The sequence below is a fragment of the Schistocerca americana genome, chromosome 3 (genome assembly GCF_021461395.2).
Source record: "Schistocerca americana isolate TAMUIC-IGC-003095 chromosome 3, iqSchAmer2.1, whole genome shotgun sequence".
Lineage (NCBI taxonomy): Eukaryota > Metazoa > Arthropoda > Insecta > Orthoptera > Acrididae > Schistocerca > Schistocerca americana.
In genome coordinates, this window is record NC_060121.1 from 845,820,637 (window position 1) to 845,964,815 (window position 144,179).

Here is a 144,179-nt window from a genome sequence, read left to right on the forward strand (position 1 = left end):
AGATTTAGGTTTCCCATGATTTCCCGAAATCGCTTAAAGCAAATACTAGGATGGTACCTTTGAAAGGGGGTTCCGCCTCCTTCACTAATCCGAACTTGAGTCCGTTTTTAATGATCTCGTTGTCGATGGGAAATTATACGACAATCTTGCTTCCAGAGGAAAAACGGTCACAATGTGGGCACTGTGTGTTCATGGATTATCTATACTACTATATAGGTATAAACACAAGATCTTGTTCAACGTTGTTACAAAAACTTTCGAAAAGCTCATGAACTATTTACTTCAAATTTTTACACGCTAATCTGATAAACATTCAGACGTACGTTGAGTTTATATCTTTTGAAACAACAGTTAGTGGGTTGTCTGTTAAAACCGACTGTGAACAGTGAAAAGCTCAGCTGTGAAAATGTGTTCTTTCGTTTCGTTTCTCGCAGTCAGATTTAATTATGATAGCAGGAAATTTAAACCATTACACAGGTCGGCCTCTCCCGCCGAAGGCTCAAGTCGACCCTCGGTTATGGGTGTGTGCGTTGCTCTTAGCATAAGCTAGTTCAAGTGGTGTGTAAGTCTATGGACCAATGACCTCAGCAGTTCGGTCCCTCAGGAATTCACACACATTTGAACATCTGATACATAAGTATTCATTTAATTTGCGGACTAATAACTCTAGCTATTAGGAGTAGTATGCTTTTAGATTGGTTATTACTCCCATGTCCATGTAGCGAGAGCAAGCTCTTAAGTCTTATTTTCCCTTGGGCAGCAGGTCAGGTGTTGAGGTGTGCACACGAGGACGCAAAACGGTTAGTCAAACTGACAGGCGCAGTCTACAGAGTCGTGCAGTTAGGACCCTGCAGAAAACATCGGAAGGTTTGTGACGTGTTTGCAGGAAGACTGTTGAATGCACAGAAAAAACAACTAACACTTCGTACCATACACATTTTAAGGTACCAATGATCGCAATCTCTGCACTTGTACCCCTAACACCGTGTAATTCTTTCTTCTTACATATAGGGTGGCCCAAATAAGGAAAACAAAGAAGAAAAGATCGACAATGCTTAGTCTGTTGTGTGGGAAGGCACACTGATAATAAGTCTTTAAGAAGGAACCCGTGTCTGGAAACGCACGAGCTGGGTGATGGAGAACGTTAAAGTCTGAGATGGGTCAATATATCCAATACGTGTACCGCATCGTGCATATCTCGAACGTCGATACGGAGCTTACATCACACAAGTCGCCGAAGTGGCGTCAACTCAAAAGACTTGTACCAGGTGAACGATACACCCGAAGGGAGGCCCTACCTATATGACATTTCATTTCATCGGCCCTCCCCCCATGAACCATGGACCTTGTCGTTGGTGGGGAGGCTTGCGTGCCTCAGCGATACAGATATCCGTACCGTAGGTGCAACCACAACGGAGGGGTATCTGTTGAGAGGCCAGACAAACGTGTGGTTCCTGAAGAGGGGCAGCAGCCTTTTCAGTAGTTGCAAGGGCAACAGTCTGGATGATTGACTGATCTGGCCTTGTAACAATAACCAAAACGGCATTGCCGTGCCGGTACTGCGAACGGCTGAAAGCAAGGGGAAACTACAGCCGTAATTTTTCCCGAGGGCATGCAGCTTTACTGTATGATTACATGATGATGGCGTCCTCTTGGGTAAAATATTCCGGAGGTAAAATAGTCCCCCATTCGGATCTCCGGGCGGGGACTACTCAAGAGGATGTCGTTATCAGGAGAAAGAAAACTGGCGTTCTACGGATCGGAGCGTGGAATGTCAGATCCCTTAATCGGGCAGGTAGGTTAGAAAATTTAAAAAGGGAAATGGATAGGTTGAAGTTAGATATAGTGGGAATTAGTGAAGTTCGGTGGCAGGAGGAACAAGACTTCTGGTCAGGTGACTACAGGGTTATAAACACAAAATCAAATAGGAGTAATGCAGGAGTAGGTTTAATAATGAATAGGAAAATAGGAATGCGGGTAAGCTACTACAAACAGCATAGTGAACGCATTATTGTGGCCAAGATAGATACGAAGCCCACACCTACTACAGTAGTACAAGTTTATATGCCAACTAGCTCTGCAGATGACGAAGAAATTGAAGAAATGTATGATGAAATAAAAGAAATTATTCAGATTGTGAAGGGAGACGAAAATTTAATAGTCATGGGTGACTGGAATTCGAGTGTAGGAAAAGAGAGAGAAGGAAACATAGTAGGTGGATATGGATTGGGGGACAGAAATGAAAGAGGAAGCCGCCTGGTAGAATTTTGCACAGAGCACAACATAATCATAACTAACACTTGGTTTAAGAATCATGAAAGAAGGTTGTATACATGGAAGAACCCTGGAGATACTAAAAGGTATCAGATAGATTATATAATGGTGAGACAGAGATTTAGGAACCAGGTTTTAAATTGTAAGACATTTCCAGGGGCAGATGTGGACTCTGACCACAATCTATTGGTTATGACCTGTAGATTAAAACTGAAGAAACTGCAAAAAGGTGGGAATTTAAGGAGATGGGACCTGGATAAACTAAAAGAACCAGAGGTTGTACAGAGATTCAGGGAGAGCATAAGGGAGCAACTGACAGGAATGGGGGAAATAAATACAGTAGAAGAAGAATGGGTAGCTTTGAGGGATGAAGTAGTGAAGGCAGCAGAGGATCAAGTAGGTTAAAAGATGAGGGCTAGTAGAAATCCTTGGGTAACAGTAGAAATATTGAATTTAATTGATGAAAGGAGAAAATATAAAAATGCAGTAAGTGAAACAGGCAAAAAGGAATACAAACGTCTCAAAAATGAGATCGACAGGAAGTGCAAAATGGCTAAGCAGGGATGGCTAGAGGACAAATGTAAGGATGTAGAGGCCTATCTCACTAGGGGTAAGATAGATACCGCCTACAGGAAAATTAAAGAGACCTTTGGAGATAAGAGAACGACTTGTATGAATATCAGGAGCTCAGATGGAAACCCAGTTCTAAGCAAAGAAGGGAAAGCAGAAAGGTGGAAGGAGTATATAGAGGGTCTATACAAGGGCGATGTACTTGAGAACAATATTATGGAAATGGAAGAGGATGTAGATGAAGATGAAATGGGAGATATGATACTGCGTGAAGAGTTTGACAGAGCACTGAAAGACCTGAGTCGAAACAAAGCCCCCGGAGTAGACAATATTCCACTGGAACTACTGACGGCCGTGGGAGAGCCAGTCCTGACAAAACTCTACCATCTGGTGAGGAAGATGTATGAGACTGGCGAAATACCCTCAGACTTCAAGAAGAATATAATAATTCCAATCCCAAAGAAAGCAGGTGTTGACAGATGTGAAAATTACCGAACTATCAGCTTAATAAGTCACAGCTGCAAAATACTAACACGAATTCTTTACAGACGAATGGAAAAACTAGTAGAAGCCAACCTCGGGGAAGATCAGTTTGGATTCCGTAGAAACACTGGAACACGTGAGGCAATACTGACCTTACGACTTATCTTAGAAGAAAGATTAAGGAAAGGCAAACCTACGTTTCTAGCATTTGTAGACTTAGAGAAAGCTTTTGACAATGTTGACTGGAATACTCTCTTTCAAATTCTGAAGGTGGCAGGGGTAAAATACAGGGAGCGAAAGGCTATTTACAATTTGTACAGAAACCAGATGGCAGTTATAAGAGTCGAGGGACATGAAAGGGAAGCAGTGGTTGGGAAGGGAGTAAGACAGGGTTGTAGCCTCTCCCCGATGTTGTTCAATCTGTATATTGAGCAAGCAGTAAAGGAAACAAAAGAAAAATTAGGAGTAGGTATTAAAATTCATGGAGAAGAAATAAAAACTTTGAGGTTCGCCGATGACATTGTAATTCTGTCAGAGACAGCAAAGGACTTGGAAGAGCAGTTGAATGGAATGGACAGTGTCTTGAAAGGAGGATATAAGATGAACATCAACAAAAGCAAAACAAGGATAATGGAATGTAGTCTAATTAAGTCGGGTGATGCTGAGGGAATTAGATTAGGAAATGAGGCACTTAAAGTAGTAAAGGAGTTTTTCTATTTGGGGAGCAAAATAACATGATGGTCGAAGTAGAGAGGATATAAAATGTAGGCTGGCAATGGCAAGGAAAGCGTTTCTGAAGAAGAGAAATTTGTTAACATCCAGTATTGATTTAAGTGCCAGGAAGTCATTTCTGAAAGTATTTGTATGGAGTGTAGCCATGTATGGAAGTGAAACATGGACGATAAATAGTTTGGACAAGAAGAGAATAGAAGCTTTCGAAATGTGGTGCTACAGAAGAATGCTGAAGATTAGATGGGTAGATCACATAACTAATGAGGAAGTATTGAATAGGATTGGGGAGAAGAGAAGTTTGTGGCGCAACTTGACCAGAAGAAGGGATCGGTTGGTAGGACATGTTCTGAGGCATCAAGGGATCACCAATTTAGTATTGGAGGGGAGCGTGGAGGGTAAAAATCGTAGAGGGAGACCAAGAGATGAATACACTAAGCAGATTCAGAAGGATGTAGGTTGCAGTAGGTACTGGGAGATGAAAAAGCTTGCACAGGATAGAGTAGCATGGAGAGTTGCATCAAACCAGTCTCCGGACTGAAGACAACAACAACATTTCATCGGCGATGCTAAGCCCCATACACATGAACCAATACGTGCGGTTGTCTTCCATGGATTTCAGTCGCTCTGTGGAGTACAGCTCTGAGGTCCACCACTGATGTTACACGAGTACCATATACCATACTCTTCATACTACCGCACAGAAAATAGTCGAGAGGTGTCAGATCTGACGACCGTGCTGGCTATGGAACTGATCGACCCCTAACAGTCCATCGATTGGTATATACGATATTCAGGCGATTCCACACATCAACATCAGTTTGTGCTGGAGCTCTGTCGTTTTGCAGCCTCATGTCCGTCCGAACATTGAGTAGCGCACCATCCACTAGGGTAGGCTAAATATTTGTAATAAATGTGATTTAGATCGATTCTGTTAGTCTGCTTGGCAGCAGATATGGCCCGATCACATAGTCACCAGTTATCCCTGCCCAGCAGTTAATACCGACCCTGTGTTGGTGATTTTTAATTACCTGCGCACCCGAGTTATTGCCCGCCCAAGCATGCATGTTGTGCAAGTTCAGTAAGCCGACTCTAATAAAAGTGCATTCATCCGTCGATAGTACCAAGCTCTGGAATTGTGGCTGGAGTAAACAACGTTGTTCAAATGGTTCAAATGGCGCTAAGAGCTATGGGACTTTAATATCTGAGGTCATCAGTCCCACCGGCCGGAGTGGCCAAGCGGTTCTAGGCGCTGCAGTCTGGAACCACCCTGCTGCTACGGTCGCAGGATCGAATCCTGCCTCGGGCATGGATGTGTATGATGTCCTTAGGTTAGTTAGGTTTAACTAGTTCTAAGTTCTAGGGGACTGATGGCCTCAGAAGTTAAGTCCCATTGTGCTCAGAGCTGTTTGAACCATTTCATTAGTCCCCTAGACCTACTTAAACCTAACTAACCTAAGAACATCACACACATCCATGCCCGATACAGAATTCGAACCTGCGACCGTAGCAGCAGGGTGGTTCCGGACTGAAGCGCCTACAACCTCTCGGCCACAACGGCCAACGTTGTAAATGCCACGGTGCAAACTGTACCCGTCGGTCGTAGGTAGTCCTCTTTCCGTAATGCTTGGTCTGTCTGCAGATGGTGTGGATGGAGGCGGTGTTCATGGACAACACGCCACATGGCACTTTAACTCATGTGCAGCGCCTCTGCCAGTTGGCAGTGGAGAGGAGGGGGGGGGGGGGGCATGAGACTGATTCTGCTGTTTTTCTAATCCACGCCTAAATGGTCAATTCATTCACTGAAGTAAGAAAAGTCATGGGATACCTCCTAATATCATGTCGGACCTTCTTTTGCTCAGCGTAGTGCAGCAACTCGACGTGGCATGGACTCAACAAGTCGCATGAAGTGCCCTGCAGAAGTATTGAGTAGTGATGCCTCTTCAGTTGTCCTTAATTGCAAAAGTGTTACCGGTGCAGGATTTTGTGTACGAACTGACATCTGAATTATGTCCCATTTATGTTCGATGGGATTCATGGCGGGCGATCTGGGTGGCCAACTCATTCGCTCGAATGGTCTAAAATGTTCTTCAAACCAATCGGTAACAGCTGTAGCCCAGTGACAGGGTACATTGTTGTTTGGGATCATGAAGTCCATGAATGACTGCAAATGGTTTCAAAGTAGCCGAACATAACCATTTTCAGTCAATGACTTGGCGACGTAGCGTGGTTGGCGACGTAGCGTGGTTGGCGACGTAGCGTGGTTGGCGACGTAGCGTGGTTGGCGACGTAGCGTGGTTGGCGACGTAGCGTGGTTGGCGACGTAGCGTGGTTGGCGACGTAGCGTGGTTGGCGACGTAGCGTGCTTGGCGACGTAGCGTGCTTGGCGACGTAGCGTGCTTGGCGACGTAGCGTGCTTGGCGACGTAGCGTGCTTGGCGACGTAGCGTGCTTGGCGACGTAGCGTGCTTGGCGACGTAGCGTGCTTGGCGACGTAGCGTGCTTGGCGACGTAGCGTGGTTGGCGACGTAGCGTGGTTGGCGACGTAGCGTGGTTGGCGACGTAGCGTGCTTGGCGACGTAGCGTGCTTGGCGACGTAGCGTGCTTGGCGACGTAGCGTGCTTGGCGACGTAGCGTGCTTGGCGACGTAGCGTGCTTGGCGACGTAGCGTGGTTGGCGACGTAGCGTGCTTGGCGACGTAGCGTGCTTGGCGACGTAGCGTGCTTGGCGACGTAGCGTGCTTGGCGACGTAGCGTGCTTGGCGACGTAGCGTGCTTGGCGACGTAGCGTGCTTGGCGACGTAGCGTGCTTGGCGACGTAGCGTGCTTGGCGACGTAGCGTGCTTGGCGACGTAGCGTGCTTGGCGACGTAGCGTGCTTGGCGACGTAGCGTGCTTGGCGACGTAGCGTGCTTGGCGACGTAGCGTGCTTGGCGACGTAGCGTGCTTGGCGACGTAGCGTGCTTGGCGACGTAGCGTGCTTGGCGACGTAGCGTGCTTGGCGACGTAGCGTGCTTGGCGACGTAGCGTGCTTGGCGACGTAGCGTGCTTGGCGACGTAGCGTGCTTGGCGACGTAGCGTGCTTGGCGACGTAGCGTGCTTGGCGACGTAGCGTGCTTGGCGACGTAGCGTGCTTGGCGACGTAGCGTGCTTGGCGACGTAGCGTGCTTGACATTGTTGTGTTGACACTGTACGATGGCATAGCGTGCTTGACATTGTTGTGTTGACACTGTACGATGGCATAGCGTGTTGACATTGTTGTGTTGACACTGTACGATGACATAGTGTGTTGACATTGTTGTGTTGACACTGTACGATGACATAGCGTGTTGACATTGTTGTGTTGACACTGTACGATGACATAGCGTGTTGACATTGTTGTGTTGACACTGTACGATGACATAGCGTGTTGACATTGTTGTGTTGACACTGTACGATGACATAGCGTGTTGACATTGTATGTTGACACTGTACGATGACATAGCGTGTTGACATTGTATGTTGACATTGTATGATGGTGCTATAAAATGAGACACAATATTGTTATTAAATTGAAGAGAGTAGTATGAGTATAGTCGTGGAATTGACTGTGCCCTCACACACGGCGGACGAGACTAAATTACGGCTTTTCTTCCGTTAAACTCGGTGGCCTGCAAGAAGTGTGGGAACAGACTCGGACAGGTGCGCAGAACAACCCGTTGGCCGCAGCACGGCGGGCAGACGGCCGCGGTCGGTCGAGCGAATAAATAACCATTAAGGCGGCCGCCGGCAGCCGGCCGCTACCGTGAGCTGCACGTGTAAGGCGAGCCGTCGAGACTCGGCTCTGCGGTAGCAGCGGCGCAGATAAGACGGCGCCGACCGGGCAGACCCGCGCAACGCTGCGCGCCGTGCGGCCCGCCCGACCCGGCGAGACGAGAAGAGGACGCCAGAGCGGTCCTACAAATTGTCGGCGTGTCGCGGCGCCTTAATAAAGATTTACCGCCCTCATTAAATTTTGTGCTCCGCCGTCCCGGCTCGTGACGAGGCAGGCGACAGCGGAGACAACGACGGCGGCGGCGGCCCCCGGTGCTCGTGGCTGCTCCGTCCCACCGCCTCGTTATAATGGCCGCCGCTGGAATTTTTGATTTAGTGCCGACGATGCGAGTACAGGAGTTCTGTCGCCGTATCGCTGCATCACGCGCGGCCTCGCGCCGAGCGTTGTCCAGTTAGCTTATCAGATGCCGGCGCGCCGCTGCCCTGCCGCCATACGTCACACCGCCATTTTGTTGCTCCCCTGCCGCCTCTCGCGGCCGAGGCCGGACACGGCAGAGCGCACGGGCCTCGGAACCCTCAACTCGCGTGTGTCGATGCCCTCAGCTCTGTAGTCTCGACCGGGGATGCGTTCCATTTCCATTTCTGTAAGGGGGGGGGGACTTAGGGAGAGCTTGTCTCATAAAACAGGTAGGATTCGATTGAACCTAATTTCTGTCTCATAAAACAGGTAGACATGTAGTTGTTCACGCTGGCTCCAGCCTACTAAAAATGGCGTACTTAAGCAGGATTGTTACTGAAATAAATACCAGCTGGCAGGCAGGGTACAGTATTTTATTTGGATGAAGAGTCATCGGCAGCATAGATGTAACCTCACCGGATAAATTATTAGTGACTCCCTTAAAACATCACACTGGTCACCTTGGGTGCTTTCGAAGTGGTGACAGCGAACTGGTGTGCGTGCGAGCGCGCGCTCTCGTGCGTTTGTGTTTGTGTGTTTGTGTGTGTGTGTCTGGGGGGGGGGGGGGGGTGGTTGTGTAAGATAGGGGAAGGATGTCATTCAATTGTACTGAATGACCGCCGGCCGGTGTGGCCGTGCGGTTCTAGGCGCTTCAGTCTGGAACCGCGTGACCGCTACGGTCGCAGGTTCGAATCCTGCCTCGGGCATGGATGTGTGTGATGCCCTTAGGTTGGTTAGGTTTAAGTAGTTCTAAGTTCTAGGGGACTGATGACCACAGATGTTGAGTCCCATAGTGCTCATAGCCATTTGAACCATTTTTTTTTTTATTGAATGACCGCAGCCAGAGAGGCCAACACAGACTTGACACAACGGCAGAAAAAGAGTTGTATTTGGACGTGTCTGTGATCACACCGTGAAGAGAATTAGCCGATTTCTTGGTCTGCCAATCCGTCTTGTCACAGTCCGTTCGGATCCCCCCGTTTGAGGTTCGAGTCCTCCCTCGGGCACGGGTGTGTGTGTCGTCCTTAGAGTAAGCTAGTTTAAAGTTAGATTAAGCTTAGGGACCGATGACCTCAGCAGTTTGGTCCCATAAGACCTTACCATAAATTTCCAAATTTCGATCGACGGCCATCAATCTCAGTGAAAGCATGACAACAGCGAACAAGATTCTGGCGCACCCTGACAAATAGGTCTATCCTTAGTGTGTTTCGAATCATATCACTGGCAGCTACAATTCTGGCAAATAATTCCATCTCCGTATCCACTGGGGTCTCATACGCAAGTGACTTTAGATATCCGCATGTGCAACAATCAAGGGGATTCGGATCAGATGACCTCGCAGGCCTTGGAACAGGACCTGTTCTTCCAATCCAGCGACCAGGAACTACTGTTCCGATACTGCTCCATTGTATTGTACTGTACATCTCTATATAGCACTGAGAAATGAATGGGTCTCTCATTGATTCATAGCACATTCTGCCAGGGGACAATATAAATACGATACAGTAGAGCCATCGTATGAACAAGTGAAAGCCGGCTGGGGTGGCCGAGCGGTTCTAGGCGCTACAGTCTGGAACAGCGCGACTGCTACGGTCGCAGGTTCGAATCCTGCCTCGGGCATGGATGTGTGTGATGTCCTTAGGTTGGTTAGGTTTAAATACTTCTAAGTTCAAGGGGACTGATGACCTCAGATGTTAAGTCCCATAGTGCTCAGAGCCATTTGAACCATTTTGAACAAGTGAAGTAAACAAAACCTGCATCATGACTTGCTGGTAATCAGGAAATAATGAATATGTATGTAATTAAACAACACAGTAGGTGAAAACTTGTAAGCATGTTAGTTATAAATAAGCTGGAAAACAGTAATGCTAGAGAAAGCGGTAGACAAGTTTACTTGCATATCTCCTTAAGATAGCTTCTCCGTGACCCGGTTCACTACCTCAAATCGTTCAGTGAAGCATTGTATATGTTATGTTACATTTTTGCAGGCTCTTACAGAAATACCCAGTGTATAAAGAAAATGGCGGAAAATTTCTACTGTCAGACACCCGAAGATATTTGCGTAATACGTAGCTACTTGACAAATTCCATGAATCGGTTCTAAATCGAGAGTACGATAATTTTAGTAGCCATTTGTACATCGCCCCTCTTTCGACAGTAGAGGTTAAAGTTCGCGAATTGCAGTTCGCTCAGATGTGATTAGGCAGTCATTTACTCCCACTTTCTAATCATAAGCGTAGGGAAATGAAACTGCAATACATAAAAAAAATCACCGTACATCATGTAGTTTCATAGTTGCTCTAAGTATACATGTAGCTGCTTGACATTCTGAATATTCTAACACGAGTTATTTGCTGTTTGACGGCTAGATGTCGATTCATTTACTGGAAACGGGTAGATATCAGAAGTGATAACGACGCAGCGACGTGTCATTACATCTTCCCGTTTAATGTAGAGACCCAATGCTGCTTAACCACAAGCCATGGGCAATATCTGCAATAACTAGTCCAGTGAGCAAGCACGACACTCAGAGCTTACAGGTACTGACTGGCTTTTATCTGGGTTGACTGTCTGCTTTAAACGCCCACACGTGAGAGTCGAGCACACCTCGGCTCCACAGACACTGCTCTTGACTGCCGCTCTTCCTCCCCACCTACCCCGCATATCAAAAAAAAGTAATGAATCACTTCTTGAATGTTGGCGAGAGCGCCGTCTGCAAACTCTTTTGTTCCCCTGACATACGTCATTGCGCGCTTGCTGATTGTTTCTTCTGCTTTTGTTAGCCGGAATGAAACAGAAATCGAGCGAGCTAGGTGCCATAACAGCAAACACCTGCACCATGAAGGTGTCTTCAGAACCGACCAGCGCGCGACATCCGTTTTTCAATGAGTCGCCTAACAAACACCGACTCCAGACTAGTCAGTTGTCCTCAGTCCTTCCGACATAAAATTAGCAAGAACCAGTTCAGTTTTTCAGTAATCTACATGCTCTCAGGGTGTCGCAGAGGCTGTAAGTATCCGAATGTTTAATTGGGAGAAACCCCAGTGATAGACATACTTTCCTCAAACATCCATTACTTGATTTTGCAAATTCATCACAAACGAATTTGGGGCAGTTATTAAAACGTGGTCGCAGTTGAGTACTATCGTCTGTATATCACATCTGGTAAAATATTTTTTCTCGATATAGTGCGCTGTCGCGAGCACACAAAACACTGATGGGCAGCGTCGTACACGTCTTTTTACACAGGTGGGAGGAAATTGCAGTTCATTCATATCCAAAAGATTTTTTAAATATTTTATCTTTTTTCCGAATGGGGAAATCACTAAACTTTGGCGCACGCTTTGTGCTTTACTCAATCAGGGCCACGTTGTAATCGATATAAAGTGCATTAAAGTTAAGACAAACATTAACATGAGATTTTCCTCTTGTAAAGTTGAATCCTAAAAGGCATAAGGAAACGTATCTAGTTTGTTCAAAATGGTTCAAATGGCTCTGAGCACTATGGGACTTAACTTCTGAGGTCATCATGTAAGTAGGCTGTTCAGGTTTTTATATTGGTAACGACATGTATCGCTCTATATGAAAATCACTGACTGTGCTGCGTACAGTCTGAGGCTGTTCGGCATTGTTGCAATATTCGCTATTGTAGTGTTGGGCTGTTGGCTGTTAACAGCGCGTAGCGTTGCGCAGTTGGAGGTGAGCCGCCAGCAGTGGTGGATGTGGGGAGAGAGATGGCTGAATTTTGAGAGCGGACGATCTGGACGTGTTTCCATCAGAAAGAGTAAATTTGTAATACTGGATATCATGAACTCATATATATATATATATATATATATATATATATATATATATATACATAATGACTTTTGAACACTATTAAGGTAAATACATTGTTTGTTCTCTATCAAAATCTTTCATTTGCTAACTATGCCTATCAGCAGTTAGTGACTTCAGTAGTTTGAATCTTTTATGTAGCTGGCAGTAGTGGCGCTCGGTGTACTTCAGTAGTTCGAGTAACGAAGATTTTTGTGAGGTAAGTGATTTGTGAAAGGTATAGGTTAATCTTAGTCAGGGCCACTCTTTTGTAGGGATTATTGAAAGTCAGATTGCGTTCCGCTAAAAATATTGTGTGTCAGTTGAAGCACAGTCATTTATAATTTTTCTAAGGGAACGTTTCAATCAGTCCCATAGAACTTAGAACTAACTACATCTAACTAACCTAAGGACACCACACACATCCATGCCTGAGGCAGGATTCGAACCTGCGACCATAGCGGTCGCACAATTCCAGACTGTAGCGCCTAGAACCGCTCTGCCACTCCGGCCGGCATCTAGTATGTTCCTCGGTATCTGGCCTAGGTAAATATTAGGTAACCATGGCAGTACTGCAGCCAGCTATTGTTACCAAATGTTCAAATGTGTGTGAATTCCTAAGGGACCAAACTGCTGAGGTCATCGGTCCATAGACTTACACACTACTTAAACTAACTTATGCTAAGAACAACAAACACCCATGTCCGAGGGAGGACTCGAATCTCTGGCGGGAGGGGCCGCGCAATCCGTTACATGCCGGCTCAAACCGCGCGGCCACTCCGAGCGGCTATTGCAATCCTTCAGCATTCCAGTTTTCTAAGGCTGTGCCCCACAGATGCTGACTTCTTAGCGTACATAAACGATAGCAGCTAGAGACAGTAGCGCCGTTATCACATTATTTGCAGACTCCCTTGATTTATCAGCTGCCATTTACTCTAAGCTTAAAGCCAATTACGAAACGGAAATGCTTGCAATGAACATCGAGCGAGATGGCGCACTGTGTAGCACAGTGTACTCGCATTCGGAAGGACGACGGTTCAAAAAAATGGTTCAAATGGCTCTGAGCACTATGGGACTTAACATCTGTGGTCATCAGTCCCCTAGAACGTAGAACTACTTAAGCCTAACTAACCTAAGGACATAACACACATCCATGCACGAGGCAGGATTCGAACCTGCGACCGTAGCAGTCGCGCGGTTCCGGACTGAGCGCCTTAACCGCTAGACCACCGCGGCCGGCGACGACGGTTCAAACTCGCGTCCGATCATCCTAATTTAGGTTTTCCGCGATTTCCCTAAATCACTTCAAGCACATTTCGAGGTGGTATCTTTAAAAGGGCACGGCCGATTTCCCATCCGATGGAGCCGATGACCTCTCTGTTCGGTCTCCTCCTCCATATCAACCAGCCAAGCAATCAACTTACCATTAACAGTCTATGTATTGAGAAGACACGAACATAGGAAGATAGGAAATAGTTTTGATTCATAGAATGCCACCACCGATGGTGGTTGGTTGGTTTGGGGAAGGAGACCAGACAGCGTGGTCATCGGTCTCATCGGATTAGGGAAGGATGGGGAAGGAAATCGGCCGTGCCCTTTCAGAGGAACCATCCCGGCATTTGCCTGGAGTGATTTAGGGAAATCACGGAAAACCTAAATCAGGATGGCCGGACGCGGGATTGAACCGTCGTCCTTCCGAATGCGAGTCCAGTGTCTAACCACTGCGCCACCTCGCTCGGTCCACCGATGGTGTCCAGGAGGGAGTGCCTTAGAAGACATTGAGCTGAGAGCGAGTTGCCCAGCAATACTTTCAGCTTATCACTGTCTATTGACGTTATCCTATGTCCAGGATAATATCTATTTCTGTATTTCTCTTATAATCTAACAAAATGGTTCAAATCTCTCTGAGCACTATGGGACTTAACATTTGGGGTCATCAGTCCCCTAGACGTGGAACTAATTAAACCTAACTAACCTAAGGACATCACACACATCCATGCACGAGGCAGGATTCGAACCTGCGACCGTAGCAGCAGTGCGGTTCCGGACTGAAGCGCCTAGAACCGTTCGGCCACAGAGGCCGGCTATAATCTAACATTCCTGCCTAATCAACACTTGTCTTTGTTTAAGTTCGGTGACTATACTTTTAGTTCAAATTCTACGTTTGTCCGCCTCCGCCTGAGTGGCTGTCGTCTGATGTGCTGCCGCTACTGCTGTCACGTGACCCACCAGTAGTGCTCGTTCCCACCTGTATTCTGGTCGTTGCAAGTGCTCTTCATGGAGCGCTCAATATATTCTGTGTGCATAGTCGATAAGGTCGGTCCACAAGCTATCGACTCAAAGTGATTGTACTATGTTCTTGTATGAGTTCGCTAGTGGTATTCCGTGCGACTAACGGTCACAATATAGAAATAAGATTCTGTCGTACCACTCCACGTAACAGTCAGCCTAATGACCGATGTTTACATGCAGCAGATGCGTGGGGAATAGCCTATGTCCGGTTAAGAAATGAACCACAACCCGGCTGGGATAGAAACGTTTCATCCTCAATCGCTCCCTGATGTAGAGGAAATGTGCATAAACCCTATGGACCTTTCCGTAGTTAAACTCCCTGCCAGATTAAAACTGTGTGCCGGATCAAGACTGTGGCAAGTCATGTCTCCGCAATATCCTTACTTCTAGGAGCGCTAGTTCTGCAGCATCGCAGGAGATCTTCTGTGATGTTTGGAACGTAGGAGACGAGGTACTGGTGGAAGTAAAGCTGTGAGCTGTGAGCTCTTCGCTTTGCCTCACAAGTGCTGAGTGCACCCCGCTTGCCAACAGCGTCCGGCAGGCCGAATGTTCAGCTATCCAAGTGCTAACGCAGCCCGACAGCGCTTAACTTCGGTAATCTGATGGCAACCGGTGTTGCCACTACAGCAAGACCGTTAGCAAACTTGAAAAGAAAATGGCCTAAAAAAAGACAGACAGGATCGTCTCTAATTATAATACTAGTGATGTACATTTGGAGCATGCCACATCGTATAAACACACTACTGGCCATTAAAATTGCTACACCAAGAAGAAATGCAGAAATGAAGAGCTTGGATGTGCGTGTACAGGTACAGCTGCCCATGCAGTTTCAACAAAATACCGCAGGTCATCAAGAGTAGTGACTGGCGTATTGTCTCGAGCCAGTTGCTCGGCCACCATTGACCAGACGTTTTCAGTTGGTGAGAGATCTGGAGAATGTGCTGGCCAGGGCAGCAGTTGAACATTTTCTGTATCCAGAAAGGCCCGTACAGGACCTGCAACATGCGGTCGTCCATTATCCTGCTGAAATGAAGGGTTTCGCAGGGATCGAATGAAGGGAGAGCCACGGGTCGTAACACATCTGAAATGTAACGTCCACAGTTCAAAGTGCCCTCAATGCGAACAAGGCGTGACCAAGACGTGTAAATAATGGCACCCCACACCGTCACGCCGGGTGATACGCCAGTATGGCGATGACGAATACACGCTTCCAATGTGCGTTCACCGCGATGTCGCCAAACACGGATGCGACCAACACGATGCTGTGAACATAACCTGGATTCATCCGAAAAAATGACGTTTTGCCATTCGTGCACCCAGGTTCGTCGTTGAGTACACCATCGCAGGCACTCCTGTCTGTGATGCAGCGTCAAGGGTAACCGCAGCCACGGTCTCAGAGCTGAGAATCCATGCTGCTGCAAACGTCGTCGAACTATTCGTGCAGATGGTTGTTGTCTTGCAAACGTCCCCGTATGTTGACTCAGGGATCGAGACGTTACTACACGATCCGTTACAGCCATGCGGACAAGATGTCTGTCATCTTGACTGCTAGTGATACGAGGCCGTTGGGATCCAGCACGGCGTTCCGTACTACCCTCCTGAACCCACCGATTCCATATTCTGCTAACCGTCATTGGATCTCGACCAACGCGAGCAGCAATGTCGCGGTACGATAAACCGCAATCGCGATGGGCTACAATCTGACCTTTATTAAAGTCGGAAACGTGATGGTACGCATTTCTCCTCCTTACACGAGGCATCACAACAACGTTTCACGAGGCAACGCCGCTCAACTACTGTTTGTATATGAGAAATCGGTTGGAAACTTTCCTCATGGCAGTACGTTGTAGGTGTCGCCACCGGGGCCAACCTTGTGTGAATGGTCTGAAAAGCTATTCATTTGCATATCACAGCATCTTCTTCCTGTCGGTTAAATTTCGCGTCTGCAGCACGTCATCTTCGTGGTGTAGCAATTTTAATGGCCAATAGTGTATTTTGGGACGAAGCGATGTAAAATGGAGCTTAGACGTAAAATGTGCAGTATGTAACGCAAACGATAAACTTCCATTTGAGGGAAGAGCTCCATTTACGTGTAGTACATCTGTAAAGGGAACATCTAGAGTGCTGGTGTAACGGGTACTTGTGAAGCACGCTTTACAGAGACGTGGAAAGAACTCAGAGCCCCGATGTTAGGATCGTAACACGCCGGTGTAGCCGATACGCACCCATAACAGTCGTGCTTGGCTAACTTACACATGGGAATCTTTGGAGGAAAGGCGACGTAATTTTTAGAAAAAACCTGTTGGGTAAGTTTAGAGAGCCCGTATTCAGTGAAGGCGGCGCAACAGTTCTACTGCCTGCATGGTATACGCTGAGCGCCAAAACGTTATGACGACTGACGAAATAAATCTCGGGTGAACAGCCTAGTATGAGTGTGCGTAGGACACAATGTTTTGGCAATCGACCACGTTGCCATCATCAGGTGCGCTGATGTTCTACCGACGGTGGGCCGGCGCCAGGTATATATAGGACAATCCCCCTCCCGCTCCTCCGACAGGCGCTTCCTATGAGTCGGTGGGTTCGCGGCCCCCGCGCGGTCTAGGTTAGGCGTCCGTTCTCCCGCCGTCTGGGCGCTGCGTCCTAGGTCTTCTCGTTCAGGAGGGTCTGCCGGCACCGCTCTCGTTATTTTTCCCTCCTCCCCCGAAGTCTGTACACTCTGGGAAATATGCTTTTTCTTCTTAATCCGCGGGTGGGCGTGGGAACCCGCGATCACCCGGATGATGTAAGTACGTTTTACCTACTGAAACATTACCGCCCTCTCGCATTCGGGAGGACGACGGTTCAAACCCGCGTCCAGCCATCCTGATTTGGATTTTTCATGATTGCCCTAAATCGCATCAGGCAATTTACGGGATGGTTCCTCTGAAAGGGCACGGCCGACTTCCTTCCCCATCGTTCCTTAATCCGATGGGACCGATGACCTCGCTGTTGGGTCGCTTCTCCCGAATCAACCACCAACCACCAGTACCACCCTTTCAGTGACGTAACCACGAAAACTCTTCTGTCTCTGGAAAGGTGTATCGGATTTTTCTCTCATTTCCAATACTCATTGTCCCATTTATTAAAAGAACTGACCGCGTATTCTTCCGCAGGTGGCAAGACGGCTCACAAAGGGAGTTCGTTAAAGCGTTCGTTCGCCATCTTAGAGAAATTATTCATTTCCATATCTGGAAAGATGTCGCAGATCTAATTATACGAACACTCAGTGGTATATCTTTCGGTTCTCGTTTCATTTGGTGACACACAGGAAATAAATCTTAAAGTCTGAAGATACATCAAATATTGTACAGATGTTTGGTCTACATATCCCACATTGCTTATAAGCCTTCCTGTGGTCTTCTAACAAAATATCAGTTTATAAATTAATGTAGACTTGAAGGCGAAGAACAGGACGTTGGAGAAGGGACGGCTAATTGGGAAAACTGAATCATATATGCATTGGGCAATACAGTAGGGTAACGACACAATTCTGTCCCTAGCCATGACCATTCGATTTCGTACTCTGCCTCAAATTATCATACTCTCTACGGCACGCTAAGCCATCAGTTTTCTTTCTGTCATTTCGAGTGAAAAACTAAAGTTCGAAGCAAATTATGCGCAGCGAGGTCAGCGTCACAACGAAGGATTATGTTCATCGTGAAAATCGTTATTCTTTATTGCTGACTGTGCCCTTGTTAACACCATTAGATAGTAGCCACTCGCGAGAACTGAGTTATTACTGATCACTCTCTCTTCAGGTCTAGAATGGCGTGATCACGAAAGGATGTTGCGAATAGGCGGTTTCGTAAGTGTATTTGTTGGAATTAACTTTGTGCCTGATCTCTGGAGCTGCAGACGTATCTGCTTCCTCATCTTGTCACGGTTGGAGGGAAAAGTGCTGAGCGCAGGACATTACGTTTTATTTTTATTGTCGACTTTCCATTCTGCGATATAGGCGGCCATCTGCATTCGCCGGTCTACCGTAATCGTCTGTATAAAAAAGGAGCCGTGTAAGCTGGAAGTGCCGAGGAAATTGGTAGGAGCCGCCACTGTGGAAGGAGGACCGCGCAGTTATTTCTGTTTCCACAGAGCGCGAGCAGCCGAGCACGGAAACGCTAAACGTGCATTAATTATAAACCGCTCGTCGATCTTCGCCTCCCAGGCGCTACAAAGAGAAGTCGCCTTCATCTACCTCTGTGATCATCTGTTACACTGTCTGCACCCTACACCGCGACAGATGTCACTGAATAATTGTAGTACAATGGACCTCACCTAGCGGGTGGCTTGTTGGATTTCTTGTGTCCTGCAAGGGAAACTCCCAACCCAGATTTAGTGGTAACCAGTGAATAGTCTGTCAAAAACTGAACACAGATCAAACATGAAAATAGGAAGAACATGTACCGAACTGTGGGGAAAAAAAGAACTGTGGATGAAGCCCGACCAACAGATCAAAAATGATGGTGCATTGAGAATGGCTAGTTCCTAGCTGAAATCTAGATCTGCCGATAAAAATTTAAAAACGGACGACTGATAGCTGAAATCTATTATGTACAAATATGCAGGTTGTTATACAATTCCTATTATATTCTTCTAAATGTTCTACAGGGGAGTTAACTGGTACATTTCTGATAAGGAGCCGGCCGGGGTGGGCGAGCGGTTCTAGGCGCTACAGTCCGGACCCGCGCGACCGCTACAGTCGCAGGTTCGAATCCTGCCTCGTGCATGGATGTGTGTGATGTCCTTAGGTTAGCTAGGTTTAGGTAGTTCGAAGTGCTCAGTGCTCAGTGCCAATTGAACCATTTTTTCTGATAAGGAATCCATGTCCAGAAATGTACCATATGGATGTAAAATAAGTTTGAATATCATATAGCTTTCCACTCTCGCGCATAGCGATACGCACAAAAACTGAGAAAAGAGTGCTGTCGTTATTTCCTGTTGCAATCGTTACATCACCCTCCATTAACGCCCGCTGATAACAACGACTGTGAGAAAATAGAACGTTTGTACATAGGAGGGCTGACTGTGATTCTCCTCGGAGATACCGCACCCACGACTTTAAAGACGACGTGCTTCGTCGCGCAGAAGAGGACCCGGCGACGAGTACTCGAAACGTGGCCCATGCCATGGGCTCCCGTAGAGCACACGGGGCAGAGGTGACGTCACCGTGATTTGCGTTCCATGGAGCGAGAGACACGGAAGTGATCCGATCTTCGAACTTGCTGTGTATCCAAATAATACTTTATCAAACATGGGTTCCTTACCAAAAGTTTATATACTAAGTTCCATTCCGACTTAGTTGATGACTTCACATCTAAAACTCCTACACCCTGTAACAGGAATTGTGAAATACTTCGTATATAAACGACCTATTGGATAACGTCCGAAGTTATGTGAGGCTGTACGAGGATTATGTTATATATCATCTGCCGTGCAGTCTAACGCACAGCTTTACGGAAGGGAAGGAGCGACTGGTCCCCGGCACGAATCCGCCCGGGGGAGGTCGAGGTCCGGTGAACCGGCCAGTCTGTGGATGGTTTTTAGGCGGTTTTCCATCCGCCTCGGCGAATACGGACTGGTTCCCATTATTCCGCCTCAGTTACACTATGTCGGCGATTGCTGCGCATACAAGTTCTCCACGTACGCGTACACCACCATTACTGTACCACGCAATCACAGGGGTTACACTCGTCTGGTGTGAGACGTTCCCTGGGGGTCCACTGGGGGCCGAACTGCACAATAACCTTGGGTTCGGTGTGGGGCGGCGGTGGGGTGAAGTGGACTGCGGTAGTCGTCGTGGGGTTGTGGACCACTGCGGCTGCAGCAGGGACGGAGCCTCTCCATAGTTTCTAGGTCCCCGGTTGACATACAATACAATATATACCATCTGATAAAAAGTTTACGGGCTTCGCTATGTAATACCGAACTGACCGCTATATGTCACGTGACGTGGGTGCACCAGTGTTAAACGAGTCGGCGAGTACTGTTTTGTCACTAGAGAAGCAGTAACATAAGCATTGATCGCCCAGGACAGCTCCGTTACTATTGACACGGTAGTTACTTCCCGATAGAGGAAGTCGTTAAAAACCTGATTACACAAACAAATCTGACGCGGCAAGAAAACTGAGAAACTTTTTCCCTAACGTTTGATGGTTTGGCATGTAAATGCAGTGCAGCTATCTGATGATGAACAAAAATTCTAAACTGGTAATGGCGAAAACAGTAAAATGTTATTTTACTGTAGATGGGGACCGTCTATGCAGCTAAGTGAAAGGCTCTTTGTATTGTATCATATGCGTTTCGCTTCTTTTTATTTGTGAAGCATGTTCAATGATCTGTTCAAAATGGTTCAACTGGCTCTATGCACTACGGGACTTAACATCTGAGATTATCAGTCTCCTAGACTTGGAACTACTTAAACCTAACTAACCCAAGGACATCACACACATCCATGCTCAATGACCTGTAATAAAGGTTTGTTTTATGTGTATAATAACTGCGTTATATAAGGATTACAGCTATATTACAGTATACTGTTTTCACTTATTGTTAGGTTGCTACTTACAATGACAAGACAGCAGATATCGGGACGACGGGCAGAAGAGAACAAATAAGAAGCCGAAAGTATGACATAACCGTTCTTGCTTTACTGAACACGTGATAAAACGCGAATCGGATATGAAAATTATTAGAATTAACAATTACAACAGAAAAACTCATAACATTACAGGAAGGCTTTCACAGTAAACGAGCCTTTGCAATGAACAAGAAAGTAATAAATAGTTAAATTAGTAAAAATAAAAACTCATTGATTGTTAGTCACTAAAACAATAATACACAGAGATGTACGGCATCACGAGACTGCATAATAACTTAATTTTCCACCACCAATGCTTAAACAAATGTAGTATTGGGCACTCCCTCCACTGAAAATTCCCCTTTTTTAGCGCAGGCCCACACACGTAACAAATGAATATCAAGTTACGTACAGACACCAGAACACAGAAAAGGTAGACTGAAACATACAGCGACAATTGGCAACACGCAGTGAAAGTGAAGTGTTCAATTGATATGTGTTCGAAAACACCGAAAATCGGACATCCTATGGTGCGTAAGTCAATTAAGTACAACACCAGAATGACTCATATGGAATAGCAAGATCACGAAAACCTAAGTGTAACCAAACATAATTTAGCCTCACGAAACTTGCCTTTCCAGAAAGTTTTTCTTACCTAACAGTAAGAGAATAAGAAAAAAACTTTAATATAGTAACCTACGAGGTGCGACAACGAAGTAACTACACTGGTTGGACAAAATACTTTTACTTACATTCCTAACATTTTTAACCAACAACTCTGGTATCTCCTTCGGAGTAACTTCCTTGTGTCTGCGACCACATATTGTTGGCAGCATCTCTGGAACTCATCTTCTGGTATACCAGCAAAAACACTTGTTACAGCTGCGTGGATGTCTGTTGCAAAATGGTGTCCTTTAATGACGTCTTCATTGAAGAAGAAGAGGAAGAAGGAAAAAAAAGTGACACGGCGCCATGTCGGGTGAAGAAGGAATTTGTTGTATTGCTGTAATGGGCTTTGCAAGAGACAAAGTAATATTGAACGGTACGCTATCGTGATGCAGGATCCAGTTTCCGGCGATGTGTAGACAGACATGACTGACCTGTTTTAGAAGTCTTTCGAGAATTTCTGCATGGTAGTGCTGGCTTACTGTCTAGCCTTGAGCTAACTACTCTCTGTGTACAATACCCATGGATCAAAGAAATACATAAGCAGTTTGATTTCTGAATTCGAAATACGCTCTTTCATTGGTGTTGGCGGTTCCGTCGAACATCACTGCGAATTTTAATGTTTCGTCCCGGGATCATACAGTAACAACTCGGTTCAGCATTTTTGGGCTATTTCAAAATTCCATTGTTATGTCGAGGAGCAAACACAGGGCTACAATCTTCAAGCTGCTTCTCTTGATCGAAACACTGTACGTGCACGCCGCTTGCGGTTGTGGTGGGGAGATAATAAGTTCACACACCGCCTGCGGTAGCAGGCTGCAGGGTTGCCACCCTAAGGAGGAAAAAAATGAGTTGCATTACTTTATTGTCGCACTTCGTACATGTAATCTTAAAATTATTGTATACAAAAACCACACACGTGTAACAGCCCACTGAAGAGGCTTCACAAATAAAAAGAAGCGAACGCATGTGGCACAAAACAAACAGCCTTTCATTTACACTATTGTCTTTAATTAAAGCAACAAACGGAAATTGCAAAGTTGCGTTTATTTTGCCACAAAATAGTATAAACAGGCGATAATAAAGTAGAGACAATGTAAAGGATACAGAACCTAGACAATTGCAACATGCATAACATTAGACAAAAATGTTCTTTCTTTTTTACCCAACTTAGCGAATTTGCGCACACATTCTGACAACTGATTAATTTGTTTGCTATGGGGTGTGACCACCTCTGGGAGCAATACAGGCCTGATAACGACGGTACATGAAGTGAATGATGTCATCAGGCTCATGATGAGGCAGTAACACCTATTTTTCGCAGGTGTTGGAGAGCAGTTGGTGGCTGCTGACGTGATGGAATCCGTCTCTCTAATGCATCCCGGACATGCTCTATAGGATTCAAATCGGGAGAGCGAGCAATATCTTCCGTTTCCGAGAAAACATCAACCACCCGTGCTCTATAAGATTGAATATTATTGTCCATCAGTACGAAGACTGTGCCCTAAGCACCTCGCAACAACCGCATATGAGGTCCAAGATCTCGCCACGATACCTGACAGCCGCGCGCTATTAGCCGAGCGGTCTCAGGCGCTGCAGTCATGGACTGTGCGGCTGGTCCCAGCGGAGGTTCGAGTCCTCCCTCGGGCATGGGTGTGTGTGTTTGTTCTTAGGATAATATAGCTTAAGTAGTGTGTAAGCTTAGGGACTTACGACCTTAGCAGTTAAGTCCCATAAGATTTCACACACATTTAAACATTTTTTTTTGATACCTGACACCAGTTGAACCTTATCGATTCACCCGTGCAATTTCATGAAGAGCTGTACGAAAGGCCAACATAATCCGTGCCGACGCCGTTAGGGATCTACCTCGATATAGGTCTCTTTGTACAATGTGTGGGTCCCGAAATCGAATTCCACGTTCACTCTAGAGGCGAATCCGTCGAGGATCACTCCCGAGACCAAATGGGGGCCGGGCAGTGTGGCCGAGCGGTTCTAGGCACTTCAGTCTGGAACCGCGCAACCGCTACGGTCGCAGGTTCGAATCCTGCCTCGGACATGGATGTGTGTGATGTCCTTAGGTTAGTTAGGTTTAAGTAGTTCTAAGTTCTAGGGGGCTGATGACCTCAGATGTTGAGTCCCATAGTGCTCAGAGCCATTTGAACCAAATCGGGACTCATCTGTGAGAAGAACATTGGATCACTATTCGACCGTCCAGGTGACATGTTGACGACTCGACTCTACACGATCTCTTCTGTTAAGACGCGTCATTGGTACACATACAGCAAGTCTCCGACAATAAAGGCCACGCTGCCGAAGTCTTCAGTATACCGTCTGCCTCGATAGAATACGTCCAGTGGATGATCCTAGGTCAGGTGCCAATTGGAGTACTAAGGCGGTATCGTTGTACCCTTAAAGCCAAATTACGATCTTCTGTTTCTGATGTCACACATGATCGGCCCTGCCCTGATCTTTGGGATACAATTTCGGTCTCTCTGAGCTGTCGCCACATCCGAGAAACAACAGAACATTCCACTTTGTCATCGGGCCACATCATTTTGTGTCTGTCTTGCACCCATTCTTCCTACCCTATCCACTGCAGAGAATCTGGCAGGAGTCTTCTCTGTGCCATACTGCACAGTCTGTGATTACTGTATGTACACAGTGATTGTGCATGTCGAACTACCCGACAAAAACTACCCCATTTATGGGTGCCCTGACGTCATTGCTGGCGTGGTTGTCCGTTGACCGGAATGCCATCTTCCTTGGAGAACACGATCGTATGGACATCTGTTGACAGCGTGTATGATTATATCGTGAATTAGAGACAGGAAGGGGAAACAGCGGTTTTTTGCTTCAATTTTGGACACCAGTGTAGTTTCATAGACAGAGCACGTCTCCAGTAATATAAAAACAAGAAATAAACGGCCGAAAACACACAAAATTACGAAAAAGTTATTTCCTTAGTGGGTAATTTTCGTTGGTTGGTGGCTGTTGTACAATTTTGTTAACAGCAGATCGCAAGTAGGTTGTCGACTACAGAATGAATCGAACGGACGCTAAAGGGAGGAGGAAATATTTCCCGTCGACGTGTCGCGCCTGTTGAGACTGGCATTTCCGTGGCGGGCCGACAGCGGAGCTCGCGGCAGCCGCGGCTGCAGCGCGCCGCCAGCCCAGTTCGATTACAGAACGCCGGAGGGGCAGGGGCCGCGTCCCGGCGGTGTTTGCACAGAGATGCAGGCGGGAAGAGCCGATAAGTGATCCCCGGCTACAACTCATAACACGATACCCGGGCCGGCCGCTGTTTGCCCTCCTCTCCTCCACGGGCCGAGGGGAGCCTGCACCGCCTCGGGCGCTAAGCGGGAGGACGAGGGTGGGGGTGGGGGAGGGGCTCTCCCAGCGGTCCATCTGCCGTCGCAGCCTGCCGTCTGCTACGAGCAGAACGTCACGCCACTACCGCAGCCGACTACACTCGTTCCGGTTTTTATTTCAGTCGCGACACTCACTGCTGTAACAGTTGTTACCGTTTGACAGATGGAGCGACACTAGCGCTCCAAGCGGCGAGTAAGATGAACGTCAGATGTGTCGTAAGCATAACGTTTGCTTAGCATCCATTTCCTACGTAATTTACGAAATATTGGAGTTATTTTCTTTCCTGTAATGGTTTGTGTAGTATCAGAAGGCATACATGTTTCTAAAAATGATTCTAAAATAAGCGCAAGTATAGACAAAAACCGTGAATCGAGTGGCGAGCTACAACACATTCGTGAAGAAACACTTGTGACATTGGATAGAACTGCAGTTTACCACATTGATATCAAAAGAATATAAACACACAGATTCACTCGTAAGAAGTATAGACATGTACCTCTACATGCAAAAGCGATCGACAGCTCATTTATCGTTCTGTAGGCCTACTGTGTTTGTCATTGTTGTCGCCTGTTGCCACAGGTACGACCTTCATCTTTATATTATTCTAAGTGGGACAAGCAACTGCCAAATAGTGGCAGAAATATGTTGAAAACATTATAATGAGCTGATTACATTACACTTCACGCAAAACCAAATATTTGAATAATATTCAAACAATCTGTCAGTAAACAAGGTGCTAACAAAATAATGTCATCGCACGAAGGAAGCAAGGAAAATTGACTAACAACAGAAGTGAACGAAATATATACCAAACGCTTTTGTAAGACACGAATAACTCCACTTAATGTAACCACTTCATCGTCAAAGCATGTCTGTGTTGATTCACACGAATCTGGCACTGATACATGGAGAGCTGAACTGGCTGCTTCTGTGTCATAGGGCTGTTTTACAGCTTTAGATGGATTGTCGAATCTTTGTGGCAGTTTCCTCGTCATCGTCAGTTGAGACGGCTTATTTAGGATGTCAAACAGTGTGGGTACTGCATTCTACACGAGTTTGTTGTTGTCTGCGTTCATGAACTGGTTTTGTTCGTAATGTAGCGAATAAAATCTAATATTATTATACAGGTAAACTGGATCTTTTTTCATAAGGTCTTCTCGTCTGCTACTAACTAAACATTTTCTGCTTCTAAAACGAAAGATTAGTCATTAATACACATGTAATTTGCAAGTGAATCCTGACGATACAGTTTAGTAACGTGATGGTATATACCTCTCAGGACCCTTAGGAAACGTAAAAACGACAGCTGTGGTGTCTTCTTCCAGTTGTTGCTGCAAATTATTGCGCTACAAACGCTCCAGTTTGTTAAAACTATTGTAGAAATCAAAATAGACAAACACTACTCGCTTTCACGATCGCGCCCAATTCACAGTTTGTTACTTGCCGCTTGGGGCGCTGCTGGTGCGGTAGGCAACAAAATCGAGGCGAAGTGTCGTGACTGTTATGTTAGACTGTGATTATACCACGATACGTAAATTGTGCCACGACAAGACGTGAAAGTGGGTCGTACCTTTACGGAGGAAGGAAAGACGTACAGGGGATAGGCAAAATAATGTGAACAGTGTTAGTAATGGGATGGCTGTGTTTGACTGTCAACAATGCAGGTGAGGCACTTGTAGCGCTGGACTGTGTGTGTTCAGTACGGACTAGGCATCAGTGCAGGTTGCTTACGAATAGTGCACACTTCGTGTTTGCGTTCAGAGACGGAGGTCGACGTGCAATGAAAGACCAAACAGGGTTCCAAAGAGGGCAGATTGTGGTTGCCCGATTAGCTTCAGCATTAGTAACCAAGATAGTCAACTTACTGAATGTTTCAAGAGCAACTGTTTCAACAGTCATGACAGCCTACACAAAACATAGAAAGACATCATCGTGTAAACATAATAGTGAGCGCAAATTAAAACTTAATGACAGAGATCGTCGTACGCTAACACGAATTGTGTCAAAACAGCACAAAACTGCGGAGGTTAAAGTGACTGCAGAGCTCAACAGCCATTTTCGAGACCCTGTACCTATCGATACTGTCCGCTGAGAACTCCATAAAGCGAATATTCATGGGCGGACTCAATAGTGACGACAACCAACGCAAAGAAGCATAAAACATGATGCCAGGAGCATGAATTCTGGACGGCTAATCAGTGGAAACACATTATGTGGTCCGACGAGTCGACGTTTTCGTTATTTCCAACAACGGGCCGGGTTTACGCCTGGAGAAAGCCAAAAGAATCCTGCAATCCTGATTTCTTGATCCCAACGGTTAAACGTGGAGGTGGAAGTGTAATGGTGTGCCCAGCCATATCGTGGCATTCTTCTGGTCCCATTATTACTCTCAAATGTTGTGTTACAGCCAACTATTATGTGAACATTTTAGGTGATCGGGTGCACTCGATGGTTCAGATGTTGTTCCGCAACAATGATGCCATATTTTACGACGATAATGCATCCATTCATACAGCCAGGACAGTACAATCGTGGTATGAGGAGAACGCACCTGAACTGCAGCGTCTTCCCTGGCCAGCGGTCCGCAGACTTGATCATTACCGAACGCTTGTGCGCGGTATTGGAGTACGGACTCCGGAGCAGATTTCCGCTTCCCTCGTCACTACAGGAGTTAGAAGAGATTCTGATCGAAGAATGGCGCAACCTTGCACTGGAGACTATACAAACATTATATGCCAGAATCTCAGCTATGTTACGGTCAAATGGGGATCCAACCCCTTATTAATAAACCATTCCCAAGTAAGTACAGACGTTCACATTATTTTGCCTATCCCCTGTAATTATAAATGGATCACTAGTTCAAACGTACATGTGCAATACTGCATTTCCAGCAGTGCGCGTCTTCCTTTATTTGACGACAAATGTGTGGAAATCTTTGCGCCGGCCGGAGTGGCTGTGCGGTTCTAGGCACTACAGTCTGGAACCGAGTGACCGCTACGGTCGCAGGTTCGAATCCCGCTTCGGGCATGGATGTGTGTGATGTCCTTAGGTTAGTTAGGTTTAATTAGTTTTAAGTTCTAGGCGACTGATGACCTCAGAAGTTAAGTCGCATAGTGCTCAGAGCCATTTGAACAATTTTTTTGAAATCTTTTCCAAGGACTTCAGGTCATTTAACAACATATAGGTTTTCCAAATTTTGGACAAAAATCGATAGATAGGGGAAAATGTAGAGCTAAGTGGATACTAAAAACTACATTCTGGCGGTATGCAGCAAGGGCGAACAAAGCTGAGTATGAATAAAAAGCGTCTAAGATTAACATAATATGAAAAACGAACTCCATGTTTGTTGAAATGCATTTGGGAATTTAGATTTAACTCTTTTGGCCACTAAACTTATCGTACCCTCAATACACATCCCGGAAAAAGTAATTAAAATTTTTATAACTAGCTTCATATTTGGCTGAAACACGCTAAGATTACAGAAACGAGACTTTCGAAACCTTACTTTAGTTGGCGTTGCAGTATAATAGACATCTTCAGGTTCTTGAGAGGAAAGGATCTGGACTTTGAGATGATTCTGCTTACTGTAGAAAACATGTATTAGAGGTGATCTGATGATGGTTCGAACTGAGAATAGCCAGTAGTAGTCCAAAGAGGGTGAAGTTGCACAGAAAACGTTTCATATCGAAGTAAACAAAGGAAAAGAAAAAAAAAGACAAATAAAATCCACATATATCTGGGCTACAATGACTAAAAATGAATATATTTAGTATAATGGGCCTTGTCTTGCGATACTCACGTAAAAAGAAGCATCCGAACCCTGCTCATAACACTATATTAAAAGGGAGATGGGCAGCCAAGCAAGATTCCTTAAGCCTGCTTGGATTGGGCATAGCTTGTCTTGGATGGGAATAAAGCAGCCAGCCAACCCGCTTGGCTGATAACGTTCGGCAGCTTGCCTGCTTGGCTAACAGGCAAGCATTGGCAGGCTGAAAGCGGAATGTGTACCCCTTCCGTCCAGACGGCCACGTGGTACTACTGAGAGGGAAGACCATTGCGTTCATTGTACGGCTGTGGCGCATCGTACTGCGTCTGCAGCAGCAGCAGTTGGTACCACAGTGACACAAAGAACTGTTACAAATCGATAACTTCAAAGATAGCTCCGAGCCATACGCTCTGTAGTGCGTATTCCACAGACCCCAATCGGCCACCATTTGCAGCTTCAGTGGTGTCAGGTGAGAGCGCGTTGCAAGACGGAGCGGAGGTCTGCTGTGTTTTATGATTAGTCGGTTCTGCCTAGGGGCCAGTGATGACTGTGTGTTGGTTAGGAGGAGGCCAGGTGAGCCTCTGCAACCAACCTGTCTGTGTATTAGACACGTTGGACGTACACCTGGAGTTACCGTTTGGGGTGCAATTTCGTATGACAGCAGGAGCACTTGAGAGATTGCAGGGCACTCTCACTTCTGATTTGGCGTAGGGAATACGATCTACGACGATTTGACTTCATACATTGTGATGAAATGGTGGGCAGCAGTTTATGGTATTGTTTGCGTGCTCTAGGGAAAGAAATACGGTAAGCTTTACCTGCATTCAAAGGAACAGGGTGCCGACTTAAATGACTGCAGTAAAAGCATGGCGTTGGTGGGGCGACAAAGCGAGTTTTTTCTGGAGAACGATGAAGAGACATTTCCAGACGGCCCCATGCCGCACTCGTATTGTGCAGAAACACACTAGCTTGGCGACACGGACAGGGCCAGACGTCTAGGTATACGGCCTAGTGCCGAAAAGTCGCCGACAGCGCACTGTAGGCCTTGTTAGCGAGCAATCCGCCAAAAGAAATGTAAACGTTCTGCAAATGTCCGGGGGACAGGAAAACTGGCGCCCAGATGTACAGACTCTGTTTCAAAACATGTTTTGTCAATGCTAGTTTATGGCTGTTCTTTGCAAACTTTGAAATGGACGCGACAGAGGAGATAACAAGCTGTTTATGGAGGGCTGTGATTCCACCCTGTATTGTGTTAGCAAAAGACATGGCAAACGTGTGAGAAAGAGGCCACAAAGCTGAATTTTTTTTTCCATTTTCTGCAAATTAACTTTGTCTCTGATTGGTCAAATCGGTTTGCAGTGCAAAGACCATTCACCGAGCTTAGAATGCCGGGCTCCAGCTCGTGATTGGCCTGTGCGAAACTGGGGGAAGTCAAAAAGAGAAATATGCTTTTGGAACCTAGCTGAGGAGGGAACACAGAGAAAGGGAGATAGTCACTCTAGTACAAATCTCTTGTACTGGCACTTCGCTAGTAAAGAATTGCAGGTCTCTACCTAAACAGTGAGACTTGCGTCCTGTGCTAGGGTGCGACTTGAAGCATGTGCCGGTCACCTTCTGAACCATCAGAGGTACTGCTTACATCATCACAGTCACAACGAGTGTCGCGTGGATGTACTTACTTGTCTTGAGTCGGCCGTCTAAACATTTGACATATTCCGACATGCACAGTCGTGGCACAGAGTCAAATTGTTTTGGCAGACCAGCAAACAGGTCTACCTGCACACTGGAATCTGTCAGGATTTCAAAGGCTCTTAGGGAAGTACCTGCGTTCTGAATTAACCGAACGCGAGACCGCGTACTTGCATTTTTCGGGAACGTGCATTTAATAACAGATTTCCGCCGTCCATGACTTCAGTCGCCGAACGCATCGTAGTGTGCCGCCTTGACCACTAGGATGGTAAAGTATTCGCTGATGTGAAGTAGGGCTATAATATCTATTTCTCAGCACCCTGTTTTTTCGAAGCCATATTTTTCCTTTTTTTTTGTATGGTAGAATAAAGATGCTTGGTGGTGGCGTAGTTTGATGCCATAACCTGGGTTCACGTGTATGAATTGAGATAGAGCGAGTAGTGTTCTGGTTAATGTCGTGTGTCGATCCCCAGCAAATCACTTTGTCCAGCATAAATCCCCTTTTAGTAAGGCGTTTGTTAAATAAATATTTTTGTATGATGTTTCTTTAATAATTTTGTTGTCGATTGTGAATTAGACAACTACTTCCCCCTGAGTTCTGATTAACAGTTCCTTCGCATTTTTATGGCTGTCTGGATCAGAACCATAAGAAGTAGCTTTTTCATTTGGTGTCCATTCCGTGGATCTTTTACGTCATCAACAGTGATAGTCTTTCACACTCTCGTGGTTATCACACGCACCCTGACTGAAAATTTGTACAATCTGGAATTCAGCCTGTTGTGCTGCCATTCGTGAGCAGCATTCGAGGGAGTTTTTACAACAGGATAACACTCGCTCACATACCGCTGTTGTAACCCAGCATGCCATACAGTGTGTCCACATGTTGCGTTGAGGCCTGCAAGATCACCGAATCTGTCTCCAATTGAGCACATACAGGACATCATCAGACGACAAATCCAGTGTCACCCACCACCAGTGTTAATCATCCCTATATTGACCAGCTGAGTGCAACAGACATGGGACACCCTCCTCTAGCATTACCTTTCCTCAACAGTAGTGGTCTATACCAGTATTATTTTTAGAATTTTGGACATGTCAGTATTATCTCAGCTGCTTCTCTCAAAACTTTCATTTCATTTTATACACAATATGTTATATTTCAGGCTAGAATTTATGAAAGGGAATTATTTTATTTTCTATGTTAAAAATGATAATTACTAATTCTGAATGTACAGTTAAAATTATCTTTATAGAAACATTTGAAATTACGTATTATTTGGCACACTTAAAATTTCTGTTATTAATTACGCAATCTAGTGCCGTTTACTATGTTTATTTTTGGATTCATTTAAGAAATAATGATCGAAATTAACAAATTTGTTTGTCAAGAAAAATTGTAAACTCTTTGGAGTATAGCTATTACCACAGAGTGAATTAGTTGTAAGCTTGCCTCTGATGTGACGGAAGTATTTTTGTATTTTTAGGCGAATAATGTGATTTCGGCTTTGTTAATGCTAAAATTCAAAAGACTGTATGATATACTAAAATGTGACAAAATATATTAACGTGGCAACAAAAATTCTGCAACAACAATCTTCAAATTTATTTAGATCAATTGAACCATGAGGACCTAACATTTGAGAATTTCAGCTTCAAGAATCAGTCCCTTAGAAAAGAAGTGGAGCCAACTCTACAAAAAATGGTTCAAATGGCTCTGAGCACTATGGGACTAAACTTCTGAGGTCATCAGTCCCCTAGAACTTAGAATTACTTAAACCTAACCAACCTAAGGACATCACACACAGGATTCGAACCTGTGACCGTAGCGGTCGCGCGGCTCCAGATTGTAGCGCCTAGAACCGCTCGGTCACTCCGGCCGGCGCCAACTCTACACGAGAAGCTAAGTGAACTAGAAAGTTTGTCATCTGCGCTCCTCTCAAATTTTTCACAATAGACTTTGTTTTTGTGGACAATAACTGGAATTGGGAAGGAGGGGGAAATTACAAAATCCATCCCACGAACTCACATCAGCATTATGGCAGTTATAATACAATAATAATGGCATCCGCCCATCCTTGAGGGATGATGATGTAGCATGCTTGGTTCAGAGTCTGCAGCGTCTGCTGTGGCTAAGAAGTCCCACTCGAGAGTGACAGTCCCTACTGCAGTTTGGACATGTGAAATTTGAGGGACTTCGAACAGAAGCCGTTCTGTCTCTCCGCTTTGTCCTTTTCCAGATTTGTTCCTGTGTGCGTTCGTCCTCTGAGAGCTTGACGCCGTTGCGCACAGTTACTCGCCACTTGCCACTGTCATCTGCAATGCTTTCCCAGCGACTTGGATTGATTCTGGTCTTGGTCAGGTCTCTCTTGCAGACATCCTTGAAACGAAGATGCGGTCGTCCCACTGGCCTCACACCCTCCTGAAGTTCTCCGTACAGCAGTTGTTTCGGTATCCGTTCAGGATCCATGCGCCTGACATGTCCCAACCACCTTAGACGTCGATGACTCAGGCGTGCAAAGATGCTGGTTGTGCTTGCACGATGAAAGACTTCGGTGTTGGGTACTCTGTCTCTCCAAGAGATCTGAAGGATCTTCCGGAAACAGCGGAGATGGAAGCTGTTGAGTCGAGATTCATGCCTAGAAAGAGTTGTCAATGTCTCACAGCTATACAGAAGGGTGCTTATAACACAAGCGTTGTAGACTTTTAATTTAGATTTTGTGGTAAGCAGTCCATTGTTCCATACTCTGTTTTTCAATCTAGCCATGACAGATGATGCCTTTGCGATTCTGTTAGTAATTTCAGTGTCCATGGACAAGTTGCTACATATTGTGGATCCCAAGTAGGTAAAGTCATCAACTACCTGGAGAGGATTGCCATCAATGCTGATGGATGGAAGGTTGGTAGTGCTCTGCGCCATGATCTTAGTCCTTTGAAGGCTGATGAGTAGACCAAATTTTTCAGAGGCATTTGATAATTTGTTGATTATATACTGCAGCTCATCTTCTGTGTTCGCTACTAGAGCTGCATCGTCCGCATATAACAACTCACGGATTACAACTGTATTTACTTTGGTCTTGGCCTTGAGGCGAGCAATGTTGAAAAGATTTCCATCAGACCTCGTATGTAGATACACTCCCTCCTCACAGTCTTCAAAGGCAGATCTGAGCGGAAGGGGAAAGAAAATCCCAAATAATGTAGGAGCTAACAGACAACCCTGTTTCACACCGCTATTAACAGGGAATACTTCTGGTGTTTTACCGTTGAAGCAGATTGTTGCTTGTGTTTTCTCATGGAAAGAGACAATTATCTGTAGTAGTTTAGGTGGGCATCCAATCTTCTGCAGCGGTTTGAAAAGCCCATTTCTGCCCACTAAATCAAACGCTTTAACAAGGTCAATGAAAGCAATATAAAGTGGCCTCTGCTGCTCACGACATTTCTCTTGTAGCTGTGTTAAAGAGAAGATCATATCTACGGTTGATCGGCCGGGCCTAAAGCCACACTGAGATTCTGGATAGATTCTGGAAGCTAAGATTTGTAATCGCATTAGGATGACTCTTGCATAAGCTTTCCCGGCTACACTTACTAATGAAATGGCTTGGTAATAGTTACAATCACTTCTGTTCCCTTTCTGTTTATATAGAGTAACTATCCTCGAATTCCGCACACTCATCGGGACATAACCCTCTTCCCAGCTGGTTGTGATAAGTGAATATAAATGTTTTAGAAGAACAGACTTGTTATACTTAATAACCGCTGCAGGGATACCATCTTCACCTGGGGCCTTCCGTTAGCAAGAGAATCTGTTTCTCTACTAAGTTCTTCCATAGTAGGCATTGCATCTAGTTCTTCCATAACTGGCATTTGTTTGATGGCGTCACATGCATCCTTGCTAATTTCATTCTCGGCTGCATACAACTCGAGGTAGTGTTCAACCCAGCGTTCATTTTGTTTGCCTTCATCGGGTAATGACTTCACCTGTCCTGGACTTAAGAGGAGATTTTTTCTGACAGTTGGTCCAATTGCTTTCTTAATACCATCGTACATTGCCTTAGCATCCCCAGAATCGGCCGCTTTCTGTATACCTGCACATAAATTCAGCCAGTAGTTATTTGCGCATCTCCGGTTATTAATGTACCAGCGTTTCACATTTGCAACGGCTTTTCTTGCTGTTACATTAACCTGTGAACTTGCAACGTTAATCATTTAAATATGTTATATGGAAAAATTTCATTACTGTACATTAATTACGTCTTGATGTTGGGATTTTTTCCGTCAGAGTATTAGCCCTGACCCATGGCTTTCAGGATGTTCAGCGCTCCGAATTTTGTCGTGGAGTAGTGTCTGGGCGAGCTTCCGCCGCCGCCAAACTGGGAGCTTGGGAAGCCTTCTACACTTGTGTGCGCGCGCGCCTTGTTCGGCCGTGCAGGTCAGACCGCCACAGTGGCCGCCCTGGGCGGATGTGTGGCGCCGTGTCGGAACTTGGCGGCGGTTTCCCGGGAACGTCATTAAGGCGGGCGCCGCACATCGTTCGCTACGGGGCGGTTCGGCCGCACCGCAGCATCAGCAGCAGCGGGTAACAAGCCGGCTTGTTAGCGCCGAGTTGGCTCGGCGCGGCGCGGCGTTATGATCCGTGGAAGTCGCCCGCGGCCGTATTGCCGCACCAACAGCCGCCGCCGCCGGGCCGCACTGGCTGTCTCCCCCCACCCGCCGTCTCTGGCTTTTGCCGACGCTGTGCAGTCGGCGCACAAGATCGCACCATCTCTCCGTCCTCGTCTTCCCTACTCCCACTGTCATGACGCAAACGAGTGTTCCCTCCTCTCGACGTCATTCATTTTGCCAGATTCTAATACACGAAATACAGGGTGTAGAGAATTTAAACCGATAAACTCTGGGAGGTTGAGCCGGCCGGAGTAGCCGAGCGGTTCTAGGGGCTACAGTCTGGAACTGCGTGACCGCTAAGGTTGCAGGTTCAATCCTACCTCGGGCATGGATGTGTGTGATGTTCTTAGGTTAGTTAGGTTTAAGTAGTTCCAAGTTATAGGGGACTGATGACCTCAGCAGTTAAGTCCCATAGTGCCAGAGCCATTTCTGGGAGGATGTGGGGGACATCAAAACAAATATTTTTCCCTAATGTCATTTTTTCCTATGAGAAGTATTTAAACTGGTAGAGGAAGATTTGTCTGGCGGCAAATTAATTAAACCAACAAACACCGTTCCATTTTTTATGACCAAGAGACAACACATTAACACAACCCAATTTCTATTACAGTAGATTTTCAAAAATCCCTCCATTGACACGTAAACAAAGGTTACACCGTCGGATCATATTCTGTCTGACACGGGCAAAAGCCCCAGAAGTATCCTGAATTGTGTAAGTAGGCTGTAGGCTGTTTAGGTTTTTTTTATTGGTAACGCCACGTAGCGCTCTGTATGAAAATCACTGGCGGTGCTGTGTGCAGTCTGTGGCTGGTTAGCATTGTTGTAATATTCGCTATTGTAGTGTTGGGTAGTTGGATGTGAACAGCGCGTAGCGTTGCGCAGTTGGAGGTGAGCCGTCAGCAGTGGTGGATGTGGGGGGAGAGATGGCGGAGTTTTGAGAGCGGATGATCCGGACGTGTGTCCATCAGAGACAGTAAATTTGTAAGATAAATTTGTAAGACTGGATGTCATGAACTGCTACATATATTATGACTTTTGAACACTATTAAGGTAAATACATTGTTTGTTCTCTATCAAAATCTTTCATTTGCTAACTATGCCTATCAGTAGTTAGTGACTTCAGTAGTTAGTGACTTCAGTAGTTAGTGACTTCAGTAGTTAGTGACTTCAGTAGTTAGTGACTTCAGTAGTTAGTGACTTCAGTAGTTAGTGACTTCAGTAGTTAGTGACTTCAGTAGTTAGTGACTTCAGTAGTTAGTGACTTCAGTAGTTAGTGACTTCAGTAGTTAGTGACTTCAGTAGTTAGTGACTTCAGTAGTTAGTGACTTCAGTAGTTAGTGACTTCAGTAGTTAGTGACTTCAGTAGTTAGTGACTTCAGTAGTTAGTGACTTCAGTAGTTAGTGACTTCAGTAGTTAGAATCTTTTATTTAGCTGGCAGTATTGGCGCTCGCTGTATTGCAGTAGTTTGAGTAACGAAGATTTTTGTGAGGTAAGTGATTCATGAAAGATATAGGTTATTGTTAGTAAGGGCCGTTCTTTTGTAGGGATTATTAAAAGTCAGATTGCGTTGCGCAAAAAATATTGTGTGTCAGTTTAGTGTTGATCAGAATAAGTAAAGAGAGTAATGTCTGAGTACGTTCAGTTTTGCTCAGCTGTTTGAAAATCAAATAACGTAAGGGGTTTACCAGCACAGTAATTCAATAATTTTTCTAAGGGGACGTTTCAATTGTTCCTGCTGCTGCTACTACTATCCGAGCAACCAGATCGTCTTCTGATGCAACAGGAGTTGCGTAAACAAGGTTGTGCATCTCTTCTCACACAAAAAAATCCAGAGGGGACATATCTGGGGATCGAGCAGGCCATGGTACAGGACCACCTCTGCCAATCCATATTTCTCGGAATCGTCGGTCCAGGAATCGACGCACACGACGACTGAAATGCGCCGGCTCCTCGTCATGTTGGAACCACATGCGTTGTCTAGTAGGGAGCGGGACGTCTTGCAGCAATTCTGGCAATGCTCTGGCGAGAAAATTGTAATAGTGCTTGCCATTTAATGGCCTAGGTAGCAGATACTGCCCAATTAAACAGTCACCAACAATACCGACCCACACATTAACGAAAAACCGCACTTGATGAGCGCCAGTAACTGTGGCATGTGGGTTATCCTCACTCTAAACATGCGAATTGTGCATGTTGAAGACTTCATCACGCCCGAACGTTGCTTCATCGGTTAACAACACAGAGGATGGAAATGTAGGATGCATTTCACACTGTTCCAGGTACCACTGCGAAATCGGTGCCCTGGGTGGATAATCAACTAGTTCCAGGTTGTGGACACGCTGTAAAAGAAATGGACGTGACAATTGCTTTCGAAGGACTGTTCTTACATTCGTCTGATTAGTCCCCATGTTACGTGCAATTACACGCGTGCTGATTGAAGGATCCCGCTCAACATGTTTCAAGACAGCTTCCTCAAGTTGCAGCGTTCTTACCGTGCGACGGCGTCCCTGTCCAGGTAATCTGCTAAATGACCCGGTCTCACGCAGACGCTGCTACACAGCAGCAAAGGTCGTATGATGCGGGATACGGCGATTAGGATATTGTTGTTGATAAACTGGCTGTGCAGCTCGTCTGTTGTGGTGCGCTACGTAGTACGCACCAACCATATCAGTGTACTCACTCCAGGTGTATCGCTCCATTAGTAAACAGAGACAATGCACTACTACACTGGTGGACAGCAGTTGCCTACGCCGTCTAACAACTGAAGAGCGTAATACGGCTTCCACCGGTTTAAATAATCCTCATAGGAAAAAATGACATTAGGGAAAAATATTTGTTTTTATGTCCCCTACAACATCCCAGAGTTTGTCGGTTTAAATACTTTTCACCCTGTACACCCGCTACAACTGTCTTTTTCCTTTATTCTATTCTACTTCCTTACTACTTTCCCGTGGAAAACTTGCATTCACAACGCACAAATAAAATTTCATGCACGTATACGATGATGGACACCTGTACAATTTTCATAATTTTCATACTGTTGCTGTCAGTCGAATAGTTGTGGAACTGTCCACAGATCGCGGTCCCACATCAAAGACAGCAAAGCGAATCGGTACCACAGGCATTACCGAGAGCTCGCTGTATTTCTCAACGAAATATGGAAGGCACAACAGGAAACTACACCTTCCTCTCAGCACAGCAGTGCCCCTGCACTGAGGTCAATATGGAGCTAGGCAAGCAAGAGCTCAGCGCAGCTCAGCCCAGTACGAGACGTCAGCACCGTAGTATAGGAGCAACGTTGCAGTTCAAGTTTCTGGTGAAGTCGTTCATTTAAATGTAGGCCGACTTCAATATTCAGTAACAGTTCTAACTTATCAAGCAATCCTGTGGCAAAGAAGTGTGTCAGAGTTAAGTAAATCTTATATTCAAATGGCTCTGAGCACTATGGGACTTAACATCTGAGGGCATCAGTCCCCTAGAACTTAGAACTACTTAAACCTAAGGACATCACACACACCCATGCCCGAGGCAGGATTCGTACCTGCGACCGTAGCTGTAGAGCGGTTCAGGACTGTAGCGCCTAGAACCGCTCGGCCACGCCGGCCGGCAAATCTTACATTCATTTATGTAATAAATTAACCAGTAATTCGTCTGTCGTAGTTAAAACTGAACCAGAGCACTTAAAGAACCCACAGCTGTGATCGGGAGAAAGTAGTTTCTATTAGCCACAACAATAGTTAAGCTTTTTTCGTAAGTGAATTTATTACTGCCTACAAAATGTTTATTATAAACATTAGTCACCTACAGTGATATTAGTGGCTTTCCTAAACTATGGATTCTCACTTTTCAAGCATTTTTTTTTTTCATCCTGTACCCCTAAAGGTAGAACAGTCTGTTCGAGTGATGACGCACTGGAGAATCACATATTTTACAGTCAAACACCAGGCGAGCTGGTAGTAGGAGGGATGTGTCAGAACGAAAACAATCGATTCAGTCGATTAGTCGGAAACAATCGACTCATTCGGATGTAGTTTTACATATCGGTCGGATTTTCATTCAGTCTTTTGTGTGAAAGCAGCGTGTAGTAATTTCATTAACTGAACTAAAGCAGTGATATAAATACGTACAACCAGAGTACATATAATACTCTGTCGCCTCCCCACTCCCCCTTTCCCCCTCATTCCAGAAAGGATTGACTTAACCCAGGGACACCTGAGGACATCTCAGACGATACACGAAATTTAATATAAGCATTGCAGAGATTTCTTTAATCATGTACTGTGTGGACTAAATCTCCTTTCCTACATTTAAAACTGTTTAATATATTGCTGTGGATTAAATTTATCCAGATTCAATTAGCACAGAACTAATGAAGCTGATGTATCGTCGGGGATACACAGTTGAGGATGATGAAAGTTCTCTTAGGGATACATGAAGAAGAAACGAACATTGTCAAATTTTAGTGACTGTTTGCAATCAGTTTTACGGAAAAGATTTGATGATGTCTATTAATTAATATTATTTGAAACTAGTTCTTAAACATTCAGATATTTATTTGTGAGGAAGTTACATATGCTATACAGCGTGTCCCAGCAGGGATGGTCAGTATTCGCCAATATGACGGAAACGGTAATTTGAAGCAAAAAAGTTCAATAAACGCGGGCTGTAGAACGATGAGCCATCTTTCATCTTCTTTGATACTGTGAAACACATCTCTTCTACTGAACAAGTGCTGGTACTCATAAAGTATTCATTCTAGAGCCCATGTATACTAGACGTATTTGTTTTGAATGATCATTCCTGTCATACCTCGGACACACTCTATCGTGCAGAAAATTATCTTACTGAATACGTACGTGCAAATCATACCCATGCCCAGAAACCTGTTTACATTTTACAGCCTTTGAAAATAATCGTGTATATTGTTTCACGAGCATGCAGAAGTATTATACATATTCACACATTAGTGCTTCAGTTTCACAGTTAAGCGTATGTCTAGCCATCCCTATAAACCGTCTGTAACCAAGTTCGCACCCCTCTGCACCCCGACGAGCCACTATTGGAGTGTCTGATCTCCGGCGCATACAATTATGAGCGGAAGTATTCTATCATTTTGGCATTGTTAAATCATTATACTTAATTGAACGCTGTTCTCGTCTCTCGTCAGTGTTGTTATCGTCTCGATATTTGCTTTATTCAGTGCCAATAAGTAGTTTTAGTTGAAATTTTCGTCAATGTTTATGAATAGCCGCTTACTTCACAGTAAACTTTGAATCCGGGTAAAACGTCAAGATGCTAAAGATAAATTCAGTGCATACGATATACAGTAACTTAGAGAACGATTCATATTCTGAAACTATATTAATTAAAGGAACTAACGCGAAAAAAGAGGTCTGGGTAGTTATACTATATAATTAAAAACCAAGAGGTTATGTCAGCAAATAACTTAAGAAATCGTGTCTCACATTCTTTCTGTTCGCGCCGCGACATGTTATACCACGCTGGTCGTACACTCATATAGTGTGACGTGGCAACAACTAAAGCACCCAGGAATATTGCCGAACATGATCTTTTCGGTGGCTAGGTGGTGTTGTGTGGGGAGACATAATGTTACATTCTCGTACTGATCTGCAAATATTTGAACACGGTACACTCAACGGTCATTGTTATTATGGCACTGTACTCCTTCACCAAATGGGTCTTTTCAGAGGTGCAGTCAGCCCACACTTTATTTTTGTGGATGACAATGCGCGACCGCATCAGAGTACGCTGGTTGTCGGTTCGTTCGTTCGGTCGGTCGGTCTGTTTGTCTGTCTGTCTGTCTGTCAGTCTGTCTGTTTGCCGGTCGGTCGGTCGGTCGGTCGGGGGAGGGGACGAAATAGCGAGGTCATCGGTCCCAACGTATTAGGGAAGGATGGGGAAGGAAGTCGGCCGTGCCTTTTCAAAAGAACCATTTCAGCATTTGCATCCATGGTCATCAGTCCCCTAGAACTTAGAACTACTTAAACCTAACTAACCTAAGGACAGCACACAACACCCAGCCATCACGAGGCAGAGAAAATCCCTGACCCCGCCGGGAATCGAACCCGGGAACCCGGGCGTGGGAAGCGAGAACGCTACCGCACGACCACGAGATGCGGGCAAGCGATTTAGGGAAATCACCGTAAACTTAAATCAGGATACCGGATGCGGGTTTGAACCGTCGTCCTCCAGAATGCGAGTCCAGTGTGCTAACCACTGCCGCACCTCACTCGGTCATGCAGGTGGAGGAGCTTTTGTAACGAGAGAATACACGGCAAATTGGATGGCCTTCCCTTTCTGTCGACTTAAACTACCTAAATCCCATCGATCACATGGGGGATACGTTGGGGAGACATATTGCAGCATGTCCAGTTGCACCAACGACCATCCAGGAGTTGTCACACGCGTAGGTGGAGGAAGGAAATTCGTCACCACAGGAACTCTGCACCAAAGTTCTGACCAGCGTGGGGCACATTGGAAAAAATGCAGTGCTGTCCGTGGTGGTGATCACACACCGTATTAAGAACCATGTCCCGCCTTTTATACTGTACAGGGCACGATCATGAATCGTGGTGACTTCAGTGTAATTATTGTCTGAATAAAAGTGTCATTTCTACTGGTCTCGTTGCGTATTTCTTTCAGTTACATTCTGTACAATTCTGTAGCAGTTCGTACTACGTATGGTCCAAGTTTCATTGAGCTATGTTAGTATGCAATGACACATACTGCGAGATTTACTTCGGTCCTTACATTTTGCACACCAGTGTATATAATTTCCAATGGAAACCGGCCGTACCAGTCAAGGAGAAGTCAGAAGAAGGAATGTAATTTTAGACAATCCATTGAACAAGGCACTGTGCATTTCTGATTAAAACTTCTGGGCTAAGAGACCGTAGTTGATTAGTATAAATTCTTCCTGTTGACGTTTCGTTGCCAATTGCGAACGTCATCTTCCGAGATGAGCCATCGAATGGCTGCTAGGCCGTGGAGGTCCCGCTTATACAGAGCGCCTACATTGAAACAACGAAAAGAAGTGTTAATACCGGCCTAACCGAACACAAAAGAAACTGTCTCTTGGGCACACCGCCGGCCGGTGTGGCCGAGCGGTTTTAGGCGCTTCAGCCTAGAACCGCGCGACTGCTACGGTCGCAGGTTCGAATCCTGCCTCTGGCATGGATGTGTATGATGTCCTTAGGTTAGTTAGGTTCAAGTAGTTCTAAGTTCCAGGGGACTAATGCCCTCAGATGTTAAGTCCCATAGTGCTCAGAGCCGTTTGAACCATTTTTTTTTTCTTGGGCACACCGACAAATCGGCTATAGCGGAACAAAATGGTTCAAACGGCTCTGAGTACTATGGGACTTAACATCTGAGGTCATCAGTCCCCTAGATCTTAGAAATACTTAAACCTAACTCATCTAAGAACAGCACATACATCCATGCCTGAGGCAGGATTCGAACCTGCGACCGTAGCGGTCGCGCCGTTCCAGACCAAAGCGCCTAGAACCGCACGGCCACAACGGCCGGCTATAGCGCAACATGTTTTCGAACAGGATGATCGTGAAATACAAGTTAGTGAGACGAGCGTACTAGCTAAGATATGTCATTATCATGCACGTATGTACAGAGAAGCCATAGAGATCTACAGGGTGGCGCACGAAATGTGTTATCATTTTGTTTTTGAATATAAACTTTATTGTCAATACAAATTGAAAGGAACATATACTACAAGGAAGAGCCGTCCACGGAGATTTGTTCTAACTCAGCACATGCTCAGTATGTCCACCATTTCGTTTCCTAACTTCCTTCAAACGAACACTGAAGCTAGTAATTACCATACGGCACATGTCTTTGCAGTACGTGGCCTTGCTCCATCTTGCATGAAGCACTGCGTGTTGAATGGCAAGGCAGTAGCAAGAAGCTGTGGAATGAAGCTATTGCGAAGCATGCTGAAATAACGCTGGCTGTTCACAGTTTCTTCAAAGAAAAAGGGTGCGATATGTCCGTGACTGGAAATTGCTGCCCACGCTGTAATCCTCGGAGCATAATGTTGTCGTTTATGAAGCACCTGTGGGTTCTCAGTGGCCCAAAAGCGTACATGTTGTTTGTGAACCACACCGTCTAAATTAAAATGCGCCTCGTGTGAAAACCAAACGTTGTTGAGAGTTTCTTCCCTATCCTCTGCCCACTGAGCAAACAGAAGTCTGCTGCTTGCGTTCTTCAGTGAGCTTCTGTGCACAGGTCATCTTGTATAGTTACATATGGAGGTCACTTTTAAGAATGCGTTGAACGGAGCGTCTGCATATTCGCAGTTGCACTGCTGCCTTTCTACATGGTTTCTCGGGACTTCTCTGTACAGCAACTCGTACCGCTTCAATATTCCCCGGCGAACAAACAGGCTTAGGCCGAGGTCGCTTCGCTTCCAATACTGTTCCCTCCTGTACAAATTTATCGTACAACTTGTGGATGGTCTTCTTGCAAGGGACCCATCGTGTGTTAAATTGTTGTCGAAAATGCCTCACAACAAGGCTTTTCGTTTCATGAGAAAGTAACACAATTGCCGATCGTTGCTGTGTCGTCAGTCTTCCATTGACAGCCATTGCTGCTTACTAGTCTCCTAGCGGCAGTATCGTGAATTACACGTCATTTCGTAACTCATTTGTTTTTGCGAGCTCTGCTGGTACTGCTGTAGAGATCCCAGCGGAATATCTAATGTGCGCCGTAAATTGTGAAACCAACAATTGGTAACACATTTAGTGCGCCACCCTGTATAAACACCACAATAATTGTAACAGAAAAGAAGGCTTAAAGTTAGATAATATACGTCGCTCAACTTTGTACTAACGATGTGACAATCGATTACCTTTGGTCGAGAGTAATGGCGTTAGTCGGAGATAGTTTTACTGTCTACACCCCGTGGTTAGTGGTGGCGCCCTCTATGCGCTCTATATAAACGACACCTCCATGGTCTAACAGCCAGTCGTTGGCTCACCTCGGAAGATGTTTTTCGCAGTTGGCAACGAAACGTCAGGAGGAAGAATTTGTACTGTGCGACCACGGCCTCTCGGCTCGGAAGTTTTAATTGATGAAGACGGGTGGCCGTGAAAGCATACACGTTATGACAAGGCACTGTGCAGCTGGGTTGACAGCTCGGATCAGGCAGTCGGTCACAACAGTGTTTGTGTAACGCTTCGGAGAAGACGAGGCGCTAACAAAGTGCGAGGGTATCGCACCATCTGCGCCAAGTGTTGCGTCCACGTGCCCAATTCAGGGCATTCCTCAAGCAATGAAGACTAATTAGGGGCCAAGCCGTTTCGCAACCGCGGCGATCCGTCCGGACGCTACCCTCCGAGGCGAGGCGATTCGCGCAGATTGCGGCGTGACTCACGCGGGCGCGGACGCCGCGTCAACCCCGCCACGACCCGCGACGGCTTGGCGGGAGGGGGACCCAGGCGAACAGCGGCGAGCGCTGCAGGAAGTATGACTGACAGGCGAGAACTGCGCGGGCGGTTGTTGTGGGCTTGTTGGATGCTTCTCAGTGCTAGTTGTTAATCAGTAAATCACCAACTATTCAAAGAATACAGAGACTCGCAACGCTAACGTTCATTAAAATTCCCTCAGGCTTCCGACCGCGACGACGAATCACTAAAATACCACGAGTTTTTGACCAGATACTCATTGCCCATTCTCAGGAGGGAATAACTACTATTAGCCTACTTATAATGTAGTACAGTGAGGCAATTACTGAACTATATGAAAAAAAGTAAATTAGTTACAAACTACGGCGTGCACACACTTTATTCACCATACAAACGTCACTACAAATATTCGGATTTACGTTACGACGTGTTCCATATGCCTGCTATCACTGGCGACGATGTGGCGCAGACGAATAGCGAAATTCTGCGTCACCCGCTGAAGTGTCGGAACATTGATGCTGTCGACGACTTCCTGAATGGCTCGTTTTCAGCTCAGCAATGGTTTTGGGGTTATTTCTGTACATCTTCCAGAATGAGATTTTCACTCTGCAGCGGAGTGTGCGCTGATATGAAACTTCCTGGCAGATTAAAACTGTGCGTCCGACCGAGACTCGAACTCGGGACCTTTGCCTTTCGCGGGCAAGTGCTCTACCATCTGAGCTACCGAAGCACGACTCACGCTCGGTCCTCACAGCTTCACTTCTGCCAGTATCTCGTCTCCTACCTTCCAAACTTTACAGAAGCTCTCCTGCGATGTCCTTTATATAGTCCTACAAACAGGAGTCGCCTGTGTTCAGATCCGGAGAATATGACGGCCAATCAAGGCCTTTGCCAGTGGCCTCTGGGTACTCCAGAGCCAAAATGCGGTCCGCAAAGTGCTCCTCCAGTACATAAGTACCTGTGAAACCTTCCCGTCTCCTCTATATCTCTTTTCTTACGCAACCTTCCCTTTTACAATAACCTATGAAACCTTCCCTTTTACAATAACCTATGAAACCTTCCCTTAGGATTTCTAATAATAACAAATGAAATCTTCCCTTTGAAATTAATTCTCTTTCTCAATTTTAGGATACAAATTTAAATGTTGCTTATTTAAAGTTATTTTCTAATTATTTCGACGAAACATAGAATGTGTCGCAATCGTGGCCCTCAGTCGTTACCTGCAATAACTCAAAACTGTTCCTTACCTTTTTCACTGTTACTGCATCGCCATCTGACTACTACATCGAACTGCGACATGAATATACTTACTCTGTTTTACTATACTCTATTAGCTGCTGGTGGACTGTCATAATAAGTGGCTGTATTTATTACCAAAGCTGACGTTATTCTTTAATAGCAAAGCTGACGTTATTGTTTAATTAATTTGACTGAAGTTACGTAATTCATAGTTAAACTCTTTCTTGACAACAATAAAATTTTGCAAAGTTTTACGTTGATGGTTTTTGAGATGGATTATAATCAGTAATGCAATATTGCTGGCAAAAATTAATTATATTATGAATGAAATGATTTTACAAACGTTCAAAGGGGACTTACTTTTTACAATAATCTTACAACTAGCATTGCGCAAACATACTTTCAGTAGTCATGAGTGTTTAAAAAAAATAATTCAATAATATTAATTCCTCTTATGATAATAGTTAGCTGATGTCTCTGTACATCCGTTTATAATCTCTTGTAAATCATAGCTGGTGGCTGGCAGGCACGCCGCGCCTGTCAACCTCTCGCTTCAGACCTGTAACCGACTCGCTTCCCATCTCGCTTACAACTGACTTCCTACGAACGCTAAAGTGCGGTCTCTCTTGCCAACAATACTTTGGTGCAGACATTTCCTGCTACCACAATTATTTCCAACATGACAAATTTAATTATTCCTACTTAATCCTATTAATAAAATATAAAAATTTTTCATAAATTGTGGTTTGACAATAGACAATAGAAATATACACGTCTTACACCTGCTTCGATGGGGTCGAGCTCCGTCTTGCATTAACCACATCTTTAAAAATCAGGATCACTTTGGAAAATGGGGATGAAATCATCTTCCAGAACCTTCACGTACCATTCAGTAGTCACCATGCCATGAAGGAATATCGTCTCGATTATTCCGTCACTAGACGTGGCACACCACACAGTCACTCGTAGAGGGGGAACAGACTTCACGATCGCGAATTGCGGATTCTCGGTCCCTCAAATGAGCCAAGTTTGCTTATTGACGAGCCCATCCAAATGAAAGTGGGCTTCGTAGCTAAACCAAACCATACAGTGCATACTAATTCCCGTCATGGGCCGCGACCAACCGTGCAGTTTGAACGTCCTAACGCAAACCGTTCATAAATTATGACTATTTTATTTCATATAGTTCAATAATTATCATTCTGTACATGATGAGTGAATAAAACTGGCCCAAAAATGTTTCTTTCTCCTTGAGATAGGCAATCTAACTTACATCATCCTCACCCAGGACAGATGATTAATTTGGTTTCATATTTTAAGGTGCGTGATGTATTTTCTGGACGAGTTTTGTTTTGTCCACCCTGTACATCCAAGGTGATAGCTGTGACGTCACTGTCGCTCCTGCGTGCTCGCCGTGTAAATGTTGTGTAACTACTGTACAATCGGTTTCGGGTAACCGTAGGGGGGCAGAGGAGGGGAGGGGAGGGGGCGGCGGCGGCGGCGGCGGCAAGAGGGCTTGTCCAGCCTGGAGATAATGGGCGGGTCATTCCGTAATCCTCCAAAATTCCTTGTGCTCTTCGAATGTTGCTTGAACGGGTGTAGACATGTTAAGTACGTGGAGTCCCTCCATCATGTCACGAAGCCAATACCTAATGGGGAGATGGTGTGTGACGAAAGTGACGGACTTCAAGTGTAATTGAAGACAAGTTACGTTTGTTAGCGTTTCTTCTGACAAACTGAATTTGAAGTGCACTTCTGTTTCGTTATTTTGCTGATTATTGGCGGAAGTTGCTAGGAGGCTCCTTGAGGCGGTGTTTGGAGTGTCTGCGGCGTACATTTTCCAGTCCAGTTCTCTGACCTCGTAATCATTTTGTGACCTCGTAATCATTTTGAAAGTAGTTTGATAGTTACAGGAATTCAATTATTGAACTTGGGGTAGAGAGAAGTTTAACCCTCTCACGTTGGTCGAATCGAGCCTGGTGACCCTCACTTAGGCAGACATTATAAGTGCAGTAGTGCAGAGAATTAACTGAGAGACACAAAAAAATCGATTGCATACTTCCCTTAGTTTCTCTCGCGTGCCACACGTTGCTCAAAGAGTGCGTGAATTCTGGCTGCGGACGTGACTGGGACACCGAAAGGCGCTTCGCATTATCCGAACACGGTCGAAGGGAACGTTTCAAATGTATCGCCTTGTACGGATGGGCATTAGAGATGTTTTCGCCTACACTGCCACACAACATCCGCGTAGCTGAGTACGCTTTGCAGCACGGTCGCGGGAGCAAGTTCCACAACGCCTTCGCTGTGGCTCGCAGTAACGGCTTTTGGGATAGGGTAATTAAAGAAGACATTTAAATAAAAATTACAGACGGCGCTTATAACAGAGACTTTGGTCTACAGGTTGTTGTGACTGTGGATTCAGCGATCGCGAGGTTGAAGCGGGCGCACTGGACACGTGTAGTGATGTCGTGGGAACCAGTGACGTCACACCCAGTAGCGTCTCTAGATACGGGCGTACCGGCAGCCCAGCAGCAGTCATTCCCACTTAATAATGGTCAAAGAGTACTTGTCGCGGCATTTTAACAACGTGATGCATATGAAAGTACCAGGAAGTGAAAATATTACGATATTTCTGTGCTTTTGTTAAGGAGAACGGTGCAGTGTTACTTCAGACACACACGCCAGCGTTGTTCCTGACGATATATCGTATTATTAAAATTTCGAGGCTGTACGTCCACCAACATTTAATTCGTCCTACATGCACGTCGAGAACAGTCTGTTAGTCTATGAAGGTAAAATTAGAGATATTCGAAGTTGTATGGACGCTTACTCATTATCTGCGACTGGAGCAGGAAATGGGTGAACTGATTTTGTGTGTGTCTGTGTGTGGTAGGTGGGAGGGGGTCATACTCACAACCAGTGGTGATGTCGTAGTTAGAGTTAAGAATGGTTCAAATGGCTCTGAGCACTATGCGACTTAACTTCTGAGGTCATCAGTCACCTAGAACTTAGAACTAATTAAACCTAACCAACCAAAGGACATCACACACATCCATTCCGGCCGCGGTGGTCTCGCGGTTCTAGGCGCGCAGTCCGGAACCGTGCGACTGCTACGGTCGCAGGTTCGAATCCTGCCTCGGGCATAGATGTGTGTGATGTCCTTAGATTAGTTAGGTTTAAGTAGTTCTAAGTTCTAGGGGACTGATAACCACAGCAGTTGAGTCCCATAGTGCTCAGAGCCATTTGAACACACATCCATGCCCGAGGCAGGATTCGAACCTGCGATCGGAGCGGTCGCTCGGCTCCAGATTGTAGCGCCTAGAACCGGAAGCCGACTCCGGCCGGCTGTAGTTAAGAATCACGTAAAAGCAAAACAGGAGGGCGTCGTGAACTACGCTAAAAATTATCAGAAGTCTCCGTTTCTAATGACCTGATCGTCGACCAGTATGCGCCCTTCGTCTTTCTCCCGTTAGATGGTGTAATGTAACAAACCGAGAGCAGATAATTCAGCATTCGATACCACCAAATATACTACCCAAGCCATATTTTGTTACGTTTGCAAAAGCTCTGGCTACCGACTTATGTACACAAATATGTTAACTGCTGATCGGTGTGTTGTTCTTGAACACAAACGCCGGCCGAAGTGGCCGTGCCGTTAAAGGCGCTGCAGTCTGGAACCGCAAGACCGCTACGGTCGCAGTTTCGAATGCTGCCTCGGGCATGGATGTTTGTGATGTCCTTAGGTTAGTTAGGTTTAACTAGTTCTGAGTTCTAGGGGACTAATGACCTCAGCAGTTGAGTCCCATAGTGCTCAGAGCCATTTGAACCATTTTTGAACACAAACGTTAGAATGAAATGCAGAGGTTCCATCAGTATACCGGATAAATGTTATCAATTAAAACAGAAGTGCATACGAAAATTAACACGTCACGTGAAAATCTGCAATCCTGTATCGTACCATAATTGTTAGCAATGAAATTATGATATTTTCTTTGTTTGAGATTTTAATAACTCTAATCTGTTAAACATACTGTTTTCCCAACGTTAACTAAAATTTCTCCACACTGTCGAAACGTACACGTTCGTCGTACGTCCCACATTGATTTATGCGGTTATTTCACGCAGTGTTGCTTGTCTGTTAGCACTGACAATCCTACGCAAACGCCGCTGCTCTCAGTCGTTAATCGAAGGCCGTCGGTCAGTGCGTTATCCGTGGCAAGTGGTATGCCTGACATTTGGTATTATCAACACACTCTCGACACTGCGGATCTCGGAGTACTGAATTCCCTAACGATTTCCGAATTGGCATGCCACATGCGTCTAGCTCCAACTACCATTCCGTGTTCAGAATCTATTAAACTCCCGTTGTGCGGCCATAATTACGTCGGAAACCTTTTTACACCAATCACCTGGGTACAAATGGCTGCTCTGCCAAAGCACAGCCGCGTTATACGAGGTGCGGCTAGAAAAAAACCGGACTGACGCTGGAAAAAACATTTGTTTACAATTATTTACAATTCCATGTTATCTCCTTCAATGTACTCTCCTCCTCGGTCTCTACACCGCTCCATACGAATTTTCCACTGTTCATAGCAATGCTGCAGATCATTTTCGGTAAGTCCATACATTACTTCCGTCGCTTTTTCTTTTACTGCTTCAACAGTCTCAAATCTAGTTCCTTTCAAAGCTGACTTGACTTTAGGGAAAAGAAAAAAGTCACAGGGGGCCAAATCAGGTGAGTAGGGTGGATGATCTAAGATGGGAATGTTGTGTTTTGCCAAAAACGTCTTCACTGACAACGCACTGTGAGCTGGGGCATTGTCTTGGTGAAGGATCCATGACTTTTTTCTCCACAAATCGTTCCGTTTTCTCCGTACTCGCTCACGTAGGGTAGCCAGGACGCTAATGTAGTAATGCTGATTCACTGTTTGTCGCTCTGGTACCCAATCAATGTGCACAATCCCTTTGATGTCAAAAAAAACAATCATCTTGCCTTGAATTTCGATTTTGACATTCGTGCTTTTTTTTGTCGTGAAGAACCAGGAGTTTTCCAATGCATCGATTGGCGTTTAGTTTCGGGATCGTAAGTAAAAAACCACGATTCATCGCAAGTAATAACATTTTGTAAGAAGGTGGGATCACTTTCAATGTTTTCCAGGATGTCAGAACAAATCATTCTTCGGCGTTCCTTCTGTTCAATTGTGACCCACTTTGGAACCATTTTTGAACACACTTTGTTCATGTTGAAACTTTCATGAAGAATCTGCCTAACACTTTCCTTGTCAACTCCTGTTAACTCAGACACTGCTCTGATTGTTAAACGGCGATCTTGTCGAACAAGTTTACCGATTTTTTCAATGTTTGCATCAGTTTTTGCTGACAATGGTCTGCCAGTGCGAGTGTCATCACTGGTGTCTTCGCGGCCATCTTTAAATCGTTTAAACCACTCAAACACTTGTGTTCGCGATAAACAATCATCGCCGTCCACTTGTTGTAACATTACAAACGTTTCACTTGCAGATTTTCCTAGTTTGAAACAAAATTTGATGTTAACACGCTGTTCTTTCTGTACACTCAACATTTTCCGACGCACAGACAAAACGTCAACTACTTAAAACAGACGCCACGGGCAGACTGAGTGCAGGAGGCAGATGAAACTCGAGCAGTAGGCGGAGCGAGAGTCACGTGACAGGCCACGCGACTTTCAGCCTTATTGCATTCGTTTTATTGTTTCACCAGTACTAGTCCGGTTTTTTTCTAGCCACACCTCGTATGTTGTGTGCGCGATACTACCTCCATGTGTGTATACCGAGCGAGGTGGTGCAGTGGTTATCATACTGTACTCGCATTCGGGAGGACAACAGTTCAATCCCGCGTCTGGCCATCCTGATTTAGGTTTTCCGTGATTTCCCTTAACCGCTTCAGGCAAATACTGGGATTGTTCTTTTGAAAGTTCAGGCCAACTTCCCTAATCCTCTTGGACTGATCTCCTCGCTCTTTGGTCCCCTCCCGTAAACCAACCAACCAACTAGATGTGTGTATCGCTTTCCCGTGATAATTGTCACCTCAGTGTAGATGTTCGGAGTGATACCAGTCGAGGAGGACAGGCTGTGCTGGCCTGCACTTCAGTTTCGGTGCGTGTTGTGGTAATTGCAGGGGGCAGAGAGGCGACAAGGCGCCCACTCGGTAGGCAGGCGGGAGGCTGCACGTGCGCCGTGTCCGCCGCGCCACAGCCGGCTGGTGATCACAGGGCGGCCCGCCTCTGCTTTTTGCCGGCTCTGCCTCTCTTCTCTTCCCTCCTCTCCTCGCGCAGCGCCCCCTCTCGCTGCCTAATTACGCTCCGCTCGCTAAACGGGCCCGCGACTCGTCAGCTGGTCATCAACCCGGGAAAACGAAACGCCGACACGCTCGCTACCTGCTTTTCACGGCCGCCAGCGCTTCTGGACGGCCCCGGTAGCGATCGCCATTCTTACATCGGGAATCGCTGCTTTCCATCTCCCCTTCGCAGTTCCTGATTAGCGTTTCGCGGAGTTCGGGTAAATAGCCGAGTCGCGATTCTCCGATGTCTCATCTGGACCCGTTCTCCCAATCGCTTCTACGTCAGGGCTACCTTGTGGAGTTGAAATCAACGCCCGGATTTCAGTTAACGAAGACTGATCAGAGCTGAGTGCACAGTACACGTATCGGTCGATGGAAATGCAGATGGCTCAGTACGTTTAAGGGCAAATGAACTGCTGTTGCCATAAAAGCACTTCCGTGTTCACACTGACCCCAAAAGTTATAGGGTAGACAGTTTCTTCATGAGGTTGACGCTGATGGTTAAGTAATCGTCAACATATCTTAATTTAGCTTTTCATAGATTTCCACAGAGGACAGTGCACATCTAGGATGGTTGTAGATAACTTGAAATAGAGTTCAAACCATAGAGAACTGTGTTTGGTGGCAAGAAATCGAAGTGCCAAAACTAACCTCATCACCACTGATAAATTGCTTCTACACACCGTAACAGCTAAAGGGTCGCTTATTTCAAACACCAAAGTTTTACATCTACACAGATAATGCGCAAGCCGTAGTGCGGTGCGTGGTGGAGGGTACTCTTTACCACTCCTTGTCGTTCCCCTTCCTTTTCCACTCGCAAATAGAACGAGGGGAAAACGACTGTCTATATGCCCTCATATGAATTCTAATTTCTCGTATCTTAGCTATGTAGTCCTTAAGCGCAATGCATGCTGGCGGCAGTAGAATCTTTCGGCAGTCAGCTTCAAATGCCGGCTCTCTAAATAGTGTTTCTTGAAAAGTACGTTGCCTTCCCTCCAGGCATTCCCATCCGAGTTCCCGTAACGTCTTTGTAACACCTGCCTAATGTTCGAACCTACCAGTAGCAAATCTAGCAGGCCGCCATTGCGACGCAGAAGTTGGAAATTTTTTCGCAAAGTTTGCCTACAATGTTTCTCTGTAATGATGCGAAAGCGTGCCGCCGTGCGACCTCACTCACGGGCTCAGCGACGTTACAAACGGCAAGGTGGTGTTGTTCAAATGTGTGTGAAATCTTATGGGACTTAACTGCTAAGGTCATCAGTCCCTAAGCTTACACACTACTTAACCTAAATTATCCTAAGGACAAACACACACGCCCTTGCCCGAGGGAGGACTCGAACCTCCGTCGGGACCAGCCGCACAGTCCATGACTGCAGCGCCTAGACCGATCGGCTAATCCCACGCGGCGGGCAAGGTGTACAGGCGAAAAAAAGGCAAGAGGTCAAAAGTTCATATGAGATGCTAGGTGGGTTCATGATATCATGTTGGCACCTAATTTCACCACAATTCTGTCCAAGTCCACCAAGGACGTGTCACGGGACGCTAAGGTCGTAACACCCCGTCTTACCCACATCTCAGGCCTTCGTAAAAGACGCTTCTGTGATGGAGGTCAGAGACGCGATACCGAGACTAGATGTCAGGCAGTACCCGAGGAAAATATTTCAGAGACACCGCTGCCTGGAATGGACACGAAAAGGCCCCAGTGGATAGCATAATGAAACAACTCCTTCCCCTGGGACGTTGATTCCTACATAATTTATCAGCCGAAAACGACAGTTTGCAGTGCCATTCCTGAAAATCTTTAACGCTGCTGATACTCTTGTCCCCCCTCCCCTCCTCCTCTTGCAATTCGACCCTTCTCTAAGGACATACTCGACCTGCAACCCCACTGAACGTAATCGCAACCCTTTGGAGTTTATTGCGACCGTAAGTTTTGCTCTCGCTTACTAGGTGGAACCGCTAGGGACCGTTTAAAATCCTTCGATGAAATCTGAACGTGATCCGAGGCAGTAAAAGGTGTTACGCTTTTCTATCACTCCTGTTTCGCGTTCTCTTGTCGCGTGATGAAAGGGGGAGCGGGATGCAGCATTGACACACAGATTAATAAAACAGTAAAGTGTAACTCTAACACCCGATAACATGGCAACAACCTTGGTATCATCCGCGCACCGTTGTTGGGCGCTGTAAATCCTTGTACAGGCAGCCATTCGCTGATTGCTAGGAGCCGATGTGACAGCCATCCCTTCCGATACTCATAACATTTCACAGGGTTCAAATGGCTCTGAGCACTGTGGGGCTTAACTACTGTGGTCATCAGTCCCCTAGAATTTAGAACTACTTAAACCTAACTAACGTAAGGACATCACACACATCCATGCCCGAGGCAGGATTCGAACCTGCGACCGTAGCGGTCACGCGGTTCCAGAGTGTAGAGCCTAGAACCGCACGGCCACTCCAGCCGGCATTTCACAGGGAACCAGCAGGCGCTGGTTCAGCGCTACTCAGGTGAGTGATGTCGAAATGGTTGCCTGTTACACCGACACCTAAGAATCAGTTTTGGTTTCAAACAGTCCGTATGGTTCCATCTTGTACACTAGAGCAAAAATTACGGTCTACATCCCAAAGCGGTGCGATCACGTTCAGAAGTTATCAAGAACGTCGTTCTGCTGCTCATAGCACTGCAAACTGTCGTTTTTGTCGTTTTCGACCGCCAAATATGTGGGAATCAGTGCTCCAAGGGAAGGGGCTCTTTCATTGACGCTTTTTGTGCCACCCGCTGAGGCGTTTCCGTGTAGATTCTTAGCTACGATGTAACTGGAATTTTCTTGTGGGGCACCAATAAGAAAACTCCGTTTACAGCGTTCCTTTAGTCCTTTTGCTTTTCCTTCATTGGTACTGCGTAATTTCTGTCAATCTCACCGTTAAGTGCCTGTATTCCCTTTTGCCTATTTCATTTCCGTATTTTCTCATTTTACCAATTAAATTCAATACCTGTGTGTTATACAATTATTTCTACCGGACTTTTTTTTGTCTATTTGCTATTTGTTGTCTTCACTGTTTCATGTCTCAAAGCTATCAGTTTGTCTCCGATTATGTTAGTCACCCCTACTTCATTCAGTGGTTCCCTAAAGTTCGTTTTGTTACTTTCGACAACTTCCAGTTCTTTCGGTTTATGTAGATCATTTCTCCTTATTTTCAGACCTATTCTGTTATAACTTTAGCTTTAATATGCAGTTCATAATTAATAAATTATGGCCATAGTCAACATCTGCTGTCTTATCATTATGTAATCCGTGTTAAACATTCCAGTGTTTCGAGGCCGCTTCTATGTATACAACCATCATCATGATTCTGAACCAAGTGTTACCAGTGATAAAATTGTGCTCTGTTCAGAATTCTAAAAGATCACTTCCCTTTTCTCCCGTCCACGTTGTTCTAGTATTTTTCCTTCTCTTCGTTTCTTTACTGTCAAATTCCAGTCTCCCATCGGAATTAAAGTATTGTCCCCCTTAAGCATCTGAACAGTTTTCTTTGTCATTAAACATTCTTTTAATCTCTTCATCACCTGTGGATCTACTTGCACTAATCTGTTGGTTCTTGGATTTATGTCTGTTTTGACTACAAAAAAGTGCGTTTATTGTCCCTTTGATAATAGTTGATCCGGGTTTCTATTTTCTTATTCTTTATTAGTCTTTCTCCAGCGTTAAAAAATGGCTCTGAGCACTATGGGACTTAACATCTGAGGGCATCAGTCCCCTAGAACTTAGAACTACTTGAACCTAACTAACCTAAGGACATCACACACATCCATGCCCGGGGCAGGATTCCAACCTGCGACCGTAGCAGTCGCGCGGTTCCGGACTGAGCGCCTAGAACCGCTCGGCCACCGCGGCCGGCTCTCCACCGTTACCCCTAGGGCTATGTCACGCAGGGGATTACAAATTTGAGTGTCTATCATTTGACCAAAGGAAACCTCTCAGATACTTTGATCCGAACTGAGGGATTAAAACTATGTCTAATTTAAATTTAAAAAAATATAAAGCATTATTGCATGTAACTGAATGCGCCATTGTGTGCACGAGAGTAACGTCGACGATGAGATCGCATTTAGAGTAGAGTTGCTACCGCTGATGAAGTCATGTGGATAAGCAGCCGCAGTAAGCTGGAGAGACACGTCCACTTGAACTAATACGACTGCAATGAAATACAGGGTCAGGTTAATCGTTGACAATCAGTATAAGAGAGGTTACGTATGAAATTAAAAGAATTATATTACAGAGTAATGTTTGAAAGGTGTGTGTAGCAAGTAACTGAAGATGGAATTCCCCGGCAGATTAATGCTGTGAGACTCGAACCTGAAATCTTCGGAAGGTAGGACGGATATTTTGTTGCAGTAAAGGTGTAAGAGTAGGCAGTGAGCCCAACCGGGATAGCTCACTCGGTATAAGCATTGGCCTGTGAAAGAGAAGTTCCTGGTTCGAGTCACGATCCGACACACAATTTGAATCTGCGAAAAATTTCAAAATAGGCCACACTCGGCTTCAGAATGAAATATTCATACTGAATAATTGGAGATGGTTCTAAGAAAATAAATGACATTCTCTCCCTCTCCCAGTGGATTCATTAAAAATGGCAACAAAAATCTAATTTCTATCAGTTTTAGGTCAGTGATTCATCTACATCTACATCTACATCTACATCTACATTGATACTCCGCAAGCCACCCAACGGTGTGTGGCGGAGGGCACTTTACGTGCCACTGTCATTACCTCCCTTTCCTGTTCCAGTCGCGTATGGTTCGCGGGAAGAACGACTGTCTGAAAGCCTCCGTGCGCGCTCTAATCTCTCTAATTTTACATTCGTGATCTCCTCGGGAGGTATAAGTAGGGGGAAGCAATATATTCGATACCTCATCCAGAAACGCACCCTCTCGAAACCTGGCGAGCAAGCTACACCGCGATGCAGAGCGCCTCTCTTGCAGAGTCTGCCACTTGAGTTTATTAACCATCTCCGTAACGCTATCACGGTTACCAAATAACCCGGTGACGAAACGCGCCGCTCTTCTTTGGATCTTCTCTATCTCCTCCGTCAACCCGACCTGGTACGGATCCCACACTGATGAGCAATACTCAAGTATAGGTCGAACGAGTGCCTCGTAAGCCACATCCTTTGTTGATGGACTACATTTTCTAAGCACTCTCCCAATGAATCTCAACCTGGTACCCGCCTTACCAACAATTAATTTTATATGATCATTCCACTTCAAATCGTTCCGCACGCATACTCCCAGATATTTTACGGACGTAACTGCTAGCAGTGTTTGTTCCGCTATCATATAATCATACAATAAAGGATCCTTCTTTCTATGTATTCGCAATACATTACATTTGTCTATGTTAAGAGTCAGTTGCCACTCCCTGCGCCAAGTGCCTATCCGCTGCAGATCTTCCTGCATTTCGCTACAATTTTCTAATGCTGCAACTTCTCTGTATACTACAGCATCATCCGCGAAAAGCCGCATGGAACTTCCGACACTATCTACTAAGTCATTTATATATATTGTGAAAAGCAATGGTCCCATAACACTCCCCTGTGGCACGCCAGAGGTTACTTTAACGTCTGTAGACGTCTCTCTATTGATAACAACATGCTGTGTTCTGTTTGCTAAAAACTCTTCAATCCAGCCACACAGCTGGTCTGATATTCCGTAGGCTCTTACTTTGTTTATCAGGCGACAGTGCGGAACTGTATCGAACGCCTTCCGGAAGTCAAGAAAAATAGCATCTACCTGGGAGCCTGTATCTAATATTTTCTGGGTCTCATGAACAAATAAGGCGAGTTGGGTCTCACACGATCGCTGTTTCCGGAATCCATGTTGATTCCTACATAGTAGATTCTGGGTTTCCAGAAATGACATGATACGCGAGGAAAAAACATGTTCTAAAATTCTACAAGAGATCGACGTAAGAGATATAGGTCTATAGTTTTGCGCATCTGCTCGACGACCCTTCTTGAAGACTGGGACTATCTGTGCTCTTTTCCAATCATTTGGAACCCTCCGTTCCTCTAGAGACTTGCGGTACACGGCTGTTAGAAGGGGGGCAAGTTCTTTCGCGTTGCTTTATAGTAGTGTATTACGATCGCGTTAGACAAAACGTTCATGTCTTTCCAGCCCACAGCGACTGTTTGTAGTCGCGATTAGTACCAACTGTCTCTAATCATATCGGGCTTCTTGTTCAACTTGCAGACATAGGGGCAGCTTCGCTGACACACGGTGTACAAGGCCAGTCTGAAGTTTTTTTTAATCTGCAGTATTAATGAATTAAAATAATTGCAATTTGGACCGTCTTTAATAAATACCGCCTGCCGATGTGGCTGAGTGGTTCTAGCCGCTTCTGTCTGGAACCGCGCGGCCGCTACGGTCGCAGGTTCGAATCCTGCCTCGGGCGTGCATGTGTGTGATGTCCTTAAGTTAGATAGATTTACGTAGTTCTAATTTCTAGGGGACTGATGACCTCAGATGTTAAGTCCCATAATGCTCAGAGCCATTCGAACCATTTTAATAAATACCACCTGAAACTGATACGCTTCGCTTGACCATGTTGCCATTGGTTTTCTGAATAGGAAAAAGTGCAATAATCATCTCATTTGTTTAGCCTGTAACGTACTCAAAGTATATTTTTATAAACAACATTTAGTGATTTTTTTTTTTTTTCGCGTGAAAAGACGAGAATAAATCTTGTCGTTGGGCGACACGCGAATACGCTACGAATAGCTATCCATGCTTGAAACAAGTTCTCTTAAAATCGCTCCGCAACATCAGAACCTTATGCTTCTGCTTTATTCGTTGTTATAATATACGCCAGTATTACTGAAAATTGTACCCTCTTAAATCTGAATGTAAGTTCGTGGAAATGAGTGAAACTCGTAATATGAAAACGTGACTTGCCATGTTCTTTTCTGATTAATATTTCCGCTGATATGATGTTGTTTAGAAGCTTTTTAACCAAGGCATATCGGGAACATCTTTTTCGTCCCCTGGTACTATATTCTCTCTTTCAGTGTGTGTTTGTTGAAATAAGTCATTTTTGTGCTTACAACTGTTTCCTCAAACATCCACTCTTTATATGTCCGATTCCATCATGAAGTAACAGAAATTTGCGACTCCATCTCGTTTCTCGGCAATGTTTATTCTGGGTTTGATTGTACAGTACGATATTCAAGGTATTTACATAAGTGCGGTGCACTGTGATGTATTTAAAATTTATACTGTTTTCCAAATTTTTTTCTGACATTACTACAATTTTTTGAACTACTATGTGAAAATGCTGCAGTATGAAACTTGACCATCCTATTGTTTTCAATTTACAAGCAGATATTGTGGCTGTGAAAAATGTATTTTGTTCGCATTTTTATATAATTTACAATTAATGTTATTTGTACTTGATTATTTTCCAAATTTATTATGTGCTGTGGCAAATTAAACACCATTAGTCACCAAATTAAGAACCATTATTGTATTTCAAAAACACATCTCTTCATCTACATCCACACACGCACACACACACACACACACACACACACACACACACACACACACACACACACACACACACACACACATTATCAAATAACTTTCTTCACTAATTTGATCCTCAGATCTTTGTAAGCATAAAATGATACAATTTTGCTTAAAATGACAGTGATACAAAACCGGATGTCCTTATTATACTAAATTTGAACAAATAGCTTTTATACTCTGTGTCTACTTACTTAAACGTACTTTCTCAACCCCAAAGACCGCAGTCGCTTATTGGCCTCGTCAGTTAGTCTGTTACAAAACGTTCTTCCCTTGGCATCTTCTTTCGTTGTTCTAAGTATTTGAAGATGCTTAGACGCCTGGTCTATCCATCTTATTTTCAGTCTTCCTACAGCTCTTCGTCCTTGGGGCTCTTCATAGACACTTCTCTCTGTCTCTATCCGGTCTGCCTTCTACAGACGTGGTCGCCCAATCCCAATCTTCTTCTTTCCGCTTCCAAAACAATGTCTTGTTCATTTTATCTCCCTGAGCACCGTGTTCTATCGCCATTCTCTTCTTTCGAAAATTGGCCCAGGTATCTTCTGTAGGATTTTATTTTCAAAAACAGTTGTATTTCTCTGTATATACTTCTCTACTGCCCTTATTTCTGTCCCCTGTCCCCTGTAGGAATACAGGCCTCATTATATATTTCTGTATCCATATTTTGGTTCCTCTTGAAAAATTTGTATCACAGCAATTTGTTGAGCGAATATGACGTTCTGGGCTCCACTTTGCTCGTCGCGTCTCTTTTTTGTTTGTCTTCATTTCGGTTGTTTAATACTGAATCAAGACGTTTAAACTCATCTACTTCTTCAAACGTTTGGTAATAAAGCTGCAGGGTTTCCTACTGTGTTATATTGTCATTTCTTTCTACTCTTGTGAATTTAGTTTACTCGTCATGTAGTTCTAGTGGAACTTCCCTTGCTGATTCTGTACTTGAGAATATTCAACAGCATTCGAAAATATTCGTAAATCTCGAGAGTATCGTAGCACAATCTCGACATATTTTCCCCGTGCGAAAGTGACAGATGATGCCCAGTTGACCACCACGATGTGATTGGCGACCCTTTAAAGTATTTGTATCTCTACAACCACAACGGCTGCCTCGCATAGACGCTATAATGCACATTACTCCTGAAGATTTTCGAATCTTCTAAAATATTCCCGAATGTTTTAGAACACAATATAGAAACTTCACCTATCAGATTGATCTATACTTCCGCAAAATCGTCTTAAACTATGAATTGTGCAACGCAGGAGAGCCAGAGGACCAGAGGAACAACTCATCGAAAAACTGCATCTGCTTATACAATGAAACTATGTAAAGAAAGGCTGGTTGTGTGGGTGAACAATTTTACCAACAGAAAAAAAGGAAACGAAAGAAGAGTAGTTCAACAAACAAATAAGCGAATTTAGAATGTGGCATAGAATCCAAGAATAGCACCGAACACAAGAAACATTTATGGATGCCAATTTCACCGACATTTACTGATTAGGGTGAGAGGCAGGTTATCAGCAGGTATCCCACATGGGAGTTGAGTTGTCCTTGTCTGTAACGGTGTGTCTTTAAGAGAGACGCCGGCGGAGTGCGGTCGGTGCGCCTGCTGTGTATGCAACCCGTGTCGCGCTATCTGAGGATCTCGCGGCGGGAGGCAATTAGGCAGGCAGTGTGGCGATCCTAGCTAGGCCTGGCCGCTATCTCAGCCACCGCGGCGGGGCGCGTAAAAACAAACTGCGGCCGCTTATCTCGGGAAGCGCACAGGGCCGATCCGCACCTCCCGTCGCTGGCTGCATCAGCATCAGTGTCTGCGTCTCTGCCGCTGCACAGTCTGCGCCCGCCACTGAGACGCCCCTTCCCGCCCTGCACCAACCAGTGACGCGGTGCGTAATGCAACGTCACGGAGCTCTGAACGTCGTTTTTGATAATAAAACGTCGTCTGCCAAGGTGAGACAGGTTCAACAATCTGTGATGAACGGTGAGCTCCGAAACACTTTTTGTGCCTGTTCCAGCACTATAGGCTGTCGTCAGATCTGCCACAGATTGCCGCCTATCCTGCTTTACAGAGCAAGGAAACCGCCGACTACCAAGTTCTGTGAAGAGACGTACACGTCCAGCACATCGTCACTTACAATGTGATAGTCATTCATCCACTGCCCATACATGCTGACGATAGTATCATGTGAACAGCTGACCAGTTTTGGCGTTTCCATATGGTCTTTCCAGGCGCCAGACCATAACAATCTCGCCTTCATCAAAGTCGCTTTTATCAGAGCATTTCGCCATTTGTGACCCTTGCCGTCGCTAGAATGATTTCCAATTCGTCTCTGCTTCGCTTACGTCCTCTTTTTACCGTCTCAAGTGCCCGCAACGCCACCGCGTGACGTTTAATCTCGCGGTGGGCAGGAATCGTACACTGAGGTGACAAAACTCATGGGAGCCCACCTAGCATCGTGTCGGATCTCCTCTCGCCCGGAGTAGTCCAGCAGCTTGTCGTGACGTGGTCTCAACAAGTCTTTAAAAGTTCCCTGTAGAAATATTGAACCATGCTGCGTCTATAGCCGTCTATAAATGAGAAAGTGTCGCCGATGCAGGATTTTGTGCACGAACTGACCTCTCGATTATGGCAGATAAATGTTCGAAAGGATTCATGTCGGGCGATCTGGGTGTTCAAGTCATTCACTCGAAATGTCCGGAATGTGGCCGGGTGCATTGCCATCCATAAAGTCATCGTTATTTGGTAACATGAAGTGCATGAATGGCTGAAAATGGTCTCCCAATAGCCGAACACGACCGTTTCTAGTCGATGATCGGTTCAATTGGAGCAGAAACCCAGTCCATTCCATAAAGACAGTGTCCACACTATTATGAAGCCACCACCAGCATGCACAGTGCCATGTTGACAACTTCGGTACACCAAGTTTGTGTATGTCCATCTTTGAAGGTTTTTGGGACTTTGACCGTTTACTTCGGTTCATGGACTCATGATGTCTGCGCAACACTCGAACCCTACCATCAGTTCTTACCACCTGAAATAGGGGCTCATCTGACCAGAACACCGTACTCCAATCGTGTAGCGTCCAGCGGACATGGTCACCAGCCCAGGAGAGACGCTGCAGGCGATGTCGAGCTGTCAGCAAAGGCACTCGCGTCGGTCGTCTGCTGCCATAGCCCATTAAAGCGAAATTTCGCCGCTGTGTCCTAACGGTTAAGTTCACCGTACGTCCCATAGTGATTTCTGGGGCGTTGCTTGTCTGTCAGCTCTGACACATACGCAAACGCCGCTGCTCTTGGTTGTTAAGTGAAGACCGTCGGCCACTGCGTTGTCTGTGGCGAAAGGTAATGCCTTAGTTGGATTGTTTTGGGGGAAGAGACCAAACTGCGAGGTCATCGGCCTCATCGGTTTAGGGAAGGATGGGGAAGGAAGTCGGCTGTGCCCTTTCAAAGGAACCAACCCGGTATTTGCCTGGAGCGATTTAGGGAATCACGGAAAACCTAAATCAGGATGGCCGGACGCGGGATTGAACCGTCGTCCTCCCGAATGCGAGTCCAATGTGCTAACCACTGCGCCACATCGCTCGGTGGTAATGCCTGAAACATAGTATTCTCGACACACTCTTGACGTTGTGTATCTCGGTGTACTGAATTTCCTAACGATATCTGAAATGGAACGTCCCATGTGTGTAGCTAAAACTACTATTCGCGTTCAACGTCTGTTAATTCCCGTCATGCAGCCATAATCACGTCGGAATCCTTTTCACATAAATCACTTGAGTACAAACGACAGACCAACCAGTGAACTGCCGTTTTATACTTGGTGTAATCGATACTACCGCCTTCTGTATATGTGGGTATCGCTACCTCATGACTTTCGTCACCTCAGTGTATACAGATATTCATCTGTAGATTTTGATGAGTGAGATTGCATCAAAATATATGACATGTGTGGCCCTATCTCTTGACTGCATTGTATTAGAAGCTTAATTATTTTACGCACTAAGGAACTGTAGGCGTTAGAATGTGACGTAAATTTCAGCACGGTACCTCCATCCATTGCTGACAAAAAGGGGTTTTAAAAATCGGACAGACAACGAAGTGATTCTAAAAGGGTTCTGTTTTTATCAATTGAGGTACGGAACTGAGGAAAAAAAAAGCATCGTCCACTCACTGCCCAGTTCTGATCCATATGGAGATTCTGAACCTTCCTTCTACATCTACATCCATACTCCGCAAGCCACCTGACGGTGTGTGGCGGAGGGTACCTTGAGTACCTCTGTCGGTTCTCCCTTCTATTCCAGTCTCGTATTGTTCGTGGAAAGAAGGATTGTCGGTATGCTTCTTTGTGGACTCTAATCTCTCTGATTTTATCCTCATGGTCTCTTCGCGAGATATACGTATGGGGGAGCAATATACTGCTTGACTCCTCGATGAGGGTATGTTCTCGAAACTTCAACAAACGCCCGTACGGAGCTACTGAGCGTCTCTCCTGCAGAGTCTTCCACTGGAGTTTATCTATCATCTCCCTAACGCTTTCGCGATTACTAAATGATCCTGTAACAAAGCGCACTGCTCTCCGTTGGATCTTCACTATCTCTTCTATCAACCCTGTCTGGTACGGATCCCACACTGCTGACCAGTATTCAAGCAGTGGGCGAACAAGCGTACTGTAACCTACTTCCTTTGTTTTCGGATTGCATTTCCTTAGGATTCTTCCAATGAATCTCAGTCTGGCATCTGGTTTACCGACGATCAACTTTATATGATCATTCCATTTTAAATCACTCCTAATCCGTACTCCCAGATAATTTATGAAATTAATTTCTTCCAGTTGCTGACCTGCTATTGTGTAGCTAAATGATAAGGGATGTTTCTTTCTTTGTATTCGCAGCACATTACACTTGTCTACATCGAGATTCAATTGCCATTCCCTGCACCATGCGTCAATTCGCTGCAGATCCTCCTGCATTTCAGTACAATTTTCCATTGTTACATCCTCTCGAAGCACTAAAACTTCATCTGCAAAAAGCCTCAGTGAGCTTGCGATGTCATCCACAAGGTCATTTATGTATATTGTGAATAGCAACGGTCCTATGACAATCCCCTGCGGCACACCTGAATCACTCTTACTTCGGAAGACTTCTCTCCATTTGGGAATGACATGCTGTGTTCTGTTATCTAGAAACTCATCAATCCAATCACACAATTGGTCTGATAGTCCATATGCTCTTACTTTGTTGATTAAACGACTGTGGGGAACTGTATCGAACGCCTTGCGGAAGTCAAGAAACACGGCATCTACCTGTGAACTGTGTGTCTATGGCCCTCTGAGTCTCGTGGACGAATAGCGCGAGCTGAGTTTCAAACGACCGTCTTTTTCGAAATCCATGCTGATTCCTACAGAGTAGATTTCTAATCTCCAGAAAAGTCATTATACTCGAACATAATACGTGTTCCAAAATTCTACAACTGATCGACGTTAGAGATATAGGTCTTGCTGTACCTTTGTACGTCTGCAAAGGTGACGAGCTGCGAGATGTTTCCCGTTTGGTCCCAGTGTGTCGGCCGTTCCAGTGTACAGCTGCAGTGTGAATGCTGACCCAATTCCGGATCTCGCGCGAGTCAATATTTGTGAGGGCGGGCGCGAGCCGCCAGGCACCCAGCACGGGGCGATAAGCGCGCCGGCTAGCTGCCGCTCAAACACCAGATACCAGGCACCCACACCTCGCCACACCACAAGCCAACACAGCCCACACTGCACCGCCGCGCGCCGCCTGCAGGGGCGGCCGTGCGCCATGCACGCTCTGTTGAGCGTTGTTGCGCTAGCGCCGCTGCTCTGTGCCTCCTATCTGCGTCCTACAACGCGACGCAGCCCAGCGAACAGAGTGTGATACTTTCTTATTTATTGTTCGGCGCTACAGGCGTTGAAGAATCTTGGCCTCCTTTGTCACCTGCCTCCATTCTTCTCTGGCCACCTCTTTACTCGTCCAGTTCCTGACGCCCGTTGCTTTGATGTCTTCCTCCATACCTTCAAGCCATCTTTTCCTAACTCTTCCTCTTCTCCTCCTCCTTTCGGGCTTTCCTATAAACGCTTTCTTAACACTTAGAGTTTCTGGCATTCTCTTAAATGTCCAGTCCATCTTATTCTTCCATCGTTAATTTTTCTCTTAAATATCCATGTGTCCAAAAAGTGTCTATAGTTCTGCAGTTGTCCTTATTCTCCAGTTTCCTTCCTCTCTCAGCGCCCCAAATTTCTTTTACAAAATCTTTCTTACTTATCTTAACAACTAGCCTACCTCCTTTGTGATCATTGCCCAGCCTTCTGGTCCTTACATCGCTAATGGTCTTAATATAGTACAATACATTTTCGATTTTTTGTATTTCTACTAACATGAACCATTTTTTGTATTTCTACTAACATGAACCGTGGACCTTGCCGTTGGTGGGGAGGCTTGCGTACCTCAGCGATACAGATAGCCGTACCGTTAGTGCAACCACAACGGAGGGGTATCTGTTGAGAGGCCAGACAAACGTGTGGTTCCTGAAGAAGGGCAGCAGCCTTTTCAGTAGTTGCAAGGGCAACAGTCTGGATGATTGACTGATCTGGCCTTGTAACAATAACCAAAACGGCCTTCCTGTGCTGGTACTGCGAAAGGCTGAAAGCAAGAGGAAACTACAGCTGTAATTTTTCCCGAGGGCATGCAGCTTTACTGTACGATTAAATGATGATGGCGTCCTCTTGGGTAAAATATTCCGGAGGTAAAATAGTCCCCCATTCGGATCTCCGGGCGGGGACTACTCAAGAGGACGTCATTATCAGGAGAAAGAAAACTGGCGTTCTACGGATCGGAACGTGGAATGTCAGATCCCTTAATCGGGCAGGTAGGTTAGAAAATTTAAAAAGGGAAATGGATAGGTTGAAGTTAGATATAGTGGGAATTAGTGAAGTTCGGTGGCGGGAGGAACAAGACTTCTGGTCAGATGACTACAGGGTTATAAACACTAAATCAAATAGGGATAATGCAGGAGTAGGTTTAATAACGAATAGGAAAATAGGAATGCGGGTAAGCTGCTACAAACAGCATAGTGAACGCATTATTGTGGCCAAGATAGATACGAAGCCCACACCTACTACAGTAGTACAAGTTTATATGCCAACTAGCTCTGCAGATGACGAAGAAATTGAAGAAATGTATGATGAAATAAAGAAATTATTCAGATTGTGAAGGGAGACGAAAATTTAATAGTCATGGGTGACTGGAATTCGAGTGTAGGAAAAGGAAGAGAAGGAAACATAGTAGGTGAATATGGATTGGGGCTAAGAAATGAAAGAGGAAGCCGCCTGGTAGAATTTTGCACAGAGCACAACATAATCATAACTAACGCTTGGTTTAAGAATCATAAAAGAAGGTTGTATACATGGAAGAACCCTGGAGATACTAGAAGGTATCAGATAGATTATATAATGGTAAGACAGAGATTTAGGAACCAGGTTTTAAATTGTAAGACATTTCCAGGGGCAGATGTGGACTCTGACCACAATCTGTTGGTTATGACCTGTAGATTAAAACTGAAGAAACTGCAAAAAGGTGGGAATTTAAGGAGATGGGACCTGGATAAACTGAAAAAACCAGAGGTTGTACAGAGTTTCAGGGAGAGCATAACGGAACAATTGACAGGAGTGGGGGAAAGAAATACAGTAGAAGAAGAATGGGTAGCTTTGAGGGATGAAGGCAGCAGAAGGCAGCAGAGGATCAAGTAGGTAAAAAGACGAGGGCTAGTAGAAATCCTTGGGTAACAGAAGAAATATTGAATTTAATTGATGAAAGGAGAAAATATAAAAATGCAGTAAATGAAGCAGGCAAAAAGGAATACAAACGTCTCAAAAACGAGATCGACAGGAAGTGCAAAATGGCTAAGCAGGGATGGCTAGAGGACAAATGTAAGGATGTAGAGGCCTATCTCACTAGGGGTAAGATAGATACTGCCTACAGGAAAATTAAAAGGACTTTTGGAGATAAGAGAACGACTTGTATGAATATCAAGAGCTCAGATGGAAACCCAGTTCTAAGCAAAGAAGGGAAACCAGAAAGGTGGAAGGAGTATATAGAGGGTCTATACAAGGGCGATGTACTTGAGGACAATATTATGGAAATGGAAGAGGATGTACATGAAGATGAAATGGGAGATACGATACTGCGTGAAGAGTTTGACAGAGCACTGAAAGACCTGAGTCGAAACAAGGCCCCCGGAGTAGACAACATTCCATTGGAACAACTGACGGCCTTGGGAGAGCCAGTCGTGACAAAACTCTACCATCTGGTGAGCAAGATGTATGAAACAGGCGAAATACCCACAGACTTCAAGAAGAATATAATAATTCCAATCCCAAAGAAAGCAGGTGTTGACAGATGTGAAAATTACCGAATTATCAGTTTAATAAGTCACAGCTGCAAAATACTAACACGAATTCTTTACAGACGAATGGAAAAACTAGTAGAAACCAACCTCGGGGAAGATCAGTTTGGATTCCGTAGAAACACTGGAACACGTGAGGGAATACTGACCTTACGACTTATCTTAGAAGAAAGATTAAGGAAAGGCAAACCTACGTTTCTAGCATTTGTAGACTTAGAGAAGGCTTTTGACAATGTTGACTGGAATACTCTCTTTCAAATTCTAAAGGTGGCAGGGGTAAAATACAGGAAGCGAAAATCTATTTACAATTTGTACAGAAACTAGATGGCAGTTATAAGAGTCGAGGGACATGAAAGGGAAGCAGTGGTTGGGAAGGGAGTAAGACAGGGTTGTAGCCTCTCCCCGATGTTGTTCAATCTGTATATTGAGCAAGCAGTAAAGGAAACAAAAGAAAAATTCGGAGTAGTTATTAAAATTCATGGAGAAGAAGTAAAAACTTTGAGGTTCGCCGATGACATTGTAATTCTGTCAGAGACAGCAAAGGACTTGGAAGAGCAGTTGAATGGAATGGACAGTGTCTTGAAAGGAGGATATATGATGAACAACAACAAAAGCAAAACATGGATAATGGAATGTAGTCTAATTAAGTCGGGTGATGTTGAGGGAATTAGATTAGGAAATGAGACACTTAAAGTATTAAAGGAGTTTGGCTATTTGGGTAGCAAAATAACTGATGTTGGTCGTTCTAGAGAGTATATAAAATGTAGACTGGCAATGGCAAGGAAAGCGTTTCTGAAGAAGAGAAGTTTGTTAACATCGAGTATTGATTTAAGTGTCAGGAAGTCATTTCTGAAAGTATTCGTATGGAGTGTAGCCATGTATGGAAGTGAAACATGGACGATAAATAGTTTGGACAAGAAGAGAATAGAAGCTTTCGAAATGTGGTACTACAGAAGAATGCTGAAGATTAGATGGGTAGATCACATAACTAATGAGGAAGTATTGTATAGGATTGGGGAGAAGAGAAGTTTGTGGCACAACTATACGAGGAGAAGGGATCGGCTGGTAGGACATGTTCTGAGGCATCAAGGGATCACCAATTTAGTATTGGAGGGCAGCGTGGAGGGTAAAAATCGTAGAGGGAGACCAAGAGATGAATACACTAAGCAGATTCAGAAGGATGTAGGTTGCAGTAGGTACTGGGAGATGAAAAAGCATGCTCAGGGTAGAGTAGCATGGAGAGCTACATCAAACCAGTCTCACGACTGAAGACCACAACAACAACAACTAACAGTTCTGGACATGAATAAATTCAGGAAGTAATAACAACATCCAGTTGCTATCCTTTGCCGGCCGAAGTGGCCGTGCGGTTAAAGGCGCTGCAGTCTGGAACCGCAAGACCGCTACGGTCGCAGGTCCGAATCCTGCCTCGGGCATGGATGTTTGTGATGTCCTTAGGTTAGTTAGGTTTAACTAGTTCTAAGTTCTAGGGGACTAATGACCTCAGCAGTTTAGTCCCATAGTGCTCAGAGCCATTTGAACCATTTTTTTGCTATCCTTTCGTGAATTTTTGCTGCTGTCCTGTTATGTTCTATTATTATCGAGTCTGGGTATTTATACTTTGCCACTCTTTGGTACTCTTTCCCATTTATTTTTATTTAAGTCTCTCCTCTATACACACCAGGATCGCCCATCATCATAGACTTTGTTGTATCTACAGGGTGTTTCAAAAGGGATGGTCAATACAATGAAGGCTTCCACGAATTCCATGGACCACGGCATATAACCGGAAGAATTATCAACAACGGATGGTCAATAATTCACACGTGGAAAGTACAGGCCAAAAGTAGCTAAAAAGCTCCAAAAGACACGGATAAACAAATCAACCATTGTCGAGATAAAACACATTTTCTGTTGCGATTCATCAGTGTCTAGGAACACATGGCACCTCTAAACGTTAAAGCAGGTGTTCGAAATGTTGTCCATGCGTCTGAATGCAACACTGAACTCGTCTCTGAAATGAGTTGCGAATCCTCTCAGGCAATCCTGAGGAATTCCCTAAATGCTGGAATGCTCTTCAATCCCCAAGCGTAATTCGTCAAGAGAGCTGAATTCGGTAGTGTAGACCAGGCTTTAGACATGACATCACATACGGAAATCCATGGAATTTAAATCTGGAGTGCTTGGAGGCCGCCGGCCGGAGTGGCCGAGCGGTTCTAGGCGCTTCAGTCTGGAACCGCGCGACCACTACGGTCGCAGGTTCGAATCCTGCCTCGGGCATGGATGTGTGTGATATGCTTAGGTTAGTTAGGTTTAAGTGGTTCTAAGTTCTAGGGGACTGATGACCTCAGAAGTTAAGTCCCATAGTGCTCAGAGCGAAAGGCGAAAGGAAAGTAGTTGCGCGTGCGTAAACAGATAGTCGACCCCAACCCTTGAGATACCAACGTAAATACTGCGGTATTCAGGGGCGTTTACAGCTGGTTCCCACCTAGAATTAATGCGATACCACCGCAACGTTTCAGCTGCGAACCCATGTTTGTTGGAGGTTTTGAACTACTTTTGCCCTATGCTTTCCATGTGTAAAGTGTTGACCACCACTTCTGAAACACCCTGTACGTTAATTCCAGGCCCAACTTCCGCGCAGCTGCTTCCAAAGTAACATTTATCCTTCCTTAGAGCGTGATCCGCCGCACAACCCAGGGCCTGCTGCAGCATAATAGCAATCTCTGTGTGTCTGCAGGCAAAGTGATGGAGGTAGCCCAGAGAGACCAATAAAGTGCTGCGATTCGTATACGTAGCCTAAACGTTGTTGTACGTGTTAATAAATTTTCATTCGATACTTTAAATGAAATTATCAAATTACGAGGGCTATTCGGAAAGTAAGGAACGATAGGTCGCGAAATGGAAACGACAGTGAAAATCAAAACTGTTTTATTTGCAACGGTTAGCTACACCTTCCAGCTACTTCTGTACACAGTCGCCGCTCAGACTTAGACATATGTCGTAGCGTTGTACCAACTTCTCAATTCACTCGTTATAGATGACAACCGCCAGTGCTTTTCGACAATTTTCTACTCTGGAATGCAGCTCGTTGTCTGTGTCAAAATATTGTCTTCGTAGTCAGCGGTTCATTTGAGCAGAGATGAGCCGCAGGTGTAGCCAATTACGGGCTGTATTGTGGGTGATCCAACACTTCCCATCGAAAACGCTGCAGGAGCATCTTCATTGCTCCTGCCGAGTGCGGCCGAGAATTGTCGTATAGAATGAACTGTACGACAGTTATATTATGTGGATTGTATAGCTTCAGGCGAAATCTTTTGCCAGTCCCTCATTCTTGGCGCGAGACTCTAATTTCTAGCCATCTTTGCGTTCTGACTGTGAGCTCAGAACTGAAAAGAGCGACATGATGCGATCGACGGGTGTACTAGACACAGTGCCCAACACATCTGTGCAAAGATTGTCAGATTTTCACTGTATTTACCATTTCGTGACCGATCGTTCCTTGCTTTCCGACTAGCCCTCATACTTTGATAACTATTACACTTTCTTTCCGAAAAATTCTGCCGAGCGAGGTGGCGCAGAGGTTAGTATGCTCGACTTACATTTGAGAGGATGGCGGTTCAAATCCGTGTCCGACTACCAAGATTCAGATTTTTCGTGATTTTCCTAAATCGCTCCAGGCAAATTCTGGGGTGTTTCCTTTGAAATGACTCGGGTATATTTCCTTTGCCTTCTTGTTAAAAAAATTACCACTTACTTTAAATGTCACGTGTGTCTGTATGTTCGTGGTTTACGTATATGGACGTAACGGCATCTGGCCACCTCTTACCCCTAACTGTACAACATCTGCAAAATAACATGCAAATCCCGTGGAGATATGCGATAACATCAGGAGGAAAAAGAACCAGATTACATTTTGTTGACAATAATATTTTTAATAAATTGTAATTAAGAAAATTTACTACAGTTCAAAGTTACTGAAACTCGTCACGACAAACTGAGGAAAACGTAAACACAAATTTTGTGCTCAGAATTGAGTAATACATGGTGTTAGGAAACTATTCGTTCAAATTAATACATGAAGTAGAAAACATCAAAACAAATATATTCAGTTGTTGTACCTATGGTTCCTGACGTCAGTTTTTGATGCTAGGGGCAATTTACACAGAAGGTAGTTCAGCATGCTAAGTACAACAGCGGCATTCACAGAAACTGCTCCAATGAGCGATCATAGGCCTGCATGCATGCAGTACATAGTTGGACCATGGACTATGTTCGTTCGAAGGTTCCTGGCATATGCGCAATGGTACCAGAAACGACGCCAGTTCTAGCGACAAGGTCTTCTTACACCTCCACAACATTTTCGTACACCAGCTGCTTCGTATGCCCCGGAGAAAGGAATGAGTCAGGTGGCCTTGCTGACCAGGCCATAGGGCCACCTCGGGCGATTCATGGATTCCTCAAGGTGGCTGTCACAAGATTCAAATGGCTCAAATGGCTCTGAGCACTATGGGACTTAACATCTTAGGTCATCAGTCCCCTAGCACTTAGAACTACTTATACCTAACTAACCTAAGGACATCACACAACACCCAGCCATCACGAGGCAGAGAAAATCCCTGACCCCGCCGGGAATCGAACCCGGGTACCCGAGCGTGGGAAGCGAGAACGCTACCGCACGACCACGAGATGCGGGCGTGTCACAAGATTCCTCACAGCAATGCTCAAATAGGCTGCCATCCCAGCGTGCTGGAAGTAAATCCTTTGTCTAACATTCAGAGGTACATCCTACAGCAGTTTTGGAAGACATGTTCCACGAAGATGCGGTATCTCCGTCCGTTGAGACGGAATAGAAGAATGTATGATCCAATCAACCTATCACCGAGAATACATTTTCACACAAGAGCACCGTATCGCTGTTGAGTACCCCCTGAATTCACATGTGCCCAAACGTGCGAACTGTGGATATTTGAGTGTCAGTATACATTCGCATTTAACGACAGCGACATAGCATTTAACGTCAGCACCACTTGCAAAATGTTCCGTAATGTTACAAGCTAACTTCAGAAACCATATGTTCCTTACCTGAAAAGATTTTTTTGATATTGTCTGCCTGCTGTATTAACTTAAACGAATAGTTTCGGAACACCCTGTATACATCAATGCTGTATCACTGTTGCAAGCTATGTGTTTTTAAGAATCAAAAATTAACAATTTTTAATTTAACATATTATTACTTTTCGAAACATGTTACTAATATCTGCAGAACTTTACCATGTCTAGAATTATGCCCTTTTTTGCATTGGAATTAAGAAAATGTTTGGAATGTACCAGTCTTAAAAATGACAAACAAACATATCATTTATATAAGTAATTTGAGTGTACTAGCTGAGGACGTGATGAATGGTAATCAGTGTTAGTAAAAATAAAAGTTGTAATAGTAAACAGCTGCATACTTACTAAAAGTCTGTCGGCATGATTACTAAATGTATGTGTCGCATTCTGCAATAGTTCCTCTCGATCTAATCCATAACACCACATAATCCGAGAACTGAGTTATTAGTGAAACATTTTGCTAACAAAGAGAGGTTCCTAACAGTGGGTTAGACTTTTTGAAACCATCCATACGGTGATGTAGGTTAAGATGTCTGGTGTCACCCTCTGCAGCCACTCACCATCGTGGACACTCGTTTGCGGTTATTGACGAAAAGAAATATAGGAACTTTGTACGGCTTTCAATAACGTTGAATCATTACGTTTGTGTTGACTGGTTCAGTGGTTGGACGGACAGACAACTGTCTTCACGTGCAAAAGGTTATGGGTTCAGATCTTGTCAGGTGATTTACATTATTATTCTATTTAAATCTTTATCGGAATAACTTCAGTTTTATTCAGTTAAGTGGTTTACATGTAATTTTATATTTCTATTCCTTTGTCAAATTTTAATCATCATATCAACTTCTTTATTTGCCCTCATTTTTCTTCCTATCATTCTGTTTCCACTCCAAATTTTTATGAATGTGTATTGAACTATATTTATCTTTTATGATATTTAAATATTTGAAAAAGTCGATCAATCGATTAAAAAAAACAAAAGACGAAATAATCCATGTCGACGGTACAATGGTGTCCAAAATGTATTTTTCGTTAAAAGATGAGCATTTGTTTTTGGTGGTAATCATCATAAAAAACATCTAAAACATGACCCAAATTCATATTGCAATACAGACAAAATAACGCAGATGAAGGTTTAAACGAAAGAAGAAATTCAATCGAAATTAACACCTAAAATCAATTAAAATCCGTCGAACAAAGATTTCAAGCGGAAAAACAATGATACGAAGAAAAATGAGGGCAAATGAAGTTGATAAGATGATCAAAATGACATGACAAAGGTACAGACATATGAAATTACATTTAAACTAATTAACTGAAGAAAACCATTGATCAATTCACATCTATAAAGATTTAAAAATAAAAATAAAAAATTCAGATTGCCTGACACGGTTTGAACCGACAACCTTCTGAACGTGAAAGTAGTACTCTGTCAATTACACCACAGAACCATTCGACACGTTATTACTTTCTGAACGCTATTGAACGTCATGCATAATTCAGTTTTTTTTATTCTTCGATAACTCGCAAACGATGGTCCACCCCGTTGAATAGCTGCAGGGAGTAATAACTGGGATCACTGGATAGATAGTTTCAAAGATAAGATACCACTGCTGGGGACTCCTCCTTGCAACTTCTCAAGTCACAAATGTATAACAAAGATTCAAAATGTTCTTCACTTACTTACACTCAGGCATGAACTCGTCGGATAGTGGGCTGTGGTATCCCCTGTAGTGATTAAGTATGTCTTCGCAAGCCTTGTGACACGCTGGTGAAGCTCATTCGGTTCAGAATCTGTGCTGCATAATCCTATTAGTTTAGCTGGTGTCCCTGAAAATAATGCGACGTACTGTGGTCTGTATGTCATGCATGCCATTGAACTGGTTCTTCCCTACCAATCCATCCGTCATAGTAGATATCGTGCAAGTCACGTAGCAGATATCACTGGAATGCGCTTCCTCTTGTTAACAGGAACAGATCATATAGCTTGTCTGGAAGAGTTTTCTGAATACATTTCTTTCAGACAATAACCAGAAGAAACGGCAGTGGGTCATAGAGAGAAAGACACAGTTGCCTACCATTCCAGAACATACACTGAATTGTTGCTGCATCAGGTATTATACGCAGAAAAGAGAAAGAACTGTTTCTGAGCAAGGTATGTAATATCTTTATGTGATGGTCTTCGTAATATACATCACTTGTACAGAACATGGTGGATGCTTGTGGATTTATGGTGTCGATCAGTATTTATGTGTATATTCACGCTATGGAAATAAAGATGTAACTTCTGCGTGCCTCACATGAGTACGACCTTGGAAAACACGCGAAAACTAGTTGATGGGAATAAACAAGTATTTCAGAAAGTGAGTGGTCGCAGTTTTACCGAATATATATATTCAATACAAAATCGTGGATTAAAGAATATCCATAAAGGACAAACCTAATAAGATGGCGGTGGCTGTTGGGGCAGCAATACTCAGCACACCGCTGTCCCAGCCGACGAATGTGACCGCAGAAAGCGTTGCCGCCACTTCTTAAGGCAGCTAATCAATTGTTATCGCAGTGCTGACCTGGCCCTTTTCCCGTCTTCCCACAAAAGAAAAATCCATGACGGGACCGACGATCGATCGCAGCTCCTTCGTGTCCCAGTCGAACATGCGGATGTCAACCAAGGAGCGTGCCGTTCGTGTAGTTAAACGTAAAACTCGTGTTACAGAGCTTAAAATTACTCGTAGAAGTAACGTAAAACGGAATAAAGACCTAGAGCAAACTGCCCAAAAGACATGAGGCACTCACAGGCTAGGGATACACAATGAACTTCTTGTAACTTAAATTATTTTATTTACCTTTAATACTCAGTCACACAAAGGGTGCCATAATGAAGTTCAGGAACATCGTAGAACACGCCTGAGACAGGTATGTGTCGCTCAAGATCGTGAGGGACCATAAAGAGACACCGTGGTACAGCAGCCGTGTTAGAAAGTTGTTTCGAATGCAAAGAGCGGTTCATCACAGATTTAAGAGAAATCAAAGTCTAGTTGACAAACAAAAGCAGAACGAAGGCAAAATGAGTGTAAGGAGAGCAATGGGAGACGATCTCAATGAATTTCTAAATAAAATTTAGTAAACCGAACTGACTAAAAATTCCAAAACGTTTTGTAACTTTATAGGAGATAAGCTCACAACGTTATTCTTAACGGAACAAAATTGACAGATGCAAAGGTAATTTATAGAGTATCCATATGTGCAGTAGAGCCATTACTGTTGGCAACATGTCTAAGTGACTTTTGAATAACATCGGACGCTGCATGAGACTTCCTGCTAACAGGAAGATGGGATAGCGCCAGAAGACTGGAGCGAATGTATAATGACCTGCTGAGGATCAGTGATTAGTGCATGGCGTGGCAGGTGACCCTGAACAAAAGTAAATGTAACATTAAGCGTAAGTAAGTAAAGAGGTCTGTTAGTGTTTGTTTACACGATTAGTGAATAATCACTGGACACAGTAACAACCTCAAAATACTTAGGACTAAATGTCCAGAGCGACCGAAAGCGGAATGCCCACATAAATTAAATTGTAGGGAAAACAGGCGCCAGGCTGAGTGTCACTGGAAGCTTGTAAATGAAATAAACAGGAATTGTGAAAGAGGTGGCTTACAAAACAATTGTTCGACCGATTCTTGGTGTTGTTCCTTACCGGGCTGGATTATTAGAAGAGAGAGAGAGAGAGAGAGAGAGAGAGAGAGAGAGCGGAATCAACGAAGAGCGGCGCGTTTCATCACAGGATCGTTTAGTATGCGCAAGAGTTTTACGGAGATCCTGAACAATTTCCAGTGGCAGTCGCTACAAGAGAGGCATTGTGTCACGGAGGGGGGTTACTGTTGAAATTCTGAGTGCGTATGTTCAGAAAAGAGTCTGGAAACACAACACTTTCGCTCACCTTTGTCCCGTGAAATGACCGCGATGAGAAAATCAGAGTCCACACGGAAGCACATTGATAGTCATTCTTCCCACACACCATTTGCGAAAGGATTTGAGGAGGAAAAATTATAGTGATAGCAGAAGTACTCCCCGCCACACACCGTAAGGCGGCTTGCCGAGTAGAGACGTAGATGCAGAATTGGTTTCGACTGCTCAGCATGTCAAAGCTAGTTCAAGTAGTGTGTACGTCTAGAGACCGATGACCTCAGCAGTTTGGCCTCTTATGAATTCACACACATTTGAACGAAGTTGAAATATGAGAAAAATAAATAAAAGAATTTTGTTTAGAAATATCTTACCACTTACAGGCTAAGCCAAGGTGAAGGCATAAAAGACGGATAGGGGTCGAAATAAACTGCTATGCAAAACAAATAATTTCTTATCTTGGAAATCTTCCATGGGACCATATTTACATACAAAAACAACAACATGGGAATTGTGGGGCAGAAAATTCCGAACGAGGTATACAGAGCTTATGAGAGCTCTGAAGAGTGCCAGCACACATTCCACTTTCGCAGAACACATAATGAACAAAAACCCCATAGCCCCATTGATATCGAAAGTTATCTACAAAACCTGAAAAACAGCAACAATTTATACCGACAACTAACAATAGAAGAAATTTATTACATACCAAAGGTAATAGTGGAAGGGAAAAACGTAATAATCTAAAACACAACAGTTTGCAACAACACACTCCTTACCACTCTGAGAGTACTGACAGAGGCCACGGAACAGGAAACACGCACACGCAAAGGAACCACCTCTCCCCTACCCACCCCCTCCAAAAAAAAATCTCACAGAGCGGTAAATAAGGAACAGAAGTCGTCAGAATCCTCGCTACATGCGATACGTTCTCCGACACTCATGAACAGCAAAATGGCGTAATGTTTTGGATTATGATCAAAGTACAAAAGTTACGTTCTTCTGTGAAGAAAAATAGCTGCAAGCCGTCGAACTAACGTGAGTACAGGACAGACTACGTAACAATCTAGTGCACACCAAAACTGTACCCACAACGCTATAGCAATCCCAATTGTATAACACTGAAACACACAAGTTCAGGTTTTTGTATTTGTTTACTAACAGCCGCTCACAGGTGGCATGAGGGGTTTAACTTACCAATCCGTATTGTGAACTTAGAAAACCAAAATAATAGCTGTTCTCATACTATTAGTTAGTAAATAAAAGTGTGTGTGTCATCTTCTCCAATAAAATTAAAAGCTGTTGGTAGCACCTCTCCATCTTTTTGCCTCCTGTGTCATGGTTACGTTGCGTTATTCACAGTCCTTTCTCGTCAGGAATCTTCTGTTGACAAACTTTCACTTCCTTAGCTACCTGTTAACGTGTAAACAGGCAAACTACCCGCCACTCTATGAAAGAAGCTGCTTGTTTGGTTCCACGAAGCAAACAAGTTTTACATTCTCTCCGCGTCCTGAAATGACACTGACGAAGTAGGCAAGAAAAATAAATAACGCTGTATTAAATAGTTCCCTTGGTCTTCATAAAGATTGATATCTTCGTCATTCTTCACTCCTTTATAAGCTCGATGCTATTCTAATGTCTGTTCTTGCATAGCCGCGATGGGGAAGATTAACCTCTGGCTGGGAGGGGAGGGAGATAGATCGTACTGCTTCTCTGCTTGCTGAGTGTCAATCGAGAGCAGATTTCATCACTGATATCTTTCGTCTGCCATTCTTAATCCCTTTGTATTGGTTTCCGGTCATAAATATATATTACGTATTCTGTGACATAAAGGTTCTGAAAGTGAAAAATTCTAGATTATTTCTTAACTTCTATGATTTCTGGCTTTTGTTGAGGCCTTCGTTTTGTCATTAACGTCGTCTACATTTTATAAGGCCTTCGTTTTGTCATTAACGTCGTCTACATTTTGAATGACTGACAACGGCAACAGAATTCAAAGTAAGTATAACTCTCTCTCTCTCTCTCTCTCTCTCTCTCTCTCTCTCTCTCTCTCTCTCACACACACACACACACACACACACACACACACACACACACACACTCTCTCTTATACTGAGAGTAACTGATAGTTCTACTATATGGAAATCAAATCTTGTGACTCGGAATAAGGAATTATAGTTTTCATAACTGAATATTCTGAGGATTCAAAATGAGTGGGTTTAGGCACTAAATCTGGTTTTATGGATAAGCTGTAGCCTACTGCTAGAAACTTGATTTCCTTCGGCAGAACTACCGGCAGACAGAGGGAGGGGTCTGAGGTGTTGGGAAAGGAAGATGTACACTCCTGGAAATTGAAATAAGAACACCGTGAATTCATTGTCCCAGGAAGGGGAAACTTTATTGACACATTCCTGGGGTCAGATACATCACATGATCACACTGACAGAACCACAGGCATATAGACACAGGCAACAGAGCATGCACAATGTCGGCACTAGTACAGTGTATATCCACCTTTCGCAGCAATGCAGGCTGCTATTCTCCCATGGAGACGATCGTAGAGATGCTGGATGTAGTCCTTTGGAACGGCTTGCCCTGCCATTTCCACCTGGCGCCTCAGTTGGACCAGCGTTCGTGCTGGACGTGCAGACCGCGTGAGACGACGCTTCATCCAGTCCCAAACATGCGCAATGGGGGACAGATCCGGAGATCTTGCTGGCCAGGGTAGTTGACTTACACCTTCTAGAGCACGTTGGGTGGCACGGGATACATGCGGACGTGCATTGTCCTGTTGGAACAGCAAGTTCCCTTGCCGGTCTAGGAATGGTAGAACGATGGGTTCGATGACGGTTTGGATGTACCGTGCACTATTCAGTGTCCCCTCGACGATCACCAGTGGTGTACGGCCAGTGTAGGAGATCGCTCCCCAAACCATGATGCCGGGTGTTGGCCCTGTGTGCCTCGGTCGTATGCAGTCCTGATTGTGGCGCTCACCTGCACGGCGCCAAACACGCATACGACCATCATTGGCACCAAGGCAGAAGCGACTCTCATCGCTGAAGACGACACGTCTCCATTCGTCCCTCCATTCATGCCTGTCGCGACACCACTGGAGGCGGGCTGCACGATGTTGGGGCGTGAGCGGAAGACGGCCTAACGGTGTGCGGGACCGTAGCCCAGCTTCATGGAGACGGTTGCGAATGGTCCTCGCCGATACCCCAGGAGCAACAGTGTCCCTAATTTGCTGGGAAGTGGCGGTGCGGTCCCCTACGGCACTGCGTAGGATCCTACGGTCTTGGCGTGCATCCGTGCGTCACTGCGGTCCGGTCCCAGGTCGACGGGCACGTGCACCTTCCGCCGACCACTGGCGACAACATCGATGTACTGTGGAGACCTCACGCCCCACGTGTTGAGCAATTCGGCGGTACGTCCACCCGGCCTCCCGCATGCCCACTATACGCCCTCGCTCAAAGTCCGTCAACTGCACATACGGTTCACGTCCACGCTGTCGCGGCATGCTACCAGTGTTAAAGACTGCGATGGAGCTCCGTATGCCACGGCAAACTGGCTGACACTGACGGCGGCGGTGCACAAATGCTGCGCAGCTAGCGCCATTCGACGGCCAACACCGCGGTTCCTGGTGTGTCCGCTGTGCCGTGCGTGTGATCATTGCTTGTACAGCCCTCTCGCAGTGTCCGGAGCAAGTATGGTGGGTCTGACACACCGGTGTCAATGTGTTCTTTTTTCCATTTCCTGGAGTGTAGCTGTTTGCTGCAGAACACGAGCCAGAAGCCTGCTTTCGATAACACGTGTTTCTCCGGGATCTGACACAATAGTGGAATAAAACGTTGTCGACTAATACGACCACTGGAAAAAATTGTTTAGTTTGGTAATGCTCATGATTTCCGAAAACACAGACGCAGTTATGGTACCTGGTTTAAATATCTCCCTTCTTTCGTCTGTAATATCGCAAATAAGACTAAGTACAGCATTGTCACTGGTAAATGATGTTCAAACGCTACAGATACAGATTCAAGAGATCCCCATGAAGGAGTAACGTAGTGATGACCCACAAACATCAGAGGTAGTAACGCGGAAACAACATAGAAGACCTTCAGAATCCACAAAGCCCTGAGTGAGTGTGTAACTTTCATTATTCTTACTCCCACTGACATTTGTTCAACTAGCAAAAACTGTATTTCGTTAACCGGTAGTTTCATTATCTTTCACTCATTAAAACCAAAAGGATACGGGCTAACCAAAGTGCAACGCAATGAGAGAAATGTGTCAGCTCGTTTACCAATCCTGGATGGCATATCGTTGTGTTGTCTAGCTGCATGAATACTATCCTATGAACATCATCATCATCATCATCTTGGACAGTTTCCAGCCATTGGCTGGGTCTGTCGGGAACACAAGCCTCTCCATCGTGTTCTGTCTTTCCACCATTCCCCCTCTTCCACCTTCGTCCAGTTCTCTCCTCTTCTCGTCACACATTCCTTCACTCCCTTCACCCATCTATCTCTTGGTCTTCCCCTGGGCCTCTTCCCCTCTAGTTGCAGATCAAGCATCCTCTTTGGAATTCTTCCCTCATCCATTCTCTTCATGTGTCCATACCACTGCAGTCTTGATTTTTCTATCCTGTCCTGTACTGGTTCCTCCTTTAGTCTTTCCCTCACATACACATTTCGCAATCTGTCTCGTCTTGTTACACTCAACCTGCTCCTCTGGAACTTCATTTCACTAGCTTGTATTCTACTTTTGTCGCTTTTGTGCATTACCCATGTCTCACTTCCGTATGCCAATATGGGGACAAAGTAGGTTCGGTATATAATTCCCTTGGATTTCTGTGGCACCTCCTTGCTCCATATAAGCCCACTGATGCATTTGAAGAACTGCCCTGCTTTTCTGCACCTTTCATTTATTTCCATTGCGTTTCCCCCCTTACTTTCAATCATGCTTCCCAGGTACTGGAAGTTCTCTACCACTTGTAGTTTTTCCCCTCCACAAGTTATATCCACATTTGGCCTATTCTTCTTCCTTGTTGTGACAATTATTTCACTTTTCTTTGCAGAGAAATGCATACCATATTGTGCTGCTGTTGCCTCCCATACATCTAATCCTATGAACAAGAAAATCAAAATCTGATTAACGACCTGGTTGTTCTCTCTATGTACACTCAAGCTCATAAATTAAGGATAATTGCAGAATGTGGTGCCAAACAGCGTGGTGCTATAGAAAACTGGCGCTAATAGCGTAGGCATGTAGGGAGCACACATGACACAGATCTGTAAGTTACGGTATTGGAGATAAGTTGAGAAAACCGTCCCGAAACACATGTACTACAAAACGCCACTGTTTCCTGCACATGTACCCCGACATCAATATGGGATATGATCACCATGCACACGTACACAGGGCGCACAACGTGTTGGCATACTCTGGATCAGGTGGTCGTGCAGCTGCTGGGGTATAGCCTCCCATTCTTGCGCCAGTGCCTGTCTGAGCTCTTGAAGTGTCCTAGGGGTTTGAAGACGAGCAGCGATACGTCGACCGAGAGCACCCCAGACGTGCTCGATGGGGCTTAGGTCTGGAGAACAGGCAGGGCACTCCATTCGCGTGATATCTTCTGTTTCAAGGTACTTCTCGACGATGGCAGGTCGGTGGGGCCGTGCGTTATCGTCCATCAGGAGGGAGGTGGGACCCACTGCACCCCTGAAAAGGCGGACGCACTTGTGATAAATGACGTCCCGTTACACCTGATCTGTTACAGTTCCTCTGTCAAAGACATGCAAAGGTGTACGTGCACCAATCATAATCCCACCCCACACCATCGAAACACGACATCCATACAGGTCCCTTTCAAGGACATTAAGGGGTTGGTATCTGGTTCCTGGTTCACGCCAGATGAAAACCCGGCGAGAATCACTGTTCAGATTATACCTGGACTCGTCCGTGAACATAACCTGGGACCACTGTTCCAATGACCATGTACTGTGTTCTTGACACCAGGCTTTACGGGCCCTCCTGTGACCAGGGGTCAGTGGAATGCACCTTGCAGGTCTCCGGGAGAATAAACCATATCTGTTCAGTCGTCTGTAGACTGTGTGTCTGGAGACAACTATTCCAGTGGCTGCGGTAAGGTCCAGAGCAAGGCTACCTGCAGTACTCCATTGCCGTCTGCGGGCACTGATGGTGAGATATCGGTCTTCTTGTCGTGTTGTACACTGTGGACGTCCCGTACTGTAGTGCCTGGACACGTTTCCTGTCTGCTGGAATCGTTACCATAATCTTGAGATCACACTTTGTGGCACAGGGGGGCGTGTGCTACGACCTGCTGTGTTTGACAAGCCCCCAGTCGCCCTAGTATTCTACCCCTCATAACGTCATCAATATATGTTCTTTGAGCCATTTCCAACACACAGTCAACATTAGCACGTCTGAAAACGTCTGCACACTTACTCGTATGCTCCGTACTCTGACATGCACTAACAATGTGGACTGCAGCCAGCGTCACCGTTAAGACGACTAGAGGTCAAATGCACCGCATGGTCGTACCCCGAGGTGATTTAAACCCGCAATCCGCCCACCAGAGCGTTGTTTTACCATGTATCAGCATTATCCCTCATTTATGAGCATGATTGTATTAGATTGTGACAGATCATTTAGTGTGTCGGAAGGAGACATAAATTTGAGTTAAAGCTGTGGGAGAATAACGTTAAGTATCTCTATTGTTCTGCTAGAAATCAAAAAACGATATGGTCAAAAAAGCTTCACTTACGTGAATGTATGGTGTCTGTTTTTTCGGCCATGTCCTAAAAACCAGATACCACGCATTCATATAATTGATTTGCCTAGATGGGCAATGTGTCCACCTTCTTCAGTACGTATGCACAGGTACATCCGATCTCCTGCGGGCATTTCAGAGAAGCGAGCGTGGAAGAAATGGACAAGGACTGCGGATAGGTGACGCGTACTTGCGCTTCGCTAACGGGGTTTTTGTAAATGTCTTTCCAGTCTATTACATACTAGATTGTAACTTCCCACATTACCTGCCAGTCGTTGTCAGCCTGCGAGTTCATAGAAATCGGCACCAGTAACATTGTGACACAAGTACAGCCGCCGTCCTGTGAAGTGCTTACCTGATACTTCTCTTTCTGAAAATTAAACCCATGTGTCCCTTTAGTCAGGCCTTTTTTCTCTATATAAAAATATCGGATACCTTCATTGATGGTAAACGCAACGTGATCCTTAACAGCTACTTTTCTTTGCAGGGGCTGGATGCGCGAATATTTCAGTCGGATTGCACTTACATTGTGAGTTGGTGAGTTTGGTTAAATCACCTGGAAAGCGGAGCAGGGGTGGCTGTCCTCCGAGCTTGTCTTCTATACGTTCCCTGTGTCACTTTTCTGCCTGTCTTTGCATGCTGCGGGTAATGGAAGCTCCAATATTTATGTCCGACGGCCTTTCACGACGTAGCATTCACGTTGTTTGTCTTTCTGACCGCAGACAGGAAAAGAACAGAGTGCAAAGGGGATTGGGGAGAGGGGGGGGGGGGAGGGAGAGGAAGGATTGTTAACATGCAACTGTGCTACACGCAACGAAAATTCTCTGGTCTACTGAAGCATCGTGTGTCCTTCATTAGCAGTTACTATGGTTAATTAGAGAAAGTGACAGGGTCGTGTTTTCGAAATCAGTAATGTCTCCTTAGCATAACCGTATTTTCACCCACATGAAAGCGCAAACACGCGAGAAAAGGAGAAGATACGTCAATCAGTGCTGCAGTCTACTCATGGCGAACTTGTTTTCTGTTTCTGAAAAATATATTGTGCCCCTGGTTGTACTTAGAGTACTGAATTCAAAACTGTTTTTACTTTTTTCCTGTCAGGTATAGTTTATGAGTAATCGCAATTTTATATCTGTTTTCTGTTTCTGATATAGCGCAGCAAACATGAGATGAAATTCGATAAACAAATCCACGTTTTTATTAGGTTATAAGTTCATCACATTAATGGATGGTGAGATCTAACATACAACACAGTAATCTTTGTGTATATGCTTTATAGCGTTTATTTGACATGAGAAATTACAGAAGATTGCCAAAAAAATGAGCCCTTGTATTGTAATGCACATCAATTTTTTTCTTGTACAGTGAATCTTTATTCTCTCGAATGATATTCAATCAATAATCTGCTAACGTAGAAGGTACCCACTTCCCTTCATAACTTCTTTCTATGGTAGAAATGTCTTTGTGGAATCTTTCGCTGTGTTCATCTGATACGTCACAACAACTCTCTGTGAAGTAGTCCTGATGAGAGTCCATCATAGGTACCTTCAAAGACATATTGCACCCCAGATCTTGATATGGTTTCATCATACTATTCACCATTGCTTTGTAGTTAGTAGCTCCTCTACTTCTGAGGATGTTTTCTGACACCATCTTGAAACAGTCCCATGCCGTCTTTTCTTTGTCGGTTAAAGGTGCTTCAAAATTTGCGTCTTTCTGCAGCTCCTTGATTTGTGGGCCCACAAATACACCTTTCTTTATTTTTGTAGCTGAAAGACAGGGGAATCTGGTAGCTAGATATGCAAACTCACTGCCTTTGCGATCCAAGGCCTTTATGAATTATTTCATTAGGCCAAGTTCGATGTGAAGCGGTGGGAGTAGTATATCTTCAGGAGCTACCACACTTTGGCGTTGTACATTCTTTTCGCCCACTTTCCATCTCCGCCTACGTCATTTCTTTTTCGCATAGTGAGAATATCTGTCTCGACTATCCTACCCGCAAAGAAAACAGGCATACTTCGTGTAGCCTTATTGTATTAGCAGTACCTTAGCAATTACTTTGAAATCTGCACATATTTTCCATTTGTAATCGTTGAATTGTAATGAATTTAGATCCTTTGTACGAATTTTTAATTCTCTTTGGTCAAGCTGGCGTAAGCTACTGGAACAGAGGGTATTTTATTCCCGTTATGGAGCAAAACACCCTTGAGACTTGTTTTCTCTACGAAAGTCTCCAGGTCTGTGAAAAATAGATGAAGTTCAGGACATTCATTAGGCCAGAAACAGCATTGCAAAATGCCAGTGCTCCGTCAGTTGCAAAATAGGAAATAAAGGCGTGTTCTCTGTGCCTGAACCCACTGATTTTAGTACTTTGGTGGAGTAGATTATACTCTTGTCATCTTAAACCAAGCAGCTGCGCCTTTCGTTTACCTAGTCCTAGATCACGTCATAAACCATTTAAATCTGCTTGTGTTAACAAATGTAGCGATGACTCGCTTGTGCAGTCACCTTTATGATCACCATCTGTAATTTCTTCAGTATTTGTTACTTCAGTGTCACTCCGAAACTCTGAAGGCAGATCCGGGTAAACAATGTTCCTGTTCGATGTTTTGTTTGTAAAACCTTGAATTTTTGTTAGAAATAGCAAACAGTCACGTGGTCCTTGGGCTCCCTCCACACCATGGGCACAGTGAACTACATTAATATTAGAGAACTAGAGAAACGCTACGAAATATGACAGACGGTTACTAGGCAGCCAAAACACCCACCTTTTAACATTGACACAAATTACGGCTTGCACCACTGTTGTAACTCGGTGCACCTGTCTTTGGGAAGCGTGGGGGTTTACTGCCGAGGCAGCCACCGGTTGTCGCCGTTCGAGTTAATGAGCTATTGCAGGTGGTCGTAATGACATAGGTGTGGCGGGGGATAACCCAACGACGTCTGATTATTCCCACCTGCTGGTGAAAAAGAAATTGTCACATTCCATCATTACTGTATGCGGCAACACACCCGTATTTCTCTATACCATCCCTGTGTTTGCCATGAATTGTGGATATACATTAAAATTTATGTATACATATTACATAAAAAGTATCCCTGACAACGATATTTTGTTTACATATTTGAATTTACCACATACCTTAATATCAGTAATAGAACACTTGTCGAACAGTGTTAGCACTTCCACTTTCGAAGTTTAACCATAGTAGGTCATTGTCACAAAAGTAAGATTTTGTATATCCGCTACCATGTGAGAAAAAAAGGGTCATAATAATAACGTGAAATTACGAAAAATGAATAAGAAAAAAAGATTCGCAACATTAAGTTACGCTGTTGCCCAGAGGTGAGTACTCAGTTTTACACATTATAAATCAAGCAGACAGTAATAAAAAGTATGACAAGTGACATTTTCTGTAAATTTGCAATCAGTTTCTGTACTATTCCGTAGAACATAAATTAACAATGATCTAAATTCCATGAAGGCGATATTAATTATTATTCAGAGACTGAATGCCAGTGTTAATAATCTGGAACTGAACCAGTAATCCCACCCCTGAGTTTTTAAATAATAGAGCTCCGTTTTTAAAAAGCTAGTTTTCCACACATCTCATTGTTTATGACATTATACTTCCTGACATATATGTCGTACAATGGTATAATTTTGTAGGTCTGTTTAGTGGTATGTGTAGCTTCTGTTTTCAAAATGTGTTTCGAGTTAGTAGTAAAGAAATAATAAATTATATTTCAGTGGAGGATACGGAAGTTTTGCTGCGTAAACAACTAATATCTAGTAATCGATGACTTTTTCCTTTGTGACTGTATATAATGGATGTTCCGCTGTTGAGTAATAGCTTCTCTAACCAGCATCCCGTACGAGCAAACCAACTGCGACTTTAGCTGCGCTGACCGGAACTTTAGGTAACTGTGCTATGTACGGCTCTGTTTAAAAAAGAACAGCTCGATGATGTCAGAGAGTAGAGCTGCACACGCCTCCTTTCATGTTCAGCAGCTAACTCGCTGCAAATAATAATCTATAGCTGTGATCCTGGAGTCAAATAGTCTGCGTGCTAGCTATAATTATGAATTAATAAATAAACAGACATATTTATTAAAGTTTAATCAACAATCATTAAAAAGCATTCTGTTCTAACGTCTGAAATGGATACAGACGACAGAGAATTATGCTGAGTAAGGCTTATTCAAGAAGATATATCACAAATACATGAAAAGTGGTCCTGCGATAACTTTGTACATTGCAGACGGAAATAATGTTATGAAATGCAGTAGAATTGCATTGAACGCTTTACGAGATTGGTAGCAAAATCCACAAGCTAAATGGTTATCCAAGACATGTGGAAAAACTAATCCCATTTCGTGATCACAATACACGAAATATTTGTCAGTTCAAAATAATTCAGAGTTCGATATGCCGATTTGCATAACAACTCACGAGATATAACAAACAGAAACTCGTGGTTCATCTGTTTTCAGTTTCGTGTTAAAGGAAGTGGAAAAAGGCGAAGTTCTACATTGGAGGACATGCAGACCTCTACAGACTTAGATTTGCTTCAAAAGTGAAAGTATTGTGGCAACTATCCATCACTCAGAATCTGTCACCCACACAACCAAACAGCGCACTGCCTTATACACAGGTCTGCCTTCCCCACCAAAAATACGTCATTATTACGTTCGTCAGAGATGATGTGGCTTAACTTGACCACTTTCTGAATCAAATTAATATTATTACGATAATACTGAAATAAGAAAATGTTTTAAACATTGAGTCACACTCAAACCAGTCATAATAAATATAAATAAAGGTTTGTTCATAAATAAATATACCAGCATTCTTGTGGCAGTGGGATCACGTTAAATGACATGAGATTGTCGTTAAATATTGTTTAAACAATTATTTATGTCTTCTTGATAGAAGCGACTTTTGTTTCTCTTTTCAATGGTGGTGTCAGCTAACTCTTATCAATTACCATGGTTTTTAATATCAATTTTAAACAACATTTAAATAGCGCAATTGGCAAAATACCAGCACATTCCTTAAATAACAATACAAGTATGACACGGAGTGGCCGAACGGTTCTAGGCGCTACAGTCTGAAACAGCGCGACCGCTCCGATCGCAGGTTCGAATCCTGCCTCGGGCATGGATATGTGTGATGTCCTTCGGTTAGTTAGGTTTAAGTAGTTCTACGTTCTAGGGGACTGATGACCTCAGAAGTTAAGTCCCATAGTGCTCAGAGCCATTTTTGAACCAAGTATGACAAGATATGATGCTGCATTCGATTGCTGTGTTGTTGTGGAGAATATGATGATTCTGATAGACACTTACATAATGAGAAAGACAAAAATACATAATAAATCCATAAATAAATTAGATACATATCAGTAGCTTTCAGGGATGATATCTATAGTGTAGTGCTATCATTTCAGATATCGCTTGTTGAAATTACACGTATTTAAAAGCTGTTAATTCTATAGTTAATTGTGAAAATATTTAGTCACTGTAAATTATAAACTTTTGTAGTTTTAAAGATACTGAAAAATCATTTTCTCATTGGATGCACCTTATTTTTCTGAGATCGATGATGTATTCAGATTTGCTTGGTTATGTAAGTGTGATTTATTATAGATTTTCTAAGAGCCGTAAGTAGCCACATTTGAGACTGTCCAACACTCCAGAATTTCTAGCGTATCTCATGCCGTCCTAAACGAGCAGCGGCCATCCAAATTCTCCAGGATGTACACATTTCCAGCCATGTGCTCGTCGCCCCTGGATCTGAGCTCACCGCATAACGTCCTGTTTATACAAATTCGCACTCACCAATTCACCATTCTTCAATGCCAGGCCTAAGCGGCCGAATAACTCACCCACATACTCGTAACGGTACACCTTTCACCATTTTATGGGTGGTGCCAGGTAGAAAAAGCTTCGTAATGGTTTTAACTTACATGCAGAATTTGTTGGGATTTGCTAACTGCTTTCGTTTTCAAATACTGGATGTATAGTCTGGGTAATTTGCACTCAATCAGTTACGCTACCTCAACACATGTACACAATTTCCAAATTTGCGTTAAACCTCTAACGTAAGACTAGGCCTCTAAATGAGTATATTACGACGACATTTAAAATTTTTAAAGTTGAGTGTTAATTGTATGAAATAAAAAGATACAAATTTTGTTTGCCCTGGAAGCCATTCGAGAGGAAGCCTGCAACTAAGATTGTGCACCGTTATAGGTGTTTAGTAACACAAAGCAACAAGCCTTTTTAAGATCATAACAAATTACATTGATTAGTATACAGCTGCCAAGCATCATTGTTCCATTAGATTGTATAACAAACGATCAAGCTCACACAAATTACGGCGATGTCTTCAGCTGTTGGGCAGTATTACGCTAATCATTGAATTTTATTATGATCTGAAGAGGGCTCGTAGATAAGCCGAAACTAGGAATGGTATAAAATCGTATTTGCAATCTTGACTGTTACGGGTTCCTCTCAATCCGTGGCTTCAAAAGGGAAAATAGCTTGATAGGATGCATTGTGGAGCATCAAAAAATACGAGGTGGTTTGAATTAAACATTCGTTGCTTGAGAAGACCGCCGTGACAAACTGGAGGGCGTTGGACAATGAAACTTTGTGGAAACGTTTGTAAGGACTTGCGGAAGAGAGATAACGAATAAACCATTGAAAGAAGTACATTTTAATTTCCACATGAGAGGGAGACATTTGTTAATTGCGTACCATGTTTAAATTTCCGTATACAAGCACTGGTAAATGCGACGACCATCTGCATCGACGACAGCCTGGAGCCGCACTAGAGATTGCTCTACTCTTTCCCAAATCAATGGTGGATCAGGAAACGTTCAGTTGTCGTGACACAGCTCATGAACTTCTTGGAAATCGCACTTTGCATCAAACACTCTCATTCATGGCCACAGTAACTTCTTCAAAAATTTGTGGCGCGGTTGGTCGCCGGCCTCTCCAACCAGCAGTTCCCAAATCGCCAATTAATTCCATCTTCCGAACCATGTATCTCAATTGCAGTGCAGGAAGGGACCTCTACGTATTCCTTTAACGTGTCGACACTCATTAAGACCTGCAGCGCTATGACTGTTATTTTGATAAAACAGCTTTACAAATAAAGCCCTGCTCGTCCTGTCCAGACCCATATTGATTGTCTGCTGCAGAGTGCAATAATGTTTGAACAATGAGTACATTAGACATACAGCACAAACTACTTGATATCTGTGCATATAAAGAAGGCTTTGCTCGTAGTAATTGGAGTGGATAAGAATTTTTAACATTTTTTCATTAACGATCGTTACGTCTATTCATCTTGCCCTTCATTTTGTCCTTCACCTTGTCCATTGCCTTGCTTTTACTCTTCACCTTCTTATCCACTTTGCTCTGCCCCATTCTCTTGCTATTCCCTTGCTCTTGTTCTTCCCCTTCCCCTTGTTCTTCCCCTTCCCCTTGTTCTTCCCCTTCCCCTTGTTCTTCCCCTTCCCCTTGTTCTTCCCCTTCCCCTTGTTCTTCCCCTTCCCCTTCCCCTTCCCCTTGCTCTTCCCCTTCCCCTTGCTCTTCCCCTTCCCCTTGCTCTTCCCCTTCCCCCTTGCTCTTCCCCTTCCCCTTGCTCTTCCCCTTCCCCTTGCTCTTCCCCTTCCCCTTGCTCTTCCCCTTCCCCTTCCTCTTCCCCTTCCCCTTGCTCTTCCCCTTCCCCTTGCTCTTCCCCTTCCCCTTGCTCTTCCCCTTCCCCATGCTCTTCCCCTTCCCCTTCCCCTTGCTCTTCCCCTTCCCCTTGCTCTTCCCCTTCCCCTTCCCCTTCCCCTTCCCCTTCCCCTTCCCCTTCTCCTTCCCCTTCCCCTTGCTCTTCCCCTTCCCCTTGCTCTTCCCCTTCCCCTTGCTCTTCCCCTTCCCCTTGCTCTTCCCCTTCCCCTTGCTCTTCCCCTTCCCCTTGCTCTTCCCCTTCCCCTTGCTCTTCCCCTTCCCCTTGCTCTTCCCCTTCCCCTTGCTCTTCCCCTTCCCCTTGCTCTTCCCCTTCCCCTTGCTCTTCCACTTCCCCTTGCTCTTCCCCTTCCCCTTGCTCTTCCACTTCCCCTTGCTCCTCCCCTTCCCCTTCCCCTTGCTCTTCCCCTTCCCCTTGCTCTTCCCCTTCCCCTTGCTCTTCCCCTTCCCCTTGCTCTTCCCCTTCCCCTTGCTCTTCCCCTTCCCCTTGCTCTTCCCCTTCCCCTTGCTCTTCCCCTTCCCCTTGCTCTTCCCCTTCCCCTTGCTCTTCCCCTTCCCCTTGCTCTTCCCCTTCCCCTTGCTCTTCACCTTCCCCTTGCTCTTCCCCTTCCCCTTGCTCTTCCCTTTCCCCTTGCTCTTCCTCTTCCTCTCACTCTTCCTCTTCCCCTTGCTCTTCCCCTTCCCCTTGCTCTTCCCCTTCCCCTTGCTCTTCCCCTTCCCTTTGCTCTTCCTCTTCCTCTCGTTCTTCCTCTTCCCCTTCCCCTTCCCCTTGCTCTTCCTCTTCCTCTCGTTCTTCCTCTTCCCCTTCCTCTTCCCCTTCCCCTTGTTCTTCCTCTTCCCCTTGCTCTTCCTCTTCCCCTTGCTCTTCCTCTTCCCCTTGCTCTTCCTCTTCCCCTTGCTCTTCCTCTTCCCCTTGCTCTTCCTCTTCCCCTTGCTCTTCCTCTTCCCCTTGCTCTTCCTCTTCCCCTTGCTCTTCCTCTTCCCCTTGCTCTTCCTCTTCCCCTTGCTCTTCCCCTTCCCCTTGCTCTTCCTCTTCCCCTTCCCCTTGCTCTTCCTCTTCCCCTTCCCCTTGCTCTTCCTCTTCCCCTTCCCCTTGCTCTTCCTCTTCCTCTTCCCCTTCCCCTTGCTCTTCCTCTTCCCCTTCCCCTTGCTCTTCCTCTTCCCCTTCCCCTTGCTCTTCCCCTTCCCCTTGCTCTTCCTCTTCCCCTTCCCCTTCCCCTTGCTCTTCCCCTTCCCCTTGCTCTTCCTCTTCCCCTTGCTCTTCCTCTTCCCCTTGCTCTTCCTCTTCCCCTTGCTCTTCCTCTTCCTCTTCCCTTTACTGTTCCTCTTCTGCTCTCCCTCTTGCTCTTGCTCTCCCTCTTCCTCTTGCTCTTGCTCTCCCTCTTCCTCTTGCTCTTGCTCTCCCTCTTCCTGTCGGTCTTCCTCTTTCTCTTTGCCTTCACCTCCACCTTCTTCTTCATTTTGCTCTTCTTCTTCTTCTTCTTCTTCACTTTGCTCTTCACATTCTTCTTCACTTTGCTCTTCACATTCTTCTTCAGCCTGTCCTCAACTTGTCCTTCACCTTGTCCTTCATATCCCTGTTCCCCTGCCTATTCCTTCTCTCATTCCTCTGCCTCTGCATCTGTATCTACCTCTCCCAGTTCCTTTTGCTGACTGAGTGAAGTGGCACCGTGCTCGTATTAGGGACGATGGCAGTTCAAATCCCTGTCCAGCGATACAGATTTAATATTTCCGCCATCCCCTTAAAATCAGTTATGGTGAAAACTGGGATGATTTCACAGTCTTTAAGGGACTCGTTGTCAGTGTGGTGTTATACTCTAATATTCAGTCATCCTCCTCCACCGACGCCATAAAGAAATTACATGCTGTCTTGTGATGATACAGATACTCTACCATGCAGTTGATATCTGTACCTGATTTGTGTTACACAACTGCTATTTTAGTGCAACATATTCACAGCTGAGAATACAGACAACAGTCATCTGTGTAAGGAAACGATGACAATGGAAACCTGTGCTGGACCAGGACTTGAATTTCCCCAAGTGGTGGCCTTAACCACTTTGGCTATCTATGCTCGAATCACGACCACCCCCAGACTTCCTTATGTCGTCGTCCATGCTCCACAACCTGTACAAAAATTGCATAATTCCTGTGCAGGGGAGCATATTTTAATTGAAAGTCGCTGCCTTACATCGACGGATGAACAGGATATTGCAGTGGCTGTTAAGAAAAACGATGCAGTGTTCCTTTGCGCAAGCATGCGTTTTCGAAGGAACATCGCATCGTACTTCTTAACGACACAGGCATTGCAGTATCGTAGGTATTATTTTATCAGATCAGCAGAATCGATTCGGGCTTTATACGTAAGACACTGTGGCGGAAACATATTTCCGATCGGTTTCGTCGCGCATGTCGCGTCGAAAGCAAGCGTTGTGTCTGTAGCCGAGGAAGGGCAGTGAGACACGGTGCGAACGGCCAGGTGAGGGAACGGCGCGGAGCAGCGGGAGGCGGCTGGCGGCCGGCGCGGCGTGAGAAGAACTGAGCACAGTGGAGAGCAGAGGAGGCGAGGCGAGGCGCGGCGGGCGGCTGCGGCTGGTGGAGCGTGAAGGGCGATACGATCGCCGGGTCCGCCGTGGCGCAGCACAGCTCAGCACGACTGCCGGCCGCGGCGGCGAGAAGGCGGCGATCACGCCTAGGACTCCGGACTCCGCCTCTGCCGGCGGCGGCGGCGGCGGCGACGACGCGCCGTAACGAGTGATTCACGAGAGCCGACAGCGCCGCGCCGCGCTGCGTGCCCTGCCGCCACCCCGCTACCCGTCCAGGTCTACATTTGCATACGCACGCTGAATCAGTAACTCCACCGGCAGTACCAGGTGATTCAAAAGGAAATAGCTGTTTCAGTTTTCCCATACAGGCATACTATGAAAGAGAGAAACACGTTGCGCCTGTCACTGGATAGAGAAAGGATCAAAGTTTTGACATAGCTCCGCTGGGACTACATGACGATAGAAATCATTTTGTGTCTTGGAATTTCCGCGAAATCAGTCCATTGCAGCATGCATTCCGCCGTCGATTCAGCAAGAAGCCGCCTCTGCACTATCAGATTTATGACTGGCAAGCGAAATTTTTGGGAGTTTGTTGCATATGCAAAGGGGAGAGCACAGGTCGACCACGCACTTCTGATAAAAATGTCGAGCGTATATGAATTCGTTCACGCAGAGCCCGCGGAAGACCACAAGACGTGCAATCCGAGATCTTCACTTTCCTCGGACAAACTAGGGCACATCTGTATGTGGCACCAGAATATGATTTTATACACTACTGGCCATTAAAATTGCTACACCACGAATATGACGTGCTACAGACGCGACATTTAACCGACAGGAAGAATATGCTGTGATATGCAAATCATTAGCTCTTCAGAGCATTCACACAACGTTGGCGCCGGTGGCGACACCTACAACGTGCTGACATGAGGAAAGTTTCCAACCGATTTCTTCTCATACACAAACAGCAGTTGACCGGCGTTGCCTGGTGAAACGTTGTTGTGATGCCTCATGTAAGGAGGAGAAATGCGTACCATCACGTTTCCGACTTCGATAAAGGTCGGATTGAAGCCTATCGCGATTGCGGTTTACCGCATGGCGACATTGCTGCTCGAGTTGGTCGAGATCCAATGAGTGTTAGCAGAATATGGAATCGGTGGGTTCAGGAGGGTAATACGTAACGCCGTGCTGCATCCCAACGGCCTCGTATCACTAGCAGTCGAGATGACAGGCATCTTACCCGCATGGCTGTAACGGATCGTGCAGCCACGTCTCGATCCCTGAGTCAACATATGGGGACGTTTGCAAGACAACAACCATCTGCACGAACAGTTCGACGACGTTTGCTGCAACATGGACTACCACCTCGGAGACCATGGCTGCGGTTACCCTTGACGCTGCATCACATACAGGGCCGCCTGCGATGGTGTACTCAACGACGAACCTGGGTGCACGAATGGCAAAACGTCATTTTTTCGGATGAATCCAGGTTCTGTTTACAGTATCATGATGATGGCATCCCTTTTTGGCGACATTGCGGTGAACGCACATTGGAAGCGTGTATTCTTCATCGCATACTGGCGTATCACCCGGCGTGATGGTATGGGGTGCCGTTGGCTACACGTCTCGGTCACCTCTTGTTCGCATTGACGGCACTTTGAACAGTGGACGTTACATTTCAAATGTGTTACGACCCGTGACTCTACCCTTCATTCGATCCCTGCGAAACCCTACATTTCAGCAGGATAATGCACGACCGCATGTTGCAGGTCCTGTACGGGTCTTTCTGGATACAGAAAATGTTCTACTGCTGCTCTGGCCAGCATATTCTCCAGATCTCTGACCAATTGAAAACGTCTGGTCAATGGTGGCCGAGCAACTGGCTCGTCACAATACGCCAGTCACTACTCTTGATGAACTGTGGTATCGTGTTGAACGTGCATGGGCAGCTGTACCTGGACACGCCATCCAAGCTCTGTTTGACTCAATGCCCGGGCGTATCAAGGCCGTTACTACGGCCAGAGGTAGTTGTTCTGGGTACTGATTTCTCGCGATCTATGCACCCAAATTGCGTGAAAATGTAATCACATGCCAGATCTAGTATAATATATTTCTCCAATGAATACCTGTTTATCATCAGCAACTCTTCTTGGTGTAGCAATTTTAATGGTCAGTAGTGTAAACGATTTATGTCTTTGATAGGCTTTATATCGCTGACTGTGTAAGACCGCAGACCCAGCGATACTGGTTCTGGTCTGAGATCATTATGGTGTTGGGAGTAAGAGAGCGCTTGGCGCGCAGTTATAGGTAGCTGTCGGTGAGCGATGGACGATGGAATAGACAGTTTTTGTGGTGTGGAGACATCTACAAACATGGACGTCTCGTTTGTTGCATTATGTGCGTAATTACCACTAATGGAATCTGATGGATGCTTAAGAATAGACTGAGTACTTTACAGTATTGTTTCCTCTCACATACTACTGGCAATCTAATTAATTAACTGAAAAGTGGGTAAATCACTGACTTAATTCGGTAAACAATCAAGATTTGAATTGTGCACATCAAGCATGTGCAGATCAGCAGCGTCCGCAATACCGGAATCTACTGTCTGATTATTAGTCAAATTAGTGAGCGAAATTTTATTGTCAGGAAACTGTACATTTTATTTGGAAACGGAACTCACGCTTTCTGTGGTGCTTTGCACCAGTTGCACCGCAGAAATATCAACATTGTTGTCAATAGTAGGAAACTCGTTTATTTCGATGTTTCCAATTGTAAGATTACGTGCCGGAACCTTAACACGCGACATCGTAAATCACATACAGGGTGCAATTCCAAAGACAACAAATATTGAACAATTGAATCAATCGAAAACAAAGTGGAGCATAAGAATGCCGATGAACTGTGGAAAAATTTTGTACAAGTTAGTAAACTGCGTTGCGCCAATCAATCTAACAACTATTATTCCTACAGAGTGGTTGAGAGAACAGTATAATGTATGTATATATATAGACTATTTTAATGTCAAAGACTGCACAAAGCGAACGACTGGCAGAGCTATCGCCAAGTGTAACGTTCTTTTAAAAAATGATTAATGCTTTACGATTACGTTGAATGAATGTCTCATGTTTGGAATGGGTACTGAACTCTAATTCTCTTGTGGCGTGTTGTAAGTGTAAATGGTAAGCTTACTCTGTGTTATCGTTAGCAAAATCTTTATAGGAATTGATTGGGCAATGCAACTGCCAATACCAATAAAGAAATACAGTCACTGTAGAATACATTCAGCCCCTCAGGCACTGAATCATCGGGCCCTGTTCAAAACTGATAGCTTTGATCCCTGTGCACATAACAAATAAATTAAATTGTCTTACCTCTAAAGCAGCAACCGTGGACGCGATATATTCTGGTCTCTCATAAAACACACATAAATGCTAACTACAGGTTCAGCAGTGTGCAATGCTGGCCATAATACTTGAAATGCACGTGAAATTCTTTGTGCTGAAAAGCGAGAACATTTAAGAAAATTCAATTTCTTTGAAAAATATGACGTGGACAGGGAGTTGGTACTGATTGTGGTGAATTACTGAGTTTTTTTAGCAAAATTATATTGCAAGTTAGGTAGTCTTTTTAAAAAATCCAACAATTGAAATTACATTACTCACAATTGTTTCACAAGCAATGAGATTTAAACAGTAAGTACTATATAACCTCATTTGACCACCATAATTGCAAACTTCCCCCACAAAAACTAATAATTGAATAAAATTATCAAATACAAAAAGCCGTAGTGGAAGGAAAACAGTGATAAATGAATACATAGTTCTCTACAATGGAACTCTGTTCTCTGCCCTCAAAGAACTATTAGATAAGACCAACCTATAGAGCTTCCCCCCCCCCCCACCCCCCGCCCCCCTACCACACACACAAAGAAATATTCAGAACAACCGCCAGAAACACCTTCAACTGTTCCACTGTCAGCCATGTTTGTTTTTACAGTTGGTAAAACAGTGAAACAGTGACAGCTCGATATATTGTACTTCACAGTGAAGAAGATGAGGAAAAAGAAAACGTAAGTGAAACATATTGTAAATACACACACACACACACACACACACACACACACACACCCGTCAACACAGAATTAATTAATTTTAGGCATAGCCATAACAATTTTCAAATCGTAATTTTGGCTTAAATAATTATTCTACTTTAAGGTGTACGTGGTTGAAGGTGACAAGCCGTGAACAAAATAGTCACTGTAGAAACATAACACATCAGGAAAACCACAACATGTGGTATAAAGGTATGAATTCATAATTTTATGTTTTTCTTCAAATATCTGTAATTACTATTTTGAAAACTAATATTTACATGTGTACAAAAAGTAAAGAACATTCTTTACCTTTATCAGCCATAAAATAAAAGCCCACTGAAGATGCTGCAACTGCAATGAATATGTTTCGGATAAAAAACAAAATTGTGTTTTGCTAAAGGCGGACCCCATTCAAAAACGTATGTATCATTGCAAATCATCAAATTACATATAGCTCTCTTAACAAATCTTAGAAGCATTACAATAGTGAAACATCTAACTAGCCTTTTGATCAAATCAGTTTACGTACATTCTGGGGTTACTCAACAATTACAAATTATCAGCCAACTGATCTATACTATGCGCTGACAAAAACAAAAATCATAATTATTTAACATCTTTACGTTGCTTGCATGAAGACTTCTGCTTCAGTGTTCAACAATATTGACATACCTACATTAATCTAACACTTGATGGATTCACAGAGCACACCACGAAGAACTGCCTACTCCATCCTCTTTCGCTCACAAATAGCTACCTACAACTGTGCGCCAAGCGCTCACTTAGTACAACACTAAAATTATCTCAGATCAGAAGCAGTATCTCTGGGTCTGCGGTCTTACACAGTCAGCGATATAAAACCTATCAAAGACATAAATCGCTTATAAAATCATATTCGGTTGCCACACACAAATGTGCCCCAGTAGACTCCTTTCAGTGTGTTCTGAAACGACACCTGCATGTGAAGGCTTAAAAGTTACAGTTACCACAGCAACTGCGTGCCGAAAAGCATAACAGAAGGTACGCATTTACCATTCCAATTCTCTAGGATATGCCGGAAGACATTTCTTCCAAACGACTGTTTTAACAAATCCCTGGCTTCTTCGTTGTCGAACATGAGTCACCGAATCTAAATGTGTTTTGTGCCGATTCTGTCCACAAAGTTTATGGTCCTTTCTTTGTTGCGGAGGACACGGTGATACAAATACCATACATAGACATGCTGCAAAGTTAATTGTTTCCTGAACTTCACGAACATTCCAATGGTTTGATTTTTATGTATGACAGTGCCACACCTCAATTTCGCGTTTACGCGCAGAATTATCTTCACAATACTGTCACACAACGTTGGATTGTAAGAGATGGACAAAAAGATCTTCTTACCTTAACAATACTGTCCCACAACATTGGATTGTAAGAGGTAGACAACAAGGTTTTGTTCATATTTTTTAGCCTTCCACGCCACCAGACCTCACACCTTGCGATTTTTTTCTGAGGGGTTACATGAAAGAAAGTGTCTTTGCCCCACCTGTGGCAGCTAATCTTCAAGATACGAGACTTCGAATTGTTGAGGCTATCGATTCAGCAAACAGGGACCTTTCCATTCGCGAGTGGAATGAAATGAACAAGCGTTTCTATCTTTCTCGAGCAACACATGGTGTTCATCTTGAATGTATTATAGAGTGTCTTTGCGAACATAAAACTTTGAATCCTCCTCTATCCAGTGACATGCGCATCAGTTTTCTTTCAGAATTTGTCTGTAATAAACAATTGAAATTTTTTCTTTCTTTTTGAATCGCACTGTATTTCGGAAGCTTCCCAAGGGATAACGTCGAAAAATCTATGAGTTTCGCAGATGATTCTGTTGTTTATAGAGCAGACTGAACGCTAGAAAATTGTGGCGAATTGCAGGAAGATGCGCAGAGCACCGGATCTTGGCACAGGTGTGACATATCATTTCCTGGTCGTACCTGTGGGCTCGTTGTGAGGGTGGCTATTGTGTCTGCGAGGACTAGGTACCCGGAGAAAGGAGGTGTTCTCCAACTTGGAGGTGATGAACCGGTCTTTCCCTAATACTTCTGAAAGGGTTGTGGCCGAAGCCCTCATGACTGCCATACGTTGAGAATTTTCCCCGTGACGGCCATGTGTTTCCAACATCCGTTACAGCAAACAGTTCTTAAAGTACTGCCATAAGGCAGTACCTTACATAAGCGATGTAAAAAGAAAAATAAGAAGAAGAAGAAGAAGAAGAAGAAGAAGAAGAATGATGGCCCATTGAGAATGCTGACTTCTGCTCCTGGTTCTGATTGGTTGAAAGAGTAACATGGCGGATAAAAATTCAACACCCTTAAGGACTATGTCCAATGGTACCAGGGTGTAATATGTACGTACTGGGGAACTGTAATTGCATTTTATTGGCAGAAGGTGCAAAGGCCTACACAGACTGCCCACACTAAAGCTTGCCGGTTCCCTTGCACATTTACATCTACATGGTTACTCTCCAACTCACACTTAAGTGCCTTGCAGACGGTTCACCGAACTATTTTCATACCACTACTCTACCATTCCACTCTCGAATGGCCCGTGGGAAAAAGGAACACCGAAATGTTTCCGTTCGAGCTCTGACCTCTGTTATTTTATTATGATGATCATTTCTCCCTACGTAGGTGGGTGTCAACAAAATATTTTAGCATTCGGAAGAGAAAGTTGGTGATTGAAATTTCGTAAATAGATCTCGCCGCAAAAAAAAAAAAGCCTTTGTTTCAGTGACTGCCACCCAAATTCGCGTATCATATGGGTGACACTCTCACCCCTATTGCGCGATAACACGAAACGAGCTGCCCTTGTCAATTTTTCGATGTCCTCCGTCAGTCCTACCTGGTAAGGATCCCATACTCTGCAGCAATATTCCAGCAGAGGACGGACAAGTGTAATGTAGGCTCTCTCTTTAGTGGGTTTGTCGCATCTTCTAAGTGTTCTGCCAGAATAAGCGTAGTCTTTGTGTCACCTTCCCCACAATATTACCTATGTAGTCTTTCCAGTTTAAGTTGCTCGTAATTGTAATTCCTAGGTATTTAGTCGAATTGACAGCCCTTAGATTTGTGGATCGTATACCCTAAATTTATCAGATTTCTTTTTGTGGTGTCACCGCCAGACACCATACTTGCTAGGTGGTAGCCTTTAAATCGGCCGCGGTCCGTTAGTATACGTCGGACCCGCGTGTCGCCACTATCAGTGATTGCAGACCGAGCGCCGCCACACGGCAGGTCTACAGAGACTTCCTAGCACTCGCCCAGTTGTACAACCGACTTTGCTAGCGATGGTTCACTGACAAAATACGCTCTCATTTGCCGCGACGATAGTTTAGCATAGCCTTCAGCTACGTCATTTGCTACGACCTAGCAAGGCGCCATAATCAGTTACTATTGATATTGATTCATGTACCGTCAAGGCCGACGTTCTTCATTAACGGATTAAAGTTAATTTTCTAAATTCTAATTTCCTTGTCCTGTTCCAGACCTCACGCCAGCCTGCATGAGCTAAAACGCGTGCCTTTCGGCCTCCTTCTAGTAACACGGTGTTGGCTCTCCTGCCAACCAAAACACTTTTAGTACACATCTGGATAACTACGCACGTTTCTTTGTTTCGTGCCAATTGCCACTTTTCGGACCATACAGAAATCCTCTCTAGATCATTTTGTAATTGGAATTGATCGTCTGATGGTTTAAATAGACGGTAAATTACAGCGTCATCTGCAAACTATCTAAGGGGGCTGCTCTGATTATCACCTAGCTGATTTATCTGTATGAGGAACAGCAGAGGGCCTATGACGCTACCTTGCGGAAAGCCAGATATCACTTCTGTTCTACTCGAAGAGTTACCATCTATCACTGCGAATTGTGATCCCTTTAAGAGGAAATCACGAATCCAGTCACACAACTGAGACGTTACTCCATATGCACGCAATTTGATTAATAGTCACTTGTGAGGAACGGTATCATAAGCCTTCTGGAAATCTAGGAATATGGAATCGATCTGAGATCCCTTGTCGACAGCACTCGTTACTTCATGGGAATAAAGAGCTAGCTATGTTGCAGAAGAACGATATTTTATGAATCATTGTTGTTTATTTATCAATAAGTCATTTTCTTCAAGGTGATTCATAATGCTCGAGTACAGTATATGCTCCAAAATCCTACTGCAAATTGGGGTCAGTGATATGGGTATGTAATTCAATGTGTTACTCCTATTTCCTTTCTTGAATATTGGTGTGACCTGTGCTTCTTTCCAGTCTTTAGGAACAGACCTTTCGTCAAGTGAGCGGTTGAATATGATTGCTAAGAAAGGCGCTATTGTGTCTGCATACTCTGAAAGGAACCTGATTGGTATACCATCTTTACCGGAAGAATTACCTTTCTTAAGTGATTTGAGTTGTTTCGCAACACCTACGATATCTACTTTTATGTCAGTCTTGCGCGGTATGGGACCCGTATCAAATAGGATTGACGGAAGACATCGAAAAAGTTGAAAGCAGGGCAGCTGCTTTTGTATTTTTGTGTCACGGATATGCTAGACGAGTTAGCGTGGCAGTCATTAAAACGAGGACGTTTTTGGTTGAGGCGGCATAGTTTCACGAAATTTCAATCACCAAATTTTCTCCTCCGAAAGCAACAGTATTTTGTTTGGGGCCACGTAGATAGGGAAAAAGGATGATTACAATAAAATAACAAAAATAAGAGCTCGCACGGAAAGATTTAAGTGGCCGTATTTTCCGCGCGGTGTTAGAGAGTGGGACGGTAGAGAAATAGTCTGAAGATGGCTCGTTGATGCCTTCATTGTGAATTGCAGCGTAGTTATGTAGATGCAGATGTAGACGTTTAGCAACGAAAAAGTTGAAGAACTTTCCACGTTAATATTACTCTCGCTCCAGCTCGTTCTCAAAGCCACATTACGTAACAGCGAGCTTCGCAATGCTGCAGCTGCAAAGAACCTGTGGAAAAGTTCCAGTAGCTGAGGTCTGCTAACAACATGCTTGTCGGAAGCACTCCAGCATGTAGTCCGCGCCGGAGATAACCTCCGGCCGTAGCGGTAGTTATCGCGAATACATGTGTCTGAGATAGAGCCAGCTGTCAGAGCTAATGGGCGTGTCGTAGCAGCGGCGGAGGCGCCGCTCTGCAGTATTTACTGCCACAGCCCGCCTGCCATTGCCCCGAGCCCAGGAGATCTCAACGAGCTGAAGAGCCCGCCCGCGCTCGCAGCTGTAACGCCTCGGCGGCCCTAGCCGGCAGCGGTGCTCACTTGTGCTGTTTGCTGTCGACGCGCATGTACGTGTTTGGCGGCCGTCGTAAAACAAGTGTCTGCGACGCGCGCGCGTGGGCGGTGTGTGCTCTGCCAGGTGCGGCCCACGCAACACTCAGCCGCACCCCTCTTCTTCTGCGAGTGAGCTGCCAGGCGTTAATGACACCACTACGCTGTAAACCGCTCTTCGAGTGGTATAATTCTAATGGCACGGCAGTCTTCGCGATAATAGGTACACTTCAGAGAGCTGCCTATGTTTATTTTCTGCCGTTTAACAGAACCCCCATTAGTGGATAACCAGATCTTGAATTCCTGTAGATGTCACTATCTTTCTTTAAGAAGGAAAAAAAAAAGGCATCATAGAGCCATCAACACCACACTCTTGAGCCAAAACGTTATGACTACTGTCCTTCGCGATTCTAACTGCCACCTGCTGGCGTTGCGGGCAAGTTATGTAGTAAAGAAAACAGGCTGCTCTAAAGAATGAGGAAAACACGACTGCAGGTGTCTGCCATATTCCACTGAGCAATAATTAGGACTGGATATGTTAGCAAATTATACGAGGCGTATTCGGAAAGTAAGGTTCGATTAGGCGCGAAATGGAAACCACTGTGAAAATCCGATGGAACCTTGCACAGAAGTGTTGGGCTGTGTCTTTAGTGTGCCTGTCGATTGTTTCACTTATCTCTTTTCAGTTCAGAGCGCAAAGTGATCACGTAGAAATGCCTAAAACAGCAGTGTCTCCCGCCAAGTATGTGGATCTGTTGACAGATTTCGCCTGAAGCTATGCAGTCCACGTAACATAAACGTCATGCGTTTCTTTCTTAAAGACAATTTTCAGCCTCATTATGCAGGGACAATGAAGACACTCCTGCAGCCTTTTCGATGGGAGGTATTTGACCATTCACAATACAGCCTATAATTGTCTCTCTCTGAGTTTCATATCTGCTCACATGAACCGCTGGCTAAGAAGACAACATTTTGGCACAGACAACGAAAGGCAGACCAGCGTAGAGAATTGGCGGAAACCACAGGCTGCTGCTTTCTGTGTCGAGGGTACTGGAAAGTTTTTACAACGCCACGAGAAATGTCTTAGTCGGAGCCGCGACTAATTAGAGAGGTGTGACTAACTGTGTAGCTAACTTGACTAACTGTTGCGAATAAAAAAATTTTTGATTTTCACTGTGGTTTTCATTTTGCGACCAATCGGACCTTACTTTCCGAACAGCCCTCGTACCTTCATCTTTCACAAATTATGTACGAAACAAAACATTGTTACCTTCTCTGTCACTTACATAACAAGAACTGAATTGTCTGGGAGGTGTCGTAAACAAAGTGGAAACAGTCATTCATCCCGTCTCTTAGGGTTCTTTCCAGTGGACTTTAAGTTTCAATAACTTGTATTCCCTTCGTGAGCGTCTATCGCAGCCTGACACCTGGGTGACATGCTCTGTGGAAGTGTAGCGAACCCACCCTCAATGAGAGCTCTTGAGAGTTCTTGTAGAGTGTAGTGAAACCGGACCACCACAAATATGTCTGTCAAGAATGTTCCACTCACGCTCGAAGGGGTTTAGGTCAGAACTCATTGCTGGCGGTCATTCCATTACTTCAGTGTCCAGGCTTCGCAAGACAACCCTGGTCACGCCTGCCACAAGGGCCTAGGCAGTATCGTGCGTGAAAAGACAGTTAGGGCCACCACGGTATGCAGCAGTACCCACTTGCTCCAACAGCGTCTGTTCAATGTACTGCCTTGGGACAAGGCGAACATGGACAACGACAAGATCCGTACGGCAGCAACGGTTATCAACGATGATAACGCCCAGCACCATCCCATAACCTTTTCTGAATCTGTCGATTTTCTGGACAACATTCGGCTGGTACCGCTCACCATGGCGTCTCCACACATGAACATGGCCATCACTTTGTGTCGTTGGAAATGTGGCGTCGTCTGCGAATAAAACGTTTCGCCAATGATGAAATTGTCAGATGACATGGAAACGGCAGAACTGAGACGAGGTGCCAGATCAGATGTCAAGGGGGTACTGAAATAGGACGTCGGGGTCGTAAGGTCCTTAATTGTAACGTAAATCTTACTGTCTGATAAGAAACAGCTGCTCCAATGACTGTTTTGGGAGCACCTTGCAAGGCTCTGGCGGTAGCCTTATAACGCTGCAACACACATATGGCCACATGTTGGTCTTCACGTGGCGTTGTCGACCTTGTCCGAATTGCCTTGTGTGCTGGCATGTCGCCCTGCAGCATATCCACAACCTATGGGTGACGGATGGACAGACATTGGTATCTGCATGAACACAAAGGGAAGTCCATCTTTCTTGGATCAAACACACTGCCTTTGCAACTTCCATTGGATTAAGATGACGCATTGGGTGTACTTGGTTGAATACAACGTCCATAAATGAAAACAGCCGTCTGTGTCTCTCACTAGAGAACAGTGAGACAGTGGTACCCATCTCTTTCTGAAGGATCACCTGATACAGGATTGCGTAACACAGCCGATAAATTGTGAATGACTTTAGTCGCTTCGTACATTGAAAACTAAGATCAATAGGCGCCTATTAAAATAGATTTAACATACCAGATATTGATATACGTGTTCTTCTAACTCTTTTGAGCAGAGTATGTCAACGGAGCAGAGACTAATGGGAAATCATTGTAGCGGCGTTGGGATCCGCAACTGGGGAAATACACTGACGTAAGCGACTTTGACGATGGGCAGATGGTTGTTGCCCAGTGTTTGGAGACGAGCATTTCAGAAACGGGGAAAAGTTGTAGTGGGGATGTCCGTGTTACTGATAAGTCGCAAATATGCACAGTACTTAATAATCACTTTCTGAATATAGCAGGTGAACTAAATAGAAACCTAGTCCCAACAGGGAATCATATAGCGCTCTTAGAAAAAAGTGTTCCGAGACTGTTAACTGAAATGCTCCTCCATGATACTGACAAGAGGGAGATTGAGTTAATAATTAAATCACTAAAGACCAAGAACTCTCATGGATATGACGGGGTATCTAGCAGAATACTGAAGTATTGTTCCACGTATGTTAGCTCAGTACTTAGCCATATCTGTAACTTTTCCTTTAGGAGTGGTCGGTTTCCTGACCGATTAAAGTACTCGGTAGTGAAGCCACTTTATAAAAAGGGAGACAGGGATAATGTTGACAATTATAGACCTATTTCTATGCCATCGGTGTTTGCTAAAGTTATCGAGAGGGTTGTATATACAAGGTTACTGCAGCATTTAAATTCACATAATTTGCTGTCAAATGTACAGTTTGGTTTTAGAAATGGCTTAACAACTGAAAATGCTATAGTCTCTTTTCTCTGTGAGGTTTTGGACGGATTAAATAAAAGGTTGCGAACGTTAGGTGTTTTCTTTGATTTAACGAAGGCTTTTGACTGTGTTGACCACAAAATATTACTGCAGAAGTTGGAACATTATGGAGTAAGGGGAGTAGCTTACAATTGGTTCGCCTCCTACTTTAAGAACAGAAAGCAGAAGGTATTCCTCCGCAATATTGAGAGTGGTAATGATGTTCAGTCCCAATGGGGCACTGTTAAATGGGGCGTTCCCCAAGGGTCGGTGCTGGGGCCACTGCTGTTTCTTGTTTATATAAATGATATGCCTTCTAGTATTACAGGTGATTCAAAAATATTTCTGTTTGCTGATGACACCACCTTGGTAGTGAAGGATCTTGTGTGTAATATTGAAACATTATCAAATAATGTAGTTCATGATATAAGTTCGTGGCTTGTGGAAAATAATTTGATGCTAAATCACAGTAAGACTCAGTTTTTACAGTTTCTAACCCACAATTCAACAAGAACTGACATTTTAATCAGACAGAATGGGCATGTTATAAGCGAGACGGAACAGTTCAAGTTCCTAGGCGTACGGATAGATAGTAAGCTGTTGTGGAAAGCCCATGTTCAGGATCTTGTTCAGAAACTAAATGCCGCTTTATTTACCATTAGAACAGTATCTGAAATAAGTGACATTTCAACACGAAAAGTAGTATACTTCGCATATTTTCATACGCTTATGTCATATGGTATTATTTTTTGGGGTAATTCTTCTGATTCAAAAAGGGTATTTTTGGCTCAAAAACGGGCTGTTCGAGCTATGTATGGTGTAAGTTCTAAAACCTCTTGTCGACCCCTATTCAATAGTCTGGGAATTTTGACATTGCCCTCACAGTATGTATTTTCTTTAATGTCGTTTGTTGTTAGCAATATTAGCTTATTCCCAAGAGTTAGCAGCTTTCACTCAGTTAATACTAGGCAGAAATCAAATCTGCATGTGGAATGCACTTCCTTGACTCTTGTGCAGAAAGGAGTGCAGTATTCTGCTGCATCCATTTTCAATAAGCTACCACAAGAACTCAAAAATCTTAGCAGTAGTCCAAACACTTTTAAGTCTAAACTGAAGAGTTTCCTCATGGCTCACTCCTTCTATTCTGTCGAGGAGCTCCTGGAAGAGCTAAAAAATTAAGCAAATTCCAGTGTTACATTCTTGATTTTCTTTATTTAAACTAACGACTTGTCGCCTGAATATGTTTCTTATATTTCATTTTATCTGTTTCTACAATCGTGTTATAATTTCATGTATTGACTCGTTCCATGACCATGGAGACTTCTCCTAAATGTGGTCCCACGGAACTATAAATAAATAAATAAATAAATAAATAAATCGGCTCTTTGTGTACCACTGTCGTGAGCTATCGAAAGTGGATGAAGGACGATTCCTCATCAACAGTGCCAAATGCCCTCATTTCATGAGACACTGGGAAGAGGTTTGGAATTGAATACTTCACATCGTGTGCGTTAGGCCACTACCTTTCCTTCCCTTCCCAGCCAAATACTGGCAGAGGGAATGTAATCTATCACTAGGATTCGAACCGGCCTACCTCCGAGTCGAGGGCCACCGTACAGGTGTACGCTAGCCCCCCCCCCCCCCCCCCCCCCACCCGCCCCGGCTACATACGCTCGTAAGTTACAAAGTGTGGAACACACTGTCGTCTGTATAGATTTGTATAGATTTATTTCTTAATCTGTAAGACACCAAATAAGAGGTAAAGCAGAACGCCACCGACAAAATTTTCGATGTCTTTGAGGGATGTTGTCTGAAAATTTTTATAATAGACTAATGGCACTTTACAAAGTAATCGTATAAAAGCGATTTATTCGGTTTATTATGCGGTTTGGTTTGTTCTGTGAAGATATTTTCACGACAGCGAAAAAATTTGTAACACGCCACCACCAAACTGTTGTAGTTATTACAGCTCTCAGATACAGAAGAGCAGGAACGGCTCAGTGCAGTATCGCAGTACTGTTCTTGCACTGATTTCTTCATCAGCAGACCTAACCATACAGTAGTGCATAGTTCCTAACCTTATCACTGGAATTATTTTTCCGTAATGAAAGACATTAATGTACGGTTATTTTAATTAATGTCGTAGTCAGAAGTAATAATATGAAAAAAAAAGAAAAATATTTACAACGTATTCGTTTTCCAACGATGGGAGTGGCGAGACATACGTAGTATTGGTTTTTGACGTGGGACCTGTGTGTCCCAGAGGTAAGGGAAAGAATGACCATCCTGTGTTTCCGTTTATAATGTACAATGTGAACCGGAAATCCACCGACAAACTTTCAGAAGTGGTAGTATGGACCAAACTAGAAAAAAGTCTGGAGAACATGGGTTCTAAAATGCATACTGAAACAAATGTGAGTACTTGTCCATCTTCGCATCTGTGAAATCTCTACTGAACAATTCCTCACAGCTCTAAAGATACGCTGTTCAAAGCCCCTGATTACTGGAAACTTTTTGCTATGTTTTGGTCCATACTATCACCTCAGAAAGTTTATCGTTGAAGTTCTGGTTCAGAACAACAATGCCGGAGAAACAAATCAGACAAAAGACCGAGAAGTGGTGAATATGAGGTTGAGGACGGAAAGTGTAGTGGGAATTATTGTTCAGGTGCTGATCGTAGGGTGGTGTTACGTAGGTCATGACCTTACCCCACTAACCCCGTCTTCCCCTCCGCTCCCCTTCATCTCTACACATACTTCATCATACGGTGCATGGCGGAGGGTACCCTGTGCCACTACTAGTCGTTCCGTTTCCTGTTCGCCTCCATCCGAGCTGAAATTTCTTTTGTGTTGTCTTCGCGGTCCTTAAGCGCAATCTACGTTGGTGGCAGTAGAAATGTTCTACAGTCACTAAAAATACCGGTTTTGTAAATTTTCTCATCAATGTTTCGCAAAAAAAAAAAGTCGTCCTTTTTCGCGTGTCGATGGGAACTACCAGTAACAAACCCAGCAGCGTGCCTGTTAATTGCTTCGTGTGTTCCTTTAATCTGACCGGATGGGGATCAAAACATTCAAGCAGAACTCAAGAATGTGTCGTACTAGTGTTGTCCACCCGGCCTCTTTTACAGATAGGCTACAACCGAACGATTTGCGTTCCATATTGCCGTCCTTACGTGTTAGTTCCACTTCGTGTCACTTTTTGGCCCTACACCACGATATTTAGTCGCTGTGACTGTGTCGAGGAGCACACCACTAATACTGTATTCTACCATCACTGGATTATTTTTGCTAATAATCTGCATTAACTTAAATTTTTGCACATTTATAACAAGCTGCCATTGATCGTACCAAATACGAATTATGTCTAAGTCAGTGGTTCCGAACCTTTGTTAGACCGTTACCCCTGAGTGCAATCAGACGTTAGATAGCACTCCTGCCCTACCCCCACCCCCTCCCTCCCCCACATTATCACCAACCCACTTTAACACCTAACTAAACCGTAGAATGAAAGACTTTTCTTGGAAAACTATTATTTTTAAAATGATGGAAAATAGATGGTACTTAGTCTCTCTCTCTCTCTCTCTCTCTCTGCCGGCCGCGGTGGTCTAGCGGTTCTAGGCGCGCAGTCCGGAACCGCGCGACTGCTACGGTCGCAGGTTCGAATCCTGCCTCGGGCATGGATGTGTGTGATGTCCTTAGGTTAGTTAGGTTTAAGTAGTTCTCAGTTCTAGGGGACTGATGACCACAGTAGTTAAGTCCCATAGTGCTCAGAGCCATTTGAACCATCTCTCTCTCTCTCTCTCTCTCTCTCTCTCTCTCTGTGTGTGTGTGTGTGTGTGTGTGTGTGTGCTGAGAGTCTCATGACCGACACTTTCTAAATCCGTACTGATTTGTGGGCAGAAGCTTTTCTGACTCACGGAAATTTTATACATTCGAATTTAGAATACGCTCAAGAATTTTGAGGCAAACCGATGTTAAGGATATTGGTTTGCAATTTTGCAGATCCGTTCTTTTACTCTAATTATATACGGGAGTCAGCTGCGCTTGGAACTTTGGTGTGGTCGAGAGAATACGGTAAGTGCAAGCTAAGCGAGGGACCAGAGCCGAAGTATACTCTCTGTAAAGCAGAACTGGTATTGCATCCAGTCATGGCGACTTATTTGTTTCCAGCTGGTTTAGCTGCTCATGAACGCCAGTGAAGGTCTGTTTCGGTCCCCTCCACACGGGTGTCTGTGCAACGGTCAAACGATGGCACGTCTGTACGAAAAGTATTTATGTGAGTGGTATCTCTTCTGTCGGATGTGCCCGACATAACAGACAATACTTGTGAAGCAGCCCGGCAGACTAAAACTGTGTGCCGGACCGAGACTCGAGCTCGGGACCTTTGCCTTTCGCGGGCATGTGCTCTACCATCTGAGCTACCCAAGCACGACTCACGTCCCGTCCTCACAGCTTTACTCCTGCTAGTTTCTCGTCTCCTACATTCCAAACTTTACAGAAGCTCTCTTGTGCGAAACTTGCAGAACTAACAGTCCTGAAAGAAAGGATACTGTGGAGATACGGTTTAGCCACAGCCTGGGGGATGTTTCCAGAATGAGCTAAGCCGTGCCTCCACAGTATCCTTTCTTTCAGCAGTGCTAGTTCTGCAAGTTTCGCAGGAGAGTTTCTGTAAAGTTTGGAATGTAGGAGACGGGAGACTAGCAGAAGTAAAGCTGTGAGGAAGGGGCGTGAGTCGTGCTCGGGTAGCTCGGATGGTAGAGAAGTTGCCCGTGAAAGCCAATAGTGCCGCCAGGCAGTTTTAATCTGCCAGGAAGTTTCACATCAGCGCACACTCCGCTGCAGAGTGAAAATCTCACTCTGGACACAGTACTTGTGATTACGCGACTGGTACATACATTTGCTTGAAATAGAGAATGGGGAGAAAAAGGAACGGGGTGGGTAGGAAATAGTGATTCGCAGCCGCACTGGGCGCTGTGGTACTGCAATGGTAAAAATTCAAAATTTGTGACGGACCAGTTATCGAAACGAGATGTATGGTTCTTCATGAGCGGTTGCCTTAACAGCTTCGGCCATCCGAGCACGGTCCCAAACCGATTCCAATTTCCAACTTAGAGCATTGTGGTTTTACGCAGTATCAGAGTTTTTGCGGCTTCTCGGCAAGATATTTCGCTAAGATATGACGTAGGAAGAAATTGTACGCTTCGCACATTGATATTTTTGTATCAGTTAGAAAAAACAGCCAAGATCGCAGAACCATTTACACTACTGGCCATTAAAATTGCTACACCACGAAGATGACGTGCTACAGACGCGAAATTTAACCGACAGGAAGAACATGCTGTGATATGCAAATGATTGGCTTTCCATAGCATTCACACAAGGTTGGCGCCGGTGGCGACACCTACAACGTGCTGACATGAGGAAAGTTTCCAACCGATTTCTCATACACAAACAGCAGTTGACCGGCGTTGCCGGGTGAAACGTTGTTGTGATGCCTCGTGCAAGGAGGAGAAATGCGTACCATCACGTTTCCGACTTTGATAAAGGTCGGATTGTAGAGTATCGCGATTGCGGTTTATCGTATCGCGAAATTGCTGCTCGCTTTGGTCGAGATCCAATGACTGTTAGCAGAATATGGAATCGGTGGGTTCAGGAGGGTAATACGGAACGGCTTGCTGGATCCCAACGGCCTCGTATCACTAGCAGTCGAGATGACAGGCATCTTATCCGCATGGCTGTAACGGATCGTGCAGCCACGTCTCGATCCCTGAGTCAACAGATGGGGACGTTTGCAAGACATCAACCATCTACACGAACATTTCGACGACGTCTGCAGCAGCATGGACTATCAGCTCGGAGACCATGGCTGCGGTTACCCTTGACGCTGCATCACAGACAGGAGCGCCTGCGATGGTGTACTCAACGACGAACCTGGGTGCACGAATGGCAAAACGTCATTTTTTCGGATGAATCCAGGTTCTGTTTACAGCATCATGATGGTCTCTTCCGTGTTTGGCGACATCGCGGTGAACGCACATTGGAAGCGTGTATTCGTCATCGCCATACTGGCGATCACCCGGCGTAATGGTATGGGGTGCCATTGGTTACACGTCTCGGTCACCTCTTGTTCGCACTGACGGCACTTTGAACAGTGGACGCTACATTTCAGATGTGTTACGACCCGTGGCTCTACCCTTCATTCGATCCCTGCGAAACCCTACATTTCAGCAGGATAATGCACGACCGCATGTTGCAGGTCCTGTACGAGCCTTTCTGGATACAGAAAATGTTCGACTGCTGCCCTGGCCAGCACATTCTCCAGATCTCTCACCAATTGGAAACGTCTGGTCAGTGGTGGCCGAGCAACTGGCTCGTCACAATACGCCAGTCACTTCTCTTGATGAACTGCGGTATCGTGTTAAAGCTGCATGGGCAGCTGTGCCTGTACACGCCATCCAAGCTCTGTTTGGGTTGTTGTTCTGGTATTGATTTCGCAGGATCTACACACCCAAACTGCGTGAAAATGTAATCACATGTCAGTTCTAGTATAGTATATTTGTCCAATGAATATCATCTGCATCTCTTTTTGGTGTAGCAATTTTAATGGCCAGCAGTGTATTAGAATCACCGCTTGCCGCACGTTCAAAAGACAAGTTACCGTTATGACCACACGCAACTGTTTATCACGCCGGCAGCTCCAGCCAAATGGTCTCATAATGTGGAGGTTTTTCTTTTCTTTTCTCTTTTTTTTTAAATTTTATGGGACTTAACTACTAAGGTCGTCAGTCCGTAAACTTACACGCTACTTAACCTAAATTATCCTAAGGGCGAACACACACACACACACACACACACACACACACACACACACACACACACACACGCCCGAGGGAGGACTCGAACCTCCGCCCGGACTTGCCGCACAGTCCATGACTGCAGCGCCCTAGACCGCTCGGCTAATCCCGCGCGGCAGATGGACGTTTAAACGTGCCGAAACAGGTCATTTTAATATGCGATCTTAACTGGTCTTTTCCCTAATATTCATCATCAAGAACAGATGGATGTAACCTCGCTAACATGTCAGTTAAAATTATGGTATTTTTATAGACGCACGAATTTCTGCTAAATTTTGCGCTTTGATGCCCTAGAGTGTGTGGGGGAGCTGGTCGTGTGCCGGGGGGATTCTGGGAGGAGGCGAGTGACGCTAATAGCGACGCCGGGCGGTGGGCGTTGGGCGGCGTCCCGTCCCGTTTATAAGTAGGCGGCAGGGGCAGCGGCGGCGGCGGCGGCGGCGGTTATTATCAGTCAACAGGTGCGGCGGGCGCGGCGCGGCGCGGCGTCCACCTGTTGCCGGGGCCGACACAGCAGCGGTGCTGGGTGGTCGCCCGCCGCCTGCTATATGTGTGTCGCGGCTCAACACGACACGGCCGGAAACGGCCGCCACACACGCGCCCTTCACTCAGCGACCTGGACCCCGCCAAGCGCGGGAGGCCTCGCTCTGCTGATCCACTTACTGTACTAGAAATAGCAGTAAGGGGAGGGGAACTTCGCATGTGCGTGCGAAGTGTACCATGCAGACGACCACAGGGGCATCCGAGTCTTCAAGAATTCAGTGTTCGATGCGGAATCGTACACTATCTTGAGAGCGCTGGAGCAGATGATATGTGTTGCGACTGCTAAATTCCTCGTCTGTTCCGAATCCCAGAGTGCCCTTAACTTCTTCCAATAATCCAGCAAATAAAGTAGTCTAGACTATCCAGGACGCCCTTCTCCATCTGCAAAAGCTATGGTGCGCTGCAGGGTGCCAGCACACGCTTTTTCCATCTTCATCTCCGAGTAGCATTTGCATGCTTACGTCCCCTGTAAATTTGCTGACTGCGAGCGAGGTGGCGCAGTGGCTAGCACACTGGACTCGTATTCGGGAGGAATACGGTTGAATCCTGCGTCCGGCCATCCTGATTAAGGTTTTCCGTGATTTCCCTAAATCGCTCCTAGCAAATGCCGGGATGGTTCCTTTGAAAGGGAAGAGCCGACTTCCTTCCCCGTCCTTCCCTAATCCGATAAGACCGATGACCTCGCTGTCGGGTCTCCTCCCCTAAACAAGCCAACCCAACCATACAAAAGCTGCAGTCGTTTGCTCTCACCTATGGCCACCACTTTTCAACCGCCAAGACATGCGTCATGCACTTCCATTGCTGTCGTACTGTCCATCCAAAAGCTTAACTATATACCTCGACGACCAATTACACAAAGTGGTGCAGTGTTACCACTTTCTGGGACTGGTCTTCGATGCCCCATTAACTGACTTCTCCCATCTTCACCAACGAAGCGAACCTGCTGGTCACACCTTAATACTCTTCACTGTCTCACTAAAAAGTGCTTCAAATGGCTCTGAGCACTATAGGACTTAACATCTGAGGTCATCGGTCCCCTAGAACTTAGAACTACTTAAACGTGACTAACCTAAGGACATCACACACATCCATGCCCAAGGCAGGATTCAAACCTGTGACCGTAGCGGTCGCGCGGTTCCAGACGGAAGCGCCTAGAACCGCTCGGCCACAACGGCCGGCACTGTTTCACTGTCATCAGCTAGGGTACTGACCACTCTACACTTCAGTGGCTTTATAAAAAACTGACCCTGTCCAGATGCTATTATAGGCGTCAGGCATATGGATCCGACCGCACGGTCTGATGTGCGACACATGCCTTCCAGACCAGCTCTCTAAACATCCTATGTGCGGAGGCTGGGGTCCCTCCACTACAGTTTAGACGCCAATAACTGCTGATCAGATATGTGATGCACATTTGCTATTTTCCTGAGCATCTGAACTACAGTGTCCTTTTTCCTGGGAGGAGATCCACCTCCCACCACAGGGGCCCAGGACTGGCAGTTCTCTTACACTGTCCCTGCACTGAACTCCAATTTGCCCCACTGTCGCCTCTTGTTAGGGAGCGTTGTTGTAGATCCTCATGGTGGGTCTCCCATCCTCAGAACTGTCACAGTCTATCCTTTGGACCGAAAGACTGCCTTGACCCCATGGTCTTTCGTCACCTCCCATCCTTGATGCATATCTGCAATTGAAAGATGCACTGGTTTTACCTAAACACTTGCAGGGGGCAGTGAAATGTGAAATGGATCCAGTGTATTAAGAGCAGAATTGGTTGAAATGGCTCTACGCACTGTGGGACTAAACATCTGAGGTCGTCAGTCCCCTAGACTTAGAACTATGTAAGCCTATCTAACCTACGAGGGCAGTTCAATAAGTAATGGAACACATTTTTTTCTGAAACAGGGGTTGTTTTATTCAGCATTGAAATACGCCAGGTTATTCCCCAATCTTTTAGCTACACAACACTATTTTTCAACGTAATCTCCATTCAATGCTACAGCCTTACGCCACCTTGAAATGAGGGCCTGTATGCCTGCACGGTACCATTCCACTGGTCGATGTCGGAGCCAACGTCGTACTGCATCAATAACTTCATCATCCGCGTAGTGCCTCCCACGGATTGCGTCCTTCATTGGGCCAAACATGTGGAAATCCGACGGTGCGAGATCGGGGCTGTAGGGTGCATGAGGAAGAACAGTCCACTGAAGTTTTGTGAGCTCCTCTCGGGTGCGAAGACTTGTGTGAGGTGTTGCGTTGTCATGAAGAAGGAGAAGTTCGTTCAGATTTTTGTGCCTACGAACACCCTGAAGTCGTTTCTTCAATTTCTGAAGAGTAGCACAATACACTTCAGAGTTGATCGTTTGACCATGGGGAAGGACATCGAACAGAATAACCCCTTCAGCGTCCCAGAAGACTGTAACCATGACTTTACCGGCTGAGGGTATGGCTTTAAACTTTTTCTTGGTAGGGGAGTGGGTGTGGCGCCACTCCATTGATTGCCGTTTTGTTTCAGGTTCGAAGTGATGAACCCATGTTTCATCGCCTGTAACAATCTTTGACAAGAAATTGTCACCCTCAGCCACATGACGAGCAAGCAATTCCGCACAGATGGTTCTCCTTTCCTCTTTATGGTGTTCGGTTAGACAACGAGGGACCCAGCGGGAACAAACCTTTGAATATCCCAACTGGTGAACAATTGTGACAGCACTACCAACAGAGATGTCAAGTTGAGCACTGAGTTGTTTGATGGTGATCCGTCGATCATCTCGAACGAGTGTGTTCGCACGCTCCGCCATTGCAGGAGTCACAGCTGTGCACGACCGGCCCGCACGCGGGAGATCAGACAGTCTTGCTTGACCTTGCGGCGATGATGACACACGCTTTGCCCAACGACTCACCGTGCTTTTGTCCACTGCCAGATCACCGTAGACATTCTGCAAGCGCCTATGAATATCTGAGATGCCCTAGTTTTCCGCCAAAAGAAACTCGATCACTGCCCGTTGTTTGCAACGCACATCCGTTACAGACGCCATTTTAACAGCTCTGTACAGCGCTGCCACCTGTCGGAAGTCAATGAAACTATACGAGACGAAGCGGGAATGTTTGAAAATATTCCACAAGAAATTTCCGTTTTTTTTTTTTCAACCAAAATTGGCCGAGAAAAAAAATGTGTTGCATTACTTATTGAACTGCCCTCGTAATCTTCGTTGATCCGTTATGGATCGTAGGACGACGGCTGGCATGAGCTTCCTGATGCAATAATTTACCAACAGTCGTATGTTTTGTACAAATTTATTTTATTTTATGAACTTCTATTTCTACAATAAATACGGGTGTTGGTAAATTATCGCATCAAGAAGAAAAAAGTAACTAACCTAAGGACATCACACACATCCATGCCCGAGGCCGGATTCGAACCTGTAACCGTAGAGGCCGCGTGGTTCCGGACTGAAGCGCCTAGAACCGCTCGACCACAGCGGCCGGCGCAGAATTGGTGACCATCGCTCGAGCCCTCAGTCACGTTCGTTCTTGTATGGCGAGATGTTCTTCATTGACAGTGACTTCCTGAGTCGTCTTCAAGCTATCAACCAGTGCTATGTTCCACACCCATTGGTTGTGACTATGCAGTATCTCCTTTCTGACCTCCATGGAATGGGATGATTGGTCGTCTTTGTCTGGACCCCAGGTAATGTTGGGATCTCAGAGAACGAACATACTCACCAGCCAGCCAAGGTGGCTACTGGGATTCCGAGTTTGGAGATAAGGATACTGGACCCCGAACTTTGGTCGACTCTCAGCCGTCGATTGTTGGAGGCTTGCAACACATTTGATCTGCCGGTGCTTCTCTGAACAAACTGCGAGCAATAAAGGGGACCAGGGCCATGTGGCTGCGTTTCCTTCATGCTTCTTACAGAGACTTAGCATTGACCACACTTGGCTGATTCATGGCCACATCGTAGTTGTGAGGATATACCCCACTGTCTGTCCGATGCTTGTCTGACAGCGGCTTACATCCTACTAGACTGCCCTAATTTGGCCACCTTTCAGCACAACATGCTGCCTCTAGTGCTAGCAGACGACGCCATAGTCGCGGATCTGGTGTAACTTTTACTCACGAGGGTGGTTTAAACTACTCCTTGTGAGGTAAGTCACATGTGCTTCATCGACTGCTTCAGGGATTGGAGGGTTGCCCTATAACCTGCTCTGACCCACGGACACCATATCTGCTCTTGTCACATGGTCCAGCCTGCCTCCTGCCCTTCCCATCTCTTTAATTCATTTTATTTTTTTACATCTGTCGTTGGTTTACTCTCTTGTCATTAAACTTCTCCTTCTTAGGATTTTATCCACTTCTCCGCGTTGCTAGCTTTCTTCTGATAATGGACCATTAGGAAACACTAGTCAGATGGAAGGGGGTTTCTCTCTCGTCGCGTAACATATCCCTGGTGTCTCGAACTGCTTTCTGTGCGCAACAGCTCTTCCACTTTACTCCTTCTACCAGTCTCTCACTTGTACTTGCTTCTATCTCATTGTCTTATTGATTCTTGGTTGCAGTTGAGTTCATTAGGCTTTGTATTCTGTGTCCTTTCTCTGAGAGAACTACTCTCAACTTGATGGATATAGAATGGAGGGACCAATGACCTTGTAGTTTGGTCCGTTTAATCCCGTCAGTCCAAGCCAATCCCCACGTCCTCAGTTATTTAATGGATGTATTCCAGTCCCTGCCTTCACCTGTAGTTTTTATTCTCTACAGCGCCATGTAGTACCATGGAAGGTACTCCCCGATGTCTTAACCGATGTCCCGTCATCTTGTCTCATCTTCTTATCAGTGTTTTCCATATGTTCTTTACCTCGCCGATTCTCTGGAGAACGTCCTCGTTCCATACCTTTTCAGTCTATCTAATTTTCAACATTCGTCTGTAGCATCACATGTCAAACGCTTTTTTTTTTTTATTTTGTTCGGGATTGTTCGTTGCGTTTGGTCTGGGCGGACGTCACAAGACATCCATTCAAGTTGATCGTTCATTCCTTGACTCTGTTTTTTTTTTTTTTATTACAGAGAGCACACAACCCTCTGAACGAACACGCTGAGCTACCGTGCCCGCAACGCTTAGAGTCTCCTCTTTTTCGGTTTTCCCACCGTACACGATTCACTACCATACAACGCTGTTCTCAGAACGTGCATTCCCAGAAATTTCTTCCTGAAATTAAGGCCTACATTTGATACCAGCAGACTTCTTTTGGCCAGGAAAGACCCCTTCGCCTTTGTTAGTCAACTTTTTGTGTCCTCTTTGCATCATCCATCGTGGACTGTTTCGCTTAAAAGATAGCAAAATTCCTCAACTTCGTCTACTTCCTGATCATCAGGTTAGATGTTAAGTTTCTCTCTATTCTTCTTTCTGCTACTTCTCATCATCTATATGTTTTCTAGGTTTACTCTCAATCAGTATTCTATACTCATTGGACTGCTCATTCGATCCAACACATCCCTTAATTCTTCTCCACGTTCACTGAGGATAGCAATGTCATCAACGAAACTTATCACTGATACCCTTTCATGCTGAATTCTAATCCCACTCCATTTTATCGACATTATTGCTTCTTTGATGTATAAATTGAACAGTAGGGACCAAAAACTGCATTTTTGTCTTACAACCTTTTTAATCCGAGCATTTCGTTCCCGGTGTTCCAGTGTTACTGTCCCCTCGTGGTTCATGCACATATTGTGTCTTAACCGTGTTTTCCTACAGCTTACTCATTTTTTCAGAATTAAAAACGTCTTGCGCAACTTTACACTGTCGAGTGCTTTTTCTAACTCGACAAATCGTATGAAACTGTCTTGATTTTATCAGTCCTGCTTCTACTATCAAGCGGAACCCCAGAACTGCCTCTGTGGTGCTCTCTGGTGTCTTTAACTTTCCTAAAGCCAAACTGAGCGTCATCTGACAGATGGTCAGTTTTCTTTTACATTCTTCTGTTTATTAGTCTCGTCAGAAACATGTATTCATGAGCGGTTAAGCTGATTGTGCGATAGTTCTCACCCTAATCTGTCCTTGCTGCTGTCTTCGGAATTATGTGGATGATATTTTTCCGAAAGTCAGTTGGTATGTCGCCAGTCACATACGTTCTACACGCCAGAGTGAATAGGCCTCCTCTACCGTTTTTGCCCTCTACAGCTCCCTCTAGTACCATGGAAGTCATTCCCTTATGTCTTAACAGATGTTCTATCATCCTGTCCCTTCTCCTTATCAGTGTTTTCCACATATTCCTTTCCTCTCCGATTCCGCGTAGAACCTCTTCATTCCTTACCATATCAGTCCACCTAGTTTTCAACATTCGTCTTTAGCACCACATCTCAAATGCTTCGATTCTCTTCTGTTCCGGTTTTGCCACAGTCCATGTTCCACTACCATACAATGCTGTGCTGCAGAGGTACATTCTCAGAAATTTCTTCCTCAAATTAAGGACGATATTTGATATTAGTAGTCTTCTGTTGGCCAGGAATGCCCATTTAGCCATTGCTAGTCTGATTTTGATGTCCTCATTGCTCCATCCGTCACTGGTTTTTTACTGCCTAGGTAGCAGAATTCCTTAACTTCATCTACGCCGTGGCCATCAATCCTGATGTGAAGTTTCTCGCTGTTCTAGTTTCTACTACTTCTCATTACCTTCGTCTTTCTCCGATTTACTCTCAAACCATACTGTGTACTCATTAGACTGTTCATTCCGTTCAGCAGATCATGTAATTCTTCTTCACTTTCACTCAGGATAGCTATTTTATCAGCGAATCGTATCATTGATATCCGTTCACCTTGAACTTTAATACCATTCCTGAACCTTTGTTTTATTTCCATCATTGCTTTGTCGATGTACAGACTGAACAGTAGGGGCGAAAGGCTACATCCTTGTGTTACACCCTTTTTAATCCGAGCACTTCGTTCTTGGTCGACCACTCTTATTATTCCCTCTTGGCTCTTGTACATATAGTATATAACCCGTCTCTCCCTATAGCTTACCCCTACTTTTCTCAGAATTTTGAACATCTTGCACCATTTTACACTGTCTAACGCTTTTTCCAGGTCAACAAGTCCTATTAACGTGTCTTGATTTTTCTTTAGTCTTGCTTCCATTATTAACCGCAACGTCAGATTTGCCTCTCTCATGCCCTTACCTTTCCAAGAGCCAAACTGATCGTCATCCAGCACATTCTCAATTTTCTTTTCCATTCTTCTGTATATTATTCTTGTAAGCAACTTAGATGCTGTTAAGCTGATTGTGCGGTAATTCTCTCATTTGTCAGCTCTTGCCGTCTCCGGAATTGTGTGGATGATGCTTTGCTGAAAGTCAGATGGTATGTCGCCAGACTCACACATTCTACACACCAACGTGGATATTCGTTTTGTTGCCACTTCCACCCATGATTTTAGAAATTCTGATGGAATGTAATCCATCCCTTCTACCTTATTTGATCTTAGGTCCTTCTGCCAACATCGGTGCAATCAATGTGTGATTGTAGCTTTCATGTTTTTTCTTGAATGAATGTGACATGATAAGCGCTCCCAATATACTGTCAATTGCTCCTAAATGTTAGTTTTCGTTTTCTCTGTGTTTTATCTTTCACGATAAGATTTCGTCTTAGGATCATGTGCATGCATGAACACACAGAGAATATTGTAATAAATTGGGGTCAGTTTGGACCAATATTTCTTTTCAGTAGCTAGACGACCTCAGACTTGTCATTTCCGACATCTTTTTGGAAGAACGAATACCCAGAATTAACTTACTAGATCCATCCATTTCATATCCTTATTCCATTGCACGGCTGTTTCGTTACAGTATTTGAGTTCATAGAGAGCGATCTGCCTCTCGTCCAGTCGATGAGGATCACTGTGATAACCAAGTGGCATGTCGAACTCAGTTGGAGTCTTGAGATTCTGTGTTTTGCCCGACTTGTTCCCTAAAATTTTAGGGATTAGTTTTTATTTTGTTATCAGACTGGCTTTCAATTTTTTCTTTTTTCTCAAGTGATCAAGCAGCCACATATCTCTGAGTAATTGTTTTACCCTCCTGCTTGTGTTATGTATTTTTTATTGGCAGTTATATAACATCTAACCGTATTTTTGCCAGTCTTTCAACGCTGTGAGACAGTGAGATTAAGTGCGTGACAGTGAGATTGTGGAAAAGTGAGTGCAGTTCCATATAAGATTTACTCTTACTTGTTTGACAGCATTTTAGACGTAATGGCGCTGATAATCTCATCGCTGAACGCCCATAAGCCCCCTCCCCCCTCCCCCTCCCCACACACAGTTAAAAACCAAGGTCACTTATGATTCCATTTATTACTAATGTTGTCAAGGAGGTATAATGCGGGAAGTTGTCATTACGTCAGAACCTGAAGCCGACGTCTGCTGCGTTAGTAGCTCCAAACATTGGCTTGTGATGGAAGAGTTTTGATTAAAAAAAGGCAGTTTGCGCCATTTACAGATCTATCAGTTGTTTTGATGATAGTGTAAAGAGCAAAGGAATCACATTTCATTTGTGACTGGACTCGTTCCAGAGATATTTTCCTTTGTATACATGAATTTTAACTGTGCTGGTTACTTTTACTATACGAGCTTTATGTCTGTAGTCTGACTTAAGATTTCCTATAGGTACAAGTTGTAGAGCACTCTCGCTGAACGCCGTGGGAAGGAAATATTGCTGACCGTCCAGACACAGCAAAATACAGGGTGATTCAAAAAGAATACCACAACTTTAAAAATGTGTATTTAATGAAAGAAACATAATATAACCTTCTGTTATACATCATTACAAAGAGTATTTAAAAATGTTTTTTTTCCACTCAAAAAAGAGTTCAGAGATGTTCAATATGGCCCCCTCCAGACACACGAGCAATATCAACCCGATACTCCAACTCGTTCCACACTCACTGTAGCATATCAGGTGTAACAGTTTGGATAGCTGCTGTTATTTCTCGTTTCATATCATCAATGGTGGCTGGGAGAGGTGGCCGAAACACCATATCCTTAACATACCCCCATAAGAAAAAATCGCAGGGGGTAAGATCAGGGCTTCTTGGAGGCCAGTGATGACGTGCTCTGTCACGGGCTGCCTGGCGGCCGATCCATCGCCTCGGGTAGTTGACGTTCAGGTTTCATAACTAACCTTTTTCGTAGGACTCTCCATACAGTTCATTGTGGAATTTGCAGCTCTCTGCTAGCTCTGCGAGTCGATTTTCCTGGGCTGCGAACAAATGCTTGCTGGATGCGTGCTACATTTTCATCACTCGTTCTCGGCCGTCCAGAACTTTTCCCTTTGCACAAACACCCATTCTCTGTAAACTGTTTATACCAACGTTTAATACACCACCTATCAGGAGGTTTAACACCATACTTCGTTCGAAATGCACGCTGAACAACTGTCGTCGATTCACTTCTGCCGTACTCAATAACACAAAGAGCTTTCTGTTGAGCGGTCGCCATCTTAGCATCAACTGACGCTGACGCCTAGTCAACAGCGCCTCAAGCGAACAAATGTACAACTAAATGAAACTTTATAGCTCCCTTAATTCGCCGACAGATAGTGCTTAGCTCTGCCTTTTGTCGTTGCAGAGTTTTAAATTCCTAAAGTTGTGGTATTCTTTTTGAATCACCCTGTATATTCTCAGTATTTTCGGGAAGAGGACGTGGACGGAACGTCAGTTTCTTCATTCCGTATTAAAGAAAATGCTGTATTACTAAGCAGCCTTTTCACTCCACCACTTCGCTTCTTGGTACTCTGAACATGTAGCAAAGGGGAAGTTACGTTAACGAGGCCAAATGTGTTGTCTGCCTTAAGACCTGAAAAACGTCTGAAAATGCATTACTAACACTGTGTTATTTATGAAAGCACTGTAAAATTTTTCTGTTTACAACAACTGTTGCGTGAACACGACAGAAATAAAGAACAAGAATGAATTGTAAACAGTAGTCTGCTAATGTTCAGGAACTACTAACATGGCAGCGCAGGCTCACATCAATGTACAACGTAAGTCTGTAGTGCCACCTTCCCTTACTGTGTGTGCTTCATGGTTTTCACTCATCAGACGCGAGCATTCTCGGATGTTAATTGCAACGAAGTGAGTGACTTTATACTTTTGTCTAGATTATTCGGGCACCTAATGTTGATACCATGAACTCAGTTGTTGGCTTGGAATAGTGATACATCTTTTATGACAAATTTCATTAAGGAATCAGTATACTGGGATGCGATACGTTAGAATTTCCAGTTCCTGGAAAAGGCCTCCGCAGGACGTTTTTGATGTTACTAAAACAGAGACTAAACTCCTTCTGAACAGGCCTTAGAAGACCCAACGGTACCGACCTGCCGCCGTGTCACCCTCAGCCCACAGGCGTCACTGGATGTGACGGGGCATATGGTTAGCACACCGCTCTTCCGGCCGCATGTCGGTTTACGAGACCGGAGTCGCCACTTCTCAAACAAGTAGCTGCTCAGTTTGCCTCACAAGGGCTGACTGCATTCGACTTGCGAACAGCGCTCGGCAGACCGGATGGCCACCCATCCAAGTGTTAGCCCAGTCGACAGCGATTAACTTCGGTGATCTGACGGGAACGGTTGTTAACCACTGCGGCAAGGCCATTGGCTTTTTGATGTTACTACAAATGTAATTTCTGTTGCACTGTTCTGGACTCGGAAAATTTGAGCTCGACTTGGCGAGTTTCTCCAAGATATCACCTGACACGACATCATGGAAAGAAAGTAAACAAAGATTCGCGCCTTTTTTTTATTTTTGTATCATCTACTCCTTTCATCTTCCGCATTGCGGATAAAGATTCATTTAGGCAGTTTTGTAGTTCAGTGGTATGCTCCTACCAGTTCAATTTGTTATCAGGTAGTGATCCCAAAGATTTAACGTTGTCAACCTCTTCCGTCTACTTGTAATATTTTAATTATTTACAAGGAGGAAGTCGCTTGAAAGCGTGTGTAATGTGTCTTTTCAAAGTTAATTTACAAATAGTTATGTAGAAACCATTTATTAATGAGCATGAACATTTCATTTACTGCTCTTTCTAAAACGATGCTTGATTTGCTATTTATCATAAAGTTGGTAGTACCTGAAAACTCAAAGTACCATTTGTAATGTTACTGACGAAGGACCATTCACGCAAAAAAATGGCCCTAAGATAGAATCTTGTGTCACACCACATGTAATTAGTTGTCAATGGGGTGGTGACTGATAGAGGTCTCTTTCCTATTGAAAGACTTTGTTGCCTGTTGGAGGGGTACGGTTTTAACCATTTTGTGGCGTTTCTTTTGATACTGTAATATTCTAATTTACTTCAAATGATATTGTGATTCAAGCAGTCAAACACCTTTGATAGGTTATTTGATGATCGTCTTATGCCGTCACATTACAGACGGTTTGCTTCAGTTGTCGTTATTTATTCGAAAAACTGGGCCGGTAGGGCTTCCTCTCAAACTCTCCTGAACTACACCGCGGTTCTCAAAACTTCAGCCCATGGCGTGATGGTGAAACGTCAGTGGCGTGCACGTGAGCTGGTTTATCGCGATAAATGTAATCAAACTAAATCTCCCCCATTCTTTGTTTCGGCCATAGCAGCTTACGCTCAGCATTCAAGCAGTAGTCGACGGTATTTTGCCGTCAGAATAAAACTATTTTTAGTAGTCCAAACAAAAACCATTATCGATCATAGCTGCACATTCTCGCCACAGGGAAAATAGCTTGTGGAGAAAAGATGCTTTACGCTAACAGTCCAAAGAGAAGAAGAGCATAGAACGTGTGTTATATCCTTACGATGTTTTCTTCATATCTTCTGAATGAGGAAGCACCGATGGGAATGTGTGTTTAAACGAAAATTGGGGGTGGTGGACCTTATTTTAGTAAAGGAATTAGCTACGTATGCAGTTTGTGACATGAACTCGTTTTATTTGCGTTGTTGCTATTTGAATATGGTAGACAAACTGTTGAAACCCCAAGTGAAACATAACAAAAACTGAAATTACATAGTTTACTGTGCTAATATACTGGCTCGTTATACTTGCTCAAACAGCCGAAACACTCACCCACGATAACAGATAACCAAAATAGTATGAAAATATTATTCAGTGGCATTAAATTTAACTATCCACAAACATGTAGCACAAGTAACCGTCGATAATACGATTTCGTACACCTTCAAAGGCGTTAGTGCCGGACAAAACATTAGCTTGGTAAACATCAAAGAAATGCGTAAAAATGTAAAGAAGACGGAGAAAGACATGTCTACCAAGTCTGAATACTGCCTTTGATTTGAGCTCATTGGATTAGAGCAGCAGCAGCAGCAGGAGCAACAATAGAGATCATGTTTGCGCTGACGCGAGCACCATATAAGCGTTTCATTGCTTTAAGTTTACAAAAACTTATCACGCATAAAGTTGTAGCCTGGTAGATCTTTTAATCTGCGCTGTATATTACTACGTATATGTGCGTACTGATATAAAAATTTCCGGTGAATTGGTAGCCAAGTGAACGAAAAAAGTAGTGCGGTAATAACCTTTACATTAATGACAGCAGCGTAATTTATCAGCAGCAGTTTTGATAATTTTTAAGGGGCTCCGGAACGCCCTATACTTGCAATGTTAAAATAACGCTTATAAATTACATCTTTCCTCACAAAGTATTTGAGGTAGGAAGTTGAACTTTTTACAGATTATTTATTGGAATATGGGCTACAACTTAACACAGGGATTTTACAAAATTTTAGTTCAGTTATTAAAGATGATTTTTTTCAATTGTAATGAAAATCCACAACATTTTTTTGCAATTTTTTATTTCTATATTCAAAAATATACAGTTTTTTGGAAAAAGGCTGTGTTAAATTATGCAGAAGGTACTGTGTAACATTTACTGAAAGTTTGAAACAAATATGTTTGGAAGATCCTTAGAAAACATGTAATTAGTATGAGAAAATAAAAGTTTTGGGAATCGAGCGACAAAGATTGGATTAACTTTTTAGTGCATTCCAGGTCCATAGGATGGATTATCTTCATCCTCTGCAAACTCCTCCTCCAGCTTCCTCTTGTACCTCCTCCTGTTTACTCTTGCTTGTATTTCTAGACTCTTTACAGCCCTGTCTGCAGCCCGAAGGCGTTCCTTGTCTAAAGCAAGCATCGCTCGTACCATGTTAGAACCTATCTTCATTCCCATATTTCTAAATACCTTGCACCTTACAATGTTGCCATAATTGAAAGTCGCAACAGCATCATACACACCAAATTGAAGTGTTTCTATTTCAACAAATACAGTCTTGGGGATTCTCGACCATATAACACTATTTACACTTTCATTGGGGTTTTGAGTTGTTCCGTGAATACACTTTTTCAACAGTTCAGGTGCTGCTAAGTCTCTGAAAATAGGTTTTATCACCTCCATTACTGCATGAGGCAGGCTATGCTTATGAGTGTACACTTCACCAGTTAGCAATCCTTTGTTATATTTACACCAACTGTCTTCTTCTTTGGGACACAAGCTATGTTGAAGATTTTCATCGGTTGAAGAAGTATGAAAAAAAAGAGCCCAAACAGCCTTCTTCATTTCGTCGACACTTTGTGTATTTTGCCTAATAGCCATTCCATAATAGTTCTGTATTTTGTCAGTTACACTGTCAGTTAACCTTCCTTTCCCATCCAACCCTTTACCATCACTGAGTTTTTGTTTTTTGTACGAAGCTTTCAGTCGCCGAAGTCTTGTTCCCATTCGCTTCTGTTCGTGTCCAATACGCTCAAATTTCTGCACTACAACATCATCACCATAGGGCTTCAGTCCTTGATCATGTTTGAAACTTTTAGAATCACCGTCACCAAGGTAATTAACATATCGCACTTTATCACACGCCTCAGAACGCTGGAATATACTGGCAACACCAGCCACTTCCATTCCTCCACTACTGCCACTATAGTTAGCTTTGCAATTATTTTCATGTGTACCTTTATATTTTTGTGGACATCTACAATACTTTGATATTACTGCTACATCTAAAACTTTCCCTGTATACATACTGGTGGCAGATACTACACCATGAAGAGATGTGTGTCCCCGTTTATGCCAGGTACCATCGAACGCTGCAGTCAAATCTCTGTTACCATTATTTTCCATTACTGCCTCTTCCACAGCGTTCTTCATAGATTCTATACAGACATCTTCTACTTTAGACCCTATTAATTTATTATAGGTCGTAAACTTGGTTGGGGGATTTGGAAGATTCATGATGCCACAGAAAATTGCACCTTCAGTAGCACCCTTACCAACTGAACGCAAGGAATAAACAAATCTAATGTTGTGTTCGTAGATTTTGCTACCATTTTCTTCAGTTGCAGTTACTGCAACACTGTTCCAAAAGGTGGTCATGTATGAACACTTATCACATTTCAGTTGTATTTCACTAGCAAGTCCTACGTGCTTTATTATGGAGAGTTCCAGACCAACTTCACTACAATGAATACATCTTACACAGTTTGAAAAAATTCCTTTGAGAACCGACATATCAAATATTTCATTCACATCCGATTCGCCCATAAAACATTCATAGTTTTCACTCATTGAACCAAGCTTCTTCTGTGAAGTTTTTCTTTCCCACTTTGACTGCTATGGGCAGGTGTACTTGAGAGGTTAGGTTCACTCACTTGGTTATCGTCTTTATTGTTTACAGTAATAACACATACCTTTGGCTTTCCAACATTTCTCCTTTTCTTAAAAGCCTTCAGAGGATTTCTAATAACTTTACTTTTACTCATTATTATACTTCAACAAAACAGAGACTCAAGAAACAGAATTAATTACGAATATTTTCGAGATAACGACAGAGTAAATAAACATGAAACAATCGACAATCACACCAGCGATATATATTGAACCATCACAGGTTAGCCACAACACATACTTTATCTCTCATCACTAAAATGTACCTGATGAACACGGACGTTAATAATAACACCATTTGACAGCAGTTTAACAGCGCCACAGTGGGTCACGCCCATGTAGAACACATTTCAAAAAAAAAAATTTAAAAATAGTTGTAGTCTTCGGAATTGAATAAATTATATATCTATTAAAAGGTAATAGTCTGCAGATTCAGAAAACGCAAAAAAGTTAAAATTGAACTTTTCATGATTTTGAGCCTTTCCGGAGCCCCTTAAATAGGGTTCTGATACAGTCAGACATTAATGACAACCATTTAACGATCTATACTACCTCTGGAATTACGTTTACACGCTCGCGCGTGTATCACGAAACAAAATAATTTTAAGTCAAACCGATATCGAAAATTATTACACTGTAGGACTAAATGCAGAATGAAATAAGTGTCAGTAATAACCATGGCTTAGTGCAGATAGAGGGAGATCGAAAGAATTTTGTTAATTACAAAATCATCGTTTACGCAACTTCTTTTGGTTTACCGGTAATGCAGCAGAAATATCTTTCCGCGTATGAGAGGTTGTTTTCTATAAAAGTACATCACGGACGCCCCTGTGTTGACTGTGTTTTACTTCGTTGTTGCAATCTAGTACTCTTTGACGACAATCGCTCGCGATGCTTGCATTCGGCAATCATGAATGACGACTTCAGACTGTTGATCTGTTCATTTTAGGCAGTATTCCGACAATAACCCTCTTCATTTTATAGTCGATATTTGATACAGCGGGCTCCCCGTATCAAGACGTGTACAACATTAACATGAGCCATAAAATTCATTACAGAGTGTAGCTGAACACATACTTACGCACTCTACACTAGCCACGGAACAGTATTTTTCTGCTTTGTTGTATGATATAGTCCATAGTTTATTCCCATTTGATCACAGACCTTGTTCTGTTCAGATTAATCCAGTTTTACGTGAAAGTATTAGGTGTTCTGTTAATGACCGCGAAACCGTATTTGTCTATTTATTTGCGTAAGACGAAGCACTTCGAAAAGCAGCTGAACGGAACGGACAGCGTCTTGAAAGGAGGATGTAAGATGAACATCAGCGAAAATAATGGAATGTAATCCAGTTAAACCAGGTGATGCCAAGGTAATTAGATTAGGAAACGGGACGTTAAAAGTAGTAGATGGGTTTTGCTGTTTGGGCTGCGAAATAACTGATGATGGCAGAAGTAGGAAGGACATAAAATGGAGAATGGCAATGCCAAGAAAAGAGTTTCTAAATAAAAGAAACTTGTTAACATCGAATATAGGTTCAAATTATACGAAGTCTTTTCTGGAGGTATTTGCCGGGAGGGTAGCCCTATATGGAAGTGAAATATAGACGATAAACAGTTTAGACTAGAGAATAATAGTACCTTTTGAAATGTGGTGCCGCAGAAGAATGATGAAGACGAGATCGGTAGATCACGTAACTAATGCGGAGGTACGGAGTAGAATAGGGAAAACAGAAAGTTCTGGCACAACTTGACTAAAAGAAGGGATCGATAGCTGGGACACATTCTGAAACATGAAAAGTATCACCAGTTTCGTATTGATGACATGTGGGATGTGTGGCGGGGGCGCGGGCATCGTAGAGGGAGACAAAGAGATGAATACAATAAGCAGATTCAGGAGGATGTAGGTTGCAGTAGCTCTCCGATGAAGAGTCTTGCGCAGGATAAAGAAACATGGAAAGCTGCATAAAACCAGTGGTCGGACGGAAACAACAACAGCAATACCACAATTCGCAGTTAAGTCACAGTTATGATACTCGTAGTCGTCGTACTGTTGATGTTAACGTCACCCAATATTGTTTGAACTATAGGTGCGAATTTGTTATCCATACTTCTCACGAAACCGTCCTGTGTATTGAGTTCAGAATCACAGTTCACCGGTCATTTACCGCTGGTCGCTGTCATTGTACCTCCCTTAGTAATCCAGTCCACACGGCGATTACTACATTGTATCAGCATCGCGACACACGGGAAAATCACGAAGAGCCACTCGCTACCCTCCCAAACTCTCCCCCGACAGATCACTATCGACATTGTATTCTGTACTTACTATCATAACAAAGGTTACTTACTCATACTTCGAGACTCTATTAACAAATAAATTTCCATTTAATGTGCACGTAGGTACTTGAACTAAACATTACAAAATAAAGAAAAATAAAAGTATTTACTCTGCCCGCTCCTCTTTAGCTATATCGTTACGAACTTTTCTCTTCGTGTTTACATTATCTTCACGAATTAATTAGTTACATTTGTCTGCTTCTGGCGAACAAAGACCTGGAGACATCGACATGTCGCAGCAGGGCCGAGATAAATGTACGAGGGGCGATCAGGACGCAGTGTAACACTTTTTTCTGAAAGCAGGCTGGTTTCATTTAAGATTCCAACATACCATATTATTCCCCCAGTCTTTTGTATATAAAACCCTATTTTTCAACATAATCTCCGTTCAATATGACGGCCGTACGCCACCTTACTGGGAGGTTATGTATTGCCGCGTGGTTCCACTCTATATCGGAGCCAACGTCTTGCTGCATCAATAACCTCTGCATCATCCTCGTATTGCTTCCCGCAGAGTGCATCCTCCACTGGCCCACATGGAAGTCGGAAGGTACGAGATTCGGGCTGTAGGTTGGATGAGGAAGAACGGTCCCATGAAAAGTTGTGTGAGCTGCTCTATGGTGCGCGGCCTTACGTTATGGAGAACGAGAAGTTCTCGTTTGCATTTTTGTGGCGACGGACACGCTCAAGTCGTTTCTTCGATTTCCTGAGGGTAGCACAAGACACTTCTGAGTTGGTCGTTGCACCATGAGGAAGTTCATCAAGCAAAAAAACCTTTCCGAGTCCCATAAGGCCGCTCCCATGACTTTATCGGCTGAGGGTGCAGCTTTGAACTTCTTTTGTTTCAGAAGAGAGGTGGTGTGGCGCCTTCTAATGGACTACTGTTCTGTTTCGGATTCGAAGTGAAGAACCCATGTTTCATCGCCTGTGACTATGTTCGGCAAAAAATTGTCAGGATCAGCCTCACAACACGCAAGTAATTGTGCGCGGCGCGGATGGTCCTTCGCTGCTTTTTATGATATTCTGTTAGGCGGCGAGGAACCCAGGGGGAACAAATCTTCGAGTACCCCAAGTAGTGGACGACGTTTAGTTGTGCAGCGAGGAGTTTGTTCGTGATCCATCGATCACCTCGAATGAAAGCGTCCGCACGTCCAACATTGTAGGAGTCACAGGTGTTAGGGCCGGCCAGCACTCGGTACGTCGGAGAGGTTTGCATCCCTAACGATCATCGTGCTTTTGTTTACTGCCAAGTCTCCATAGACATTCTACAAGCTCCTGTGAATATCTACGATGCTCTGGTTTTCCACCAAAAGAAATTCAATAACAGGTCTCTGCTTGGAACCCACATTTGATACAGACGCCATTTCGAAGCCTACGAATAGCGCCGCCAATTATGTATCTTCACGAAATTATAGGGGCGGAAGCGGGATGTTTCACCATGTCCCACAACAAATTCCGCATTTTTTTTAGTCTAAATTGGCCGAGAAAAAAAAAGACCTGTTGCATTACTTATTGAACACCACTTTTCCATACAGGGAATGGAGAAAAATGCAACGAGACTGGGTAATCAGTATGGCATAAACAATTTAATAAATGCTCTTCCGTATTCATAATTGCAACAATAACTCGAAAACGTTAATTAGTACTGACCTGCGAGCCACTATTCCTGCTAATAAACTATGTGGCGGGCTGGAAAGCTACTTAGCTCCACTAACATTTTTCCACAGTCCTGTGCGTCTGCAGGCGAAGAAGGCACAACTGGAAACCGGTGTGAGTTTCGCTCGGCGAGCGAAAGGCGACGTGTTTACCTGGGTCTGATTAACTACTACCCGCCTCATTATTGAAAACTTAAGTACTAACGGCTAGAAGAACAGGTTTAATGCATATCCAGGGTGTACCCTGATTAATGGCTTAAACGCATACAGTTTATAAGCACCCGACACTAGAAACCAAAACGTCTGAATAAACGTAGGTCCACAAACAATATGAGAGACGAATGCGACTTTATGGCCGCCAACCACTGCTGACGTGATTCCGTGCAAACACCGCATGCCAGTCCGTGCTGTCGTCTTTTTTACATTGTCGAGACGTGCAGTTGTAAACGGAATGGACACGACAGTACAGTATTAGTCGACCACAATATTATTGCACCTGGGGGTGACGGTGCTTCGGTCGCCTAGTGTGTTTGTCTGTGCACTTGAAGACGACCAGACTGTGTGCTCTGCTGTTTCAACGACAAGACCACTTGCGGGGGAAGCCAGTCGCACTTACACAGTGTGTACGACAATCGAAAAAATTGACCTTTTTATTTACTGTGATGTCACCGCCCGTTTCTCATAAAGGCCAAGGAAGGCCAGGTGCAATAATATCGTGGTGGCCTAGCCCACAGTCAGATTGGCAGTCATGTTGGTTGTTTCCGGACTGTTAAAACGTAATCACCTTTTGTGGTTTCATTTGATACTGAACGAGATGATAGTCAAAGAAATTATGTGTGTAACTCAGCTTTAATACAGATCCTCCGCTTAAAATATCACCTGGATTCAGTTTTACGCACTGTGAGACAAATATTCATTCTGTAAATAAAATCCGCCTTTTCTTGGTGCAATACAGCCAAAAAGGCGGTTTTTAATTACAAAACGAACACAAAATACTCTTTGGCCGTACTGAGATGATAAAAGTCTGAGGATATCTCTTAATACAGGGTGATTCAAAAAGAATACCACAACTTTAAAAATGTGTATTTAATGAAAGAAACATAATATAACCTTCTGTTATACATCATTACAAAGAGTATTTAAAAAGGTTATTTTTCACTCAAAAAAGAGTTCAGAGATGTTCAATATGGCCCCCTCCAGACACACGAGCAATATCAACCCGATACTCCAAATCGTTCCACACTCTCTGTAGCATATCAGGCGTAACAGTTTGGATAGCTGCTGTTATTTCTCGTTTCAAATCACCAATGGTGGCTGGGAGAGGTGGCCGAAACACCATATCCTTAACATACCCCCATAAGAAAAAATCGCAGGGGGTAAAATCAGGGCTTCTTGGAGGCCAGTGATGACGTGCTCTGTCACGGGCTGCCTGGCGGCCGATCCATCGCCTCGGGTAGTTGACGTTCAGGTTTCATAACTAACCTTTTTCGTAGGACTCTCCACACAGTTGATTGTGGAATTTGCAGCTCTCTGCTAGCTCTGCGAGTCGATTTTCCTGGGCTGCGAACAAATGCTTGCTGGATGCGTGCTACATTTTCATCACTCGTTCTCGGCCGTCCAGAACTTTTCCCTTTGCACAAACACCCATTCTCTGTAAACTGTTTATACCAACGTTTAATACACCACCTATCAGGAGGTTTAACACCATACTTCGTTCGAAATGCACGCTGAACAACTGTCGTCGATTCACTTCTGCCGTACTAAATAACACAAAAAGCTTTCTGTTGAGCGGTCGCCATCTTAGCATCAACTGACGCTGACGCCTAGTCAACAGCGCCTCAAGCGAACAAATGTACAACTAAATGAAACTTTATAGCTCCCTTAATTCGCCGACAGATAGTGCTTAGCTCTGCCTTTTGTCGTTGCAGAGTTTTAAATTCCTAAAGTTGTGGTATTCTTTTTGAATCACCCGTGTATTATGTCGGACCTCGTTTTTCCAGGCGTAGTCCAGCAAATCGACGTGGCATGGACTCAACAAATCGGTGGAAGTCTCCTGCAGAAATTCTGAGCCACGCTGCCTGTATAACATCGCTAATTGCGAATGTGTTGCCGGTGCAGGATCTTGTGTGCTAACTGGCCTCTCGCTTATGTCCCATAGACGTTCGATAGGATTCATGCCAAGAGATATGGGTGGCCAAATTATTCGCTCGAACTGACCAGAATGTTGCCAACAATTGTGGCCCAGTGACATGGTGCATTGTCATCCGTGAAAATTTCGTATTTGTCTAGAAACGTAAAGTCCATGAATGGCTGAAAATGGCTGGGTTGGGCTGATTTTGGGTGAGGAGAGCAGACAGCGAGGTCATCGGTCTCATCGGATTAGGGAAGGACGGGAAAGGAAGTCGGCCCTGCCCTTTCGAAGGAACCATTCTGGCATTTGCCTTGAGGGATTTAGGGAAATCAAGGAAAACGTAAATCAGGATGGCCGGACGTGCGATTGAAACGTCGTCCTCCCGAATGCGAGTCCAGTGTGCTAACCAATGCGCCACCGCGCTCAGTGAAAATGGCCCTCAAGTAGCCGAACATAACCATTTCCAGCTAATGATCGGTTCAGCTGGACCAGGGGACCCAGTCCATTCTATGTGAACACAGCTCACACCATTATTGAGCCACCACCAGCTTGCAAAGTACCTTGTTGACAACCTGAATCCAAGACTTTGTTGGGTATGCGCCACACCCGAATCCTACCATCAGCTCTTACCATCTGCAATCGGGGCTCATCTGAAGAGGCCTCGGTTTTCCAGTAATTTAGGGTCTCACCGATATGGTCACGAGCCCAGGATGGTTCTAGCAAAGGCACTCGCGTTGTCGTCTGCTGCCATAGCCCACTTATGCCAGATTTCGCCCCCTGTCCTAACGGGTTCTTTCGTCGTACGTCCGACATTGATTTCTGCGGTTATTTCACGCAGTGCTGCTTGTCCAACACTGATAACTCTACGCAAATGCCTCTGCTCTCGGTCGTGAAGTGAAGGTTGTCTGACACTGTGTTATCCTTGGTGAGAGATAATGCCGGAAATGTCGTATTGTTGGCACACCCTTAATACTGTGGATCTCGGAATATTGAATTCCCTAACGATTTCCGAAATGGAATGTCCAATGCTAACATTCAGCGTTCAAAGCCTCTTAATTTCCTTCGTGTGGCCATAATCACGTTGGAGACTTTTCACATGAATCTCCTAAGCACAGATGACAAATCCGCCAATGCGCTGCCCTCTCACATATTATGTGCGAGATACTACCGCCGTCATTGTAACTGCATATCCCTATCCCATGACTTTTCTCACCTCACTGTATGTTTATTGATTCACAATGCAGATAAAAGTGACGAGGGTTTAGTGCCCAAAACTTAACGTAAGACTGACGCAGTACTAACTCGCTACTTATTCGTCTCTGATACTGGTACAGGTCCTTTTATAGGATCCAGCAATTACATCATCATCTTACATATTATTTAATTTAAACATAATTGAACTTACAATTGAAATTTAGTTGTTTTCAGAAAGCTTGGTACGTATTCTGGCTTACAATATCATGAACGTATGTCTCATATAATTAGTGTGGTTAAACATTTCTGTTTTCGTAATTAAATTTCATAACATATTCATTAATAACTATGAAACTTCCCCTTAGAAAAATTATACATGACTGTGCTTAAACTGACACACAATATTTTTATCGCTACGCAATCTGACTTTCAATAATCCCTACAAAAGAATGGCCCTGACTAACATTAACCTATACCTTTCACAAATCACTTACCTCACAAAAATCTTCGTTACTCGAACTACTGCAATACAGCGAGCGCCACTACTGCCAGCTAAATAAAAGATTCAAACTACGGAAGGCACTAACTACTGATAGACATAGTTAGCAAATGAAAGATTTTAATAGAGAACAAACAATGTATTTACCTTAATAGTGTTGAAAAATCATAATATACATAGCAGTTCATGACATCCAGTCTTACAAATTTCAAAACTCCTCCATTTCTCTCCCCACATCCACCACTGCTAGCGGCTCACCTCCAACTGCGCAACGCTACGTGCTGTTAACAGCCGACAGCCCAACACTACAACAGCCAACAACAATGCAAACCAGCCGCAGACTGCACACAGCACAACAACTGATTTTCATACAGAGCGCTATGTGGCGTTACCAATAAAAAAACCTAAACAGCCTACTTACAATATTCATTAATAACAATACTTCAATATTTTTTGTTAATTACATCACAGTTACAATATACACTACTGGCCATTAAAATTGCTACACCACGAAGATGATATGCTACAGACGAGAAATTTAACCGACAGGAAGAAGATGCTGTGATATGCAAATGATTAGTTTTTACAGCATTCACACAAGGTTGGCGCCGGTGGCGACACCTACAACGTGCTGACATGAGGAAAGTTTCCAACCGATTTCTCATACACAAACAGCAGTTGACCGGCGTTGCCTGGTGAAACGTTGTTGTGATGCCTCATGTAAGGAGGAGAAATGCGTCCCATCACGTTTCCGACTCTGATAAAGGTCGGATTGTAGCCTATCGCGATTGCGGTTTATCGTATCACGACATTGCTGCTCGCGTTGGCCGAGATCCAATGACTGTTAGCAGAATATGGAATCGGTGGTTTCAGGAGGGAAATAAGGAACGGCCTTGTATCACTAGCAGTCGAGATGACAGGCATCTTATCCGCATGGCTGTAACGGATCGTGCAGCCACGTCTCGATCCCTGAGTCAACAGATGGGGACGATTGCGGTTTATCGTATCACGACATTGCTGCTCGCGTTGGCCGAGATCCAATGACTGTTAGCAGAATATGGAATCGGTGGTTTCAGGAGGGAAATAAGGAACGGCCTTGTATCACTAGCAGTCGAGATGACAGGCATCTTATCCGCATGGCTGTAACGGATCGTGCAGCCACGTCTCGATCCCTGAGTCAACAGATGGGGACGTTTGCAAGACAACAACCATCTGCACGAACAGTTCCACGGCGTTTGCAGCGGCATGGACTATCAGCTCGGAGACCATGGCTGCGGTTACCCTTGACGCTGCATCACAGACAGGAGCGCCTGCGATGGTGCACTCAATGACGAACCTGGATGCACGAATGGTAAAACGTTTATTTTTCGGATGAATCCAGGTTCTGTTTACAGCATGATGATGGTCGCATCCGTGATTGGTGACATCGCGGTGAACGCACATTGGAAGCGTGTATTCGTCATCGCCATACTGGCATATAACCTGGAGTGATGGTATGGGGTGCCATTGGTTACACGTCTCGGTCACCTGTTGTTCGCACTGACGGCACTTTGAACAGTGGACGTTGCGTTTCGGATGTGTTACGACCCGTAGCTCCACCTTTCATTCGATCCCTGCGAACCCTACACTTCAGCAGGATAATGCACGACCGCATGTTGCAGGTCCTGTACGGGCCTTTCTGGATACAGAAAATATTCGACTGCTTCCGTGGCCAGCACAGTCCACAGATCTCTCACCAATTGAAAACGTCTGGTCAATGGTGGCCGAGCAACTGGCTGGTCACAATACGCCAGTCACTACTCTTAATAAACTGTGGTATCGTGTTGAAGCTGCATGGGCAGCTGTACCTGTACACCAGGCGTATCAAGGCCGTTATTCCGGCAGAGGTGGTTGTTCTGGGTACTTTCTCAGGATCTATGCACCGAAATTGCGTGAAAATGTAATTACATGTCAGGTCTAGTATAATATATTTATCCAATGATACTCGTTTATCATCTGCATTTCTTCTTGATGTAGCAATTTTAAAGGCCAGTAGTGTACTTGTGTAATTACTATTACTCTTTTGTGTATTAATCATACAAAGGATGATCTCAGCCTGTGTTTACAATATGTTTGACTAACTTTTGGGTTGTAATACAACCTTTCTATATTTTAATCAAAACTGAATACTGCTGGTTTAATTTCATCGTATGTCAACTAGTTTCCATTGATGCAGTAATGTAGCAATATTACACTTGATAATTTTGCATGCGTATAGGACACTAGTGCGACCTGTTCTTGAGTACTGCTGGAGTGTTTGGGATCGGAACCAGGTTGAATTAAAGAAAAAGTCGATGCTCTTCAACGGCAGGCTGGTAGATTCATTACCGGTAAGTCCGAACAACAAGCTAGTGTTACGGACATGCTTCGGGAACTCAAATTGAAACCCTGGAGGGAAGGCGGTGTTCTTTTCAAGAAACACTGTTGAGAAAATTTAGAGAACCGGCATTTGAAACTGACTGCAGAACGATTCTACTTCTGCCACACACTTTCGCGTAAAGACCAGGAAAATGAGATAATAAAAATGAGGGCTCAAGATGATGGTGATTGGTTTGTGCCGCGCGCTTATCAGCGCCCGTACAAAGTCCCAATTTTTACACAGTCCAATTTCTTTTTCACAGTCCAATCTAGACACTGTCGCGAATGATGATGATGATGATGATGATGAAATGATGAGGACAACACAAATACCCTGATCCCGGGCAGAGACATTCGCCAATCAGGCCGGGAATCGAACCCGGGGCCTCGTGATCCAGGGGCAGCTACTAAACCACGAGCCGCGAACAAGATGAGGACTGGTACGGAGGTATATATCGCTGTATTATCGCCACTTTAGAGTGGTTAGCGGAGTGTGTATGAAGAAGTATCTGTAGATGTTCGCGTGGACATCGCGTGATAGTGTTGCAATCTCCGAATTGCGTGGAGTCGTGCTCTACGTTTCCTATTGTCCTATTGTGCTACATTAAGGTATCAGTTGTGTTGTACCAGTGTTAGTGGTAAAATGGAACATTACTTTAACGAGGAATGTGCGGATATGCATTTTATGTCTGGCAGGGCTAAAGAAAATGCAAAGGAGGCTGCACGCTTTTACGAAGAAGCATATCCTGCGCGAAGAAGCCCGAAAATCAAACGTTTACAAGTGTGCATCAACGCCTTCAAGAAACTGGGAACTGCTGCAGGAGTGTGTAGGCCTGTATGAGTTATACCTGTGCTTAAAGATGTAGTGCTCGTAACAGGCGAACACGCTCCATGAATCTCGATAAGAACACTGGAATGAGCCACAGTAGTGTTTGGGGAATAATGCATCGCAATGCAGACTATCTGTACCACCTCCAAAGAGTTCATTGTCTTAGTGAGGAGGACTTTGGTCCTACACCAACGTTAATCCCATGGATGTAAAAATAAGTTGCAGGCAACGCTATGTTCGACAGAAACATTTTATTTGCAAACAATCTGTACCCGGCCACACTTTGCTGTGGCGCAGTCTACATAAGTGGAAAAGAAAGAAAAGAGAGAGCACACGTTTCTAACATCTATGGGAATTTTGGGTAAACATCCTAATCTCCTTTTCCTCTCCCGTCTGTGTCTGTCTCCCCCTCCCATTATCTTTGTCCATCTCCTCATCTTTTTCCCTTTCTCTATCCCTCACCTCTTCCCCTTTCCCTTCCCCTTTCCCATCCCGTCTTCTCTCCCCCCGTCCCCCTGTCTCTCTCTTTCTCTCACCATCTCTTCCTTTACCTCTCCTCGCACGCTCTCTCAATCCATCACCTCCTGCCCCCTATCTCTGTCCATCTTTCGTCCCCTCCCTCAAAATGGCTCTAAGCACTATGGGACTCAACTGCTGCGGTCATCAGTCCCCTAACTAACCTAAGGACATCACACACATCCATGCCCGAGGCAGGATTCGAACCTGCGACCGTAGCGGTCGCGCGGTTCCAGACTGTAGCGCCTAGAACCGCTCGGCCACTCCGGCCGGCGTCCCCTCCCTCCCTCCCTCCCTCCCTCCCTCCCTCCCACTCCTCCTACTCCTCTCTTTCTGTGAATCTCCTCCTTCCAGTGTTCTGTGTCTATTTCCTCCAACCTCTCTGTCAATCTCTTCTTCCCCCCCCCCCCCCCTCTTTCTGACATTGAGCCTTGTTTATTGTTGTTGTAAATTCAGATTCGGTCATAGTATTCTAATCATCTACCAGTAAACCATAAATGCAACATCCCTGTTTGTTACGTTCGTTAACAAAGTATATATATATATATATATATATATATATATATATATATATATATAATGTTCAGTGATATATGATGGTACGCACGCGTACCTGTGACCAAAAACAGCGTTGAAATAACGTAATAACGTTTTAAGGCGTTTACATTAAGAAAAACACCTCTGTAAGGTCATTGTCCCAGAACCTACTTTTTTTTTTTCAAACTAAGCACTGTACTCGTTTGTATATTAAAAAGTATATAGCCTATATGTGTCAAAACATTTATTACAGTAACATGTAAACATTTTAAGTAAAACTGAAGGGCACTTTTGAGAACTTTGGTAATAACGTGTATTATACGAGTATGTATTAAAAATATACGTGTATTAAAGGACTATGTACCTAAGAACACGCTCGTATCAGAATTCAATTTTGTCTCTAAATTTCAAACCAATCGGTCAAGAACTTTCGGAGAGAATCTCTTTCGAATAACGGACCATTTACATTTTTGGTCACGTAGGTGAAGCTTGCTTCATCCGTGATGGTGTGTTTATCACAGTTTTCAGGTTTGGAACAATGTGGGCTCCAACGCAGATGCTGTACACGAGTCTCCACATAAGCGACATTTCTCATTGAACGTGTGTTAAAGGGAACCAGATGATCGTTTCATTCGGCCGTAAATGTTACCAAACCAACCCAATGGACGGAATTACATTCGGTTTCTGCGGCACCATTTTGCAGGATTGCTTGAGGATGTTCCCTTGGAGCAACGTCGGATGATACGGTACACGCATAATGGAACAAAGGCACATTTTGCTGCTCTGATGAGAGGACATCTAACGCGCCGATATGGACAAATGTGGATTAGGCGAGGACGACCTGTACAGTGGCCTCAAGGATCACTTGATCTGAACCGTATGGATTTCTATGTGTGGGGCCACTCCGGTTAACACCGTTGAAGAATTGGAGCAGACATCTGTCGGTATTTATCAGGAATTTCAAACGATTCAGTCAAGTTTGAAAAGTTTCGAAACTGACTGCGGCGACGGATGCATGGCTGCATTTCGGTACAAGTACGACACTTTCAACTCCCCTTTAACCAAAAGTACAGTCATGTACCTGTTGTCTTGTTCATTCAAAACGTTGCACTTCTACCAAAGTCTTTCTCATAACCTTTCTTCATGTTTTACGGTATTTTTACCTTTACACAGAATCAAGTCATGAGTCGCTGGTCACCGTTAAGTTGCGACTGTCGCAAAGGGTTGACGTTTACTGCGTTTCTTTCGTTTTTAGTATCGTGTACGTTCAACGGCAGGCGTTTACTCAATTCTTTATGGTACTCCCAGTATAAGTATTTGACCTTTGCTAAGCGGACCAAATACTTAAAAATTATTGTATTTCCTTGGAAGGTTAATCCGTAAAATTTAGTTCCAAAAGCGATAGTGTACTGAAAATTACGAACTGCCTCATCCGTGTAAGAAGACTCTCACACTTACTACTCCGTTCTCGTGAATTTACATAATGAAGGGCGGGTGCTGCATACGTCGCCTGAAAGGTAGAATGTGTCAGACACCAGTAATTCATTATCATTTATCCTTTTTTCGTTCAACTAGGCACAAGTGGAGACTATTCCTGTTAGTTAACGTCATCATCAATTTGTCATCAATTTGCCACGGTTTCATCGAAGTAGTACGGTAATTCACAATGTGAACGTCGAACCTACTCAAGATTATGAGAGTCAAGATGCGTACTTCGTCAGTTAACTGTACCTGTTACATAATCTCATGAATTATTCTTCAGACTTGGCAAGAGTACATCATCGTAAGGTGTTAAGAATTTAAAACAAATGAGACAGTTTGAGTACCTCTTGCGTAACGGTGCCAGACAGCGAGCGACACCGTTCCTCACTTGACAACGACTCAATATCAGAAAATTAAGACACCTTTTTTCTTTTTTTGACAATGATGTCTTGTGTTACAACACATAATTTTCCTTCTTTCATCTGCTGAAGATCCCTATGGCGAAGCTGTATTTGCTTGCCTTCCACTTGGCATTTAATCTCTCTGACCGAATGCACTTAGTGTTGCCATCACATTGCCCTCAAGGGTTGAGGGACTGTGGTGAAGAAAAAGTGGTGACAAGATACGAGGCGACGTCTGAGGGCGAGAGCGAGAGCGAGAGAGAGAGAGAGAGAGAGAGAGAGAGAGAGAGGGGGGGGGGGGGGGGGGGAGGGGACTGACAGAGATGTGTGCCCCATGCTTACGAATCATGTAACTGCTGATTTCTGACAATTGTGTTTTAACTGTGGCTCACAGTGGGCCAGAATCCTGAAAACCGGGCAAAAATTTCAAAACTGCTTCAGTATGGCCAACAGTTGATGTAATGCATTTTCTGGCCCTTCTGATAATCATTTTTGCATCACAATTGAAAAATTCAAAATGGTGGATCCCATATGGCGAAAAGAATCTGGAAAAATTTAACGCAGTGGACAAAAATGTTTTCAGTGAACATTTATAATTTTAATGCTAAGCTTTATTACAAAACTTCCTCTATTACTGCCTTTATTACACAAGATATAGGCTGTATATAGTGTGTTTGGAAACACTCGTTAGAAACGTCTAGGACATATAGAGGGAATTGAGTAGATAATAATTTGAACAGGAACCTGTCGCCGGAAACGTACCGTTTCCGTGCCACAGCCGTTTGAACACATTTATGCTAGCTAGGTATGCAACATGGTAGTCGTGATGGGAGAGGGGTGGGTGAGATCCTTACGCTGCATCAGCTGTTGTCATTTGACTGTCCGAACTCTCTGACCTGGTTCAAGTATCTTTCACGTGTCTGTGAACGGTAGAGTAACATGGTTGAGTACACGTTTGCAGAATACACCGACATGATCCTTTTGAATCGCGAAGCTCACGGTAATGGAAGAGTTGCTCGTCGCTTTTATTAAGATAGGTCTCCAAAACGCCCGACTCCATCGACGAGCGATTTCTGTGAATGTTAATGAGTAGAATTGCAAAACAAGTGATGTACTGGGTCACTTGTAAAAGTGGTCGCGTTACCAACATGTTTCCAAAG

The 144,179-nt window shown here is 44.4% G+C and overlaps 1 protein-coding gene across 1 annotated transcript; it reads right to left on the reverse strand.

Annotated features, from left to right (window-relative positions):
* Nucleotides 1-34,197: 34,197 nt before the first annotated feature.
* On the reverse strand, nucleotides 34,198-97,029 carry LOC124606435 (spore wall protein 2-like). The gene is given in 6 exon segments (XM_047138417.1): nucleotides 34,198-34,559; nucleotides 91,275-91,564; nucleotides 91,566-92,892; nucleotides 92,994-93,213; nucleotides 94,291-94,470; nucleotides 96,904-97,029. Coding segments are annotated over 6 exon segments (2,505 nt in total).
* Between the last annotated feature and the right edge of the window lie 47,150 nt (nucleotides 97,030-144,179).